At 37.9% G+C, this 144,179-nt stretch overlaps 2 protein-coding genes across 4 annotated transcripts; one reads left to right on the forward strand and one right to left on the reverse strand.

The window, feature by feature from the left end:
* Positions 1–38,965: 38,965 nt before the first annotated feature.
* On the forward strand, positions 38,966–117,222 carry OXR1 (oxidation resistance 1). 3 transcript variants are annotated; one of them, XM_084307008.1, is made up of 15 exons: positions 38,966–39,162; positions 52,051–52,133; positions 60,745–60,852; positions 61,975–62,094; positions 66,706–66,858; positions 73,402–73,586; positions 76,948–77,738; positions 81,095–81,263; positions 84,108–84,270; positions 104,226–104,306; positions 107,606–107,731; positions 108,446–108,598; positions 113,715–113,810; positions 114,388–114,461; positions 115,116–117,222. In XM_084307008.1, the coding sequence occupies exons 1-15, from the start codon at positions 39,006–39,008 to the stop codon at positions 115,249–115,251; spliced, it is 2,595 nt and encodes an 864-aa protein (XP_084163134.1). In that variant the 5' UTR covers positions 38,966–39,005; the 3' UTR covers positions 115,252–117,222. The 3 variants fall into 3 exon arrangements, with proteins under 3 accessions (XP_084163134.1, XP_084163135.1, XP_084163136.1); XM_084307009.1 differs by lacking the exon at positions 104,226–104,306; XM_084307010.1 differs by lacking the exons at positions 60,745–60,852; positions 61,975–62,094.
* Positions 117,223–123,564: 6,342 nt separating this feature from the next.
* ABRA (actin binding Rho activating protein) lies at positions 123,565–130,920 on the reverse strand. Its single transcript, XM_084282313.1, has 2 exons — positions 130,128–130,920; positions 123,565–125,494 (listed from the first exon to the last, which is right to left on the reverse strand). The coding sequence occupies exons 1-2, from the start codon at positions 130,877–130,879 to the stop codon at positions 125,017–125,019; spliced, it is 1,230 nt and encodes a 409-aa protein (XP_084138439.1). The 5' UTR covers positions 130,880–130,920; the 3' UTR covers positions 123,565–125,016.
* Between the last annotated feature and the right edge of the window lie 13,259 nt (positions 130,921–144,179).

The following is a 144,179-nucleotide window of genomic DNA, read 5'->3' on the forward strand; positions in this document are numbered from 1 at the left end:
GCTGAAATAACAAAAGTACTCGGGAATTAGAAGTAGTTAATTGAAGCTGGCCTACTTGGCATATCCAAGGCAGAAGCCAGTGTCCTCCAGCATGGGCATATGAGAGTCAGGAGGCAATAACTTGAAGGTTTTATACAGTATTCAGGACTAAGGAATGGATTGTAAAAGATTGTTACAAGTTTTGAGGATATTATTTTGCTCATTTTTATTTATTGATAGAAAATATCAATTAAACAGAAGAATTTTTGCTTTTTTACCTGCTTAAAACATTGAGTTATTGTGGGAAGGTAAGTTGCTTCGTCTGGATATCTAGATGCATCTGGAGTGTTTTTTTGTAGTGAGCTGAATAAGACCTTTAGTTGGTCTAAATACTGAAGTAATGAGATGGTAACTTGAATTGACAGTTTTGATGTTCTGACCTTGTAGACATTCATGATTTCTTAGGGTTTCTTTATTATTCATCTAATGTTTTTGTACTTCTCTGAAAAGTATTTAAAAATACCTGTTGTTAATATTTTGTACAACAGTGTTATGTTTCATATGAGATCTTCAAATTGGTGCAGACTAAGGAGTACGCTAGGAAAATGTTCTGCATCTGTCCTGCACTGTGAAATGACAAACAGCAATTCACTATATAATCTCATATAACATAACCATGCAAATCTTCTAACATCATTCTTTCTTCTGAAATATTAAACTGCAGGACTTGTGACTTTTTTTCCCCGTTGTTTAATAATAATTCAGTGTTGTGATATTTTGAATTTACAGAAATATTATTTATCATTGAGAGGTCAAAAACTTCTCTGTGATTCTGTAGGGAATGTAACTGTCTTCACAACTCAACAATGAACATTACTAAAAACAAATACAAAAAAGGTAGAAGTTGGTAAAAATATTATTCCCCTTACATGAGCTAATATGTTGCGATTATGCTACTAAGAGCTCATGGAATTAACAACATGTTATAAAGCTTTTCTGCTCTGGTCCAGCACTAATTTAGACTGGATGAGTTCTGTGGAGCAAACTGGTGACATGAAGATGGTTTCTACCGGTCAAATGTGTCATAAAAGACTGTCCCAATTAATGCTAACTACCTGCTGTAGTAGCAGTTCTAGTAGCAGCCATAGCTCAGAGGCCGAAAGGTGAAGAATCGTATAGTAAATATTAGTCTCCCACCTATGGAATGCTCTCTCCAGAGCTGTGTTTAATCTGATTTGTAAAGTGCTGGGAATACGCTTACACTGTGATAGTGTGGCCTATCTGCCATGTTAATAAAGCAAGCTCCAGTCTTCAGAGCTCTAGTCTCATGTATGTTGCAGGAAGCACGGCCAAAAGCACGACAGACACCAGTAGAGTCAGATCATGCTCCTCCAATTTATTGCCCGAATAGCCTAACTTTTATAGTGAACTTGACAGGGGCGGACAGTGTTTCACACAAGATTATTGGTCAAAAGCACTCAGACAAACAACTATAAGAAAACAACCCCACCTGCAAGAAAACAACCCCCCTTGTGATTAGCGGTCATGTAGACCTAGTCCTTGAGGCCAGCTGCTGGTAACAATATTTTTCTGAGTTCCTTAATTGGGCGATGTGGGAAGTATTGCCATGGGAGCTTCTCACAGTTACTCTGGCAGCTTGGTTTGCTCAACTACAGCAGGCCCTGAGATTTTCTAAGGCCTGCTTCTGGTTGCTTAAGGCAAGCTCAAATCGAACAATTGTTCCACGGGCACATGTCCACGTCCTGTATGCCAATTCCCAACACATGTATCCATCATTTCCACTACATTCAACTGCAAGTCATGGAGAAGAAGCTGCAAAACCAGTTCTCTGTGGCACAAGGAGACAGTTCAAGCAACGAAATCTGCAGATCAATTTGAAGAAGATTGCCTGTGCTGATACCTCAGAGAGATAACAGGCATAGTTGATGTTGGCCCAAAGTTTGAGTGTATAAACACCTTAAAAACAGGCAAAAACTTACACAACGTGCCTTTTGTTCCCTTTTTCTAAATTCAGCTACAGTAGGTTTCACAGAAAGCATCTATGCTTTTATGAGATTGGACCTGGTGCTTAGGGACATGGTTTAGTGGGTGATGTTGGTAGGAGGGTGATGGTTGGACCAGATGATCTTGGAGGTCCCTTCCAATCTTAATGATTCTGTGATTCTATGTTTCTATGACTGTATGGTACATTAATTCATAAGTGATGCATCATTCATGCAGAGATGAATAATGGAAAGATGATTTAGAATTAAAAAAAAAAAAATCTGTCATGTTTGTTACATGCATCTATGAAGCAGTCAAAGCTTGACTGGTTGGAAAAAGGTGCAGAACATGTCACTGGCTGAAAATATTTTTAGCCCTTAAAACTAACATACAAACATTCCATGTTTTTGTGAGTGATTCTTTGCTGGATGTTCTCATCCCACTTTCTCTTTTAGTTTTGTGCTTCTAATGAGATCCTTACTGTTGGCTTATGAAGTTCATATACCACAGGCAATTGCAGTAGTGAATTCTGGAAAAAAGAGAAAAAAAAAAAAGAAAAAGAAGAAAAAAAACTTTTATGGTGACTGATTCTTCCTGGAATAGCATTTTAAAGGGCACAATGTGTTCAGCAAGCTTTCGCCTTGACATATTAATGCGGATGACTTTCTCAGACACAGGACAGGCATAAATCCTGCTCTTTTGACACGGCACAGCCCCTAAACAGCATTAATGTCATATCTGCAAATACAACAGGGCCAATTTTCTAATAAAAATCGCTAGTGACATCTATCAACTGGATGGAATTAATCAGATCATTGCCGCTGTGGTAGAGAACATAATTACTCCATGGTGTGAGCTCTGGGCCCCCAGTTACATAACCAAAATGGCACTTACCCACAGAGGCTTCTTCAGATTTCGTTTGCACGCCTACATTCCTAGCTCTGCCTGATTTCTCTCCTTTCTGAGCAACGCTGTATGAATTGTGTGTCAAGCAGAGATTTGGCACTTCCAGTATGTTTTGGGGAAAGTTTATAAATACAGTGTTGTGCCTAAAATACAATGTTGTGACAGAGCTTTTCATTTGCTAAGTTTGTTTTACCATGTTAATCATTCAATTTTGTATGAGATCTTAGCAGTATAATAATTCTTACACAAGAGGAAACAATCATGTTGCAGTGTTTTAAATAAATCTATGGTTTAGACTTCTAGAAACATAGTAAATAATCTGCTGTTGTCTTTCTTTCAAAATCTGCGTACAGTAGTAGTATTTTACAATGAAACATGAATTGTTGAAAGTTGTATGGCTTGAGAATCTTGCAGTTTCACTACTCAGAACTACAAGTTTTTTGTTTGTTTGTCTACAGAATAAAGTACATGAGACAAAATCAGGAAAAATGGTTTGATCAAATGATCAAATTCGTTTGATTTCTCACAGTAGTTTTATTTGGTTCTTTACTATATATTTTCTTGCATTGATAGACTGAGATGATTTTGAGCTTTCAGAGGACCATTGAACATTTTACTACTCCACTTTAGAGTAAGTCTGAGATTTTCTGTTCAAATATTGGCAAAAACAGGAGGTTCTGGAAGAACAAGGAGGAAAAAAGGAAATGAGCTTGACTCCAGAAAGCCAAGCGGCCTCTTCTGCCTGTCCAGCAAAGCAGCTGATTGAGGAGTGGGCTCCAACAGCCTGCTTTTATCTCCCAGGGAGGGGGAAGAGAGGAACCTGAGGTGTGTGGATAGTGGAGGACCTGGGTAGGAGGTGTGGCGCAAAGGCATGTGAGCAGAACCGAATGGGGCTTCTTGGGATGCAGCAGGAGCAGCCTGCCATCCTTGCCAAGCACAGATTGGTTCTCACAGAGCCCTTTGGTATCTCTGCACTTTACTTCTCAGTGCTCCAGTTCTGGAAGACTCCGTTAGTTTGAATAGAGATGCACTCAGCTGGCTTGGATCCAGCTGAGAGAAGGCTGATGAAACTATGCATGCTGAGAAAATTTGTGGAAAAAAAATAAAAAATGATTCAGCTAGGCCTAGCAGAGCTAAGAAAATACCATTGGACTTAGCTGACTATGCATAGTCATTTGTATCTGCGTGATATCCTGTTGTCTAGCGTGCCTTGGTTTTGCAGGATATGTGACCGTGCGTAACAAGAAGTGGTCTGGTTGTCCACAGACCCTGGAAGCAATTGGAGTCTCTTGCATTTGCAGAGCGTTGCCCTGCAGTTAATCAGCTGTGCTCTCATGCACATTTATTTTTAGGCAGTTTCAGATACAGTTTAAGCTAATGGGTCTGCTGACTTCTCTTCTCCCTGGGTAAATGGAAGAACAAATTATACTTTTTTTTTTTTTTTTTTTTTTTTTTCCAAATAAGATAGTTGGGGATATTAAAAGTATCGCCTTACTTAGGTTTTATCATGTGCATGATTGCCTTGGGCAGTAGCTTCTTTTGTCTCGTTATCTCAGTCTGTTGAAGTATTCAACTGCTGCTTTCATGTAGCCTGAATGAAGGCTGTTAGTATAGCCATTAAATTTAAGAACTGTCATTGCTTAGAGACAAGATCTAATATTGTCTAGAGATCAAAGCCTTGACTGATGGCAGCCATTAACACCATCTCACGTTAAAGATATCTTCATGTCCATGTAGTCTGTGCAGACCAGCAGATTCAATATCTTTTCAGTTAACCTATATGATCCTGCTTCTGTATTCACCCCTGGATTGGGAAGATAGCTGAACTGTTTCATTAGCATTGTGGCTGATTTATACCAGGACTGTCAGCTGGGGCTCCACCAGCAGCACAAATGTCACTCATTCAGGCTCTGTCCTTTCATCTGCAGCAGTAAGATGCTTTGAAGTCAAGCTATGGTGTCCTGCTGTGGAGGAACAGGTGTCTATGGGCAAGGAAATGATTGAAGGATTCTCCATTATTTCTTTCTCTGTAGTTGTATATAAATATATAAAAGGCGTCTCATTAAAGTCCATAGATTTAGAGTTCTTGCAGTACTGTCATCTGAGCAAACTGATTGATTGCATCCTCTGGTGGGGATGGGGCTCACTGGATGAGGGGAAAGCAGTGGACATTTTGGAGTGACCTCCAGAGGTTCTTTGTGACCTAAATTATTCTGGATTTTTCAGTTTGAATAGTCCACAGACTCTTGTGGATCCATCCAATGCTCCTAAGATGCTCATTCAGCAGCTAAAGCCTTAAATCATATACCTGAGACTTGTTCTTCACCATGATATTGATCCTGGTCCACCAGTGAAATAAAAAGCTAGCATTGTGTTTTGTCTTCAGTTGAAACAAGTTTTGCAGTGAAACAGCTATATTTAAAACCCAATTCTTCTGTCATGTCCCCATCCTACTGTTGTGATTAGAGAATACCTTGTTGTGAAAAGCTGGTTGGTCACACTGAATTTTTCTGGTGAGGACTGAAAATACTCAGTCTGCTGAATAAAGACAGCAAAACTGCAGGATTTTATGGCCTGGGACAGAGGATCCCAACACCTCCTGTTTGTAAAGGTGACTGTGCTCACAGTGACAAATCCAGAGTAACTTGAAGTCCTGTGGCTGCAGAGCTGGGACAAGACGAGACTTGGTGCCTGCAGAGACTTGGTCCTGCGTGGCTAAAGGGCATGGTGCGTTGTCCATATTATTCTAACTAGAAAGCTCTCAGCACTTCCTCACATCAGTGATTTCAGTGTCAGCACTTCCTCCTTCAGAAGGGGAGAAGGAGAAGGCTTTTCAGGGCTCATGATGAAAAGAGACCTGCCACTGAGGCTGGGAGCAGTCAGATTTTAAGGAGAGGGGTATCACATACTGGAGCTATCCAGCAAACAACACACGGTATTTTGGTCTCTCTTAATGATCCTGAATCTCATCGTTCATCTCGTGTTTTCAGGTGATAACTGCAGCTGGAAAATAGCAGAACTAGTGAAGCTTTAACTAAATAATGTGGGTAAATAAAAATTAATACTAGAAAGAGAATAGCATACAACCACAATACCCTCTCCCCAGGTGTTTTTTCAATAAAAAAATGTTTCTGACTCTTCCTTAATAATCTGGATTTTGAAGTTGGATTTTTACTTTATGACTTTCTTTTATCATGTTGTCTAATTTTACTCTGTTCCCAGATCTAAAGCCATCTCAAATTTTGTAGAAGAAATGAAACAGGAAAGTATGAATGCCCAGTGTTAAATAGTCCATTTAAAATTAAATACTTTCCTTCTTGTATTTCTTTTTTTAACCCCCCAAAAGACTCTCTAGAGATATGTGGCATATTAGTGCTTTTTTGTCAGGGAGGAAATGCTAACCTAGCGCATAAGAAAAACTTCTAAAAAGAGGAAGGACAAGCTCATTCCAGAAGGTTGGAGTTGTGCAAGTGAGATTTGTGCAATGTTTAAATGTTGGTTAGTGAGTTCACCTATGTTCCTTATATGTTGATTTAGATTGACTCTCAAGTGTACAGGATATAATTTGAGTATATAATGTGAAAATACGAAGTCTTTGGGGTTCCCTTCTTCATACTTTCCCAAGCAAATGAGAATCAAAAATATATATAAAAAAAGAATATTTTGGTCTATGTATAATACGTGCTGTCTAGACAACCACTTTTGTAAAAGGAATGTTTTCCTACATTTTTTTTTTCTTTTACCATACAGACAAAGTAGTTTTCTCCTGGGGCTAGTTGTTAAACAAGGGAACCAGGGCAGCACATGTGTAATCCCTGAAGCTGATATCACTTTGTCTGTAACTGATACTGGAGTGTAAGTAGGAAGCAGATTTTGGCATTCATTGCAGGGCTCAGTATGAATGCAGACTGATAATCATGTGCATGTAGAAGGGATGCAGTCTTGTTATAAATAAAAAAGGCAGACTTGTGTCTCTTTCTGTAGACTTCTGTGCTTTAAAATATGCCAGAAATGTTTGTGACCCTATTACTTTCTGGGGGAAAGTTTGCTATCATTCAGGTGATAAATGCAAGGGCATTACTGTAGCCCTCAAACTGAATTTAAGAGGGTTTTAAGGTGCACAGACCCTGTGTTAGATCACTGCAGAGGAGTGAATAATGTCTGTTCTCTTCAAAGTTTCAGGTTGAAATCCTGACCCCAATAAAATGGATAGAAAAATTCTGTTGATTTTCAGGAAACTGGGATTTCAACTTTTGAGTTCCATCATGTGCCCATCAAAGTGAATGAGTAATGCCATTGATTAGGGTGAGATCAAGAATGAGTCACTAAACCTCTGTAGCTACTAATGGTAAGATGTAGATGATCTCTTTTTAGGACCTTTTAGGGTCTCTTTCACATCAGCTTCAAAGACTTGATTATAAATGTCTATGTGAATAACTTTGGTGGAGTCAGAAGAAAACGGTTTTCTGTCCTCATGAAAGTCTAGGGCAGATAGGACAGAGTTACTACTGAGCAGAATGTGAATTTGGCGGGGTCAATGGTGGGTGTTTTTTGTTGTTGTTGTTTTCTTTTTTTAATGAGCATCAGCTGTTTACTAAAGACTAATTAGAAGAAATTTGTCAGCATTTGTGGATTTGTTCCTTTCATGATTCAAGAGGTAAGCCTGCTTTGTTCTTTCTCTCTTCCTCTCTCTCTTTAATGAAGTGTTTCTTAATACACTACTAATTAAAATCTTCTGCACCCATGTTTGATGGCAGCTAATTTGGGAGAGAGAGCCCTGCTTACTCAATCTGCCCCTGCCGTGAGGACACCTTATGAATGTATTGGCCAAAAGGATCCTGAGCATGTAATGCCAAAATCGATGCATGTTCTTGCGACACATCAGACAGGGATGAAGGGTCAGTGTCCAGCATCCAGGAGGCTCCCAAAACTGAGTCCTGGTGCTCACAACCTCGGGAGGCTCCCCCAGCTGCTGCCGTCTTTGGGCACCTGAAAGCCCCTGCTCCAAGAGGCAGAGATCTCTGGCCCAAAACTTTTCGCTAAGGTGCAGAAAGGTATTTTCATGAGCATAGCAGTGCCTGCAGTTGACTCATTTTTGCACCATAATTATGTATTTCTGCAAGGAGAAGTGAATAGTTAATTTCCAGAAAAAAAATTCTGGAGCCACAGTGGGTCTTATTTAGGTGGGTGCCTTTCTGTCTAATTAGTGTGGCTGACTTTGCTTACAGCTGGCATGCCTTACCCAGAGGTGCTCAGACAAATAGCATGCTTTATACAGGAAAAAGATTTCTAGCCTTGATTTCATGAACTGAACCATTACTTGTATTTTTAGTGTTTACTTGTTGAAGATCTTACTTTTTGATTATTCCTGACTCGCATCCAGGAGTAGCCCAATTGTGTTGGAGGGATTTGGTTCAGTGAAGCAAGTGAGCTTTCTGAACGTTTGTTATCCTCAGACACTGACCATCCTGGAATTTTTGCACAACAGGCAATGTGTACCCATGACAACCCAGGCTTTCCTCTACATGAATACACATCAAGTTTTGCTGCTTGAAGGCACGGTGTACTGTTAGCACGGGAAGAAAGCTGGGTTCTTCCCCCTCTGTCATTGTTTGTATGACTGCTTCTGAAAAGTGAGAGGAGCTAAGGTCTTTTGCTTTGTAATTTGAGAGACTCAGGCCCATTCTCTGTGTTAGATGGTCACTACCAGGCTGGTGTTTCCAGTGTGCACAGGAGGTGATGAGGAGGGACGTGCAGCCCCTGTGGGGCTGCCACTGCCACCTCACAGTGGTCGGATCCCTCCCAGCTCATTTAAAAAACATTGCCATGAGCTCTTTTCAAGCAGTTCTCCCATACATAAAGGTATAGATACATAAAGAAAGCAAGGGAAAATTACTTCATTTTAATTACGAATCTATGTTTCCTGATGTGCTGATACTGTTAGAGAACTGATTTAATGTAGCTCTGAGTATTTTCATTGGCTGCAGCAAAGAAATAAAAGTCTATTTTCTTTTCTTTTTGCGTGATGCAAGAGAGCTTTAGGCTTTGATTTTCAAGGTAGATAAAATTGTTTTAAGCTAAGTTGGAATTTTTATTAATACCAAATAATTCCTTACTGTGCATACTCAATCTTCTCTTTTCCTGTTCAACCCCAGCCTTTAACTCAGCAAAATAACACAAATAATTACACCATTTTACAAAGCAGAGAGTGATTTTGATAACTCTGCAGTGAACTCGTGCACTGTGTGAGCCTACAAAAGCCATTTCTGCCTTGTTCCTCTGCTTTTATTTTAGTTTTAGGGAGGTAGGAGGGGGACAGAATGTCTGCTTTATATTGCAAAATTGGGAAAACAAGTCTAATACAAATAAGCAAATTAGCAGCCTAGACACACAAAATATACACAGTTAAAGGAAAAATGTGGTGGCTCCTTTTGTACAAACTTTGTAACTCAAGATTGATACAAGAAATCCTGGAATGCTGACTGCAAGCCTACCTTTTAAATTCTTGAGAAGAATTCTAAGTCCAAGTTCAGTAAGTTGACTAAAATGGATGCTTTTGTCATACTTTTCAGTATGGACACCAAATTCCCATGTAAAGCAGGGCCTCTACTTTTCTTCATGCTTGTATACCACTGTCTATTTATTTTTCTGAGGTGGCCTCCAGAGCAGCCTGGCTCTGAGGTCCTCCCTCAAGCAGGGCCCTTCCCTTGTCTCTTCTTTCCACTGCGCTTTGGTCAAACTTCCTTCTTGGCCTGTACCCCTCCATGGGGTTGATGCCCAAGGGCTTATTTTGTCTCTCGAATATGTTGTAGATGTTAACCCAATGCGGTGAGAGAAGGTATTCATTAATTTTTCTATGTCCCTTCCCTCTTCTCTACCTGTTATAATCTCATGTCTTGTTCTCCTCCCTCCTCAGGACAAATGAGTGGGTCAGTCTGCTGTGGCTTTCTTCTCTGGCCTGGCAGCCAGACGTTTTTTTTTGTTGAAGGTGCTCTGGAGGATTAAATTTGGCTTTTGAACATGGCTTGAATTGATCATTGCTTATAAATATTATTCAGGCTGAGTAAGAGTGTCATAAGGGTTGCCTTTAACACAGATCTAATTTTAGGGAAGTGAAGTGTGAGTCGCAGGAAGAAGTTCAATGTCCATCAGCTGAGTGCAGACAAAATACTGTGGTTTCTATATTTTACAGGAAACTTCCTTCTGCAGAAATATTCTTAGGAAAATAGGAAGAAATATCCTGGGTCAACTGTAACACTCACTACTTCTGTGTTTCTGCCTGGGCACGCTCATTTTGTTTACTGCTTCTAAAAAGCAGGGGTGTATGATTTTGGGTTTCACCTCCAGTGACATAGGTGGATGCATTAACAATACATTTGTAATGTCTAAATGGCACTTAAAGGGAATTTAGGCAAGTCCTAGTTGGTGTGTAGTGCTATCTTGTCTGCCTCCTTAGACTACAGATGGTACCTACTTCTACAGCAAGAATAAATTTGGCAGTGAGGCAGAAGCCTAGCAGACAGTATATGTAGCTTCTCAGTTCCTCAGATAACGCAGACATGTTGTAAAAGTGTCTTGTCAAGACATCTTCTGCATGCTGCTGGCTGTTGGGTGGATCCCATTTCTTCAGCAGCTCCAGCCGTGTGGCTCATGGCCCGTTCCTCACCTCAGATGTGTGCTGAGGTGGCCACAGCCTCCATCCCTGCTGCATCCCCCGGGGGATGTGGTGGGGGCAGCTCCTTCCTCCCTGCACGTCCCTGTCACCGCCAGTGCGATGCCTGTTGCCTGGCAGGTGGCTCTGAGCGCTGGTGACTCTGTGCTCAGCTGCCATTTCCTGCCATGAGCATTCCCCCTGTGAGCGTCTTGCTGCCTCTGATGTAGGATCTGAAATACAGGCCGAAGGGTTTTGCTGCTGTGGCTCTCCTGAGGCATGAATAGGCACTGAAAGCAGGGTGACAGAATCATGGGTTGTGCTCACGGCATGCTGGTTGCCATCCACTGCAGCTGTTCCCTGCCACGAGACCAATGGATAGCAGATTTCTTCCTGTGTAGATGATACCAGCTCTTTTTAAAATTACTTGTTGATAACCCCTTTGTATCTGTTAACAACTGAAGTATCTCTAATTCAGCTAGACTGTTTTGACTTCTTGCTTATCCTAAATTTTTGTAACAACTACAGGAGTAGTACTGACATGTGCTGTGGTTAAACCTTGAGGGAATATGAACACTAAATATGAAGTGAATGACTTTCCCTGTATATTTCCAGGGTTTGAACTATCTGCCCCTCATAGCATGTCTCTCTCATGCTCTGCCAGATTGTTTCTGATGCTACTTACTGATTTGTCTGGTGATTCTTGGTTTCATTGGAGATATTGTTATTTTAAGAGAACCATATCCCTTCAGATTAGTCACTTAGAATGTGCTGGATATGTATATATTTATATGTATGTATATAAGCTGGCATTTATATTTTTAACTATCTTCACAGGCAATACAGGGGAAAAAAATGAAAAACAGTGTTTTGTAAAAGGCACAAAGAATGAATCATTACAAAAAGTTACCACTGTTTTCATTCTAGAAAGTAAATAGGTACATGAAGGCAACATAACTTACCAGAAAAATAGTACAGGTCATCATATCAGGTGATGGCTAATGCCTTCAGATTCTAGGGTAATTCTAATTAACAAAAATTGCTGAACACTTAAGGATCCAATAAGATTTCATTATCATGTATCTATCACTCATTGAAATTTCTTTATGACTACATCTTTCAAACCTCTATCCCTTGCTTCAGGTCCTATATAAATTGGCAAATCCTGGTTGGGAGCCATTGTGTTCTGGTGTCTTCTGCTTCCCTCCATTTTGCTGGGTGTCCGGGAGGTGAAGTCAGTCAGCGCAGAATCAAGCCAAAGATGTGCTTACAGCAAAAATTAGTTCACATGACCCCTATAAGAATATGAACAAAATCAAATACAAACAGGGCTAACGTACCATGAGTAGGTGACACTCTAAGCAGTATTGGCACCTCTATGTTTTAGCCAGTAAGACATGCTTCAGAAATGAAGCACCGATGTTATGCCCTCCTTCTCTTGCTGAGTCATGTTCCTCTGGACATCATCTCCACCACTTTGTAGCCATCCCTCTCAACGTGCATTTGATTGCCCTGAGCTGGTGGCTGTTCCCTACCGCTTTGTCCAGACACAGGGAAGGACAGGCCAGCTGGAGGTCACTTCTCAGGAGGCAACCAGTGTTTCAGTCCTGACTCTTAGTGTTTGCCCTGCAGCCTGCCATACGGCAGCCAGCAGTGCATGCGATGTTACAAGGAAACTGCTGCACTGAAAATACTTGTGCCATAAATAAGAGGTTTTCTTGTGATTCTGCTGCTGCTTCTTCATGCTGAGTGAGGAATATTGAAAACTCGTTGCTGCTACACGTGCATACACAGTGAATGGCTCGCCTGAGTTTTTGTCAGGAAGCAGCTAAGACCTAGCTGAGGTGCAGGAATTGGACATGTTTTAATCCCAGGCTGATGTTAAGCTTCTTCCCTCGGACAGTATTTTAGTTGCAAAACCCAGAGTCTAGACAAAGAGTCACAAACATTTATCAGGGCTGCTCTTGTCCATAAACACTTTGCATTTTGTGGGCTAGCTGAGTTTAGGGACTTGTTTTGCTAAGAAGAGCTTACTGTGTGTCAGGAAAAAGCCTTCTAGAAACAGCTCTGTGATGTATGCTACACTGTGCAGGGCTTGGGAGCAATCTTTTCTTGTTCTGAAAAGGAAGAAAAAGCAGAACAACACAATTTTTGTGGTGGCTTTATGCTGAAAGATGGAAAGATTTAAAAAAAAAAAAAAAAGACAATTTGATTAAGCTAAAAAAAGAACTAAGTGGGAAATTTCAGAGATTTGAATGTAATTTATCACTCAGTCGTTGGTGGGCAGGAGAGATGTACGTTTCTCCAGCAAAACTGCAAGAAGTGGCTGTCTTTATCAAGGACCTTTCTGGCTGAAGGAAGATAATATTATGCAACTTTCATTTAAAAAGTTGAGTTATGCATTTTCTTTATTTTTAGGTATTATAGCCAATTTTAGTATTTTACAGAATGTGCCAAACACACATTATCCTTCAAAAATCTGGAAATCATTCAGTATGTGCCCACAAAAGCAGTCTGCAGCCTGCTCTGCCAACAAGTCAGCAAGTCCACTAATGGCAAATTTAATGGCCTGTGAACAAAGATCAAACGACATTGTGATTGATTTATTATTGCTGGTTTTCTAGTCTTGTTAAACAAAACAAGACAATATCAGTTCAATACTGCTAACTTCATCCTCTATTTTTGTGCTTGTGTTTCACCTGGCTCAGCATCTGTTTCATTTCCAAGGCACAAAATACATTCTTTACTAATAACTCTGTGTATATATACAAGAAAGTGTGATTTTACCTTGTATTTCATGGAAAGGAGCATTGATTTTGCTGTTCAGTGAACTTGCCTATTCATTCTAAAACATATATTTCTTCATATGATTTTTAAATCTGGAAGTTCTCATCTTTGGGTGCGCAAGACATTTTGGCTACGGCAGCCACAGGTATTGCACGATGCTTGTGGAAATTACTCAGCTATGAGGAGAGGGGAAAGGATGTTCTGTTGAGTTTGTTCTCTATGTGTGCATAATTGACCATCTTTCCTCACTGCCGGCACAGTGCTGGTGCAGACCAGGGCACTGCAGTAGCTTCAGCGGGATTCTGCCTCATCCTGTGGCCATCTGCTTGGAGTGCAGACCAGTGTGCTGGGATATTAAAGCTTCACTACCCTGAAGGACACTCGGTTCTTTGCAGAATGAGTTTTCTTACATAAAGTGAAGGTTGTTTTTTATGCCTTCAGCTCCATAGACACCTATTTGGGCATGACAAGCTCCTTTACACAGTGTATACAACCAGGAAATATATGGTGTTTGTAATAGATTAGTTTCTTGTCAAACACATTGCTGTTATTTCATATCTTGATAACAAGAATTAAGTTCAGAATATCAAAGAGTGAATAGCTAATGCATAAACCTGTAAAAGAACTCAATTTAAATGTGTTAAATTGATTGGTTTTGATATAATTTTATATCAGTACTTTCAAGCCCCAAGGCATGTGATGCATGATGGAACAAAAAACAGTTACAAAGCAAGGCTCCCTGCTTTTGTGGTCCCTTCCCTTCCCTTCCCTTCCCTTCCCTTCCCTTCCCTTCCCTTCCCTTCCCTTCCCTTCCCTTCCCTTCCCTTCCCTTCCCTTCCCTTCCCTTCCCTTCCCTTCCCTTCCCTTCCCTTCCCTTCCCTTCCCTTCCCTTCCCTTCCCTTCCCTTCCCTTCCCTTCCCTTCCCTTCCCTTCCCTTCCCTTCCCTTCCCTTCCCTTCCCTTCCCTTCCCTTCCCTTCCCTTCCCTTCCCTTCCCTTCCCTTCCCTTCCCTTCCCTTCCCTTCCCTTCCCTTCCCTTCCTTTCCCTTCCCTTCCCTTCCCTTCCCTTCCCTTCCCGATGATGTTTTGTCCGAGATGGACCATGTCAATATGTTAAAGTGTTACAGCTGACTATGAATTTTGGAAACACGTATGACAAAAGATAAAGGCACTGTAACTTTACATTGGATTCTACCTACAAGTCTCTTGTTCAGACCACAAAGACGATTTTAGAGAACACTTAAGTGCCTTGAGCCAGTGGTGAGGCATTCAGTAAAGAAAACATATCTTTTCCAAGCCTGCTTTAGATGCAATTCACCGTTCTGTATGTGACTCATCAGCAACACCAAGATCAGCCTCCTGCCCTGTGCAGAAGCCCTGCCTTTCCCACGAGGACATGAGAACGTGTTTGTGGCAGCAACTTTTGGCTGTGCCAGCACAGGGGCTGTCCAGAGAAAACCAGGCTGTACTTTTCCATCAGCCTCCACGTGAAGATTGAAGGGAGGGGAAGAGAAGCAGTGCGATGAGTCCCAGGCCCAGCCTTGCCAAGTGTGTGTGGCCAGTTCAGAAGCATCTATCCCAGCTCAAAACCAGGCTCTTTTAGGGCTAGCTTTTGAGATAGCCCAAAGCAAGCCAAACAAACTCTTTGTGATTAATACAGTGAAAAATTGTCTCAGCCAAAACTGATTCAAGGTGAAAGACTTGGGCCATTTCATTTTTTTCCAAGAACACCCCCTTGCAGGAAAGTTGGGCAGCCCTGAGGGAGCACAGGGTGGGTCATGGCACTTTGTAGGTCACTCCATAAAAGTGACCTAAGTCACTCTCACACCCAGACTTTTATATCAAGATGCCAATGAGTATCCAATAGAGAGTACTGCAAAGGATTAGCAGTCCTGGGGACTTCGTCCCTTATGTCTGTTATGACCTTCTGCTACTGAGAGCACCCCAAATCCATGCATAGCATAATATGGATGGCCGGGGATGTGACCTTGAGGGTGCCGCTGGGTGTCTGTAATTGAACTGGTGTGGGTGAAGACACAGACATAAGAGAGAACAACAAAAAAGCTGGCGATAACTTGGAGACAGTCAAAATAACAAAAGATAGTTTATAAAGCCAGACAAAATGCTGAGGGCATGTAATCATAAATTAAATAATAGTAGATCCCCACCATCCCCCCTCCAAGAAAACTGGGAGAACAGAAAGGATCAGAACAGTAGCTACTGAGCTTTAGCTGTTCCCAGCTGGTGGCAGGCACTCAAGGGGTATTCCCAGCAGGCACACTTCAGAATAGCTGTTTGATTACCGTACACTGGGGCTTTCGATGAACCAGCCTTAGAATAATAAGGTAGCAGTGATTCAGATGACTGTGGATGTGTTTTAGAATTTAACCCTATTTTTGTAAAGTGCCTAGCATATGCTTAATTTCTATAAAGGTCACTATGATAACCATAGCTTATTCTGGGACTGCACTCAAGTTTTTCAAGAATATCGCTAGCATTTCAAAGTTTTGCACAGAGATTTTGTCTCCTACATAAAGCTATGTAGCTGTAAATTCCCCTCCCCCCCCCCCCAAAAAAAAAAAAAGAAGAAATTGAAATCATTATTTCCAGCACACCAGCTATTACAAAAGATTAGCAGCAAAAGAGTTTAGTGCTTAAAATATTTTATTAGTATAATTAGCAACAATCTGCTACAGGAATAAAATAAAAAAGATTAAAATATGAATCATTCTGCATGAGTGTATAATAACCTCACCATAAATTATTATAATAGTCAGTTATAAATGATACCTGAAATGGCAAAGAAGGTCTTGAGGCAGAAGGAGGCTTTAATGAATTCTTGTTTAAGTTTCTTAATTACAAGTAGGAAACATTTCTCTTCTAAATCTTCTTCATTCTTTCCCATGAGGAAGTGTTTATTTTGTTCCTCAAACAACCATGATGTACTATCTATGCTTCTTTATTATGTTCCAGTATGAGTAAGTTTCCTTGAAAAATGATTGCGATGCCTGTATACATTATATTTTGGGGGCATTTCCAATCTGGGATAGTCTGGGGTAGATGGCCATCATCTAGAGGCATTTTCAATCTCTTTGGCTACTGGCAGCATGTCTCAGTCTTAGTACCATGTATTAGAAGGAATTCTTCAGAACAACAGAACTTTCAAATATGAAATCCAACTGTATGGAAATATTATCTGGAAATTCTTTTCCTAAGACAACAAGAGAATGAAAATGGCCTAGTTATAAAAGTTCAGGCAGGTCCAGCATTCTTACATACAAGTCTCAATCAGGATTTTCTTTCTCATTCCTTTGCACATCTAGGAAGTACATTTTCACTGGAGAAGTATTCAGTTTACCTTTTAAGAATTACAATTTAACTTGGGGTTTACTGAGGTATCTTTTTAGCAAAAAAAAAAAAATAAATAAAATAAAAAATTGCCATCTACTGAATCACCAGGAATGAGGATGTCAGCTTTATAAATATGAATTAAGGATTACATTGCTACTGGTATCACAAATATCTGTCAGTATATAGTCACTCCAGAAAAAGCAGTTTGATTGTAATGTGTAATTAGAAAAGTTGTACTTGTGCCTTTTAATTCCTCACCTGTATATAGATGTTTTCCTACAAGTCTCTATTCTTATGTTCTTCATTTTATATGCCCAGAATATTTGGATTTAATTAGGATGTCAGCAGTGCTACATTCTGTTACAGAAGGAAGTCTGAGGTTGAGTTTGAATATTGGAGTTTCGGCTAGTTAATGGAATTGATGTGCTTTCTGGAAAGTACACTTGAGATTCCCTTGAAAGCAAGCCTAAATCTAAAATTTCCAATAAAGGATGTAATTCTTGAAGCCAGAAGAAGAACAAACCTACCATCTGTGGAGCTGAAATGCAGTTTTGTGGTATTTGCAGTACACACACTAAGGTCACGTGAAGAGTCTGCATACTGTCAGAAGTCCAATGAGGGGAATCTGAGGCTGAGCTTGATGGCAAACTAGTGCTCGCCTCAGTGTTTCTCACACAGTTCCTACATTGCTTGCAGCTTTTATCTTGTATTTTCGTGTAGCTCCAAGGTCTGGCCAACCTTGGAGATTAAAACATGCTTTGCTTCAACTGACTTTGTCCTGATATTCATCCCTTCACATCAGTAATGTGCCCATGAACAATTCACTTGCAAATTTTACAGCTTTTATGCAGAATATCTCTGAATCACAGAATGGTTGAGGTTGGAAGAGACCTCTGGAGGCTGTCTGGAGGCTGTCTAAAGCAGCTTGCCAGGACCATGTCCAGGCGGCTTCTGAAGAGCTCCAAGGAGGAGACCGCACAGCCTCTGGGCAGCCTGTGCCAGGACTCCGTAACCCGCACAGCACAGAAGGGCTCCTGGTGTTCAGGGGGAGCCTCCTGGGTGCCAGGTTGTGCCCAGTGCTTCCTGTCCTGGCACTGGGCACCACTGAACACAACCTGGCTCTGTCGTCACTGCACCCTCCCCTCAGGGATTTACAGACAGTGATGAGATCTCCCCTGAGCCTCCTCTTCTCCAGGCTGAGCAGTCCCAGCTCTCTCAGATTCTGAATATATGTCAGGCACACCAATCCCTTCATCATCTTCATGGCTCTATGTTGGACTCTCCAATACGTCCATGTCTCTCTTGGACTGGGTGGCCCAGATTTGGACATAGTACTCCAGAGTACTTGAAAGTCATTGTTGGAACCAGAGTTACACCAGCATCACAGGGTCAGCTTGCTCTCGCTGTTTTATTATAAAACAGTGCTGTTGCACTGTTTCATCTGTTATGGGAAAAGGATTCAATTACCTTTGTATCATCTCTAATGAAAATGACAAGTCAATTAAAATGAATACGGTGTTTTCTTTTAATGCCAACTTAAATCTGGGGCTTGGAAAGTTATCAAAAAAAGTTGCTTGTTGCTTTTATTTAAGATCATAGTTGATAGAGGGGAAAAAACAGCTTCTGTTTTACATTGTGCTTTCTTCTTGTAGTTCTGCATACCCTTTGCCTTCTAATGCTATGAAATATTTTGTTAACAAATTACTATTTAAAGGAAAAAAAAAACACACACACAATATGATCATAGAGAAAGTAAATACATACTGTTAAACACTCTTCTTGAGAACTCATGAGTTACTTTTCATCCTGGTAAAGCGATGAAGTTAAGATTTGAAAATCTCCAAACAAAGAGAAGCTGTTGCACTCGGGCAGTTTCTGTGGAATCCTGAATGTCATTTTTCAACTACTGGCAAATACAGGCCTCATCTGTAAGCATATGGTTGTAATGCTGAACATTAAGGGAAGTAACATCAAAAGGATCACCTGTAGACTCAGCCTACTCTGAAGAGTTCTTGTCTGGAAGGTAATAGGGAAGGGTGCAAGGAAATTATTGCCCTTCTCAAAAGCCTCTTTGAAAGTTTGTGTATTTGCTTACTGACAAAATCTCAGGAAGAACATAGCTGGTATAGCTTGTGATTCATTTCTTTATGTAGAACTGCAATTGTTATGGGATACTCCTTAAAAGACTCTGAAGTTGTATTGGGCTTAAGTGACAAGGTTTAGATTTTGGTAGCAGGGGCTGCAGGGGTGGCCTCTGTGAGCAGAGTCCAGCAGCTGTCCCATGTCAGATCAGAGCCAGTTCCAGATGGCTCCAAAAGAGACCTGCTGCTGGCCAGGGCCAAGCCAGTGAGTGATGCTGGGTGGGCCTCTGGTAGAGCAGAGTTAAGAATGGGAAAAAACACCATGCAACAGCAGCTGGGAGAAAGGAGTGAGATCCAGCCCTGCAGCCCCCAGGTCAGTGCAGCAGGAGGGCAGGAGGTGCTCCAGGCAGGCAGCAGCAGTTCCCCTGTGGCCTGTGCAGGGAGAGGCCCCTGGTGGAGCAGGCTGTCCCCCTGCAGCCCATGGGTCCCACATGGAGCAGATCTCCACGCTGTAGCCCGTAGAGGAGCCCCTCATGGAGCAGGTGGATGTGTCCTGGAGGGGCCTGTTTTGCCTGTGAGGATAATTGTTGAGTGATCTTCCTGTCCTTATCTCAACCTGTGAGCCCCCCCACCCCTCTGCCTTCAGGTTTCCTTTTCATCATATTTTCTTCCCCTTTCCTTTTGAGGAGGTGAGTGAGAGAGTGGTTGCGGCGGAGTTCAGCTTCCCAGCTGGGTAACGCCACCACAGAACTCCAGAAAACCTTGGTGCCATGTCATTCCTGAAGGATTTACCTGTGCTGGATCAGAAATTTCTACAATAACAGACTGAAGCCAGAATTTATAAGATTCAGACCGTTAAATCGAAGTGGAGTCAGAGATGTTTGCCAGCTCCTGCCTGTGTGGCAGGAATACTTATCTGCGCCCTTTACTAAGGAAATCAGAGAGCATTCTTTCTGAAGCACAGTAAATGAGAACATTATGTCCTTAGAATACACTTAGACTTTGATAAGTGATTGCTACCTCAAAGCCAAGAGGAGAACAAATATATAACTTCTGCTTTACAAGGTGTTTGTGTGTGTTTGTGTAATACTGTCTTGTATATACAAACACCCTTCATGTTTTTACCCTCATTCTTGTCTGATTTTGGAACATACCTCATGCAGGGCTTTGGCTGCAGGGTCTTCTCCTTTTCTTCAGAAGATTAGAGACATAATTAGAATCTGAAGGCTTCATTCTTTTTGAAGCTGATTGCAAGCAATATAATTTGCTGGTCTTCGAGGAAGAAAAAATAATTAAATAAAGAGGGATCACTAGTTAATGTATTTTGAGGACAAATGAAAGGACACTGCATAGGCCTGTACTGCATATGTGTCCCTGAATAAAATAATATGCACTTCAAGACTTTGTGACCTATACAGTAGGGCATGAAGGAAAAATGGAAACACTTCCAGAAAAATGGTATTTGATTTACTTTACCCTTTGTTTACTATGTATCCCAGTGTCAAGACCTATTACAAACTCCACACTAAATGAGATATTAGTGGAACTACTTTTTGGAGGCTGTGAAAAAAAAATAAAAATAATGCACTGTGGAAATGAGGGCAGGTGAGGTCTATGATTTTTCTCCAAGTACAGACTTTCCACTATAACATGGATTCAACTTTCTTCATTGCAGTTAGAAGGGACAGAGGATTTTTCCTTCCCACTGAGACTCAGGGGGCTTCTGAGGTTTCTCATCTGTTGTTTTAAAAGCCATGGACTGGCAGCCCCCACGCTGTGGCTTAGAGTCTCAGGGATTTCAAAGAAATTCCTTCAGACTTCATTCCACTAACTGATAGAAGCTTCTAGCTGGGCCTCTGTGGTCCCCACCCTTCACAGCTGGGTGGGGACCTCAGCTGGGCACTGGCTGGAATGTGACATGGCAGAAGATTTCTCAAAGTACATCTCAGCATAGCCACTTTTCCTTAGGGCTGGCATCCTGGGGTCTCTTCTCTTTGCTCATTCATTTCTCAGAGGATAAAAGAGCATCTCTTCTGAAGGCTAAAATTATTGTTGAGCATTTTTAAAGATAAAAACTTTCCGTCCAGTAAATAAATATTTTGTTAACTTTTTAAAAAATTCTGTGCAAGGTCTGTTGCAAAGTGAGAACCGTATGTATGTATGACCTGCTTGGAAATTCAGAATCCTGGATGGTTCTTCCTGAGGGGTTCTTCATTTCAAGTTCAGAGCAAGATCTGGTCTGTCTCTGATATGGCTGCAAGGAAAGATGCTCAAATGTGGAAATGACCTAGAGGAAACATCTCTGGAACATCCAGAATCCTTTGTACTTTTTCAGTTCATGATCATACATGTTTATGGGTACTGGAGAGATTTCCCTGTATATTCATCCAAGCAATCTTTCCCAAAATATGGGGGCAATGCTGTACTACCTGTAGGTTGAAGAGTTAGCCAGGATTGCAGTCAGTTTCATGACAAAAGACGGGAAAAAAACAAAACAACTGAGCACGGTCAGCTAAACACCACTGAGTTTTCACAGTTGAAACTGTCAAAGCCTGAGCCATGGGATGACTTGCAGGTTTGCTAAGTGCTGGTACGTACTAATTTAAGTGATGTGCTAGCATTTTTCTTTTCAGGTCGTGCTATTGTTTCCGTGTGTGACAGGTTTCTGGTAACCCATGTGGATGGAGGCTGTGACTCCCTCCACAAAGGTCAGCCCCCTGCAAGTCTCAGTGCTGGTACAGGACTTCCAAAGAGGAGCAGGATCCTCTGAGAATGAGTTTGGTGCCAAGGGTCAGATCAGGGGTCTTCCTAAACATTTCTTGCAATATTGGCTGAAGGAAACTTTCAATTCAGTTTCTGTCCTTGCTTTCCAATTCCCCTGCTATTAACAAGTGCTGGTGGAAGGCAGGAGGAAGCCCCCCTTTTCCTCCTCCCTCCCTCCTTTATGGTTATGGATACTTAATTTTATCATTGCTATATTGAAACCCAGGTTGTATCTCCAGCTTTGTTTGGTTGCTGCAAAGAAAAGTAGTAGAGTCTTTGTCATAGAGTGCAAAAGTCATCATACCTACTCCTAAGTATTTTAAAATCTAAAATCTCATCTTAAAATTTAAGATGCCATGAAATGCACTGTTATGGTTCATCACTGCTGAGATTTCTTCTCTGTCTTTATCTCTTTATCATTTTTGTGTTGTTATCATTTGCTCATTCTCATTCCAATAGGCATGTACTGTATCACAGCAATGCCTGAAGAGCTGTTTATGCAATGTGAACAAAAACCTGCTCCAGGGAATATGTAGCTTTAGAAGAAAACCAGAAAACACAGAGAGGAAAAAGAAAGTGTTTTCTAGGTACTCTGATGAAACAGAGTACGTGCCTGTGGTCATAGAGGAAGAGTCAAAGGCTGTACTGAGAGCTCCAATGAAGTGTGAACAATCACAGTTGGTCTTCCTGCAGGAGGTGATATTTGTCAGGAGATCCTGACCTGCTGGTTACTCCCTGTGTGCTGTTTCCCAGAGGTCACCTTCTCCTGCTCAGGGGGTGCCATTAAAAACAGAAGTTAGGAGAGAGATTGAAGTGCCATGGGTGAATTCTTTCTTTGCACTAAGTAAAACCTTCCAAGTAAGTAATAAACATTGCGTGGACATGCTTCCTCCCTCCTTTGTCAGTAACTGTGCCAGTGCCTCCACTACCCCCTACAGGATTTCATGATATTGTGAAATCTTGTTTATAATGAGGAAACTCATGTTGTTGAAAGCACAGACTGCTAGAGAAAGTGGTCTTTTCCGTAGTTCTACTTTTTTTTTTTTTTTTTTTTTTTTACTTGAAACTCTGCATCTTTGATATTTGTGATTTAAATGCAGTGGATTTTTAGACACTGAATTTCCATGCCTCAGAGATTTGCTACATTCTCCTTTTTGCCTGTCCACTATAAGGTTTTCCTCCTTCTGCATAAGCAGATGTTTGTGAGTTGTGGGTTAGAATACACCAGGGAAAAGCTCTGGAAATAAACTGGACTTCTGGTGCCTTTCAAGGACATAGATCTGTATGCATCACAGAAGAGGAACCAGTGAGTAAACAAAAATGAAGAAACAAAATAGTAAGTCCTCCTGCTCCCCAGACTATGACAATGTTAAATACGAGCCTAAGGTCCACTGTGTGCCTGTTTGTGAGACAATCAGCCCATTCTAATAGCCCCACGCTAGTATTATTTACATACAAAATCCCCATTAATTAAATGGTTTGCCTAGGAGCAAGTAGCAAGGTATAGTTTTGAAAAGATACCCATTGGAACATTCTTTTAAACAAAGTTTGGCAAAAGGTACTATATTTAGACTTGTACTTTTCCACTGTCAAAACCTTACATCTCAAATCTCTGCAGAATACCCTCGGGGAGACACACATCTCAGTAGTAAGGAGGCAAGAAAAGGTGTGTCTGGCATTAACAAATCTTGGTCAAGTGCTTCAGTTTAATTCTCCTGTGTGCTGGGTTTGCTCTGAAAACAGTTAACAAGGAGAGGATATTTCACTGTCAGTTTTATCTTGATTAACCTTATGCTAGTCAGTTTATTAATGTTTAGAAATAAAATTTTATTTTATATAAATAAAGAGTAAGAGAAGCAAATTGCAGGACTTGCAGTAGTGCCAGAGGCATTCTGCTGTAAAATCTCATGGACCCCTGCTCAGTGCTTTCCAAACACCCCACTCTGTGCTCTTCAGACAACCTCCCTCTTGACCCAAAAGCAAGGCTGAGATGAAAGCGTGACCTAAGAAGCCAGAAGGAACTGGCCTAAGCATCTCTTTCATTTTGACTGTGCACATTCATTAAATTCATGTGCCTTGGAGTTAAGGCATTACACCAGTGCCCTCTCTGATCAAGTACTTCTGTACTGGAGGACCATACTGGCATGATACTGCCCTTCAGAGGAATTACAAGGATATGACTCATAAAGACTCACTGGAGATTGTGCCTTCTTAGAGGTCAGCAATGCAAGATTTTTTCCTGTAAGGAATTCTTTTAGAGCATGTGAATCGTGATACCATATCCCTTCTGTGGAAAATCATGTCAAATGTGGTAAATAATTGCTTCCCTTTTAAATTTCGTCCTGCAGCACAATAGCCATGGATTGTAATGGCAGTTGCAACCTTAAATGTTCATACTCTTTGTCGAACCTTTTTGACAGTAAAAAAGGCCACAGAACTCCTTTTCTTTCTGAACAAGTTTGTGAGCAGAGCAGTTCTTAGCTTCTTTCCCCCAGCATCCCCACTGAACTAGCCAGTACACAGACCTTAATATTAAAAGTGAGGCTTATTAATATTAAAAGTGAGGCTTAGCATTTAAGCAAAGCAACCATTAGAGATGGTATCTGATACTAAGCTAGTGTACACTTTCTGAAGTGTCTCTTCAATGCAGCTTCAGGCACTTTATGCATATCTATATCATCAGCTGTACCAAACTACTAGTAGTAGTTCAGAGTGGTTACAGAGGAAAAGAGACTCTTCTCATCAACACAGATATAAAAGATAAGGGAGAAAAAAAAAATAGTAATGCTGTTTTTAGTAGCAACCTTATTTTCAAAGGTTTTTTGTTGTTGTTTGTACACTTTCTTTTCAGTATTTTGTTCACTGGTTATGTAAAGAATAAAATTCCCAAGCAGGCAGTTTGCAATTTGTTTATTGCCATACATGCAAATATCTTACTTTGTCATTTACAGTTTTCTGCTGACTTCTTGCTGTGATAGCTTGATCAGTTTTTAGAGAAATAAATGTTCTCTCCCCAGCAGTGCAAGAGCTCCATCTCAGCTTGTGTGATGCCCTCTTTTCACGGAGTGCACTACATTACAGAACCAGGCCACTGAACATTCAAAAACTTAGTTTAGAGAAGTACAACAGCATTAGTTAAAATCCTTCATATGTTTTATAAAATTAAATCATGAAAGAGGAAAAATACTTCAGAGGAATGGAAATTAGCAAAGTGTAACAGAGTCGATTGCATGCTACTTTGTTGTAAGCAATGAAATAGCTCACAGGATCATTCAACTGCTAACTAATGGAAGGAGAATTTATTGTTCTTACTGATTGCTGTTTGCTGAAATTCACTTTTATTTTCCACTCCTAAATCATTACACTATCTATAACAGGTAGTAAATGTAAAGAGAAGTATCTCAAATAAGCTTGGGTGTGGTTGTGTGACTGCCAATACAAAAGAAAGAAAAGAAAAGAATAAAATGATTTGGAGATCATTCCTATAGATCTATGTGCAGTTAGCCTTACACTACTGTTTGGATTTTCTTCTTGAAGGATGAGTTTTTCTGGAAAACAAGAATCAAACAAAGTGCTCTCAAACACTGGTGATAAGTCAGAACATTCTGATATTAAGGAAATCCAGCTTCCTGCCTTCAAGATGTTGATGGCAATAAGATTATTTTTATTTTTTCTTATGGAGTGCCTTTTGATGGCAGGGCTGACTGGCCAGTGTGAACCATCATTGCCTCAGATGCTCTGCTAGATGCTGCTTGATAATAAGTCCAAAAGAAGTGTTGGAGGAACATCTAATGTAGAGGGGAGGGACCTAGAATGTGGTGATCATCTGCTTGTAAGAACATTTTTGTTAAGAAACTAGAAATATTTTGGGGGAGGAAAGGACAATATTGCTGTGCAATACAAGCAACAACAGCTCTCCTTTTTAATATTTATAAGATTTGTAACCCTCAAATGATGCAAAATGCCCTGGTAAAATGCAAGAGGCATAGCAGACCACAAAATTGTGCAAGATTTTCCTATCTGCAATATGCTATGGCAGTCTGCCCTCTAAGGTCTATAATTACCTCTTTCAAAAGACTGATGTGATTGTGCAAGTCACACACAAATTCTGTTCCTGACTAATTCTTTTCCTTTTGGGTAATAATGCTGATACTTGAAGAAACATCTTGCTATTCAAACAAATGGAAAAGCATTTAAACAGTCAAAACACTGCTGCAGATAAGAAACATATCATAAATTGTATTTTGAAGCACGGACTATCATCCAAGCTAACCAACCAGCATTGCTGCTTTGTTGCCTGACACACCATTTCCCTGAGTCAGACTGGCTTACAAAATGGAAAGACAGCTTCCACATCCAGACCTTTTTGGTTGTACTTTGTCACGGTAGCACTTAACTACGGTGAACACAGACCATTACATTGGTCCTGAAGTCTCCATAACATCATCACTAGAGGCTTACTCTCCTGTGCTAATTCGTTCAGCACAAATATTTTCTACGCGTCTGCCAAACCACTCAGCCAGTGCCCTGCAGCAATGGCAAGCTTGTTTTGCAGGCTTACGTGCAGTCCGTGTAGGAGGGGTGGGGAATATTTACAGTACCAGCAAGTCCTTGTGGCATCCAGTCTGAATAACCTTGGAAAGGGAATGTTGTAGCTCATGCTTCCCTTATGTCATCACTCCTATTAAAAGTAATATTCAGTGTTGAGTCTGTGGAGAAATACTGATTTTTAATATGCTGGATACAGGTTCTGATTGACCTCAACATTTATGTTCACATCACTGCATGCATAAAAAGCACAATGCACCACACTTCTTAAAATCAGAGTTTTTGCTACCTTGTTTTCTACCTGCTAGCTTCAATATGTAAAGGCAAAACAATTAATTTTCATAGAAATTAAGCAAAGGCTGATAGTATACAATATCACGTTTACTACATATCTCATTTGAAACAATACTATTTTTCTGTGACTTATAAAACAAAGTACATCAGAGACTATAAGAATAGTAGCTTGAAATAAAAATGTAATGCCAGGAGAGGTGTTGAGCTTGATGTCCTTATGCAGAGATTACTGCATAATTACTGCAAACAAATTACACTGTAAAAAGCATTGGAGACTTTATGGTATTGAGGCTAAAAATTTATAAGAGGAGCATATCTTAATTTAAGAATTGCTCATTACATGTAAATTAAGCATATGTCACGTATGAGAACAAATGGTACACTTATATTAAATATAATTATGTATATATTTATTTAGGTTTCTGACAGTCAAATTTCACGTACACAGAGGAAAATACAAATTAATGAAAAATAAAAAGTCAATCAGTCAAATAAAGAAGGACATATAGAATAGTAACGTAGAACCCTTTAATGCAGAGGTCAAGGGAAGCATGGAAGATAATAAGAATTTGAAGTATTTGTAAGTAGGTGGACATTATGCAACTACTCAATCATACCCACTTCCTTCGTCTATATTCACCTTTTAAGCAAAATCATTCCATCAGAAAGGACTTCAGCATCAGGAAGCCAGCTTTTTTTTTGTTTCGGTTATGCATTGTTTGGGGCACTGGTGTGTTTTTTATGTGTATTCTAAAGACCTGAGGATAATCTCAGTGCCCAACAAGTCCAAATTATCTGCTTCCCTTCACTTTTCCTAGACTTTTGTAAACAAAAGTCAGAATAATTAGGGTATTTAAAAAAAATGCTTTACTCAGAGAGTAAACTGAAAGACAATTTCTCAAAGTGCTGAGCAATCAGAGCACCTGGGTATTGGTAGTTTAACTCACAAGTGTTCATAGATGTTTGGCATAAAGTCCTCAGAAATCACTCAGTTTGGGCATAGGCACAGGTTTTTTGGAACAAAGAAACAAACATGGTCGTGCTTGTAGGATGTGCTTGGCCAAGGGAAACAAAGTAATTGATCTTAGGGCTTTGTGCTGTGTGTCAACAGTAAAATTATTCTTTCCCTCTGGTTGCATTTTAAAGTATCTTAGCTCAATCCTGTACATTTTGTAGTTAGAATTTCTATGGCTTATTAGAGGACTGACTCTGACACAGGTGTAAGACTTTGGCAAGCAAATCTTGGGTATTGCTGCTGCTGAGAAGTTAGACCATGATATCTGATGATAGACTGTTTCCAGGTTCATTTTTAAAGAGATGAAATATTCTCACTGGGTTATTTTGGGCTCTTCTCAGTAACACTCTCACTGTAATCCACTTAATCTCTCAATTGTAACAGTTCTTCCATTCCTGATGGTAACTTTGCATGAGAGTAAATCATTTGGACTACAAACAAATGAAAAATAAATAAAAAGGATTAATCCTCCTAAAAGCCTCGAATCCTAAAGGTTCAGTTTAATTTCTTCAAAACTAAAGAATCACCTACCATACATGGAGGAGCAGTGCTATAACTCCTGTGCCAACTATTTGTATTACAGAGGGCAAAGCAGCATCTGCAGAGTCAGGGTGTGGGCAGGCTCCTCCTCCTGGCTGCCAGCAAACATGGCAGTGCAGCTGCACCAGCACAGAGGGATATTTGTTAGCTAAATCGAAAGCTGCTGTAAGATACATTCTCTGTCCTTTCAGAGTTCTTCTCATGCTGGTCTACAGCCCCTATAATATACCTAGGATGTCTGACAGAATCTGACCGTTGCTCATCAGTTCTTTATTTTTTTCCACATTTGCTTTCCTGTCTAGACCATAACTTCAGAGCCCTTAGTGCTTAGACATTTTAAAATTTCCTGTATTTGGATTATTTTCCCTGTAGGTTCCTGACTGCTATCCCATACTCTTTTTGACTCCTCTCTAAATGAAGTTACTGACATTGGCAGTGGGTGACATTCCCAATTTTCTGCATATGGCAACTGAAGAGAAGCCACACCAACTTCAGTTCACGACACTCAGGGAGAAAAATTAAGTTTTTATCCTTTGTGCTTCAAGATCTGTAGCAATTGAGGTGTCTTGTATCTCTCTGAGCCTCCAGACTGATTCTTGTGAGCTTCCTCAGTATGTATAGGTTGCCCAACTCTGCAACGTAAATGACTGAAGGAAAGAACGTGTGGAGGACCCCTCCTGGTTCCAGAGTAAGGGAACTGGGGCAGTGTTATGGCATCAGAACAGCTGGGCAGGATGAGGTCAGTGCTTTAGCTCACATCTGGCTCAGTATCCTGTTTGCCACAGTGCCCAGAAGCAGGTAATTAGAGAAAAAATACAGAAGAGAACAAGTATGGAATGACACTTTGCTGGTATTTCCTCTGAGCTTTAGGGAGTCTGTGGCATAGGGACTTCCAAAAGCCAGAGTTTGCATCTGCATTTTCATGCATGATGGTTCTTGATAGACTTTCTATGAATTTTTCTAATTACTTTCTGAATCATTCATAGTTTTGGCATATACAACATCCTGTGGTAACGAATTCTGTGATTCATTTATGTTGTATAACAAAATATTTCATTTTCTTTAAATCATCTACCAATTAATTTTATTAGGTGCCCTTCTTATTATGAGAAACAGTGGGTAGCTTTTTTTTTTTTTTTTTTTTTTTTTTCCTGAGTTATTTTCTACTTATCTACATTGTATTTTTCTTTTGCTTTCCTAGAGGGAAGCAGCTTGACACCTGTGTTACTCTGTTCAGTACATTTTCTGGATACATTACATCCTTTTTGAGACAGGATGACCATCGGTACAATCTATATTCATGAAAAAATATATATTTGATACATATTTTTTCTAATAGTTTTTTAATATATAGTTCATATTTATTTTTCTTTTCAGGTGTCTGTTGACTGACATCTTCATAAGTCCCTTTATTGAACGGTAATAGTTCATTTAAAGTTCATCGCCATGTGTATAAATAAACATAGTTGTGCACATGGGAAAAGAAAAGGCTTTACTCTGCATTTATCAACAGCGAATTTCAACCACCATTTTACTTATGATCTGTATTATAAAATACTTTTAATTACTTTCAGTAGATTTGACTTTCCTGCATAACTGTGTATCACCGGCAAAAACCATCACCTTTCTGTTCGCAACTCCTTGCCTAATAATCCAGTGAATTGAAAAGCATGAATCTCTGTTGGGCTACCCTGATAATTTTTCATCCTCTGTTGTGTAATCCAACCTCTTTCTTACTGTACTTTAGAGGATATTAAACGATGAGCCCTCTCATCCTACAATGTCTTTTTTTCCTTGGCAAGGGACTTTGTGAAAAGCTTTTTTGAAATATGAATATGTTGCTATCAACTGATTATTCTTATCCATATGTGTTATTGACTCCTTCAAAGAAAAGCACTAAATTTACAAAACCAGGATCTAAAACGTTTGTTAATACTTTGTTATTGTACTTATCCAGATGTCTTTTAATTCTATTGTTACAATTAAATGTCTTCACAAAGTTTGGAGTAACACCAGGGACCCTTTACTACTACCAAGTCTACCAAAGCTTTTTCTGCAAGAAAGGAAAATTACTGGGGATCTGTAACAAGTCTAAAATATTAGTTTTAGTGCAAAATTGGTTCAGGCTCCTAATAAAGATGACATTTAATTACAGCAATAAAGAATATGTCAGCACTACTGAACTTCAAAATGAACAGCTGTAATTTTAGTGCTTGAAGAGACAGATAAGAAAGAACCCAGTGGCACATTTAATACTCTATATTTAAGAAAAATTGAGCTTTTATAATCAGACAGTATTATGGAAGGTTACTAACAAAAATTAAGCAATTGCATTTTATGCAGAGTGAATCTTACTTATATGGGCCTGGTTTCCTGCAACACTATCAGCATCTCAGCACTCAATACTACTATCTCATTTCTGCACCAGTGCATTGTGCGTTGAGCCCAACTGATTAACTGGGATAGTTACTCAAATTTCTGGAACAAAAATGAGAATGTTGCACTACACTAGTTAGGGTACTCTGATACTAGATGTCACACCTTACTTCAGTGACCTTCAGCTATGAGACATATCCAGCGTGTGACTTCAACATCATATCAGCAGCAACTTAGGAGGCAAGTTCCATCAGTGCTCAAATATGTGAATTTATCCTTTTGTATTTAACAAGAAAACAGATCAAAGCTACACAATAGATTTTTTACCCCTTCTATTGTCAGCATCACCTTTCCATTCACTGAGGTTCATTGGCCCTACTAAGATTCATGGCAAAAAAAGTAATCTTTATATATTTCTAGCCTTGAACTAGGGTAGAATTCATTAATATTATGAACTACAGTTGGAAGAAATAAGCTTTTGACTTCTACAAAAGAAAGCAACCTGTTTCCTTGACAAGAAGCACGCCAATAGCACTTCACATTTAACTTCTGTGAGCCAAATAACTTACCAGTTTTGAGTCTTCATCCTAAGTAAAGGTAAAAAAGTAAAAAAAAAAAAAAAACCTTAACAGATAATTATTACTTACCTATCAAAAAAAATATGTTTCCTTGTTGTTATTTTTTTTTTTTACATAGTATATGTATACAATATTTCATCCCCAGATGAAAAAAAAGGAAGACAGAGAGATATTCCATTAGGCATTCTGTATGAAGGCTGCAGAAGAGTCTATCTAAACAAAGAGAAGTAAATGAATTGGAGAAAAATATAGGATCTTTAAAGCTGTGTATGTGCATAAGTTCTCAGTGGTGTATACAGCATTGCAGCTAAATGTGGCTGAATGCAAGAGAGAAAACATTGCACATGATCTCTGAGGAAAGCCATGATGGTAATCAAAGACAAGATACTAAAATGTGAGGGAGAGGAGAGTACTGTAAAGCTGAGAAATGTTAGGTGAAAAAAAATAACATATATATCTGATAGTTTCTTAATGCAGCGATAACACAGTAATGGATAGCCTTCAAATGTTTTAGCTAGCTAGAAGCAATGTATCTAATATTTCAGGATAAATTGTAGTAATTAATCCCAAAAGGACAGAGTGACTAACCTCCATGGGTTTTATACATGATTTTATGGGAGCAAATGAATCAGGCATATGCTTGTGATGTGGTGCCAGTGGGGGAGGGAAGGAGAAAAAGAGCAGATGTTCCTTAAGAAGGAAGATTTAACAAGAAGGAAAAAGCAGAACTTCCTCCTAATAATCAACATACTCCTTCTTGGTTTTCATTCAAAAGGAACTTTCAGGAATGTCCCACACAGATTTATACATCTCAGGAAAAGGTATGTAAAAAAGGCTTTCACTTACTTACTCTATGTAAAGAAAAGAGCGACAACAACAAAGAAGCAGGTAGCAAAGAATGGAACAGAATTCAGACTTTTTCATCTAATCCTTAATTCTCGAATGCACTGCCTAAGCAGGAGCAAGTAAAAAAGAAAATCAGTAACTCTTATTACAAGAAGAAAATTGCAGCCAGGATCAATTGTTGCCATTAGCCTTTTATTCAGGCTCCTGGTAAATTCTGATGATATTTTTGGCCCATTTATCTTAATAACATCATTCTTCTTCAGATGGCATTCCTAGAACTGGCATTATGAGGCTGCTCATCAGCTGTTCTTAACTCTACTTTTTCCAGGTGTCTGAGTAGAATAATTTTGTTCAGAACCATGAGAATGATCCTTCTATCTTCACGTCTGAAAGCTGCAACTAAATCTCAAAACCTAGAACTAAAAGCCAAAATCCTTTCTGAACTAGTAACTTGATTTGGTGCCAACTGAATATGATGTGAGCATGTGACAAGCAGTCAATTATGTCTTCAAACAGATAGAACCTTTTCATCACTTCAGCTACTAATGTGAGGTTTTCATCCCAAGACAAGCTTTCTAAAGTATTTGAACCTTGCTCTGAATATGTGGAATACAGATGGTCAGGAGGTGACAAGACATTGATCATAAAGCAGATTTTTTTTATGTTAATGATCTGAATCAGTGATTTGGTGTGAAATCTCAGTTATATCATGATTGCTTAGTCTTCATAAATGGTATACTACAGAATGGAGCTTCTACAATGGTAAGTATCCTACCAGAGGGACATTTTATGTTATTATGAACCAATCTGGCAATGCAAAAAAAGTCTATGGCGAGTTGGAATCTGGTTCTATCATTTCTGAGCAAGTTTCTGTAACCTCCTTAGGGGGATACAGTACATTAAAAATATGATAAGCATTTAAGAGTGTTAAGGAAAGAATTGTTATAGTTGTACTGCAAAAAGGAAAAAAAAAAAAAAAGAGAGAAGACTGTATAGGATTCAAATACACGATGAATAATCAATTTTCTGATCTGCTTTCATGGGCAGTATTTATCTTTTGTATAAATTATGTCTGTGGAGAATGGGATTAGCTAGTAAATACTACAGTTACCAATTACATTGTCAGTGTTTTCCACACTGAGTTTCAAAACTTATGATGAAAGAACAAAATGCCAGTACGATGATGACATAAAGACAGGGACACATCTGTGCCTACTGAAAATTAACTTTGTTCCACTATTATTCTACCTATTGAGCATCATTAAACTGCATGGGTGTCTGTATATGCATGCCTGTGCATGCATATCCCTTAGGGTCTAAATTAATTTTCAGAAAATTTCCTGGACAGAACAGAATGTTCCCTTCATAATAAGCTATTATTATTATTAAATAAGTATGAACTGAAGACCTGGAGGTTATTTCATGTTTATTTGATAATGTAGACTATATATACAGCTGTGTAATTGCACTGGAAACTGAAGTTCTGCCATAAACATGGAAAAGTCACAGCAAGATATGTATTTGTCTTCAGGGACAAATTTGAAAACCTCCATGTTTGTATCTTTGGTATTATAACAAATGCTGATATATGTTATTGTAGTGCAGAACAGATATTATAACAAATGCTGTTGTATGTTATTGTAGTGTGGAACATTTCTACATCTAAGCATCCATAATATTCCTTGGGAAAATAAGGAAAATACAGATTTAGTTTTAGAATATACATTTTAGTTACACTAATTCTGTCACTTTTTATTTTGAAAAATACTTTTAGCATAGATGAGAGTTGGATAGTGACTACAGGATATCATTTTTCAGGGAAGGTAGGTAACTGAAGGAAACAAAGGTTGTTATCTACCTAATTGCTCTAAAAAAAACAGGCCACATGCAGCTGAAAATTTGTGCTTCCAGAAGTGTCAAAAATTGTGGCATGCTTTTGAAATCTGAATTATTTTGAAAGATGAGACTACACTTATATTATGGAGTAAAATACACTCACTTTAGATTCACTTCTGTTGAGTTTCATATGCTTAATATACATTTTCATGACTATGTCACGTGTCAGCACAGGAAACTTATTAATTCTGCCCTTTTTTCTATTTCAGTAATGTCTTAGATTTGATTGTATGTTGTATTTGTATGGTATTTCTACCTTTACTATCTAACTGAAGTTATGGCATCAAGATTTTAAAAATCTATCTAGAAAAACAAAAATTGCTTTCTCCTCAGAGGTTACTGTAATTAGTCAAAAGGATTTGTTGGGCTGTCCTAAATAGTCTGACTTGGATTAGGATAGATACCAACCTAACAAACAAAAACATAAAATTGATGTAACCGCAACCTTTATCAGAACAGACAAAGCACAAACAGGTCAGGTGTTGCAGCAGCATCTGACAGGAATGACTTGTCTTCTTTAAACTTCTTAATTTGATAAGACAAAAACTAAACACAACAAATGTTATAGTACTTAAATATTATGAAATTAAACCTAAAAGGAGCAGTGCTTAGGACTGTGTACTTTCATGTTTAAATGCATTTTAGGGGGAGACTGAGGTACCTAGGTCCAACACAGCTATCCAAATGTTTACCTCAGCCTGGAGAAACCTAATGTGCAGTTGTCTAGACATGTTTTGTTTTTTGTTTTCTACAAAAAGAAATTAAAGATTTATTGAGCCAAGTTTCAAATACAAATAAAATAGGTGTTTGACTCAGTTTTGTACTGAGAAAGCCACTATCCTAAGAGAGGCTGTAATGGGGTCCTGTCTTTTTCAATGCTATTTCAAGAATAATCAAATACACAAGCTATACTGGAAGTATTGCAGTCCACAACAAAGGAATGCCAAAGTCCCTTGTTCCCAAAGTTTATTCTGTCTTGTCCTTTCAGTGTTACATATTCTAAGGAAGAGTGATCAGCTTCAATGGCTGAGATGGAGACTCATCCCCATTTCATTCTAATCTGATAAGGAGCTGATTATGAAAAATTAAACTATATCCCTACCTGTTGAAGCCTGAGACTCCAGGTTTACCATTTCTGAAGCTATTATGTAGATGCTGGTAGCTTACTTCTTGCTCAGTGTCTAATCTGAGAAGAGCATGTAGCATTGTGAAACCCCATATGGACAGACACACCTAACCCACAGTTCTCAGTAAAGAACCTGTTTTCAGCATGCCCATTTACTCAGTGTCACCTTATCAACTTCTCCCGAGTTTATAGGGACACTGAACTTTGGAACTATTTGAACATTCTAAAAAATTGATTTGTGTAACCACTTTTGCTTCTAGAACTATGTAGTTCCATACTTCATCATTCAAATTAGTGGGTTAACAGGGAAATGTGCCTGAGAATGTGGGAGTTCTGCATGCCTCAGTTCTGGTTCCTCCTTCAGGGACCGCATATGCATTCCGCATTGTACTTGTCTTTTACTGAAATAGCATTGGAAACAGACTGCAGTCCATGATTTTCTGTCTGAAGAGTTTATTCTTTTCATTAGGAAAGAAAAAAAAATAAATCTTGAATTACTTGACATTAATTTTTAATGAAATCTATTTTAGTAAGAGAGAGGCAAAACTTTTATGCATGTTCTAATTCAAATCCCTATTTTAGCCACTCATTACAGGTTTTGCAACCATGTAAATGGGTAGGGTCTTGACCAGATATGGTAATTTAGAATACTTAACAAAGGCAAACAGCATCATCATAGCATCAAATGAGAGCAGGTGCCTCCAGAATGAGAAATAAAGCTTAAATGAGGCATTTGGTTCAGACTGTCAAAATTACATAGTTGCATATAGGTTGCTTATATACAAATGAACACTAATTCTGACTGATTGCCAAATTACTAAAGTCAAGCTTTTCTCCTCAGAAAGCATGCATAAACCTTGTTTCTCACAAGATAAAATAGGGGTTTTGTGTTAGAGCCTAGTGTCATTTTGTCTGCAGCTTGGTAGCACTGTAAATTTGGCAAGATGAACAGCAAGAGGCCCATATCCTATACACCAGGCTTGTGAACTGTCTGAGACCCAAGGAAATTTGCACAGCATCTGCTGGCATTTTGCCTGGAATTAGTTGCTGCAATTAGCACTTATTTTTGCAAGCAACAGATCTGTCCCCAAAGAAATTACAGGTCACTACCACTTGCTGTTACACAGTTTTATCTTTTTTTTTTTTTTTTCTTGTTTAAAATATTTTTATATATAATTCTATGTTCACACCTTAAAAACATTTCTTTCCTCATTGTGTTATTTTCTATTGGATCAAAACTGATCCTTGTTCTCTCTTCCCTACACCATCAGTTCTTTTAGTATGCAGCTCAAGAAGCTTTCTGCCTGCTCTCACTGTGAATCTAGTTTGGGACTTTGGAAAATGAGATCTAGCTACAAGACCAGTTGTACCTTTATTTACAGAAATAGATTAGCATACTACATTATTAGGTGTTGCATCATAAATATAAACATATTCTGTCATACATTTCTGTAGTTAATGAAGGTATTTTTCTGCATAATACTGACACGAAGGTATCACCACTCATGCCATACTTTCACTATCACTTTGAGCTAACAAACACTGACACTGAAGATAGAGTGGCCTGCAACTTCCTCCCTCCCCTTGTTATCTTCCGGCCTCTTCTAGTTACTCTTACATTACATTATAACTTGTGATTCCACAGGTGTTTACACATAGTTGCAGGATGAAACAGATCTGGAGATCTAGCTGGTGATAATATTAACCCTGAAAAAAAAATATTTATATATATGCTTAGTTACTTTTGACTAAACTAAAAGATACTTCTAAGTGGATCTGTTTTACTGTACAATTCATTCACTGGCCAAATGAACACTGGTGCTCACATTGTAGTGTGGTAACAAGCACAAGCAATTAAGAGCAGGTAGGACCAGCTCTTACTTTTGGAGGGCCAGTTTCAAATGATTGTTGAGCTACAGAGATACATGTTCTGTGCCAATACCACAGGCTAGAAAATAATCCTTGGGGGAAAGATCCTTTTTGCACACCTAGAGATCATATACAAACTCATTAGTCCTTTTCAGCAGAATTCTGTTATTTCTAGACATTGAGAACATAAAGCTATAAAGGAGCGTTATTCTGTAAAGATGTTCAAAATCAATCTAAGTGTAAAAATTATCAAAAATACCATGGAAAATATTTATTTGATTTAGCTTAATGGCACACATTGCCTATATAATATAATAAGTCAATATATGTCATATATAACAGAGCTGCATATGTGGCTAGACCACTGGTAAACAAGCCAGCTCAGTTTCAAAAGGGCTGAGCACCACAGTTGTAAGCTTATTCCTGGTGCAAAACATAGGTGAATTTTCGTTAAAATAGAATCAACACGGAAAAAGACCAACCATAGTTTCTTCAAAGCAGACAGTAAAAGCACTGAAATGAAATGAAAACTAATTACAGTGTTTAGGGCAAGACAGATCTGGTAGGCAGGATAGTTTATATACTAAACACCTGGTGGTACTTGGACCATGTAGTAACTCTGTAGTTCCTTATTTATTCATTAGTACTGGAACAGACAGATTACATGTTCATCTCTACTGGCAGGTTCTATGGTGAGGGGAAGAGGGTAGAGGGAAGGAAAGCAAATTCTGCTGCAAATTTCTTGTTTTAGTGAAAAAGTCTTATTTGGGGGAAAAAAAAATAATAAAAAAGTCTTGAACATCAATATGAACATCGTTATCTCCTGAGAAAGACCTGATTTAAGTAGTAAGTAGAAGGGTTGATTTGAGTGCACTATTTACATCAAGTAACTCTCAGAAATCAGCACTCCAAAATGCTGACATTAAACTCTGATTTAATTGAGCAGCTGCTACAAGTGAATAGGAGTTGAGATAGCTCAGCACTTTGTTCCTCTGTTCTGCATGTACACAATAGTTTTGGCTCAACAAGAGCATTTTTTATTAAACAATGCTTTCATTTGCAGCTATAATTACATCATACTCTGATTGGAACTGAAGCCCATTAACTTATAGTTCTGTGTTCTTAGGGTCTATGGCACAGGTAGTAAATATAATGATCTTACTGTTCTTCTGGCCTTGACATCTGCAGGATGCACATCTTAAGCCCTACGTCAACCATCAGATACAATGTCTAGAGATATCTTTATCTACAAAAACGTTGGAGTATGTTCTAACCGTTTTTACTTCTTCAGACCCTAAAAGTCCCAAGAAGTGCAAGCACAAAGAATGCAAGAGTCAGATGAACACGACAAACCAAGACATTTTCAAAAAGAAAGAAACATTTGTGCATTTATTAAGTTCTGCTAGAAGACTGAGGTGGCTTGCTGAGTTCAAAGGCTGAGTGGGGGTATTGCAGTTAGCTGCCACTTGAAGGGGAAAAGGGTGAGGGTGACAGGGCACTGGAACAGGTTGCCCAGAGAGGTTGTGGAGTCTCCTTCTGTGGAGATATTCAATCCCACCTGGACACCATCCTGTGCAATGTGCTCCGGGTGATCCTGCTCGGCTGGGTGATGGGACCAGATGATCTTCAGAGGGCCCTTCCAGCCTTGGCCATTGTGTGATTCTGGGACCTGGCTGGCCTAGCACAATGAGGAAAGTGGCTTCCCAGGCAATAGGAAGGTGATTAGAGTATCAAAAGCAAAACAGCAAAACCCGATAGCGTCACAGCTGCAGTGCTAAAGTACCCTAACGTCCGCAACTGTCACAAGATGTAAGGGACTGCCTTGGTTCATGGGTTTTGTGCTTCCTAGTGAAGGGAAGCAGAGACACGAAAGTTTTGAGTAAACAGAAAGCTTCCTGGCACAACACCGTAAAGCAGCAGGTTTGCACAAAATATAACTAACTCCCCAAACTGCAGATAAGTTCATAAATATGTGTAGGTGGCGGTAAGTCAGCTTGAGACCCCCAGGAAGTAAGGTCCCAAGCGTTCTGGCAGCGGGACAGGGAGGGAGCTGCCGGCACCGCTCCGCCTGTGGCTGCCGGGGGCCGGCAGCAGCGCGGGCCTTGCCGGGCACCAGGCAGCACAGAGAAGAGCCCCCAAACTCCCCCTGTCCACCTCCTGCGGAAAAAAAAAAAAAAAATGAAGAAACCCTGAAGCATGGTGGGGGGATATACCCACTTTGTATCTCCCCTTACGGCTCCGTGCCGTCCGTACTCCCTCCCCGCAAATGGCGGCGCCTTTAAATGGAGGCGGGGCCGGGCCCCGAAGTTTGCCCAAGTTGTGGAGCGGGGCCGGCGGAGCTGTGTGTTCAGCCCGGCCCGGCCATGGGCCCCCCCGGCCGGTAGGAGCCCCGGCGCCATGGACTACCTCACCGCCATCACCGGCAAGGGCAGCCGCCTGCTGCGCGGCACCGCCGGCCGCCTCTGGGGGGTCGTGCCCGGCGGCCTCCGCCAGGTCCGCTTCCAGGACGGCCTCGGCCGCGGGGCTCCGCACCCCGCCTCGGAGCCGCCGCCAGGTAGCGGGGGGCCGGGGGCTGAAGCGGGGGGCCAGGGGTGGCTGCCGAGCTCCGTGAGGAGGAGGAAGGAGGAGAGGGCCGCGTGGTGCCGGCGGTGTCCCCCCGCCAGGCAGGGGGAGGCCCCTTGCCCTCAGGGAGGGGGGCGGTGAGACCAATGCCCCCGGGTTTGGGGGCGTTGCTGCGGTGTTTGTGTTCCCGTGTGTCTGCCTGGTACTTTTATTAAGTGTGTGTGTGGTGGTGGGGGTGACTGGGGAAAAGTTGCTTGGTTTGAGCTCTCCCGGGTGTGTGTAAAGTGGTTTCTGTCTTCCAGGTGGTCCTGGAGAACTTGCAGCACTTGGAAGCAGTTGTGGTGCTGCTGAGGGCAGAAATAGTGCGTCTGCTTTTTGGTGGTTAGGTGGGGTGGGCAGGGCTTTTTTTCTGGTCCTGTGTCACCCCAATCTTGATAATGCTGTCTGCTGTCACTGTGGGACGGTAACTCCCTCGTGGGAGGTGGGCAGGGGGCTGGCAAGAAACACTACAAAGACCCAAGAGGGGTGTGCAGTGGGTGGGCACTGCTCGCCTGGTCCTCCTCTGCCTCCACCACGAGGGCACTAGGGAAGTAATGCTGCCAGCTGGAGCAAAGAAACAAGCCTTGCCTCGACTAGTAAAAGTAGCACACTCTAGGGACTGCTGGGGAAGAAAGCCACATGAAGCTGAGCTTGTGAAAATGCTTCCTAAAAATCTGAGGAGCAGTATTCAGGGAACAGTAAATCTGTTTGTGCTTTCTGTCCTCAGCAGCCCTGCCCTAAGTGGGTGATCACTTTTGCCATAGTCTGTAGGTAAGTGTGAAGTCAGGCCTCTAGTGAAAAGTAATACTAAAGTAATGCCGAAGTTTTATTGTTCTCTTCCTTCAGGTTATTTGGAGTAAGTAAAATAACTTTTTTATCAGAAGCAAGTTCTGCTACCTACTGTAATAGACAAGGGAAGTGCCCATGCATCATGAGATGTGAAGATAACATCTCCTTGTATGCCTTGGATCATGCCTCTTATACGGAAAGGGTAATACCTGACCACTGATGTTTGCAGTGCTACCTTGTCTTTCTTTGGGGGCCCTCTCTGGCCCCCAGCCTAAAGGTGTAACAGGGTGTGAAAGAGACAGCAACCTGTTTCAGCAGTGAGATAAAGTACCTCCAATAAGGTATCTACAAAATGTTAAGGGCTTGTTAACGGAGGCTATTATTCTTTCACAGAATCAAAATGACAGTGAAACACTTCAGACATATTTTGATCTTCAGTCAGTTACAAGGCCAGGTGTTCAGCTGCTGATTCATGTGAAGACTTGGAGGAGGAAGCTTTCTATGGCTATTTTTTCCTCCTGCTCTGGCACAAAAGATTAATTTGGACTGCATGATATTGTTCAGTTCCACCCCCCCCCCCCCCCCCCCCCGTCTTTTAGCAGAAAGTGTATTTCCTCATTCTTTTATAATATAATATTTAAAGTTAGCATCAGTGAGAGTATGGTTCTAGAATGTGAGATGGATTTCTTCAGATACAGAATCTGATGTGTCTTTCTGACAGAACCATACTTTGGGTTAATTCTAGGCCAAGACTACTGCTGAAGGTATTAGATCTTGGCTCTGTACTTTCCCTTCACAGGGTTTCAGTTGCTTATAGGCAGAAACAAACTCTTGTGGAATTCAGAAGTCTTCCTGTGGCAAGCATTTGCTGGGTTCCACAGACTGCCTGTGCTATGGTGGTAGGTGCTATGGAAGCTGTGACAATGATTACAACACTTAAAATAGAGGTTGGATTTAAATTTAATTAGAGATGGGTCCCATGACACTAATTCAAACTGTAATGGCAAACACTAACTACTCCAAATGTTCAGTCTGTATGCAGTGCTCTGGAGTCAGACTTATTACTCTAGCATTTTTCCCCCCACCTGTGACTTTTAGAAGGATCTTTTTGGTTATTTTCTTTACATGGTTCACTAATGACTCTGTTATTTCTTAGAATAGTTCTTCTATAAATATGCTTATTCATACTTCCTTGTGAAATGTGAAAACTCTAATTTTGGAAACAAACCAACCTTTTAAAATAATTAAAAACTATTTTTATTTTTACATCTTAAAGTATCTCAATTTTGTTCTTGTAATATTAGTAATTCTACAGCTTTTTTTGTTTGGTTGGCTTCTGAAGCAGTTTAGTAGCTGCAGTGTAAGGTTTCTAAGTTCTGGGAAGTTATCCTGGCTGAACGCTGTGCCTCAAATCACTGCTGCAAGCCTATATCCTTCTGCAGGTATGTGCTGAACAGTTTGCTCTTTCTTAGAAGGGAGGAAGGAGAGGTTGGGAGGCTGAATAGTGCCGTGGGAGGCTGTAAACCTGTCTGACCAGTTGGTTGTTTGTGTCAGCCATGCTGGTGGAATAACTTGATGAAGGCATTCTGTCTCTTAATGAGTGTCGTGGAGGATAAAAATATAAGGAGAAACGCAAGTGCTGGAGAAAGCATTCAGCTCTAACAAAGGTGCTACCAATAATTTGAGTCTGTAATTACTTTAAGGAAAAAGTCATGTAAGCTTTAAAATGCCACTTCTAAAGGTAGTTGATAATAGTAATTGATAACTTCTAGAAGAAGCCAGTTTATGCGTATGGCCTGGATTTACTGGGAAGCTTTAGAACAGAATCAGTCACAGAATGGTTTGGGTTGGAGGGAACCTTTAAAGCCTGTACAGTTCCAGCCCCCTGCCATGGGCAGGGACACCTCCCGCCAGACCAGGTTGCCCAGGGCCCATCCAACCTGGCCTTGAGCACCCCTAGGTATGGGACATCCATAGCTTATCTGGGTAATGTGTGCCAGTGCCTCGCTACCCTCTGAGAGAGGACTTTCTTCCTTATATCTAATCTATAGATATAGATCAGATAATTTAAAACCACTGCTGCTTGTCCTGTCATTCCACTCCCTGACCAAGAATCCCTCTCCAGCTTTCCTTTAGCCCCCTTTAGGTACTGGAAGGCCACTATAGGGTCTGCCCCAAGACTTTTCTTCTTGAGGCTGAACGACCCCAACTCCCTCAGCCTGTCTTCATAGGAGAGGTGTTACTTGATCGCTTTTGTGGCCCCCTTCTATATTTGCTCCAACAGGTCTGTGTCTTCCTTGTGCTGGGGGCTCCAGAGCTCAATGCAGCTCTCCAGGTGGGTTCTCATGAGAGCAGAGTAGAGCAGGAGAATCAGCTCCCTCACCTGTTGGCCATGCTGTTTTTGTAGCTCAGAAAACCAAACGTATCTTGGGGTGTAAGCACGCACATTGCCAACTTATGTTGAGTCTTTCAACAACCACCACCCCCAGGTCCTTTTCTTCAGGGCTGCTCTCCACCTGTTCTCCACCCAGCCTGTATTTCTGCTTGGGATTATCCTGGCTCAGGTGCAAGACCTTGCACTTGGCTTTGTTGAACCTCATGAGGTTCATGCAGGCCCACCTTTCAAGCCTGTCCAGGTCCCTCTGGATGGCATCCCTGCTGTCCAGCCATGTCAACCACATCACACAGCATGGTAGCTGTGTATCTTCTTTGTCTTGTTTATTGGTGTATATATTGCAGGTGTTAGTGTGCTGAAATTGCATGTGTTTTTCTTTGCTTTAAGATGCAACTCAGGGCTTTAGGGAATGTGTGATTAAGGGTAATCCTCAATGCAGAATTAACTTGAGCATCCAGTTTAATTTGAGTCTCAACCATACAAACATTACTTAAATGAGCCAACAGCATGTCCCATAGCTTAGTATGCTGTTTCCTTTATCTGCTGTGAAAGGGAGAGCATTGCTCAAAGAGTTATTTTGCTTCCTTTCTGTAGCACTGGTGAGATTGTATGCAGACTCCTGTTTTGTGCAGCAAAGTTCAAGAGGCTGCTGAGGAACTTCAGAGGGTACAGCAGAAGAGTGCCAGTATATTTAGGGGTATAGGATACACAACCTGTGTGGGGCTGAGGGAGCTGGCCTTTAGCCTTGCAAATCATCAGGGTGGCTTAGGGGGGCAGTCTGAGAGTGACATACATCTGCTTAAAGGGCCATGCTCTTCTCAGTTGTAACAGATGATAAAGGAAGGCACAACAGCCACAAGTTTGGGCTTAGGAGGTTCAATCTGGACATAACAAGAACTTCACAAGGAGGGTGGAATGTCACTGGGACAGATTACAGGGTAATTTACGTAACTCAGAAATCTTACTGGCTTGCCTCCACCAAGCCCTAGCTGACCTGATCTGATGTCGACAGTAGTCCTGCTGTAAAGTGGAGGTTGGAATAGATGTACTTCAGATTTCTTCCAGGTAACACTTTGATCCTGAGTGCAGGCTTCTACACCTGGAGTCCTTCTCAAGACATCCTCACCTCGCTTCTCTCTGCAGTCAGTTCATGGAAGGAGAAGGTGAACTGCACATGCAGCTTTCCTGCAATATATCTTTTAAGTACAGAAGTTAAAGAAATGAAAATCAGTCACTCAGAACATCCTCTTAGTTTGTCAGAAATTGTTCTAGTTGCCTTCTATTAAGAGATTGTGATTATTTCCTCTTTCACCCAGGCTGAATTTGATAGTTCGTTTTTTCAACCATGTGGCCTGTGGGTTTATTTACACTTCTTGTCGTATCAGCTCTTGACTGATAACAATATGCAGTATTTCCAGTAAGCCATGTATCCTGTAGGTGCTCTGTACTATAGTGAAGGTAACAGCAGTGCAAGTAGAAAGAAATATTCAGGGCCAAGTTACAGCGCATTTCTGAAGTCCTGCTGTGAAACTTAGTATCTAACTTATTAAATCTCAGATTAAAGCCCTAAAAATAATAGAGTAAGTTATTTTTTCACTTAGTCTTTTAAAAGTTAAATGCTTAATAGGGATAAAGATTAACAGATATATGATAAAGCATGATAGAAGCTTCAAAGTGGAGAGTTTGACACAGTTCTTGTGTTTTCTTGTACACACTGATCCAGATGAAGCACGTGTAAAATACACCAGCACCCTTTACAAATACATTAATGTTTCTCTATCATGTCTGAAAATACTTCAGTTGATACATTCAGAGATTACATTTTCTTATGCCTGTATTGGGCTGGTGACTCAGTCATCTTGTGATATGTTAATATATGCACAATCTTCCAACTGTGCTCTACTAGTTTATATCAGAAATTCTTCAGTGTTCAGTGGATATGTGATGTTAAATGTTCTTTCACTTCACCTTATGCTTTGTACTGCTACATTTCACCTTGCTTCTTTTCTTCAGGATTTGGGACTACAGAATTCCTAATGTTATTTTGACTTTTGTTATTGACTTGCTGTTGGCTTCCAATTTTGTTTGCTGATATGTGATTGAGTTGCTTTTAAGGCTAGTCTATTGGGACCTCATAAATATATCCCTCCATTCTGCTAGTTTCTGTTTCACTTTCCTGTTTAACTAGTTTTTGGCATAGGTAATAATTCTTAATTGAGTTGTTACTACTCATTAGGGTTCTGATATATTAGTTGTTTTACTAAAGTTTTGTTTCTATTTCAGTTACCTGCTAGATTAGTTTATAATATAGGTACAATTTATTCTATTATATCCTTTGATTGTATTGCATTTTTCTGTTTTATTGTGTCATGTTGCATTGCTATCTTTCTGATCAATTCCAATTTCTAACATTAGAACTGTTCTGCTGAGGTCAGACCTTCAGTGCCAGCCTTTATAACACAAGGGACTCCTTCCTCCCACATAGAGGACTGTTGTCCAGTTGAATTTCATAAGGTTCCTTTCAGCCTGTTCCTCCAGCTTGTCTGTGCCCCTCTGAATGGCAGTCCAACCCTCTAATATGTTGACTGGTCCCCCCAGTTAGATGCCATTTGCAAGCCTAATGCAATAAACTTGTACAATACAGTATTTACAGAAGCACTGATTATAACTTCACATGCACAGTAGATCTATTTCCATGATTGCAGAGCAGTTTTAGAGCACGTCATTTTACAGCACATCATCTGCTGCATCATTAGGATATGCTAACTGATTCTGAGCTCCTGAAAAAAGTAAGCACCATTGTCTTAAATATGACAAGGTGAAGTGTAAAATCATGAAGATGTGAGCTAAGGTTAACTGGATTTATTGCTTGCCCTTCAAGCTGTGTATTTGCTGTTGTGTTGATGTACAACTAAACAGTTTTAAATGTCTGAAATTAAAAGACTACTGTCAGAAATGCTTGTAAGTTAACTTCCTTTTCAATCTCAGAGTATCATTTTCTGACTTGCATGTTTTCATTATTACATACATGTACATTTATTCGGCCTGCTAAAAGGTTCTACAGTAAGTGGAGATTGCAGCTGGTTAGGCTCTGACATATTAAACTCCATATGTATATATTTAGGTGAAACATTGGAGGAAATTTACTGTTATTAACACATTCTGTGGCATAATCAGAAAACTTGGTGAAGTATTCCTGTTTACCCTGAATATGAAACACTTTTTTTAGAAAAAGCCAGTGTGATGTAGGTAGTAGGAGTGTCATGCATGGAGCAGGCTCTGTCTTCTAACCATTTCAGGAAGTGGCCTGCCAATACAGGATACCTTAAATCTTATTCTACTGATTCTTCTTCTGTCCTGAAATCATGTAGTTAATTATTTCTGCCTATGTGCTATACAGCTGACTAGAGGGTCCTATGTTATGAGGATCACAAAATGAACTTAAATCATGGTTGAATCCATGTTGCAGGAAAAAGTTATTTAGATATGTTAATAACTGCAACATCATTCTGAGGTCTCGTGCATTTAGTTTGGGCCTGTGCATTTAAGAAAAATGAACAAAATGGTCATGAGATTTATCATTTATCTCAGTGGTTTCAAGAACATGACTTACTAGGAAAGACCGAACCACACAGTGGCAAGCAGTTGCTTAGCATAGGGAAGAAGATGAAAGGGGGCATTGTTTATGGTGCTGCCTTGGCCAGAACTGCTAAAACTTCAGCTAGAAAGCTGTAGACTAACATCTTGTAGGCTACTGTTTGTCTCTTGTTCTTCACCCCCTCACTCTCTCCAGCTTCCTAAAATTTTAGGATATAACTGAAAATAATAGTTCATACTTAACTGCAGAAGGAGGAGAAGGGTCAATGAGACAACTGCTCTGCTGAGATGTAGCCCCTGCTGTTAGGAGCTCAGGGGTGGGGAGAAGGAACATGTCACCAAGCCTTCTGGAATACAGAGATTTCCTATTTTAATCTTTTTGGCTCTTTATAAATAGATTACAAAGATCTAATTGCTACTGAGCAGAACTAATCTAATAAAAATGTAGCATCTATTCTTCTGTTTTATCAATTAGGAAATTGTTTCATGTGGTGCTAAATAGTAACTTATTAGGTAATCTTTCAAGGGAAGGTTACTTTCCTTCCTTACTTCCTCATGCGATTCATTTTTTAAAATTTCTACCACATGCTGTTTGCTTTTTTAATATTCTCTAAAAAGATTTTCCTCGATAAACACTTAACAAGTCTGCTGCCTCTTTCTTAAATGCATACGTATCTGTTGTGTAATGTACAGTTCTTGTTTGCAAAAAAAAAAAAAAAAAACTCCACCTTTTTATTACATCTTCTTGACCATAATAAGCTCAGTGACTAACTGCAAGTAATTTGAATTAATTGTTGACTTGTTCAGCTTGTTTCCTTTTTTAAAGGATTCTTGTTTAGCTTATAAATTCTTCTGGAAAAAGTTGTTTGTGTAATTGTTGATAACAATGACATTAGTAAAAGAACAAAGTTTGGATATCATTGAAAGCTATTTAATATTTTAAAGTTTGTGTTTTAGATATTGCAGAAAAACAGTGGAGTAAAGAAAGATTAATACATTTTACTCCATGGAAAACTTTAAGATATTTGTAAGCAGTTCTACTTTGGTGTATTTCACTGCATTGTTTCTTGGTTCAAATCTTGTTCTCTTTATCAGCACTTACTGCAAGAAGTCTAAAGGATGTGCTAGAAGCATGAAAACTGAAAATGGGAAGTTTGCAAGCCAGGGCAGATGGTTTAAGAAATGAGAAATGCCACCCTTGTCATACTGATTTGAAATGGTGCCACATGGAAAGTACTTTTAGTCAACCAGAATTCAATGGTGAGGGGCCTTACAGAGGCAATTAGTAGAAGCCACCTGTAAATGTTGGAATTCAACTGAAGTTGTCTTCAAATATCATATGAGTGATGCTACTATTACATATTTTAAGACTCAAGTTACCTTATCTGAAGCTCTGTTCCTAAAAACCCCTTTCCTAATTTGTATAAGTAAGTTAGAAAGCAGGACTCTTATTCTATTTTTGTTGATGAGGTAGCAGTTCTTATGCTTGTGGTGGTCTTATTCAGGTGTGCAGGTAAGCTCAACCACAACTCTCTCACTTACCCTTCTCAAAGGGAAAAGTGGAGAAAATACAATGGAAAGCACTCAAGGCTTGAGATAAAGACAAGGTCATCACTCAACTCTTGTTATGGGCAAAACAGACTCAGCATAGGGAGATTAGCAACACTTACTGCCAGTTACTAACAAGCTAGAGAAGTGAGAAGGAGAGAAAATAATCTAAAAACACACCTTCCCATCCACTCTCTTCTATCTCCTCACCACCTTGAGTGGTGCACAGGAATGGGGGCTGGGGTCCCTCTCTGCCCCTGCTCCCTGTGGGGTCCCTCCCATGGGATGCCGTCCTTCCCAAACTGAGACTGCAGGGGCTGCCCACAGGCAGCAGCTCTTCAAGCACTGCTCCCACATGGCTCCGTCCCACAGGGTCCATCCCCCGGAGGCATACTGCTCCAGCACAGGTCCCCCACAGGTGGCAGCTCCCCCCAGACCACCTGCTCCTGTGTGGGCTCCTCTTTATGGGCTACAGCTCCGGCCCAGGGCCTGCTCCTGTGGGGGCTCTCCATGGGCTGTAGCCTCCTCCAGGCCACATCCACCTGCTCCACTGGGGGCTCCTCCATGGGCTGCAGCATGGAGATCTGCTCCATGTGGGACCCATGGGCTGCAGGGGGACAGCCTGCTCCACCAGGGGCCTCTCCCTGCACAGGCCGCAGGGGAACTGCTGCTGCCTGCCTGGAGCACCTCCTGCCCTCCTGCTGCACTGACCTTGGGGCCTGCAGGGATGGTTCTCACTCCTCACTCTCACAGCTGCTGTGGCACAACAGTTTTGTTTTGTTTTTTCTTAAATCTGTTCTCACAGAAGAGCAAACATCATTCATTGGCCTGGCTCTAGGAAGTGGTGGGTCCCCTTTGGAGCTGACTGGAACTGGCCCTTACCTACCATGGGGCAGCTTCTGGATTTTTCTCTCAGAGGCTACCCCTGCAGCCCTCTGTTACTAAAACCTTGCCACATAACCCCACTACAATGCTTCACTGAACTCGTTGGTTTCTCTATACTTGCATCCATCGTTCAGACAAAATATTGTTTTGGTGTCATTTTAAATGCTGTCTTCTCTACCTATCTGTCTTCTAGTTGCAGTCTTTTAAGTTGTACACAGTTCAAGTATTCTGTTTTTACTTATGGCTCTGATGCGTGTACTCTTTCTCTTCAGGGTATCAAGCTGTTGTAGAGACCCAGTCCTACTAACTGGTAGTTCAGAATTAAATAATCAATTTAGATGTTACACAGTGTCATCTTGTTTGTCTGAAACAGCATGGCTACAGACCTGCTAACATAGCACCACAAAGCCACTTGTTAAACACGTTTAGGCTGACTCTTGAGGTCCCATGTGGTGCAGCATGATCAGTAGTCTCAGTCTCTTCTTATACCTGTGGTCTGAGAACACGAAGTATTCACGTAAGTAAAATGAGTGATTCCCACTGCTGCTGAGGTCTTCTCAGACCACTGCATCCTATGCTGACAGCTGTGTTGGCTTTCCCATGTCTCATATCACACTAGGAATACAAGGATGGCTGGAAGATGAGTTTACTTTCATTCAGCAAGATCGCTGGAGGCTTTATAGCGTACCACCAGGGAACTAGAACGCATGTCCCTGCTACTCTGACCCATTTTCACAATTAAAATACTGCCCGGTTTTGCTTCTGATGCTCTTGGTGACGTGCACAAATTCTCAAAGATCAGACAGCTCAAGTGCTTGGTGTGGGCAGAGGCTGGGAGTTTGGTGGTGATGTCCTGTGCTTGTCTGGCTGGGTGGGGGGCGCACAAGTAGCCCAGCGCTGCCTGCATCCATCGCTTCTAGACCCAGGGGACTTGGGTCAAAGTAGGATGTGAAGCGTTTGCATCCTGTATCCACGTAACGAGGAGGAAATAATGCTATCAGAGGGAAAGAATCAAAGTGGGCGCTGATGGATGGGAAGGGGTTACTGCATTAGACGTGGAAGGGGACATAAAAATTGTAGATCATGAGCTAGTGGTGCCTAGTAGTGGGAGTTCTCCTGGAATCTGCTTTCCTTACATGTGCCTTCAATAGGCTCCTTCCCTCCCCCTGGTTGCCAGTATTTTCCTGAAATGTTGTGAATATAATGCACAGTAGATCCATCTGCTCTGGAAAGGAATTGCCTTTCTGCTTTATTTCTGGCAAAAGGAACAGAGCTCGTTATCTGAGCAAGGCTATATTCTTTTATTCCCTTGCCAGAAGGGTAGAGAATAACTTAACTTGACCTCCTGAGGGGCACCTGTCTGGAAATTCTTTAGACACTTGCATGCACAAGCTAGAAAGAAGAGAAAGGAAACCTAATTTTGGCGGGGAGGTATATACAAATGTAGTATGTATATAAGTTACAGTATGGGATTTCTGTATTTCTAGCTAATGATGGGGGCTGAGAGAATTTGCTTGTTCTAATAGAGGCCTGTTCCATGTATAGGTTAAGGCCTGTATGGGATCCTAAATGACTTCAGCCTGTCTTCCAGTGTTTCTTTTGACTTGTGTAAGAGTATTTGAACCAGCCTTCTGTGGCAAGAAATGATTAGGCTGCTGGCAAAGTTTTGATAAGATTGGAAAATATAGTACAGCCATAATTGTAATGGCCTTGCAGTCTTCAGCAGCTTGACAAGGAAGCATGTGTTGTATTGCAAGGTTGGGTAGAAACTTTGGCAACAAAATATTTGATGTGGAAGAGGAAAATGTTGTATGCTGTCATTGTAGGTGCAACTTCCAATGTATTTTACTCATTACTGGTTGACTCAACTTCCCTTGGAAATATTTGTGACATCTTTAAAAGTTTTTAATCTCATCAGTAATGAAGGCTTCTTTTAGGTATTTTTTTAATTTTTAAATCTACAATTAGTAAATTAGGGAAGAAATGTCTTTTAATGTCTTGGATGAAGATGGCAGGATGCAGAGCTACAGTTTTCAGACTCAGAATTTCTAGAGGATGTTTAAAAATCAGCTTAACATCTTGATTATTGTTTATAGCTATTAAAGCTTATCGTAATATAATCTATATATCAAACTTCATCATGTGGGCACTCTTGTACAGACTTGCTTTTTAATATATATAAAAATGTAGAATTAGTCCAATGTATATTTCCTTGTAGGAAGAACACCCCAGGAAAGTACTTATGTTGTTGGCTAGAAATCACTTTTATTATTGCCTTCTACAGCTTGCCCAGTGTTGCAATGTAAGATAATTGCTGAGGTGTTAGATCTTGGATGTTTATTTTTTCCTCACTGCAGAACTTTCTATGTAACTTGTGTATTATTTTTTTTCTCATGTCTTGATAGTTTCAGCTACCTATGCAGAAATTTGTGGGGCTGGGAGATGAAATTCATACAAGCATTCTTCTAATCTTTTTTCTTGTGTTGCTGTCAGGATACTAATTAAAAGTTGTGTTATGTAGAAGCTGCTGTAAGTTTGTAGCAAGCTTACATATTACCTCAGCTTATGTAAACATAAAGCATGCTTTCTGCTCTCAATTTTTGCATGTGAAGCTGTTTTAAAAGAATATATTTTGTAAAGTTTTTCTTATGTCCAATTTGGTTTGAAATATTCAACTGAATATATTCAGTTATAGTACCAGCAGTTTGTATCAAAACAACAGTAACTAATGCCAGTGTGGTGTGGAAACATAACGTCTCGTGTAAATATTTTGGGTTTCTTAATAGCAGATATTTAACTGTTGAAGGTGGAGACCTTGTGACAAAGTTGTAAGTTAAGGGATTTGTTTCAAGACTTGTTCATAGATGGATATATTAAAAATTCTTTTTAAAGACATAGTATTGAATGCGTCTTATTGAATCATGTGATTACACTCTTACACTGTCTTTATCATAAGTATATCAAGCAGATTATTCAAAAAATAAAAGGTACTTAGGTACAAATTGTTGATTAGCTTACAAAATGGAGGTCATCAAAATAAGATGTGTCAATAGAAAGAACAGTTCTTAACATGTGTTATATAGAATCCTGCTATTTATGCATAGGGTGTACATACTTCACATGTTTGCCACAAACAGGATAATTCTGAAGTTAAGTATGAATTCCCTTTGTTTTACGTAGAAACTTTAAATACTCTGTACTTACCAAACACCATTTAGCTTAAAAAAGCTGATTAGTTCATACACACGGGGAATGCTAGATCATCTCCCCTCTCGACAAAAGCAGACTGGGTGCAATAGAAAACCAATTAAAAACAGCAGTTCCAGAAATGTTGCTTGCCTGATAGGGTAGGTCACCTATTTAGCCTTCCTTCATTAATAGCTTCCTGGTTACTAGCAAGTACTTACGCAGTTAATTGATTCTCAGTTATCAGTGGTTTATATTGGTCAGATTCTTAAAGCATTGCAGGGGAATGAAGTCGTTATTCTAGCAGCTGGCTGGCTGTTCGAGAGCAAGCTGTGTAACTGGTGAATTAGATGTCTGCCCACGGGGCTGTAGTCAGCAGCCTGTGACAGTACTGAGAGAAGAAAATGAATTTAACACGCACGTTGCCTCAATTTTTTTCAGACACTGGCCAGAAGAAGACCCCAGACAAGAAAGATGGGCGACGAATGTCTTTTCAAAAGCCTAAAGGGACTATTGAATATTCTGTAAGTTGCTGTTTGATTATTAGAATTTCATTGCAAAGCAAGCGCAGACTTACTTTCAGTACTAAATATAAGCAAAACAGCGATGTGCATTACCTTTAATCTTATAATTTGGTATATCTGGCTTATTTTAACAGAAATTAAATCAGCAATTAGACAGCTAGTAGTACTTGACTAATGCTTTTATAATACTTCTTTAAGTTGCCTGCTTTCTTCAAAAATAAAACAAGACAAAACTAAAAATAATACTACTATCAAGCTAATGAATGTGGTGAATGATTCAGTTTTATGTAACTAGTTAGAAGCAGTAAATAGCATTAATTATAAAATCATGTGCAAGCTGCCTGCTTTCAGCATTGCTAATAAACTGTTGACACTAGGATTAAAAACAGGATGCAGGAATGGGGGAGGGTTGGCTATATCTTGATACTGACCTTCCAGCCGCCTTCTAATAATTTTCATAGATCTATACCTTCTACAGTATGGATCTGTTCTTCCAGCAGTATCTGAAAATGGAGCCTTTCTCTGCCTGTTCTGTTCTTGAAATGACCCTCAAACTGTGCTGCAGTCAGCTTTTCACATTTATGGTTACTAAGGGAAACTGAAGTGAGAAGTATCTGTCTTGTGCTATATAGTGGAAATATAATTAAGCCTTTAAATAATGCTTATAAGGTTAACATCAAAACAGAGGAAGTTATTTTTGAATGCTTTTGAAGCTGGACAGGATAAAATAAAAATAAGAACTTCTATAAATGTCTGTACTTGATCTCTTGGTGTTCTTATTTCAAGAATTAAAGATGGGGAAGACTTAACTCTTAATGTTACATTAAGCTAAATGGCTTAACTGCTAAGAAGGCTGTGATACTAATCTGGGGAGAGGCACAGGATATGTGTAGTGAAGCAAGATGAATTTCATTAGCTTGCCTCTTACTGAGAACTGAATTCTAGCCTATAATAAAGGCTTTCTTGAAGCTGAAATTCAGAACAAATTTATGCTGTTTGAATTCCAGCCGCTGAAAAATTGTAAAGTAAATGTTGATTTGGTTTGTTCAGCTCTCTGGGGGATTAAGGATGTGTTCCTCTCCTGAAATAACAGATAAGTGTACGTGGTCCAGATCATGAGAAGAACCTGCTACCAATAAATGAATTCCATGCAAATCTATAGTAGAGCAGAGTCTTAAGACAGGGTCTTCAGCTGGAGTTCTCACCACTGAACTGTCACACTTCTGAAGTGATCATTTCCCAGTTACTTAGTGTGAAGTCCAATCTCTAGATATTCTTTACTTTGGTTTGTTTTAGTTAGAAACCAGTTGGACTGTATGCTGAGAAAAAAAACTGCAGTGGCATATGAAGTCTGCTTCTTAAGGTAAAATTAGGAGGAAATTCTGATCCTTTCTTAGCTCAAGGGTTGTGGGTGGCAAGTGCTTTTATGGTGACCATCAAACAGATGCAAGTTTGTTAGGCTTAAGTTCCAAGTATTATTGTAGGTTTAATTGCTGTAATGATTTGATGAATGTGCTTATTTTGAGAGTAGAGTAGTGGTCAGTGTGTGCTAATACCTTTCAAGAGTAATTGTGGATTGTGCTTTCAGTTCTGGGGTAGCTGTGAATGGTCAAGGTTGTCTTTTCTGAGGCAGCTATTTTATTGCTATCATAAGCCTTTACATCCTGTTTAGACTCCTACATATGTAGGAATTTTTGTGCTTTTATTTATTTATTTATTTTCTCGTGATGCTTCATTTCAAGGCTAGGGTTATGTTCTCATCTGACCTCTCTTTACTTGCTGCTGTCATAGTCTTTTTCCCAATCTGGGGGGATTTGGAAAATGTACATCATAATGTGTTACTTCATCTGTTGTATGTTCTGACTAACTTTAAAATGATGTTTGGAGTTGTTCTTACCTTATTGATAAGTTCCACTTTCCTGATGTTACATCTTACAGCAATTAGGCCTATTAAAACTTAGTTGATCTGATATTGCCAAAAGTTTGGGTACAACACCAGTCAAAGTTGTTGTGTCCTCTTCTCTCTTGTCCTCACCCCTCTTCCTGGTCTTCCTGTCTCTACTTTTGTTAGTTCCTTCTAATATTCTTAAACTATTGTTTTGCTTTCTGGTTCTCAGACAACTAGCCCTGAAATACTGCATAAAACAAATTTTTGCACTCTGATTCATATATATTAAATGTATAACGTTAATGGAAGAACAAACAAACTTCAGTTGTAGAAATGCAATGACAGTTAAGTTCATTCAAATATCAGTAGATTATCTGATTTTAAATAAGGCTTTTAAGTAAATTTGCTAACAATTTTGCCAAACTGTTAAAATGAAAGAAGGTAGAACCTTAGTCAGGGGTGACTGAAGCCATTTGTCTACTGGTGCATGTGTGGCAAACATGAATACAAGTGGTGCTCTGTAATGGGAGGTACCTCTGCTCAAATGGGGCAGGATGATTTGGAGAGTGTTTCGATTGGGCTGTTACTGGAGAAGTGAAATGGACTACTCGGATCTTCAGTGTCTCTTGCTGTATCTAGTCATATCTGTAAACTTTTTTTTTTTTTGTATGTAAGTGACTGCATAAGGCAGAAGAAACTGCAGAAAAAGGGCTTTTGTTGTATAACTTCATAGAGAGTTGATGATTAGAAGCCTTGCTGCTGGCCATAGGAGAGCTACTTACACTTTAAAAAAGACCTTTAATAGCAAAAGTTATTGTATGAAACAGGGTTTGTGTGTGTTCAGCCTCTTGCATCCCAAATAAATGATTCTTGGGTTTGGATTTTCATTAATCAGTACCTTTCAGTCTTTATACCTGAATCTATATATTGAAGGAACAACTCTAATTCCTATGCACTGAACCACTTCAAGGCGCCAGCTAGCCTGCTCAATTCCCTTTCAGACTGTTTGTAGGGGAAAAATGTTTTAATGTGTCACGTAGTTGTTGGTTTTTATCAGGGTTCTATTTGTATTTGAACAAATCTTGCTGTTCAGTGAAAATCATGAAACAACTTAACCATTGTTCGTCTTCCCTTAGAAGGAGAAACTTTCCCATGAAGATGAAGCATAGGACTTTAAGTATGCTTATGGAAATATTTTAATATTAATATTCAGAATAGTGTTTGAATAGCTAGGCACAATGTACAGAAAGTTTTTTATTTATTTATTTATTTTTTTCTCCTGGGAAAGGAGGAATTTGTTTTTTTTTTTTTCCCCTTTCTTCCAGTATTGATTTAAGAGGGAGGGCAAAAAAGGATTAAAAAAACTTAAGGGTGGCTGTGGCGTGCCGTGGGGAGTTTCTTCTTTGCCTGTTAGTTATTCTGGTGGTTTTACCCTGCTGGGCAGCTGAGCTTCTACACAACCGTTCTCTCATTCCCCCTCCTTAAAAGAAGAGGTGGGAGGAGAAAGTATGCTGGAAAGAAAAATGCTCATGGGTTGAGATAAGGATAATTAAAGGGAAGAGAAAGAGGGGAGGAACCACATAGAAGCAGAGGCTGTGTTGGAAGCAAAGAGGAAAAAACAATTACTCCCTACTTCCCATCAACGACGCATGTCTTGTCACGTCCTGGGAAGCAGGGCCTTAGTACGTGATGCGGTTGTTTGGGAGGACAGACGTCTTCACGAGAGCCCCCCTCCTCCTTCCCCTTTTCCACTTTTTATTGCTGAGTGTGACACCGTATGCTGAGGAATATCCCTTTGGTTGGTTTAGGCCAGCTGCCCTGGTGATGTTCCTTCCTCACCTCTTGCCCACCCCCCAGCCTGCTGGCTCTGGAGGGGTTGGAGGGAGTCCTGATGCGGTGCCAGCACTGCTCAGCAGCAGACACAACACCGGTGTGATACCACTGCTGTTCTAGCTCCAAGTGCAGAGCACAGCACTGTATGGGCTGCTGCACGGAAAGTTAACTCCATCCCAGCCAGACCCAGAACATTTTTTAAACTACTTTTACCCACAGTTACTCTTTATGCTTTTAGATGTTATGTTTTTTATTATTTATTTATTTATTTTATGGCAGAAAGCCCGAGAATTGGAGAACTAGACGGAAGTTCGGGCACCAGCACTGATAAACTTAATGTAGCATTTAGATTCACCTGTGCAAACCTTAAAACCAGATAAGAAAAGGAAGCTTGGTTATGTTTGCCTTTCTCATGATCATGATTTGAAGATCACCTTCACTTGCTCAGTGATCTCACCAGCCGGTCTGATCTCTGAAAGCTGAGAAGAATGAATGCACTCTTAGCAGGCTTAAGTGTTGTTTTGAAACTGAATACTTTTGACTTATTAATGTTAGTCTAAAATTTCAAATATTTTCATTACGTGATACCCATGGAATATCTACTTAACAACTGAGTCTTCCTCCAACACTGATGTGAAAGCAAACTTCTGAATTAGGCAAAGTTTTGAATCTCATTTAGCAGTTTCAGCAAACTTGTAAAATGTAGAACTTCTGATGGAAACACTGCTATACTTTGTAATTTGGCTGTCCGTTTTGTTGTAGTCTATGGAATAAGTAGTAAATATATGGTCTGGTTAGGTTTTTCTTTTGCTTTCTGCCTTAGTACCAACTAAAAGTCGCATATGAGAATTTTGTGACTTATCCATAACTATGTGATCATCTGGTACTGAATTGCTGTGGTACAGTGGTCTTTTCAGGCATGAAATATACCAGTAGAGAGGTGTTTGGGGCTCTGTGTACCTTAATGGCTTCCTATACAAAGAATTGTCCTAACGCAGAAGTTATTCCAAAATAGTTAACTGCCATTTCTTTGGCAATAACTACCCATTTTAGTGAATTTAGGCTGACATGCACATTTACAAAAAATAATGTCAGTATTCTTCTAGTATTCCAGTAGTATTTGACTCCCATTTGTGAGTGTTAAATATATTAGTATCCCAAACTGACCTCTGTTTTCACTTGAAGCATGATAGTCTGCAAAGTACATGATGTTTCTAGCACTTGTTACAGGACAACTTGCTTCCCTATTTAAGGGATATAGTTTGTTCCTTTTTATCTGTCAGTTATGCTTTTTTAATTCCTGTACTGTCAACATGTGTTTGCTAACATGATGTAACTTTAAAAAGTTAAGAACTTGAAAAATACCCTTTATTTTGGGATTAGTGTTCTGTTCAGTTTTAAGCTCTGGAACATTCAACGGGGAAATGTCTTTTGAAGAACAATTATTTAACAGTTTACATGCTGCTTTTGCTTTGCAGCAGATAGGATATGTATTTACCAGCTATTCTCACAACGTAAAATGTATGTGTTAGTATTGGGGGATTAAATATTTAACACTAAATTATGTACGCTTGCATTCTGGCAGAATGTTTACAGCTTCTGTGAAGAATGGATATGTCCTGTGATACTTTACTGGTTACCATTAAACATTATGTTATGCTATGTAGAATATGTTAATTTAACTGGAACAGTCCAAACTAGACTATGGTTGGAAGCAGGCTAACCTAATGTATACTGTGCTACTTACGTACTTGTTCAGCCTGGAGAAGAGAAGGCTCTGGGGAGACCTTATGGTGGCCTTCCAGTACCTAAAGGGAGCTACAGGGAAGCTGGCGAAGGAATCTTTGTCAGGGAGTGTAGTGATAGGACAAGGAGGGATGGCTTTAAACTAAAATAAGGGAGGTTTAGGTTATATGTTATGAGGAAATTCAGTGCCTCACCACCCTCTGAATGAAGAAAGAGGTTGCCCGGAGAAGCTGTGGATGCCCCATCCCTGGAGGTGCTCAAGGCCAGGCTGGATGGGGCGTTGGGCAACCTGGGCTGGTGGGAGGTATCCCTGCCCATGGCAGGGGGGTGGAACTGGGTGGGCTTTCAGGTCCCCTCCAGTCCAAACCATTCTGTGATTCTATGATACGCTGCAGTATGGTTACTGAAATAGAGTGCTTTGGTCTTTCGATTCCAAACACGTTTTCCTGTGTGATTGTGTATAGGGTAGAGCTACTGTCAAACCAAAAGCTATTATCATGTATATTATCTATGACCTTTCCTTCATACTCATCCCCAGTTTTTCTGCCCCAGCTCATTCATTCAAGCAGAAGTGAAGGATATTTACCTTTTAGATCTAGCAGCAGTTGATGGGACATGCAAGACATGGTGCTCTTCATGTCTTTAAGGAAGAGCGTGAAGAGCAGGAGATGAATATGCAGTCAGCTAACAATATACATGTGCTTTTTCAAAACAGTTGTGTATAGAACATAGTAGAAAGAAAAAGGTAGTTTTGTCTTCCCCACCTTTACCTTTTTCCCCTTTGATTTTTTTTTTTTTTTTTAAGAGAACTTAGAGGAGAAAGCATTCTTTTCCATAGCTGTCAAGATAATTTAAACTTCAGTGAATAGACTGAAAATGGAAGGAAAGCTTAGCCTGTGAATAATTAATCCATATAAACAGTGAGTATTAGAGGTATATATCATGCTATATCATGCAGATGTAAGCTGAGGGACAAATGAGAAGACATTAAGATTCTGTTAGTGGAGTTTTCCTAGTTATACTCTGTGTTTAGACCCACAAATATGTCTTTGCATAAATTGCTTTATCTTTTCTTAACTGATAGGAGATCAGTTCCCTGATACAGTGGTTATGAAACCCAGTGTCATTGAGACTTTTTACTTCTTTGCTTTCTTGTCATATGATTATCACTGTTCTTAAACGCTTCCTATAAATTCTTTAATTCATGGATAGATTTCAAAATCAACTTCTCCCCTCGCTTTCTTCTAATTAGTTCATATTGAATATGTTTTGGGAGATGGGGAGGAGGTGTAGGAGTGAGAAGAGCTTGCAAAAATCCTTACTCAGAAATCACCTACTCCATAAAGGGTATATTCCATCTGTTGTCATACTAGTTGACCTGTTTTTCTTTATTTTTGATCTAAGTGATGATTTTTAACTTGAAAACCAGATTAACAGAATTTTGTTCCAATAGGAGAATAGTACTAACATTTATGGAGATTTGTTTTAACTTTTTTCCCAGTCAGCATGGCTTTATGAGAGGCAGGTCATGCCTGACGAACCTGATCTCCTTCTATGACAGAGTGACGCGCTGGGTGGATGAGGGAAAGGCTGTGGATGTGGTCTACCTTGACTTCAGCAAGGCTTTTGACACCGTCTCCCACAGCATTCTCCTCAAGAAACTGGCTGCTCTTGGCTTGGACTGGCGCACGCTTCGCTGGGTTAGAAACTGGCTGGATAGCCGGGCCCAAAGAGTCGTGGTGAATGGAGCCAAGTCCAGTTGGAGGCCAATCACTAGTGGCGTCCCCCAGGGCTCGGTGCTGGGGCCGGTCCTCTTTAATATCTTCATCGATGATCTGGACGAGGGCATCGAGTGCACCCTCAGTAAGTTCGCAGATGACACCAAGTTAGGTGCGTGTGTCGATCTGCTTGAGGGTAGGAAAGCTCTGCAGGAGGATCTGGATAGGCTGCACCGATGGTCTGAGGTCAACTGCATGAAGTTCAACAAGGCCAAGTGCCGGGTCCTGCACCTCGGGCGCAATAACCCCAAGCAGAGCTACAGGCTGGGAGAGGAATGGTTGGAGAGCTGCCAGGCAGAGAAGGACCTGGGAGTGATGGTGGATAGTCGGCTGAATATGAGCCAGCAGTGTGCTCAGGTAGCCAAGAAGGCCAACGGCATCCTGGCTTGTATCAGGCACAGCGTGACCAGCAGGGCTAGGGAGGTGATCGTCCCCCTGTACTCAGCTCTGGTGAGGCCGCACCTCGAGTACTGTGTTCAGTTTTGGGCCCCTCACTACAAGAAGGACATCGAGGTGCTTGAGCGGGTGCAGAGAAGGGCGACGAATCTGGTGAGGGGCCTGGAGAACAAGTCCTACGAGGAGCGGCTGAGGGAGCTGGGCTTGTTCAGCCTGGAGAAGAGGAGGCTCAGGGGTGACCTTATCCCTCTTTTTAGGTACCTCAAGGGAGGCTGTAGCGAGGTGGGGGTTGGCCTGTTCTCCCACGTGCCTGGTGACAGGACGAGGGGGAATGGGCTTAAGTTGAGCCAGGGGAGTTTTAGGTTAGATGTTAGGAAGAACTTCTTCACTGAAAGGGTTGTGAGGCACTGAAACAGGCTGCCCAGGGAAGTGGTGGAGTCACCATCCCTGGAAGTCTTCAAAAGATGTTTAGATGTAGAGCTTAGGGATATGGTTTAGTGGAGGGCTGTTAGCGTTAGGTTGGAGGTTGGACTCGATGACCTTGAGGTCTCTTCCAACCTAGAAATTCTGTGATTCTGTGATTTTCTATAAGTGAGGAATGGAGAAGTGAAGCTGAAGAGGGAGGCTGTGAGGTTCTGTGAAATGAGTTGATCGTGTATATGACCAATGGTACCCAGCAATGAATTTATAGACCAGGAGTTCTGGTGCAATGTCTGAGCTGCAGCCCAACATGTGTGACCAACTCTTTTGACCACCTGGAAACTGGGTGGGAAGGCAGGTGTCTTTATACAGGTTTGCAGTAGACAAATATTAATGAGATAGTTATCTTTTGGGGCAAAGATATAAAGACTTTGTTTATGAAAATCTCTGTAAACCTACATATGATTAAAATTTATAAACCACTATTTGAACTAACTGCTTACAGGTTTGTTTTTGTTTTTCTTTTTTTTTTTTTCCCCAATTGATACAGGTGGAATCAAGAGATACTTTAAACAGTATTGCCTTGAAATTTGATACAACACCCAATGAACTGGTTCAGTTAAATAAGCTTTTCGCCAGAGCAGTCGTTCCTGGACAGGTACTATTATATTATGTAATACTTACTTAATAATACTTACTCAGCAAATACTTTTTTCCCCGTATTTCTCATCTTTATCAGAGACAGTGTTAAATTACTTCTCTTTCTGGTTTTCGTCTTGGCTTTGTAAAAGGCTTCTTCATTTGGTGGTTTGGATTAGATTATCTTTAAGTTACCTTCCAACCCAAACCATACTGTGATTTTTCTGTAGTTTGTGAGTTCCATCTGATTATTAATAGCTTCCAAAAAAGGGATCAACTATTGAAACTACCTCTCTTCTAATTATATTGAGGGACTTTAAAAAACAAACAAAAAAACTAAATATGCGTAATGATACAATGATACTTGGGTAGAAGCTAAATTGCTACTTTGCAAATATAGTAGGCTGTTTACAATCTCTTGCTCGGAGGTTGAATTCAGAGTACAGCTTGCAAAGAGTATTTCTGACTGCATGATACTGCCTGTAAGTCACTTAATAAATTGAGTAATGTTTCCATGCCACCCTTAGAACTTTCTGTCTTTTTACTGGGGGTACATGAACTATTGTTATTTCTTTATTTATTTATTTCTAGGTTACTGTTGCTTATAGCTTTTTATTTATTTATATTTACTTTTCCCCTAGCCTTTCCTTCTCCCTTCTTTCAAAGACAGGCCTGGAAAGAAGTGGTAGGTTAGCTGATGACACCATTTGGTATCAGCCCTGTATTTGAAAGAATCCTAGAACATGTCCATACGCTTCTTCAGAAGTCTGTCTCTTGATTGCTCAGATAGTAGAATGATAGCAAGAGAAGTCAGGCAGGCTTTCCTTAAATACTTTATTGGGCATTTCTGACATGCTGTATATTTCTAAAGCTTTCTATCTGAATATTTTCTCAGCTATAACTAAATATCACTCATATTCTAAGATGATAGTATTTTAAAAATTTTAAACCTAAAATTGAGACTTATTTTGTGTTGCTTTGTTTATTCCCTGAATTTATAATTTCTCTTAAAATTAGCTGGTGCAAAAATAACTCTGTTTAGCTTGTTTTGAGAAAGCGTGACAAATAGATTTCTCATTATTTCAGGTATAAGTTAAACTTTGAAAGCATAACTTCTAACTACATTATATCTTCTTTATAGATTTTGTATGTTCCTGACCCAGACTACATTTCTAGTGTGGACAGCTCCCCCTCTCTAAGTCCTATAAGTCCCCTATCACCTACATCTTCAGAAGCAGAGTTTGACAAGGCTACAATAAATGTAGGTATACCTGATGTCCTTGAAAATAAATAATTTTCCCTTATGAGATAAATGTTACAAATGTTATGCTTTCTTCTTAAAGTATTCGCTCGTTTTGGGAGAAAGTAGTTTACAGAACCTGGAGTTGAAAGCAGAATAATACCTTTTATAAATAAAAAAAAAAATATTAAATAAATAGAAGAAATTATCAACGCTGCACTGTAATGAAGCTTGAGTGTAGGTTTTGGCAATGAAATAGCTTTATAAAAGTAAGTCTTTCCAGGAATGCTGTTTTGCTTTTGAGAAAATTTCATGGGCAGAAATCAAATCAGAAAGTTGCTGTATTAGACCCTCAGCTTCTCCGCAATATACACAATTCTTACCCTATTCAGATATTTCCTAACATGTCGCTACTGTTCTTTTCCTGTTATCTTTTATCTCAAATAACTTCCTGATAGTGTGCAGTCATGCTGTCAAATGACTACTCCAGGATTCTGTGTGCTAAAAGCTTAGGTAGGCTTGAGACTTAAAGCGTTTATTTACTTCCTTGCATGGCTTGATCCAGTGAAATTTAAATAGAGGTTACAGCTTCATTACTGAAGAGGTTCCTAAACTGCATCAGGCTACAGTGCTGCTTGTAGTGATTTTTTTTTTTTTCTGTTATTCCTTTGCCCAGCTTCCTATGGCTATTGTCTTGGGATGTTTACTGTCCGTTGTAGTAAATAAATCTACATTTACATTTTATGGCAAAGTGGTGGTGGTGTAGTATTCTTGCAGACTAATCTAGTGTATTTACTTTACTTTCTTCCTTATCACTCTTAGAATGACTGTAAATGCTAGGATAGATCTACCCATACAGAGTAAATGTTGATTTCTCCCTTGGGTAACTTTTCATTAATTTTACTAATAGAAGTCAGTGCTCTTCCTGTAATACACTAGATAAGGTGTTTTTCCTGATACAACATGTTTTTAATCTTGTGAATCATTTTTGTATATGCTTGTTTGCATGTAGTAGATATGTGGGCTAAGTAGTATATGCTACTGTATGTTCACTATGTGCAAGTAATCAGTTGAAAAAAAAAAACACAAAAGCTTGAAGTCAAAGAAGAAACAGAATGCATTAAAAAAATATGAAGTTAAAATCCTCTTATATGAAGGGTTATTTTGCTTAGTGTAGGCAACTCAACGTTGGCAACATCTTGTGAGTTAAACTGTACTTGACATACTGCATTGTTGCAGAACAGTTTTGTGCATTTCATTACGTCTCATGGATCACCACAAACAGTTCTTAGTTTGACTTTTCTTGAAGTGTTTATGTGACAATATATAATTGTTCACAGAAGCTTTCGTTTCTGAGCTTTTTTGAGGCATGTGTAAGGAGGGGATGTTCTTGGATGACTTTTGTGAAATAAAAATGAAGAACAATAGAAGTCACTTGTGCTTGTCGGCGTGGACTGTGTATATGTGGCTTTTTTTGTGGTTGGTTTTTATTTAACTAGCAAGTAGTACATGACTTCTCTGTGAAGATAAGGCTGGCAGGTTTTGTTCTTTGATAACACCTGTTTTCCATGTTTTTCTTCCTTTTTGCCATTCCTTTGGTAATAGTGCTGTCACTCATGCATTCTCTAATGCTCTGTATTGATGTCTGTCTTCTTCAACTCCACAGTTTTGAATCAGCAGTTGCAGGTGAAATTTTAGCACATCTAAAGTTAAAGAGGATATGTTATTCTGCCTTTATAATGTAAAGGGATCATCTCTCTGTGGTATCATCATTGAAATGGATCACTTCTTGCCTGAAATTGAATGAGGCTACCATATTTTGCCTAAGCAAAGGTTAGGAGTTAGTTAGACAATGACTGTACCGTGTTTGTGCTTTTGCTTCTGTTTAAGATTAGTTTAACACTACCGTGACTAAATACAAGTCAGCATGTGGCCAATATAAGGCCTTTATAATCCTGTTTTCTTACCTTGCTATTCTTAAGCTAACATTTTGGTGTGTATTTCAGTAAGCTTGTTAGTGTCAGGCTTTTTATATAAAAGCTTGGCTTAGATTTTTAAGCCTTTCTTACACTACTGTTTTTCTTTTTCTTTTTTTTTCTTCAAGTGTTTCTTCATCTAGCAGTCTTATGCACAAATTTAGGAAGATCAGTAAATTTTACTACCTGTAAAACTTAAAAATACACTTCAAAAATATGTAGTGACAAGGTTTATAACAGGATTATAAATTTGAAATTCTGCCACCAGTATTAGTCCTGCTGAATGCAAAACAGCTGGCTTATAAATGGTGGACTTAGATATCAACTAGGGACTGTTACAACCACATATAAAATTACATGCAGTCACAAAAGTGACCACATAATTTTAGGAGAAAGTCAGAGATGGAAGGAGAACTCATCCTGAGGAAGCTTGCCTTTTAATTGTATCTCTTACCTCTTTCTGCAAAATCCAGTTCAATATTCAGAACTGGACTTTGGTTCTCTAACCTTTATGTGCATCTTTCAATTTTATTTAAAGTAGTGGCAAAGACATGATGAACTGAACACAGTTGTAAGTACTGTCTTTAAGTAAGACTAAAAGCAGTTAGCTGCAACTTGTGCTAGTGAATAGAACTGAACAGAACAGCAGAAACCCAAAGGGAACATAGAAGTTCACATTTTTATAAGTTGTAGTAGTTTATTGATAGCAATCGTGCATGAAATGGAACTCCCTAAATGTTGATTAAATTCCCAAATGGATCATCTGAGACTATAAAATAGGCTTTGGAGCACTCTTTTCTATATGTGTAATTTTTATTTGTAAACTTTTTTTCTCCTCTGTCCTGTTCCTCGTAAGGTTCTGTGTTCGTATAGTAATTACCTTGTTGGATATATAGTGAGACAGCAAGATAGAAACTAATATCTGCCTGGGAAGGTGATGAAGGAATTCTTCTGGAAGCTATATCAAGGCAGACGAAAGATGAAGATGTTAGGGAACAGCCAGAGTGTTGGTATCATTCCTGACCAAACTGACGGCTTTCTATCAGATAAGTACACGAGTGGCTCAGCAGATGAGAGAAGAAACATGGATATTATTTACCTTGACTAAAGCTAGACACTTGACGCTCTCCCAGAGCAGCTTTGTTACAAAGCTAGGGAAATATGAATTGAATGGATGGGCTACAAGAGAAGGTGGAAAAGTTGGTAGGATCTTTGGGCTCAAAGTGATTCAGTGTCTCTGCATGCAGTTGGTTATTTTCTCCTGCTTTCTGGAGAGTGGGCTGTTGCAAATATTTGGGGCTTCCCATGAAGGCTAATATTGGTTAATCTGCTTTGCAGTGCCCAAAGTGTTGGGACAGAATGCACCCTCAGCAAGCTTAGGAAGGACCAAACTCTAGGGAAAGTCCTCAATACACTGGAGGGAAGGGCAAGGGCTGCTAATGAGGGACATCAGGTGGTTTCTGTTGCTTCATCTCTCCAGCTGCTTGAAGTTGAGTAGCAGCAAAGACCCACCTGGACCAGAACAGCCCCATGTGGCAGTACAGGCTGGGGGCTGGCTGACTAGACAGCAGCTTTGCAGGAAAGGAGTAAGGGCCCAAGGGAGGTGGGATCTGGTGTCCCGGTAGGCAGAGTGTTTAACAGTGGCTGCTTGTGAAGATGCGGGCTAATTGTGTTCCAGGTGGCAAATGAAAGAGCAATGCCAAAAGGTTAAGAGAGATGATTACTCCCGGGTCAGGGGAGCTTGTGGACCTGCATGTGCTGTGCTGTGCCTACTTCTGTCTTCTTCAGCCCAAGACAGGTGAACGTACTGCACAGAGCCCACTGGGGGGATAATTAGGGAATGGAAACATGATGCACAAGGGCTGTCTGAGAGAGACAGTTTGCATAGCCTCGAGGAAAAAATGCTAATGGAGAACGTGATTTCTGTGTGCTACCACAGATAGAGAGGTTGGAGGGAGGAAAACAAACATTGGGAACTTCAGCGATTCATAGTGAAAGGTTAGGCAGCAACAGGTGCGTGTTGCTGTGTAAGAGTTCCTGGTTAAATAATACAAAAATGTTTTTCATGATAAGGGTGGCTAATATTGGAATGGGTTTCTTGGAGAGGCTATGGAATCTTTTGCCTCTAAGACTTAAACTCAACTGAAAATGCCATGAGCAACCTGATCAGGTGTAGGCTTAAGCCTGCTTTCAACACAGTATTTGATTATCTGACCTTCAGAGGGCCCTTCCAACATACCGTATAATATTATGGAAGGACAACGGAAGACTTAATGAGGCTTTTATTTGTTGAAGTTGGAAAATAATCCTTTCCATTAACTGCCAGTTTCTCAAGTTTTGGATGTGAAAGCACATCAGATGATCTCCATATGTGAGTTCTGATGGTTATTTTGTTGTTTGTTCTCAGGTTGATTTTGAATACGCCTTCCTACTTGTGTTTCTTACCATGTGCTAGTTAAGCTGTGCCTTACTAGTGTTATATATATGCTCAGATAAAAGTTTTTCTTTAAACTGCAGTGGATTTGGAATCCTATTTTCACCTTTTCTTTCATTTCTACAGCAAAAATTACACAACGGAAGATCTCAATATTTAAAAAGGCAAAGCTGATAAGTTTTTTTTTTTTTTTTTTTTTAATATTCCCATATTCCCTTCTAGGATCCAGATGGAGTGCAACGGAAGGAGTCAGCTGCTTCACCAGCACATGCATGTGTTCGTCCTACAAGAGTGGTATCATCCACCTCCGAAGAGGAAGAAGCATTTACGGAGAAGTTTCTAAAAATTAACTGCAAGTACATCACCAATGGCAAGGTACTTAACGTTTGCATTTTTCATCTACTGTATGGAATGTAAAAAAAAAAAAAAAAAAAAAACAAAGTACATATAAATCATAAACATGGACTTGAAACCATACGTACTGGCAAAAGCAATGTGTTAGAAGTTAGTAACAAGTTTTGTTTTAAACTTTGGAGTTAGCTTGCTTCACGTTTTTCACTCCTCCCCTAAGTGATTTTTTTAGGTTGATCCTAAACAAGGTTCTATTTCCAGGTTTTAAATGCTCTAGAACACTGGTGTGTAGGAAATAAGAACTGTCAGCCTCAGTAGAAACTTTGCTCTACAGGAGAACTTTAAGCAAGGATTTAAATTTACAGCATACTAGTTATGTGCTATAGTTCCTTGTCAGAATAATATGGAAAGTGTTCACAGCATTTGTCTTTGGCTCACATCTCTACAGACTATTTTATAAAACTTCAAGGAGAATGCTGGTTCTGAAGTTATATAATCCAACGCAGTATCAAACCCATATGGGGTGGGGACTGAATGCTAAACTGTTCAGACTTGAGTGTTGATTTCTGAAGCTTAGCATGTTATTTAGCCTTTGTCACATGGTAGGAACAGCTTCTGGTGTCTTGTCCTCTCTCCTTGATATACTCCCTGATGATGAAAGATGATGATTCTTTAAAGCTTTTCTGAAGAAAACTTGAGATTCATCTTCTGCTTTCCACTCTAAGTGATTTTGAACCTCATGGTTAATGTTTTATAGGCCACAGATGTGAAATAACAGACTGTTCTTAAACTAAACCCTAGTGAAAGCCTATTTTTTCAACATACTGAATTCCACATGTGCAAGGACTCATGTTAAGATAAAACTGTCACTTTTTTCTCTTTGAAAAACTGTTTATTCTGTATGTTTGGTGACTTGCTAAGGATGCAGCAATTCTTTGATGTAGTGGTTGGAACCTGGAAGCATTTGCCCTGTTACAGTTCTCCTTAGACATCTAAGGCCACTGTTGGAGAAAAGCATGTTGGGCACAGTTAAAGCATTGTGAATATGCTACATCATGGTCAGACAAGAAGTCAATGTATAGTAACTGACTGTTGCACTGTAGGGTTGCGCCATCACTCACTGTTTATGGTGTAGGTAGACTTGCTCTTTCTAGCAGTCATATTTCTTGCTTCTTCCACAACAGGCTATGGAGGTTAAAATCTTTTTGGTATTTGTTTTGAAGACAAGTATGCTCTGGGTTTTGGTTCTTTTCACTGTTCGTTGGGAGGGAAAAAGGTATCTTAAACAGTCTACTTTATTGAAAGTGAAACTAATAGAAGAGCTTTAAAATTCATTGGTCTTTATTATGCCTGCTAGTTTACTTGTCTTGTTTAGAAAAGTAGTAGTTAAAGGTGAATTAGCAACACTGAGGCTTTAAAAACAAATCCCTCTCAAGTTGGGTACAAAAATTTGTGAGGTGAAAAGGAGAATACTGACAAGGTTAAAGACTTCGACAAGAAATGAAGAAAGAACTAACAAAATGGTTATCTTCATGTTTCACAAATTCTGAACTATTTTTTGTTCTACTGTGTGTATTCAATAAAATAATGGAATAATTTAGAGGCAACTTCTGGACAAAAACTGCTTGATAGTAATCTTCTCAAACCTCCTAAAAGCACAGTTTACTGAACTGCCTAATCTTAATATTTGGACTCAGCTATGCCATAAAGTTTGGATCTAATCCTCCCTTATCTTGCTTGTTCAGAATTTTGTACCTCAGATATCGTTGAGGATTTAACCCCAATGCTTACTAAGACATAACACTTCAATAGAAAGAAGTTAAAATCTATTCAGATCTTAGTATCTATGTACAGGTGCAATTTAATTCTCTTTATGTAAGTTTTTACTTACATGGATTACCTTTTTTTCTGAACCAGTTTTAAGACTAAAGTGTTCTGTTTTTAACAACTTAGTGTGTCCAGATGGTTTTCAAAAAAAGTGGCTCACTGCTTCTTGAGGCTGTTAAACTCGAAGTTCACTTGAATATGAATTCATTTTGTACCTTTAGCGTCTTTCCTACATACAGGAGAAACTTGACTTCAAGTGATATTTTTAAGTTTTGGTCAAACACCATACTTCATATAACAGTATCAGATTGAACTACTGAATAGCTATATGCAGACTCTCATTTTCACTTCAGTTTGATAGTTTTATATTCTCTTCTACAATAACTACTTAGATGTATGGTCCAAAGGAGGCAAGCCTCCTTTGGATTATTTGGTCCCTTTTTTTTCTTCACTTTTTTTTTTTCTTTTTCCCCTGTAGGGCTAGAAAGCTAGGAGATTGAAGGAAATGGTTGCAGCATACAGGAGCACTGTAGGAGCTCAGTGTGCCAGCCATTGCCCAATCTTTGCTTATGCTGTTGCTCTGATTTGTTTATCTTATTTTTTGACACATCATTGGTACAAATAATTTTTTGAAAATAATTGTCAAGTCTGATTTGAATAAAATATTGTCTGAGCTGTTCATAAAAAGTTCAACAAATATTTGCCTTTGAAGGGACTTGTGCTCAAGCACGTAACAGAGTACTACCATAAGGGAGAAGCTAGGCTGTCACTCCCTGTGTTGGTATGGGTAGGTGAGGGCGTAGGGAGGATTTTATGTAAGTGAGCCCTTACACTGTTCTTCAGTCTGAAGAATATATTAACACTGAAAATATTCCAAGCAGCTTATTCAGGTCAGAGAGGGAGCTTTGGAACTTCCTTTACCCACTCTAAAAACAAAGAATCAAGATAATTATATGGGGCTTGAGTCTTGACGCTATCAGCCTTCTTCAATGACTTTAAAATAATGAAAGAGGTTAGATTATTGAAAGACAGACAAAAGACAGTAGGTTATTGGTTTTATCCCTACATCAGTGTTACCCATTTCTGGGCACTTTTGTAGAATAGTTGTGACTTGTTCTGTCATAGTATATACATGTAAATGTGTGAGTAACCAGAAAAGTCATCCAGAACCTAAAATGAATTCATAGTACTAAAATGCTCAAAAATTAATCACTAACTTACAGTTGAGATGATAGTTCTGAGCTGTATGTATTGTAGGAATGCTGATACAGAAGTCTGTCTGATCCATTACAGCAAACTGACAACGAAATAGAAGTTTCAGGTTGTGTCTTTTATCTATCTCTATACAGAACTAGTCCACTCTCAAAAGCAGGAGCTGCTTCAGCTTCCATCATCTGGGGAGGACTAGCATAGTACAATTCTTGAACAGTGGTTGATTAAATGCATGTGTACTGTTCTATATTTTGTTCTGATACTGCCCATATTTTTCTCACAGTAGCATTTGATTTGCTCTCTATGCTGTGGAAACACAAACAATTGAGTAATGCATAATCCACAGGCTTCAAGGAAGCCTTTCTCCTCCAAACAAGTTTGAAGGCAGGAAAGACAAATTATTTCTTAGCCACAGATGTAGCTGAAGTGGTAGTAACACATGTTTGAAGGGAAAAAAAAAGGTTATTGTTTATCTGGGTGTTACTTGAACTTGACGTAGCTACCTAGGCTAGCAAACAGTAACTGCTGTTAATAACAATGATGGAAGTATTAGTGATGTTTGTGTTATTAATAATCTAATTTCCAGCCCATAAATTTGGGGCAGCTGTTATTTTCTAGAAAAGCACACTCTGAAGTGTTTGTATAGTAACTGTGGATCATGTCAAGTAACTTGAGCCAGAAATGTTGACTTTATATATGGATAACAAAGAAATAGGTCTTCTCTTCTTGAGGAGGTATTAAGCCAGTGTTTTCCAGATACCAGTATGTATTTTTCTACTGCTTTTTGTCATTTCAGGTGCTTGAGCAGCTTCTTAGTCAAGTATGCAAAAAGCCCAGTAGCTTCAATGGTTTAATTCTCTATTTCTCCAAATACAATAAACTTTTAATCTGAAAGTGTATTTCCATTTATTTCTCTACTGAGTATTTACCTATTGGAGTCAAGGTTTTCTTCTAAGGTCTTCACCTTAGAAGAAAATTGATAGCAGCTGAAAAGCTTGCTTATGTGTTCAATTGAGGTTGCTGAGGTAGGCTTTAGAATCTTCCATACTTAACAACTGCCTGGTGTGCAGGTTAGTTTTTTTGTTGTTGTTTGTTTGTTTTTCTACCAGAAGTAGAAACAGTCTGACTGTTCTATAAAGCTTCCACTTAAAATAGAAGGTCATTTAAACTTGTTTTTGTTATTTAGTCAGTCTTGCACACTTCTTTGCCTGGACATTTGCATGCAGATGATTAGCTATCTACTGTTCCTCAGTGTCTGATGTGTCTGAATTAACTGGATGTTGTGTTTAGACGCATTCCCATTTTGTCCTGGAAACAGACTTTTTTTTTTTTATAATCCTGAATATGATGACATTTTGTTAGGATATTTATTGACTTGCCAGACCAGTAAGAGCTGGGCATTTGTGTTGGGGTGGTGGTGGTATTTTTCTGAACTACTACAGGAAAGCTGGAAGCAATATAATTGAAACTAGGATAAAATATGAAAATTCCTTCATACATATTGTGTGACGCTAGTCTTCAGATCACTTAAAATGTGTTTGTGGACTTTCTTTGTCTTTAATATACTTATCCGATACAATCTCTTATTCTTCAATATAAGTTAAGTGCCTTTCCCCATATCTTCAATAAGTTTCTACAGTTAAGTTGAGCCCTCTTAATTTCATACATACTGTTATCATAATGATGTACTCTGTCATTAAAAATGGTTATGGCCTTGGCTTCTGTAGGTCAGAACTGGAGAATATTAGTAAAATTCAATTTTGTGTTCTTTAATGGCCATACGTAATTTAGGAATGATGCTGCTTTTTGCTTTGCATTTTTAATTTATAGAGGCCATATCTGTTTAAAGAGAAACAATTGTTCTTATGATTACACTTACAGATTTTTGCAGTCATGCTAGATTTTTTTCTAGACTACAGTGAGGAGAACCAAATTTAAAAGGATGACTGTCAACAGAAGTTGGGAATTCCTTTTTGCACCCTGAAAGCTTACTTCCAGAATCCACGCATGCTTGGAGGAAATACTAGCGATTGTTTCAGTGTCTTAAACATCTTGAAATTATGTAAATATGTTCTGACTTCTGAAGTCCTTAGGATGTTCTTTGTACTCTGGCACATGTGAAACCTGACTAGGCACTGAACTACTCAGGACTTACATGTAGACACTTGAGCTGCTTTTGAGACTGTTTCCTTTTTTCATAATGGTGATATCGTTGGTCATTGCTGTAGGCTTTAATTCTTCTTTTGGCTCATTTTCTAGTAGTCTATAACTTCCTGTTCAATATAAGGCATCTTTGTATTTCTACTATGAAGATCATCAGTCATCAAAGTGCTAGGGACAGATTTCTGTCAATGGAAAGAAAGGTAGTTCTATTTTATGCTGTGCTGGTATGTGTTCCTAAAACTACAGAGCAACAATTCTTCTCCAATCTAATATGCAGTCTTGTTGGTCACTGTGAACAACTTAAAAGGAGTAGAATAAAAACCGAGTTCACTCTAAGTTTCAGCAGCGAATAAAGCAACTTTTTTTTTGTGATTTTGCACAAAAGTTTTCAGTGTGTTCTTTAATTTGTAAAGCTCTTAGGATTCACAATCTGTAACTGAAGGATCACTGTGATCCTGCTTCAGGCTGTATTTCTTCCAGTTCGTAAATTAAGCTTAAACTTTATTAATCTGACATGAACTGAACGGAATGAATTCCCATAGTGAGCAGCTGTAGTGTTAGCAGTTGCACCGCTTTCTAAGTTGGGTGGGGAGTTCAGAGAATCCTACCACTTATGAATATTAACTTCTTAAGCTTTTCAACATTAAAAGTTCAAAATCTACTTGTATTAATGTCCTGTGGTGGTATCATTTGTGATAAAACTCATCTAAAGGTGCATCTTAGTGCAGCTGTATCTTTTTTAAAAGAAAGTCTTTCTAGAATGAAACTAGACCAAAAATATTAAACACTTGTCCAGTCAATCAACAGGTCAATTAAGTTGGAATGAGTTGTATTGAATACTGCTGTCACTTTTGTGTGAGAAAATGGAGACAAATTTCTGCTTATGAGACTTTTTCTTCTTGAAAAGAGGAAAAATAAGAAGAGTTAAGAGTTAGGTTTTATGAAAAAAAATGCTTGAAGCTTCCTACCAAAATAGCAAAAAGCCCTATGGTTGTCTAGAAAAGATAAATCTTTATCTCAGAGGAGCCTCCTAGCATATTCTGTAGGTTGGAAGAAACGTGTTTTTTCTCCTTAAACTAATCATTAGATAATTGTTAAGAATGAATAGGGACAAAACTAGTTGGCTTTTTTTTTTTTTTTTTTTTTTTTTTTAGGAAGTAAGGGGTCATTAATTTTCTTCCCCACGACAAGTGTTAGGTTTCCAGGTAACTGTAAGAAAACAAACTGTATAAAGTTGCTTAAAGATTTAAAAAAAAAAAAAAAAAAGCTTAAAAAAAATTTAGAAAACACTTTTCCCTACGAAAAAGTGAATAAGTTGAAATATAAAGGAGAAAATTTACCACTTTTTTTTTCCTCTCATTTTAGGGTACAGTCAATGGTGTGCTGCTAGTGACGCCAAATAATATAATGTTTGATCCTCATAAAATGGATCCTCTGGTCCAAGAGAACGGCTGTGAAGAGTATGGCATCATGTGTCCCATGGAAGAAGTGATGTCAGCTGCTTTGTATAAGGAAATTGTGGACAGCAAAATTAAGGATTCATTAAGCATGTAAGACAGAATAGTATTTATGAAGCTTTGAGTAAATATATGGCTGACCATGCAAAACTAGCACAAACACATTCTTTTTTTCTGTTTTCCTTTATGAGAATGTCCAAGATTGGCTTGGAGAAAACATGGAGAAAGCTTGCTTTGTTTTAAGCTCTCACATTCATTAATACTTTGAGAATATCTCCTCTTCTATATATGTGTATTTTCCTTTTATAGTCTCTTTAAAAAAAATAAAAATAAAAATGGGGGAGAGCGTACCATAGCACTTCCTCTTCCCCTTTTCCACCATGTAACAGATAAACCTGAATCTTTGAAAATGTGGAAACTGCACAAAATAGAAAAGCTCAGCTTAAACAACTTTAGGTACAAAACTTTGTGTACCACTTTCTACTTGCTTCTCAAACTGGCTTCCTATACCTTCTTTTTGTTCTGCTAAAAAAGAAAAATTAAGACTAATTTTCAGAGGTTTGTGTATATTTTTATGGCATTAGGAATTTACTTTTTTCCTTTTTGGCTAGGAGAAAAACTGTGTTCCTAACCCTAATCTAGAATTGTTTAAAGTGAATAGAATGGTTGGCAACTCTTAATAGCCGGTGCTTTTTGTGGTAGGCGTTTAAAACTGACTTTAAACAGCAGCGTGAAAAAAAATACCTTTGTTCCATTCTGTCTTTTTCCTAATTTTATATGATCCTCAGGAATGGTATGCATTCTAATATTAAATCAAAAGAGACTTTTAAAAATAGTAAAATAAAAATCATGCCATCTGTCACTGTCCATACAGCATAAACATTTGCAGACTACCTTTAATCATCTAACTGCAGGGAAGTATACAACTGTAACCAAGGTATTTTCCTAGGCAGAGCTCATATATACATGTATATATTTGAGTAAAGCTGTTTTCCTGATGTATAACTTTTTCTAAATATGCAACCATCTTCTGTAAGGAGGTGCTAGTTGTCCTATACTGAGGCCTAAGTTACGAACCCATTCAGTAGCTATGAAAAATGCTCTTTTAAACTTCTTACAGGTAGCGTGCCATCATATTTCTCGATAATCATAAATACTTTGACACCTAGAAGAAGTAACTCTTACATCTCTTTTTTTATGTGCAGATTCAACAGAGACCTAGTAATAGAATGGCATATTGACATGGCCTTGTTTGCTCTCTGAAGTCACGTGTTTCCTGAAAGTAACTAATGTATGTCTTGCTACATTAGTACTTTTGGGGTTTTTGATGTACAGTGATGCCGTTGGTTTGACTTTTGGGAGTTTAAAAACTCCATCTGGAAAACAGTCATCTAATTTTCATAATTTCATTACCTGCACTAGGAACTACAAGGATTTTTTTTTAATCTACCTTTTTCAATCATAATATTGCAGTTGCAAAAAAAGTCTTTCCCAGCATGTTTAGCATTTCAATGATTCAACTTTGACTTACAAATTTATCTTCAATATTCTATAGATTTTTGTGCTTTTATAGCACATGCATTTGTTTTTATTTTTGCCTCTAATATATACGCATGTGGAATGAAAACATACCTGATAAGAAAAGGTTACACAGCATTTGAAGTCTTGGATGTCTGGTTTGTTTCATCTTTCTTGTCCAACTTCTATAAACTATGCATGGTAACTTTTCTTTGGTCCCAGCACTTTTATGCTTCAAAATCTGAGGCATGTTTGTGAACTTTTGGTAAAACACAATGCAAATTCGTGAAGTTTGTAACCAAAACTCTTAACAGCTACAGCTAAATCAGACAAGACCTTCTGTGTGTCTTAAAGTATTTGAGACTTCTTGTGTTTCTATATTTTTTTCTAAATATTTCACTGCTATGGTTAACTCTTTTACCAACTGTAAAACCAAAAACAAATTTGGAAAAGCAACACGAATACTGAAAGTAATCTTATTGGCGTAATGGAAACATATCACAAAACTGATGCGTTCTTTAGTTATTAAATGTCATGCTGTAAGGTTTTTATATATAAACAACAATCCATACTGAAATTGCACATTTTCAGATATATTTTTCCACTTTTTCTCATATTTCTGGTACCTTAGATTGTTATCAATGTAATCTTGAAAAATTGGAAATAGCCCAATCTAACAAGCGATAAATCCTAAACTCTATTCCTCAAGCTTTGTAAGCAAAATTACTATGTTAGCACAATCTTAGCATCAACCTCATATTGACATTTGAGTAAGAGGATGCATGTTTTTGCAAACATCCTGGATTTTAATGATGTCTAAATGACGTTAGTAACTGAATAAAAAGTTTTGTAGAAATGCAGACTGGAATTATCCCTTTTCAGTGTGGGAGATTAAGGTACAAACTTCTTAAAGGTACTTGATACTAGGTAATAGAAGTTCTCTTGTGGTAACTGGTCTTCATTTCACAACTCTAGTCAAGAGTAAGCTTAAGCATGAGAAACTCCTAATTAAGGTTGTACAACACTAAATTTCTTTGAAAATACTGATACAAGCCTGAGTCATATTGGTATAGTTGAACATATTCACAGTCACCTCAAATTAAACAAGTTTTAGAAAATGTTTATCTTATTTCTAAAGGCAGGTTTTAAATAATGTAATGTAATGTCACGGAGAAAGCAAGTTCTTTTTTTATGCCTGCTTTTATTTTTTCATATGTTATTTATCAACATTTGATGTCTGTTCTTTCAAATGTTCTGTTGTACCAAGTAGTTTAGGATTTATTTATCTTAACAGTGGTAAAATGTCATACCTGACTGGTGAGCACACTGTTGGATATTTTCCAGAATAGTAAGATCTTGATACAAATCTACCTTGATGGTTCCTATTGTTCTGTATTGACTTGCTTAGCCACGATTAGACCAGGTGATTTAATGCTGATATATTACCAGTGAGCTAGATTTCAACTTTATAATAAATGGGACAGATCTATGAAATTATACTGGCCTCTTTGGTAGACAAAACTTAAAAGATTATGGAGGACTTCAGCCATTGGATTTTAGGGTTGCTTGTAGCTCTTTGCTTTTTTTCTTTCTTGTGTTTTTTACTTCATTTTCTACTTTAAGCATCTGAAACAGTTTTGATGGTTTCATAAGAATTTCTGCTTGCAAAAATAAGGTGAAATTGGGAGGTCACATCTATGTCATATAGCCAAAAGGTATGCTGTAAGCTTACTGCTACAGAGATACATTATGTAAACATATTGGTGCTTGCTTCTCCTTGCTGATACTCTACAGGATTAAGAGGGATGGGTTGGGCATGGGAGGAGTTTATTTTTAAGACTAAAAGAAGTAATTTTTTTAGCATTAAACTTACTAAAGAAAAAGGCTCTGCAATAAAGGGCACCTGCTATTGTAATTACTCTTATTTGCTCAACAGAGACATAGAACAGCTGTCTGTAAGGGAACTTGGCCACTCCAAGAAAGCTGCAAAGAGCAATACAGATGAAATGGATTCAAGGATCCGGGATACAGGCAATGACAGCGCTAGCACTGCCCCAAGGAGTACGGAGGAGTCTCTTTCAGAAGACGTGTTCACAGAATCAGAACTCTCTCCAATACGTGAGGAACTTGTTTCCTCGGATGAGCTTCGACAAGGCAAATCTTCTGGAGCATCATCAGAATCTGTCCAAACAATAAACCAAACGAGTGCAGAATGTTTAACAATAATTTCGGACTCGAAAGAAGCTGACAGTGACTTAAAACTCAGTGCTGAAATGGTTGTAAATGTTAAACAGTTTAGTACCCACAGTTTAGGTTCAGAAAGCGCAGAGATGGCTGTAAAGGGGGCACAGGAATCTAGTGAAAATACTGGGAATGTGCTCCAGCAGTCGAGGCAAGACCCACATGGTAGCAAAGAACAGAACAAAGAGACAAAAATGGACCAAGGTCAAGATTCTACACAAGCAAAAGAGCCAGAAATACAGAGTAAGACAGAAGAAAGTCCACATTGTGAAGATACCACAGACTCTCCAAAGAAAGAGACTACTAGCAAAGGAAAAGTAGTGAAAGAGCGAACTCAAGACTCCGAGACAGAAGTTGAGGAACTTCGCAAACTCTGGAAGACCCATACTATGCAACAAACCAAACAACAAAGAGAAAACATGCATCAGGATTCACAAAAAGAAATCAGTCAAAAAACTGTGGCTGCAGGAGAAGGGCAACCAGAAGGTGAGTCAGTATTTATGGATGGTGTTAGCCTTCAGACTTGCAATGCATTTCTCTTCAGCTCTTGAGAATTTTCTGTTTTCTGCTCTGCAGAACACATCGTCATGTATTGTTTATTTCTCACTGCCTTGAAGATATACTTAAGCTATACTTATTTAAACCAATGGGAAAATTTTGCTCAGGAAATTGAAAACGTAAATACCTTTGTGACTGATACTTTACTTCGTTGAAATTGTTTAAGATCATATTAAAATATGCAGTATATTTGTAGGGGACACTTCAATGAACCTGTATGATTAGATTCTTGATACATTGGTCTCTGTAGAGCTCAAAATCAAAAGTGTTCCTTAGCAGTCAGCTAACTGTTGCTTAAATTTTGCTCCTGTGTATGAATAAATTTCAGGGAATGAATTTAATTTCATTTATGGTACATACATGTATACCTTGTGGTTAAGGTTCATGATGTGAGCTGCAAACATTGGAGGCTTAATATAAGACTGAGACTTAAAATGGTTTTCAGACCATTCACTTACAACTTGTAATACTTTCATGCTGACCAGATCAAGCTTGAACATATGAAAAGTACTTCTCAGGGCAAATAAGAGCTAGATGGTAAAACTAATGCTATGAATGTGGGGAATATGTAGATTTACAAAGGAATATCCTTACTCCTCTGTAAGATCAGGCTATAGGATTATTAGTTAGAAGCTATTTTGAAAGTCTGAAGTTATTCAATTCATATATTTAAAAAAAATGTCATATTTAAATAGCTTAGATGTTTCTGAATATACTTCATTATGCTTTACAAAAACTTTTTAGGTCACTTTCTGATACCCCACTATCTTACTAATGGAGATAAACTAGTCATTTCAATTGTGCAGTATTTGGAGGTGGCTATAAAGAAAGCCTAACTTTAATGCCTGCCACATACTGATAGAGTATGTATGAAATGCATTTGATGGTTGTATTGTTTTCTTTTAGTAACTAGAAGCTGAGGTTATATTGAATAAAAATAAATTCTTTAGCAGAAATTGTTACATTTGAGGTTCTGAAATGATTCAGATTTTTTGTTTCTTCTCCTGTTAAGCAAGTAGCTTAATTTCAAAATCTGGAACAGGCTAATAGTTGCATCACTCTGAGAAGTTTGGTTTTTACATCTTAATACTTAAGACAATCCTCTGGCAAAGATGTCAGTTGACATAAGTTGCTCTTTATGGCTTTAAAAAAAATAATAATGCAAGCACAAGTATTCTCTGCCACTGTAGCTGTTCTCCTAACAATTGAATGTTACCTGTAATTTAGCTATATTGAATACTTATTTTTTTCTGGTTTTACTAAAGATTCTTATTTAGTAATACTAAGTTTTTTCCATGCAAGATGAACTGTACAGTCACAGAGTATACATATATATAATCAGTGTCTCACTCAGAGGGATACAAGCTAGAAGCTTGCTTTTTGGAGACTTGTGCTAATGGCTTCACTCAAAATAGTACATTTTTTACTAGCATTTGAGTTGTATTAACAATTTCTGCTGATTTTATTTGTGTTCATGAATATTTCAGTCTAGACAGATTTAATGAAACATATACTGGCTTCATCTATAGGCAAATTTAAATAGAGCCAAGGTAGAAGTATAGATCTATTCCTTGACTTCTGAAGATCAACAAAGACTACATTTAAGACAGGTCTACTAGCGATAGATCACATCTCATGGGAAGAGTGAGATGCTATAAAAACTTCTGTGTTCTGTCTATTGTACTCCTTAAAAGTGTCTGTTTACCACTTAGCTGGATATTGGTAAAAAGGAAACAAAGCATAAGAGCCAATAACCACTACTAGAATCTTATTTTTCTGGATTTAGTGTTTTTTTTTTTTTTTTTTTTTTTTTGTATTAAATACAGAAATTAGGAGAATACACACACACACACACACAAAGAGAATTGCAAAATTGCAAATAGCCCCTTTGACATTTTGGGGTAGGGACAGATTATTAATTTTGGTTCTCTCATCTAGATGAATATAAATCTTACTGATTTTTCTAATTTAAGGGACTATACAAATCCCATTTCTTAGGGCTCTAGATCAGATGTAGCAGTTTAAAACTTCTAAAGGACCAAAACACAAATGTCAGATTGTTTTGAGTTTCTTCTCTTAAGCTGCCAGAAAATTCACATGCCAGTCCTGTGGAACTGGGGAAAACCCCACTATGAAGTGGGGTTTTGTTTGTCGTCTTTTTAAAATCTGACAATTTATCTTACAGTTTATAGGCTTATAAAATATTTCTGGATCACACGTGCTATAACTATTCTACTATACCATATACTGTAGGTATAATCCTAAAATATAAGTGTAACGTCAGTACCCATTTAGATACTTACTGGAAAAAAGCAAACAAACAAAAAACATTATTTTATGGCACAATACAATTCTAAACTTTGTGTTGAAAACTAGATTCAAAGCATACAGTAGAGATATTTATAGATGAAGAAGGTGATATTTGCTCATATGCTCATTGTATTGGTAGTCTGCATGGTCACACTGATGGTAAGCTTCAGCTGTAACCAACAGATGAGTCTCCTAGAAAGCTGAAACATGTCTGTACGTACCTTTAACAACAGAGACAGGCTAAATCCTTTGTGACGATCAGAACTCTGAAAACTTGCACTTTCCTTCCTGCTTTAAAAAGTCTCTTGTGGCTGTAGCTCGTGTTCTAGGATTTGAACAATTATTCTGGCAAAGAAATAATTCTGAGAAGGCTTCTTCCGTAACCCTGTGCTGACTTGACAATCCAGACCTTGAGGGTAATCATTTAATTTTGCTTGTTCAATTAAATACAGTACTGGCAGGAAAAGCCCCATACTGCAACATCTGGTATACTTTATCATGAAGTGGTGTTCATACCTTTGAAGTGTTTGAAATATCTAACAAAATAAAACTTATCTTAGTTGTCTATTAGCAGTACTGGTAATTTTCTTCTTTAAAGGAAAAGTAATTACTGAGCAGCTTTTACATCTGTAAAGTACTTATTTAAGTGTCTTTTGCATGTGTGTGGAGGCTTTTTAAGTGTGGTGTCTGAATCAGTGTTGAGGGATATGCATTGAGAACATCTTCTGAAAGCCTTTCAGGCATGGCTGAAGGATTGAAGTTCAACTGGGGTTGGAAGTAAAAATGTAGAGCGCAACATATTTGAATATTAAGTTAATTCTGCTAATGGTATAATTTAGCACAACTTTTTTTGTGTTTAACTGACCTTATGTCAGGTAAACATCTTATCTAGTTATTTCCTATTACAAAAGTGGTCAATCATTCTATTAAATCCTATTGTATGTTGTGGATAGCTTATTTTTCTTTACTAATAGGTTCTTCCCATGTGAAGGAGAAACGAAGACATCGATCTCACAAGTTTTTGCTTCTCAAGGTTGGAAAACCTATGAGAAAAACATTCGTTTCACAAGCAAGTGCATCAATGCAACAGTATGCTCAGAGAGATAAAAAACATGAGTACTGGTTTGCTGTTCCACAAGAAAGGTAAGAAAGGTAGACTAGAAAAAAAATATGAAAGTTTCCTCTGTGTATTTTGGGTTTTTCCCTACCCAATTCTTTTGGTGTCTGTCTATAAAGAAATAGAGCCCAGGGTATTGATGATTGGCTTTACTTAATGCCTGAATACCTCATTACCATATTGAAGTTTTCCTTCGTTATTTGCAGGTTCAGTCAATAGTCTCTCATTATTTGGGCTTTTGTAGCAAGTAAAAATCAAACATTCATGTAAATGGGGTCTGATGAAAGAAGTGAGTTCTGCAGGGAAGGATATATTTATTTTTTTTTTAATTGCCGTTATCTGTGCTTCCCATTGCTTGGAAAAAATATTTCTCTCTAGAGCTCTGAGTTGAATAGAATTAGCTGGGGTACTTCTGTTTTATCGTTATGGAACAAAAATATTTTCTAGGAAGCAACTTAAACACATCTACTGGAAAAAATGTCTAAATTAGCTGCAGTGACATGAGATGTCCATGCTCACTAGTAAAGTCTTGCATTTCTTAAATGATCTTTGCTACTAGTAAACTGTGACTTATTTTCAACTTGAAAATGTGATTTTTTTTCCTAAGGTATTGGAGTTTATTATGACAGAAGAGATAAAATAAATAAATAAATAAATAAAAAGCAACCCAAACAAAAAGCAATTATCAGATGTCATCTTGTATAAATACCTACACACAATGATGAAGTCACTTTTCCATCTTTTCTTTTGAGCTGAATGGCATAGAATGTCCAGTTGGGGCACTGCAGTTGAGGACAGATATCGATCAATTGGAGAGAGTCCAGAGGAAAGAAGCAAGACTAATTAATGCCTAGAAAGTGTAACATATAAGGAAAATTAGAAGTAAGTGGGGTTCTTTAATCTAAAGGAGAAAAGGTTGATTACAAACACAAAAATCATTTCATACTTAAAAGTTGGCTGCAATGAGAAAGGCAGTAGTCTTTCTTCATGTCCATTGTGAATGGAGACATGTAACACACTGAAATGACGTCAAAATACTTGAGTTTTTCAGCAGAGAGAACTGAATCTAGCACATTACTAATCTGGTTTTAAAATCACCCTCACTACCCTCAAGTGGTATAGATTTTTTCCATTTCTTGACAGATGGTAAAAATATGTCTTTGGAGAAAGCAGAATGTGTCACCTATTTCAGAAGTAGTTCTTAGCTGACAGTCTCTGACCTCCTTGGTAATGACTCCACCCATACGTGGTTTCTCTCTCTAACTGTATGGCAGATCAGTGATTTGTTTTTTATCCATACAGTGTGTACAATGTACACTAAAAGGTTGCATGTGGGCAGATTTTTTCAGTGTTTAACTTGTTTAGTGCTACTCTGCATAGGTCAAACTATTTAGTGTCAAGATAGGTGAAAGAAAACTAGTGATAAGAAATAATGCAGGATTGTGAGATAACTACTTTTCTATTTCATTGTTCGTAATCTCAAGTAAGCCTATCAGGGAAGGAATGTTCTGGAGTTTCTTAAACATTATTTTTTTTTAATTATTATTTTTTAACTGCTGTTACTATGAATTTAAAGCTGTTTTAATAGCAGAAGGCCTTGCTTTCATTTTTTATTTTTCCTACTTCTTGTAGGACATTTGAAATGGATACATCAGTGCATGAGGAACCTGAAGCTTCCCTTTCTGACTTTGTCATAGAATTTGTTAAGCCTTATGCATCTGAAATGTTTTCTCTTTTACTGTCAGAGAACAATTTATCTTTTTCCTTTTATCAGTGTTATCTGGAAACCTTTAATTTTAACAAGGGAGCTGTCTTTGAATAACTGACCATGTTCAGAGGCTTTTAATACGTACCCATGTTACATATCCTTTTAGACGGCTGCACAGGCAAATTATAGCTGCATTTTTTGAGGCTTTGCTGCCATGTATTTTTTGCTATTCCAGTTTTATAGGTCTTTAGTAAGAAAGGAGGGGGAAAATGTCCAAAGATTTTTCTTCACACTAATCCAGTGTGCAGACCAACTGTAACAAATACCTCTGAAGAGAGACATGGGAATACCCAAACTCTAGAATTTGTGTCACTAGTCACTTAGCTCTAAAGCTGTCTCTTCCACGATGAGATAAGTGCAATGAATCCAGTAGTTCTTTTTTCTAAATGCTCTGTGTCCATTTGGGAAATAATTAAGCAACATAGACTGGCACCTGTCTAAAGAACTTTCTTCTGGGAATTTGTGCATTTTGTTTTTCCAAACTGGAAAACCATACCATTTGTGGCAGGTAACTTAAAGGGAGGTAACTTAAATATTGGGTATTTACTGCAGTGCTACAGACCCGGTAGCCTCTAGTTTCATCTAGTTATGTATATGCACATTTTCAGCCTTACTTTCTCACATAAGTAGAGATTCTCAGTCTATGTGACTTTGGTTACATTTCTAGAAGTCTTAAGCTCTTCTTTGAGGGTAGAGAAAACAGACATACAGACTTCTTTTAAAATCCTGTTTGTGTTTATATTTCATGTACTTTTAAAATAATATGAAAAATATCTTAAAACTTTATTTTGGAAGTTATTTCAACTGGAATACTGTTTCCAATTGGATGGTAATGGTTGGAAGGTCTGTGCTCTTATATGAGAACAGCTAGTCACTTGCCAGTTTTTCATTTTCCTCCAGTGTGAGCTTCTTATAATTAATATAAAAACCAAAGCCCCCGCACTATTATAATGGCTAGCTTTTTTCAAATGTATTTCTAGTATTTAATAAAATGTGAAATTGTAAGTATTTTTATTTTAACCCCAGGTATTTCATATTATTTGATACAGCCCAAATGTTTACCATGTTTTTTCTTCTCTGTATCATTACTTGACTTCTCTAGGACAGATCACTTGTATGTCTTCTTTATCCAGTGGAGTCCAGAGCTATATGCAGAGGATACTGGGGAGTCTCTTCGAGAGCCTGGATTTATAGTAGTAAAAAAGAAGGAAGAGCCTGAAACTAGTGAAGAATCTACTACTGAAGATGCTGCTAAAGAGTGGGAGGTAAGGAAGAATGGTGTCACTCTTAATATTTTCATAGGAATATTATTAAGATTAGTTTTAAATATTTTCTCAATAAACGAACAAAGTGTAGTCTGCTTACTGTAATCATGGTTGCTTAATTTATGCCATCCTGATGCTTTGCTCTAACATCAGTTCAGGCAACATTTCACAATTAGAAGTCCGTTTTGTTTGGAGCAAATTGTAAGTTAAAACTTGACTTGAATATGAGTAAAGCAGAGAAGCTTAACTTTGAAGCAGACTATTTGCAGTCAATAAACTTTTTGATTTTCTATCATGCCTGTGTATATAATGTTGAATATTCATTGGTAAGACTCATAACAAGGATAAGAAAAAAAAAAAAAAACAAGGAACATTAATCTATTAATGAAATGTTTTTTCTAATAATCCTATAAATAACTTTCAATTATAATATTTTCATACATAACTTTGCTGTTGCATGGATTTTAGTAATATGCTGCAACTGAAACTATCTTTTTATTTTTTATGATGAACACCTTACTCTCATGTGAATCTGTGTCCACTGTGTTTCTATGGACACATCTTTACATGTCTGTGGTTTTGTTTTTTAGTGTGCATACAACTAAAACCTTGTAGTCTTGTGCATTCAAGTGTCAGTCAAATTTGATTCTTGTCATATATTGTAAAAGTATCCCATCAGCACTGTTTAACTTGAATCTCAGGACAGCAATTGCAGTATATATCTTGATTTTTATTTTTTTCTTTGGTGGAACATGCCAAAATTGAGGAAGTCTATATTTGTGTTCTCTGAAACATTTTTGTATAGTATGAAAGATGAAAAAAAAAAAAAAAAAAATGCAGTAGCCTTAGTTTTCTTCTACTAAAATTTAAACTTTTGGGACTAAGAATTCTGTTTTCAAGCTGTCACTTACTTAGCTGATGTATTAGGCTAGAGCTAAAGAACACTACCTCTGCAGCTAAATAATTGTGTGGAGGAGTTTGCTGATAAATTAATATCATGCATGCCTTCTAAATCTTAAGTTTTTCAGTGTGTATATTGCTCAAGTATTGACACCACTAACTTATTTTGGTATTGGCTCTTGCTCAAAGGCTTTTGATATCTTAAAACCTTGCCTTCTGGAGCACAGAAAACAGACTATCAAGTGATCAATTTTATGGTTCAAGGCACAACATACGTCTTTTAGTGAACTATTCATTTACTCTGTTTTACCCATTTGTACAGAACCATTTTCACAGGAAGTAGCACAATGATTTCTTCAGGATGAAACTTTTTAGGAGTTCTTTCTGAAGATAGCAGAGGCAGTCCTTTTCTTAAATGTGTTAGTTATTTGCTTAAAACAAAACAAAACAAAAAAAATAATTATTTGAGCCTTTATTTACATTTAGCTGGAAACAGTCGTAGAAGACATTTCAAAAGTAGTTATTTCCATCTGTGTTGCATGAAATTATTTTAAGTTTGTTTTTCATAATCTAATCCAGAATTTTTTAATGAAGTTATACATCATACTAACTTTTATATTAAGCAAAGTTGTGCACATACAAGAAATATGCTGGTGTCATCTTCTAGGCATTTTAATTTGCGTAGTAAGACTTCTCTTACTCGACTTACAGCACAAATCTGAAAGCTGTTTAGAAATTAACTTTCCTAATCGGAAATGCTTGACAGTATCAGAGTTACAGTGGTTTTTAACACACGTGCTAGAAAATGTCAGCAGACACAGAATTGTAGCTGTTGTCATGCCCATTATTCCCATTGAATTTCATTGTTTTCAGTCAATGCACTTCCTTTAACCCAGGAAGCTTTTACTGTCAGCTCTTCATCCAGATTTCATGCAAGATAGCAGGTAAACAGCATCACTGAAACTTTTTGATTTTACTGCAAGTTTTGGAGGATAATGGGATGAAAAATAGACTGCCTTGTTCAGAACATACTGGTGAGAAAACTCAGGGTGGAACAGAAATGAAAAACAAAATCTTGATTTATACATGTATGGCAAGGAACTCTTGATTTACTAGAAGAGAAAGCTGGTGGAATAGCTTGCTTTTCCAAAAAGTGTACATTCTTTCTGCTTTTGCTGTCCAATATGATAAGACTAGAGAAGCAGGGAAGAGGAGTAGTTGTTAACCCAGGTGTTGTGCTCTGAGATGGTCATCAGCTTTTGCTTCTATGCTTGGTAGTCCTATATTCACACATTCAGCTGCAGCTTTTTATCAAGAGACTTTAAGTACTGTGATTTCTTTGGAAAAAGAATTTCGGGAAGAAAAGGATAAAGTGAAAGCAAAGACCAATACCATAAAAAAAAGTGCATAAAAAAGCATGTGCTTTCATCTACTTTCCTCTATCTGCACATAGTTTTTTGTATCAACCTTTTCCCTGAAGTAATTTAGTAGGTACAATCTCTGATCTAGCAGAAAGAAAGTCAAGACTCCTGCAATCAGATAAAACATGTTTTTATCAGATAACTACATTGCACGAAGTATTCAAAAGAAAAACACTTCAGAAATTACACTGTTGGGTTCTTGATTGGTGTTATCCCCATCAACTTACCTCAAGTCTCTTTTTTAACTTTCTTGTGTTCAAGTGAATGTGTATATTCATCAGGGAAGAGGGTGTTGTTTTTTTTTGGTTTTTTTTTTTTGGTGGGGGATAGGGGAGGATATTCTATCTGTACTGAGCCATGGAGATTTAAGGCTGTATTTATCGTGGCAATATTTTTTTATTTTTTGTTTAGAGTGTAGTGATTCAAGTGCTAGTGGTTCTCTCCATCTGTTAGCACAAAGAATTATTAGTATTTGGAAGACTGTTGATAAACAAAGTTTTTTTCCAAAATGCATTTTGTTCTTACATCTAAACGTAACCAGCTTTGAAAGCAAACTGAGCGTTTCTGTTGAGCTGCAACTCAGAAGCAACTTTTGTTGGTACTTAATGGTGTATTTGTTTTGTTTTCTTTTTAAGTTTTATATAATGTTGTTGTGGTTTATCCAAGCTGGCAGCTAAGCAGGACAAATATAAATATGTGTAGGAATTAATGAAGTAGTAATGAATTAAGGTACTTGCTCTTACTTGCTGATGCCTTAATATCATTTTGGTGCCAATAATAGTGCTGTAAATGTTAAGGACTGGTCTTAAGCTTGAAGAATCTAGAGATGAGTGGAGAGGAAAAATTGTTTGAAATGTGCAGTCTCCAAAGCCTGGCTCAGAAATGAGTTTTCAAGTCGTGCAACTACTTTGTTATTTCTATTAAAAAAAAAACAAAACAAAAAACTGCTAATAGTTTCATATGGCTGCGTGAGAGCTTGTCTTCCTGAAAGATGTGTTGTTGACATTCACTGTAAAGAATAATGAATGTGTTTGGTTTTTTTTAGCATTGTGTATACAATTCATTAAAAAAAAAAAAAAAACGGAGTGCGTGTTACAGTCTATATTTGGTCGTATAATCTTCGCTCAAGTTGTTTTAAGATGTACATTACCTACTATACATCATATCTGTAAGTTTTCTTGAGGATTTCTGCAACTTTTCTGGTTTGGCAGTCTGATTCTTGTATGCCAGAAACTCCAGTTCTACTATCTGTTACCTAGCATGGGTTTTAAAATCTTGACAGATTTGTTTCTACTGCTGCATTTCCTATATGAAATGGCAGGCAGCAGTTTGAAGTTGACTGGAGGAAAAAGACTTGGAAAACAAGTATGCATGTAAAATATTTTTAACCATATTAGGGTTCTAGTGCAGAGTTGGAGTGCTTACATTCCACTGAACTTGTATGCATTTCAAGATGCTGCTTGTGAAAGTTGCTGATAAACTCAAATATTTTTCTTTGAAAGTGAGGCATAAATAAGGCCCCATCTGCCGAGACCTTTAAGGGATCAATGAATCATATTTGGAGAGAACAGTCAACTGAAGCTAACTTTCAAGAAAAGGTTTTAACGCTTCTGGTATTGCTAGATAAAAAGGAAATCCCTATGTTTTTAGAACATAGAGCAAGGAGGAAGGCATTCGAAGGGAAACGACTGAAATGATTATTTGAGTAAGAAAGGGTGCATAAAGGAGAAATTATGTGATTTGTGTTTTCCTGTTTTTACTATACAATTTTTGTACGTTTTCTTTATATCTAACTAAAAGACTAATTGATCTCTTCAGAGGTTTCTAGATTTGATTCTGAAACAGTATATATGTGAGGTACCACAATTAAGTGCGTGTCATTATGCAATATTGGAAATACAGGACTTATGCTGAAAAATCAGATCTCTGGTCATCAACCAGAGTACGGACACAAAATAAAATTACTACAGACAGAGATGAATATTTGTAAGATGTTGAAGACACTTCATTTTATGCAGTTGTGAAGAAATCACTTAAGGAAACTGGTTCCTATTTAAGTCTTAGATCCATTAAGTAAACAGAAGAATTACTCTATAATAGAACAGTGGATTGGATAAAGTGTTGATTTCCTTCACATATTTCCCCCTGTCATCAGGTGTCATTAATTGCTATTATCCAAGATAGTCATGCTTCAGATCTATATAAATCTAAATACTAAATAAGAATCCTGAAAACAGGAAGCTCATTGTCAGAGAACTTGAAAGCTCTTCTTACAGTAGTTGGTAACTGGCTCAGTTTTAGAAAATACAGAAAGCCCGTCTGATTTGAAGCCGTCTAGATGTCAGCTTTCAAAGTGAAGCATGAGTTGACAGATGTTTGCAGCCAGTTTTCCCAGTTTCCTGATTGTTTTGGATGTGTTCTAGTCTTGCATTTCACAATCATTACCTCTAAATGGAGTGTTCAGAAATTCTGTTTGTGTTTTTGTAGAAGAATGATGGTCACAAATAGTGATTGTCCCTGGGTCAGACAATAGATTTTCAGTATTTTCAGGTTTGGAATATTGGATATAGGTGCTTAAGTTTTCTACTGGATCTGGACTGTACCCTATAACACTACTATACTAAAATGAATCTTTCTCTTTCTGTATGCATTGCTCTTTCCTTAAATAGGGCTTACATTTTTGTATACTTAATAGTATTTTTCCTATGAATTTGTTTTAGCTCCCTGCCCTATATTTTGAGTGAAATAGCTGCCTGCTATGTCTTACATTTTAAAATGTGGTGTGATCATATGATGCCTGCCACTAACAGTCCTCAAAATAGGAGTATTTTCGCAATGTTTCTTGAAATGCTGTCTCTTAGTCATCTAACTACTATACACAATACACTCTCATAGTGTGGTTTTATGTTATGTGTTGTCTGTTTGGAAATTACAGGTATGTCACTATGCATGAGTCACTAAAAAGCATATTTAATAGGCTTTGCACTTGGTCTGGACAATGAGATTCTTACGAACTTCTGCAGTTGTGCAATACTAAAAGCGTTGAATTATTTTTTGTGATTGAAGAGGCTGGTGGCCATAAACATAATGTGATGCCTTTCCGAAGGACAAGTAGCTCTTGTTCTTGCTTTTGCAATTAGTTTGAATAAATATTGTAAAAATCTCAACTTCATGCTTAGGACACTTTTTTTCCTTACAATTTATATTCTCTAATCTATTCTGAAACCCCTTATAATTTGTAAGGGAAAATTTGGATGTAATTCAGTACATAAAACTGTCCTTCAGTAATTGGAATCATTTATGTGGAATTGTAACTGATAGTTATTTCATGTATCTGTTAGAAAGAACTAGGATAGTCTCTCTTATGAGACGTGAAGCAGAATCATGCAACTAAAAATCTTGTGCTTTTGTGACTCTGGCTTTCAGAGTGCCTCTGGAAATCCAGAGGAAATCTTTGGATGGGGAAATGCCTTCTTATTTTTTCCTAAGCTGTTGAAAGGAAACAAGGGATAACTTCTTAAATTAGACTTCCTTTCTTAAGAAAACACTATCAGCCAACTAAGAAGCTGTGCCATTCCTTGTTGTGCAGGATACCACCAAAGCTGGCTATTGTGTTGTTTGGTGTGTTTTGTGTAGGCAGAAAGGGAGAAAAATCAGACCTCAGTTAACCATAATCCCATATCAGCTTTACATGTTAGTTCATGCACTGAAACACCTTTGTTGCCATAACTTTTTGCAAAGATCTGCTTGTTCTAGAACAAAAGTAGTTATTTTACTTAGGTATTTACCAATACCTGCTTTATTTTTTTAATGGCACTAACTTCATTGTTTCTGAACTCAGGACAGTTTCTGCAGTCATCTGAGAGGCTTTTTTTTTGTACAAAGTAGAACCTGCCTACCTCCTATTAAAGAAGATAAATCAGACCTCTTAATTCAGCTATATTCTGTATGTCTTCTATTATGAAAATTGTAAACTGCCTTTCTTTCACCTAGCAGAATCTCTGCAAAAGATCAAGCAACTGAGTTAGGTGCCTTTGTAATTCTGAAGTTCTTGAACACTTGTGCATAAAAACTGTAATCATTGAAATACACCTGTTTGATGTTAGTAAGTAGCAACCCCATCTCTTTAATATATACATATAAAAGTAGATATGTCACTGAAAGTGAAATTAATGTCATTGTTTATTGATTTTTGTTTTTGTTCCCAGACAAGGCAATACAACATCATAAAAACAAGCTTTCAGCTCGTCAGTCAGAAATGCAAATGACTTGTGCATTGCATTGAGGCACTTAAAGTCATCCAGTCTGGTTCCTGTGATTTGTATGTTTTGCTCAATTTTCAGGATTGCTTCTGGAATTAAAGTATTAAATTCTAGAAACAATCTTATTTCATGGGTATGCCTCATACAATCTTCCCAGGAATTGCTTGGGGATGTTTAGCTTATCTTCAGGGTAACACACGTGTGGCTTTTCATCATGAAACATGGTCCCCTACAAAGCAGCATACTGTGGAAATTAACAGGAATTGCTAAAACAAGCAATTCCTTCCCAAAAAAATGCTCCCCAGTATCTCTCAGGACTAACCTTGTTCACTTAAGAGGAGTCTTTTTTACTAATGTAATATTGATTAAAAAATGTGTGCATGTTAAATACAGGGATTGTGAAATTCAACATCTCAACTTTTCTGTCTCTTTGGTAGTAAGAGGTTGTGTTAGCTACAGAGAGAAACAGAGTGACGCCATCTAGCCAGACTGCAATGATGTTTCACACCCTGTATCCTGTTTTTTTCCTACACAAGTTTATGAGGAGTTGCTGTAGTTGTTATCCTGTTTCTAGATTATGAGATCTTGTAAATTGGTAACTTTAAATGTGATATGGCAAAGCTATAAACTGACCTGGAGTGAAAATAAGACATTTCATAAATGGTGTTGGTTTATACTCACATTTTTCTGTTACTTTTTAATTTAGGACAGATTGGTTTATTAGGAAAACCAGCATTGTGTACAACAATTGCTGAAAGGCCTATTTGCTTCTGGCTTGAACGTTGATTGTATAGAGATGTTTGGCTTAGTTACAAACTAACAATGACAATAACAAGATTAATATTCAGTGTAATTGGATGCACTTTGTTTTGTTCTGTTGTCTAGGTAGCAAATAGACCTGCTCTTAAATGCGTGCTGCTGTTCTGCAGTTATGTTAGGTCTGAGTTAATATTCCGTCTGTCTGGAATCTTATTAATTATGAACTTATGAAGGAATGTATTAACAAGATGAGTTTCTGATTCAATTTATCAGATCAGCAGTATAACCCACAAATGCAGAAAAGAATAAAAGGAAAGTTTATTTTTGTCTTTAATTAGGAGATGCTCTGAGGTTCTGAGATCCCTGGATGGCCTTTTTTTTTGTCTAACATAAATTTGTCTTCCACCAGTCTGGAAAAAGTGTTAAGGGGCTGGGTGGAGATCAAGAATCACAAGAGAAAGCTTTGGTCACTCTTATTACTATTTCATGATGATGATGCTATCCTGACCTGCCTTCCCCCTCCAACAGATACTCTCAGCTACAGGGCAGCTCCCAGTTTGGGAGTTGCTGCTGCTGCTGGAAGCCTGAACAACAAAACAGATGGGCAGGAGGTCTGATTTGAAAAAGTTACTACTGCATTTATTCCCATTAAACTTTGCAAATATAATTAGGTGGAAAAAACAGGTTTTCAGATCTCACCAAGCAAGTTTATGGCTCTCCTCTTTTGAGCAAATTTTAAAAATCCTTCTGAGAAGCTCTGGGTGGGAGCCACTTTAACTAGAAGCTGGAAGCATCCTAGTAAGTTGAGTTAAGATTTAAAATATACGTTCAGTGTACTAGAATAAAAAATTATATGATGGCCTAAATTCCTAGGTAATTCCTCCCCCCCCTTCCCCAGTTTTGGAAAAGCTGTGTGTTGGCTACTGTTTGGGAAGAACTTGGGTTTCTTTTTTTTATTTATTTTAATTTTTTGGGGGAGGGAGGAGGGAAGGGAGGAAAACAATGCTAAAATAAGCTGAGGGGGAGTTAGTTATGTGGCTAGCTTTCTCTTTTGGTTCAGAAGATGCATCTCAACAGTTTGAAATAGATTTTCTGCATACTTTCCATTCCTTTGAGTTTGGCCTGGCTGATTTATTTTTGTAGCTGTTCTTGTATTTATTGCAATTATCTCATCTGAAGCAGTTTTAATTAAGTCTATGCAGTGCGTTTGTTGCTTTACTTCAGTATTGGCTCTTATTGATTTTAAAAACATAATAAATGGGTGTATGGTTTGTTTGAATCTTACACTAGATACACAGTCAGTATGTTATTGTATGAGTTTCCCAATTTTCAGTTTTGAATGGGCCACTGATAAAAATGTTCATAAGAGAATTGCTAAGAAGAAAGCTAAGTCAGAACAAATTGATTTTCAGAGTTACCAGCTCCTAAGAAAGCTTTTATGGAGAAGAAACACTTTATCATTCTGAATTACATTGTTAGACACTAGAGCAAGGTGAGGAATTTCAGTGGGGTTTGCTGTGTACTTGAGCTCTGCTGCTGGTTTCCTCTGCTTAGGCATCTTGGTTTTTAGATCGGTGCAATAGCAGAAGTGATCAGTGTTTAATGTTATGCTGCTGCTTGTCACTGCCTCTGCTTATTCAATATTTTAATCTAGAACTAGGAGCACTGGGTGTTTTGGGGAGGGGGAATAAAGCCTGCAAGTGCTACTACAAGGAAGTTCTCAAAGGGGTGCATGCTGCACATATTACTGCTGAACACACCTGATTAGATAAACATTCCTTCCTTAAGGAAAAAAGAAATAAAACATGATTCTGAGAAATGTGGAGAGTATTGCATCCTGAATGCTTTAACCTTTAATATATTACATATACACACACATTTATGGATTACTGACCATTATTTAACCAGTCCTGGACTCTAAGAAAAAAAATGAGTCTATACAGACTTATGAGCAATAGAAAGACAAACTTATTTTACTATGGAGTGCAAATTTGTTAATGAATATTAGAATAACAATTTCACAAGCAGCTCTTTATTTTGTATTTTTAAGTACTGCATACAAAAAAAAATGAAGTTCTGTATCTTTAAATATTCTAGCCTTTTCAACAAACTCGTGCTCTGCAACCACCCTTGAATACAGGAAACCTTTCTTCTTCTCTACCGTCATCATTTGGGATGCAACCCCCCTACTGTACACTTGTTCATTTGTTCCCAGCCACGTCAGTCAAATCTGTGCCTCTAGCAGCCTATCCTGTCACCATTGTGGGGCTCTGTCTGTGCCTGGAACTGACAGCAGGTAGAGAGAATGCTTTCAAACAGCCTTGAATGATTTTTAGTCTCGTTTTATTTTTAGAAGGGAAATGTCTCGGCTCTGGTATGGGAAGAAGGGAGGAAAGCATCAGCCAGTTAATCATAAATATGCTCTGGTAATTTTCAGCACAGTATGTTCATTTCTGGTATTGCATTCTCTTAACGGTATGGTGCATAGGCAGTTTCTGGAAGTTTAAATTTTGAATGTGTGAACAGGATGCTAAGTCAGATTTTCGCAGTTTTCATGTACATAATTTAATTCCTCATATTTCATTGGTACTAGTTAAGAGAAACTACTTTGAAGGTTACGGAATTTTAGTAGTTTGAGTGTTATTGGTTTTTATTTTTTCCCCTTTTGGAGTAATTCATCTTATTTCAGCAACAATTTGCTTTATAGCTAAATATATTGAACAGTAGATTCCATTGACATTTACTTAGAAAGCTATAAATCCAAGCTGCTATTTGGTTATAGCTTCTCAGAAGTCATTCAACCATATGAAGATCTTCTAACAGTTCTGAATTGATGGAGAAAAGTGCTGTAGTCCCATGACCCTCTCATACATTTATAAAAAAGGGGAGTGAGGACATGCCACTGTTTTTACAGTTCACTAAATCTATGGAATTAACTATTTGTACTGCATTGTTTACCCCAGAAAGGCTTAAATTTGTATAATAATAATAAAATAGTTCTCAGTGAGACTTGCAAAACAGTAGCAACTTGGGAATAGGGAGGAAGCGATCTTGACAATATACTTGTTGTGCTGTACCAGACAGCAGATCTGGAGATACATAATTCAGATTCTGATAAGCTTTTCACCTTCTTTGTAAGAGTTGCAGATCTCTGGTTTCTGGTGCATGTGTCTTTTGGAGGTGCTATTGACTTCTCTTTTTTATTTTTATTTTTGTCTTTATTTGTAATCAGGTTACTTGCAGAATATTAAATCATGTCAAATGGCAATGATTGTTTCTCTAAATGCATTCCTGACTAGGAAAATTTTTCTGAAAGAATAGGCTCTTACTTTTCTATAGAATAGAGGTACAATAGCTGAATTAACTCAAACGTAATTCAAGCATACCTTTTACACTGCTGCAGGGTATCTGGAGGTTAACAAGGGTATTATTTAATTATAGATATGGATGCTTCTTGCCCAGCTTATTTAAAAAAAAAAAAAGTTTTATTCTTTGTTACAAGTATTTCCTTTAGGACCAACGTTTCATGTTAGCCAGAGTCCAACTACTCTAAAGCAATAGTAACTGACTTGTATGGAGAGGTTAAACTTTGAGAACCTTTCCTATGGAGAGGTTGACAATATAAGGAGAATTTTTCTTTGCTAGAAAACAGTTTTTTTCATGTATAAAACAAGTCTGATCAGAAAAAGGGGTGTAGAAATAACTACAGAATGAATATATCTTACAAATCTTATTATATCAACAAGTTACTCTGTATTTTTTTCCCTTCAATGAATGATCATAAAGCTAATGTGCCAGTGTAACCTTCGTATGGAAAAGAGAGGAGGAGTGTTGGAACCATTACTTGTGTTATGTGAGACAGTGGGAAGCATGTTAGACTGGCAGCAAATGTGAAGTATAGGTTTTTGACTAAATGTTTTGTTTGTTCATCTGAAATTCAGATGAAGACACAGCTGACGTGAAATAACATATCATTCTGTTTGGTCCAGCAACTATAATAAAAGTATGAATTAGGTATAAGTCATCTGGGTTTATTTACCTACAAGGTCTTTAGTATACGTGATAGAGTAAACTTAGACCAGGCATTTAAGGTATCTGATGCTTTCCTAGGGTGAGAAATCAGTCTTAATGACCAACCAAAGCATCATGCTCCCACTTCAAAATATGCTTCCCAATTTTTAGTAAATCTCTTTGGTACTAACTCTTCATTGTACTGCAATAGAAGCTATGATGTTAAGTTTCTAGAATGTTAGAAATGTAGGCAGCCATTCTTCTGTAAAAGCACTTCAGACAAAGGACACCAGGCAATACAAGAGAACAAAAGGTGAATTTGCTGCCTTTGGGAAATGCCTGTCATGGCTGGAATGCTTTGCAGTGTTTCTATAGGGGATGCAGCCAAAGGGGATAAAACCACTAAAACCTTACCTTTGTCTTTTATATTCTGAAAATACAATGCAAAGGGTATTAAAATAATTCTAGTTTTAATGGTTTGAATGTCTTGACTTGCACAAATTCTGAGATTCTTCATAGAATCATAGAATACCCCCAGTTCGAAGGGACCCACAAGGATCCAACTCCTGGCTCCACAGAATGTCTACCAAAAATTCAGACCATATGACTGAGAACATTGTCCAAACACTTCTTAAACTCCAGCAGGCTTGGTGTGTTCTTGATGTGTTAGCAATAAGTTGCTAAGCTGATGGTGTAGTTCTTTGGCTATGTTTAGGTTCTGGGGATGTGTTTATAAGAGTATACACGTGAAAGATGAGAAGTTAGTGCTCACCGCTATGGGTACCAGAACCAGATTGCATTAATCCAATAATACTGCTACAAAGATCTTCAGAAGGCAGTTTTCCATGCTCAGTTTTATTAGTTATAGTAGTGAACTGATCTGAGTATATTGGGGGGAAAAAAAAAAAAAAAAGAGTGCAATCCAGTACTTTCTTATAGTGATTATTGCCTTGAACCTTGTCCTGATCAGGTGTGTGCCATACCCAGTGTCCTAACTTAGAGTACGTGTATTAATACTTGTGAAATATGCGATTTATCTGCTACTGAACTCACTACAAGTGCAGTTCAGTAGCAGATAAAGATTTGAAAAGGTTGTTTGTAAATTGAAAGAAAATAAGTGGGTATTAGAGGCTTATATTTTGTGTGCATTTAATGGTCTATGCAATCCAAAGTTGATTCCATAGCTTTTCTGATGAAAAAGGGCAAAGCTTTCCACAACTAGGGTGGGATTCAGTTATCTACTTCTAAGCATGTATGACATATTATAATACACTTTGTTCTCACACCTGAGAGGATATCTCCATGGCATGATCAGATTTTATATTTATACTTGGGGGTCAGTTTTGTGACTGGCACTGTTTGTCATCTTTGTTGGTGACGTGGATGGTGAGATCGAGTGCACCCTCAGCAAGTTTAGTGATGACACCACGCTGCATGGTGCGGTTGACATGCAGGAGGGATGGGATGCCATCCAGAGGGGTCTGGGCAGGCCTGAGAGGTTGGGCCTGTGTGAGCCTCTGAGGTTCACACAGGCCCACAAAGCCAAGAGTGAGGTCCTGCACCTGGGTTTGGGCAATCCCAAGCACAAATACAGGCTGGGTGGAGAATGGGTTGAGAGCAGCCCTGAGGAGAAGGACCTGGGGGTGTGTTGGTTGGTGAGCTCAGCATGAGCTGGCAATGTGTGCTTACAGCTCAGGAAGCCAACCATACCCTGGGCTGCACCAAAAGCAGTGTGGCCAGCAGAGCAAGGAAGGTGATTGTCCCCCTCTGCTCTGCTCTTCTGAGACCCCACCTGGAGCTCTGCGTTCAGCCCTGGGGCCCTCAGCACAAGGAAGAAATGGGCCTAGAAAAGCAGGTAGACTTAGAATAGCTGTTAGGAAGAAATTCTTCACTCAGAGGGTGGTGAGGCACTGGACCAGGTTGCCCAGAGAAGCTGTGGATGCCCCATCCCTGGAAGTGTTCAAGACCAGGCTGGATGGGACTTTGGACAACCTGGTCTGGTGGGAGATGTCCCTGCCCATGGCAGGGAGGTTAGAGTTGGATGATCTTCAAGGTTTCTTCCAACCAAAACCATTCTACAGTTCTGGAATGGCAGCTTGAGGTCAGGTACTGGGTGCTTTGGTTTAGATAACTGAAACTCTGGTTTCTTTTACTTGCTTGTTCTGAAACTTCCTTCAATTATTTGCAAGATAAATCAACTGGGTCAGAAGATCTAGGTTTTGTTGGTAATAATGCTAATTTCTTTTCTTAAATTTTAGATTCTTTGACAAAACGAGTCAACTTGCATGACATCTCTAATATTCATAAATCTGATTCTTAACTCTTTGTACAGACATCCTAAGGTTTATTTAATGTTCCTGTTAAGTTTAACTCTTGCTGGCATTATCTTTCTCAAAGTAATGATTTCTAATATCTTAAATAGTTTGTTATAAAGGCTTCGAGAGTTGCTGTAAGCACTGTGTGCTTAAGGCTTTGATTGCATTCTTCTCAAGTGAATTTATTAATTCTGATTATTGTGAAACTTTTAATTTTTCTTCAATACATGTTTATTATGTCAAAGCAGATACTTAACAGTCTGTCCCGTGGTGCTGTGGAGACTGTACTGATCACAAGGCAAATGCTGTTGTCTTGTAAGATACTAAGCTCTTCTGTCACAGCTATGGAAAATATCCTGGTATGCAGAACAGCTCTGAGAGACTGCCAGTTTTAAAGAGAACAGCAGTGCCTGAGAGTTTAGTGGACTGCTGCTATTCTCTGATCCCTCTCCTTTGCCTAAAATGGCTAGCTGTTCCTCTTCATCAGCAGTGACAGGAAGCTGGTTTGGCTGAAAACCACTCCGATGGGTTCACTCTGCAGCCACACCTGCTTCCTGAGCTGACTTGCATGGCCATAGGCAGGTCCAGAGCCATGGTTCTCAGTAACTCTCAAATAGCTGTCCAAAATATTCCAATAGCTCTCAAAAGCTATCGGAATTCAATTTTTTTTTCAATTTATCTGTTTTCTAAACTTTTCCTTTAGCAAAGGGCTTAACTTGCATCTACAGTCATTTCCATCTGTGATCTATATTATGGGTCCTACCTCAGAAGATATATAGGAACGCTTCTGATGGTATGAGCAGGCAAACAGTCTGATAGATGCAGCTAAATTTTTGATATTAGCCTTGGTTTAGTGAAATAGGTACATATATCTGCAAGGAGGCACATGGAAACATTTATGCAGGGATTTTTTTCTCATTAACATAAATTAAATTTGCCTTAGATATTTTTTTTTTCAGAATGATACTTAATGTTTATCTAATGTAGTAATTGTTATGTATTAATACATTATTTTAATGCAGTTAATATATCATAAACACTCCTTTTTGTAACAGAAGACTGCTTCAATATTGCTTCCTTTCAGGCAGTGTCTAAGAATTTTGAGAGGATGCTAAATTTGTCTGAAAAAAGGAACACGAAGTTTTTCTCTTAAAATATTCCCTAACAGCATTTGGTTCATGAATGTACCTTTTATTATCATTGTAACCTATTTGCAGCCTTTATAAAGGGTTTGATACTTTCTTACCTTTCTCCAGTTACTAATGAATTAGTAGTAGACTGATAGTTTGGAGTAACTTGTAAAGGGTTTAATAAAATTACATTGATTTCATTTTTATTTTAATCAAATAACTTGGCACAATTTGTGAAGCATTCTGGAGTCTGTTCACAAAGAAGCTTTCAGTTCACCTGATTTTGAGCAGATGTACTAAGGTTCAGAGTATAATTGTTCAGCTTTCATTCTCTTTCATATTCAGTTAATCATGAGAGTATAGATAACTGATGCTGAAGAAAACTGCTTAGGACTTTTACACCTTCTCCATTCTTACCTTTCAGAAGCACTGTTCAGCTCTGATAAGACAGAGGACATCGTTTCAGCTATTTGTTAGCTCCGAAAGTTCAGCTGTACTTGGTTTGAGAGCAGCAGTTAGACAGTGGTATTAGCAAACGCATCAGGTGCATGTGTTGGTCACTTTACTTCATTAAACTGGTAGAGGTTTCCCTCCTTGATGTAAACAGTGTGCTTTTTTACAGCACTATATTGCAGCTGTATGGAACCAGTGGCTGGAAGTGTTGATGTGTCATTATGCATGTGGCAAACTGTCCTTCAAGGGCATTCAAACAATTGTAACTGGATATTCATGTGGATTGCTAATGGACTAATAAGTTCCATATTAGGATCTATCATTTGTGCTTTGCTTTTTGGGTATGCCAGCATATCTTGCAAGAGGAGGTCCTCTGACATACTTTCAGAAAAGCAGTGTTGCAAAACATGAGTTTCTCTAGAAGGACAATCCTAAGTCCCCTGCTAAGTTGGACAGTTAGCATGTAAACCCTCTTTTTGACTTAACAGCATTAAATATTCAAACTCCTGTATGTTTTACTGAGTGGTTAACTCATAACTGGTATGAAGTCAAGCTGAAAAGCATTCGCACTGGTCATACAACTTATCCCATATTTTCTCAACAGTATTGGTTTAGAATAGAGGCTACAGAATCTCTTTTGTCCTGAAACACTAACTTCCCAGTTGTACATTTTCTTTGCTTCAGTCTGTACCAACCAGTGCCCAATTTAACCATGAGAGATTTAGCTGTCCTTGTCTCTTGCCTTAATTCTTTTTGAAACAGTATATAGCTAGAGAGTCGGCAGAGGGTTCTTCAGGAACACTTTCTGACCCTCAAAGTAAATTTAAGTGTTCAGTAATCTGGATGCTGGCATAGTGAAGAGTGCAGTAAATCACACAGCAATTTCACATAGGTAGGTCTGCACTTTAATCCTGGGCAGAGTACCTAGATCAAGACAATTTGGGGCATACTGGCAACTTCTGTGTAAGGACGTGGTCTGTACTGGAATTTTGATAGCTTTATCCTTTCAAGCTTAATGACTTGAATGCAGAAGAACTTATCTAAATTTTCTCTGGACTTTGCTCAGTATTTGAAAGCCAGCAAGGATGGAGATACTGTGATTTTCCTTGGAACCCTGTGTCAGTCAGTCAATCATCTCCACTGTGGAGAATTATTTCTTTCATCTGATAAGAATTCGCCTTGTTGTGCCTTGTAACTAATGCCTTCCATCCTTTTAGTGCCCAGATTGGAAGCACAACAAAGGAATCAAGTTATTTGTTAGTATTGTCTCTCTTCCAGGCTACACAAACCAGCTCTCTCAGACAGTCCTTGTGTATCATGTTTCCACCCCTAATCATCCCCCCCAGTGGGCTCTGTGCAGTGTGTCAATCTGTCTTGGACTGAAGGGGACAGAAGTAGTCACAACATTGCATGTGCAGCTTCACAAGCTCCCCTAACAGGGGAGTAATCATCTTTCTTGACCTTTGGCATTGCTCTTTCATTTGTCACCTGGAACATGATTAGTCTTCATCTTCACAAGCGGCCACTGTTAAACACTTTGCCTACCGGGACACCAGATCCCACCTCCCCTTGGCCCTTACTCCTTTCCTGCAAAGCTGCTGTCTAGTCAACCAGCCCTCAGCCTGTACTGCCACATGGGGCTGTTCTGGACAAAGGTGGGTCTTTGCTGCTACTCAACTTCAAGCATCTGGAGAGATGAGGGATGTCAGGAGGTTTCTGTTGCGTCATTATCAGCTCTTGCCCTTCCTTCTAGTGTATTGAGGACTTTCCCTAGAGTTTGGTCCTTCCTAAGCTTGCTGAGGGTGCATTTTCAGTGCTACTGAGCAGATTAAACAATACAGAATACTAGTGACTCCTATGGCTTATCAGTGGTTAAACTTTGAATCGCTAGCATCAGCCCTTTGAGCCCAGCAATCCAGGCAATTTTTTGGTTTTGTCTTCATATGCTCAAGACGTAACTGATTTGACTGCAAGGCAGCACAGTGTTAAAAGCCTTTGTGAAATACAGATAAATGGCATCCACTACTGTCTGCCCAAAATGAAAGAATTTTAGTACAAAGAAACATTCTGTACTGAAGACCAGAGTGCAGTATGATGCATATGAAACTGCCCTTGTCTTTCATGGTTTCCATGTATTTCTAACAGTGTGTGAGTGAGAAAGTGAAAGCTCAAAGTGGAATGAGGTAGGAAGTATCTTCTGCAATGATCAGGATAGTAGACAGCCAGTACAGAGGCATGGGGAAGGGAAGAAATAACCAATTTATTTGATGTGGTGAAACTGAATGGAGGACTAATATGGCTATAAAAGAAAATGAAGAAATCTTGATGGAATAGGACACTGCATAAGCAGAGTATAGATAAAACCAAATGTAAAGCACAGGAAGCTTCTAACTAATTAGACTACTACCATTTCAAAACAGCCCTCAGACCTAGCAGAGACAAAATGGTAGCAGTTTTCAAGATACATCTCACTTTATGGATGAACTAGTAGAAGGTAGTTGCCAGTAAGCTTAAAGATGTATCCGATTGCATGACTAAATGAGCTACAGAATCCAGAAATACGTAGTTTTGTCCACTCTAAAGCAAAAATAAATGATGTTGACCTGAACCATAAGCATTTTGTAGGTCATGCACTATAGCTGAACTATTGAGCTACTTTAACACGCTCATTTCAAGCCCAGTTCCCATCTACTGAAACGCATAATGATGAATAGCTAACCTTGAAACATTTGTCCTTTTGGCTTACTCAGAATGCTAGTATGGACTGTATGCTTAAAATAAATACTAGACTTGAGAGGGTGGATCCCTCTATTCCAGGCCTCTAATTTTCTTGTTTGTAGTTTGAAATTCTGTGACATGATTTTTGTGGTGATTGTCACTGCATAGTCACAGACTGTGGTATGCAGGCTTTTGTCCACAAGGCAGATATGAAGGTCCAAGTGTAATGTGACAGTGCATAATGTGTTCAGGATGACAAGGAGATGTTATTATGGATACTTACTCAAATAAATATATGTTTCTTCTAGGTAAGAAATCTGTCAGAATACCTTGTGTGCACTGTTTGAGGTTGTAGGCTTCCCTATGGCATATGAACAGACACGTCAGACTTGCTGACACTCTTAGTGATCTAAGGATTTCGCAAATGAAGGGTTGTGATAGAGTATTCATTTGACAAGTTGAAGGCAAGATGTCATTGCCTATAAAATTGTCAACATTACAGTATGTGAAATGGCATCTATATAATGGTTTCAGGCACTATGAGATTTTTTGGGGGGGCAAGAGTCTTCTTAAGTAACCAGGTACTCACAGACTATTTGAAGTTAAACATCTTATGTGGTAGGGACTGTGCTTGAAGAAGTGGTAAGACTTACAAGTCCTTACTGTCATCATGAAAAGCAAGAAGTTTATAAGTTGATGGGAAGAATGATGTAAAGATGTAACAAACTGTCACAGCAAATAAATTGATCCAGCTACGCTATCATTTGTATGCTTGGGGAATACTTCTAAAGCTTTACATGTAACTACTTGACTCTGAGAATGCACAAAATACAATCTATTCTTTATCTTTTATAAGAGAACAATGGAAAGTAGTGGACATAAAATGAGTGCTAGTAGTTTAGTTTATTCAGTTATAAAACTGGATGTTACAAATATTCCTTTTTCCTTGCCTTGCAGTTGCATGGGTAGAGTGAACCATCACTACTCAAGAGCCAGTCATGTGTGACTGGGCTCTGTACTCAGGACAGTGGCGAGTATCTGGCCAAACTCCTTGTAGTAGGGGCAGGTAGATGGGGAGCTGCTGGACTTGTGGTTATCTTCCTTTGCATTGTGGTAGGATCTCTAGAAATTTTTAATATGCTCTTACTACATGGGACATCCATTTAATCTCTTCACCAGCTGTTTTAAGATGCTTTCATATAAATGATGATTTTGAGTCTTTCTCAAAATCACATTATCTGCTGCAGTTACATCCAAATGACTGTTGTAGTCCTTTAGCCAGCTTGTTGCACCCAGAGCAGCATGTTCTAGAGCTTTCTGACTAAAGGCTTTCTGTCTGTACACCTCCTGCAAAAATGGAGGTGGCATTTGGAGTGAATGTGTTGATGCGCAGCTGTGCGATGGACAAGCAGCTCCTGAAGCTTTGGAAGTGAATGGAAAGTACAGGATAAAGATATTGCGGGGGTTACTGGCCTGTAGTCCTGCTACCTTGTTTTTTACTATCTTTACTGACAGATAGAAGAGTCGAACCTATTAAGAAATCTGAGGTTTGCTTCTAGTTATTCTGCTTCTGAAAGCAAACCAGGTTCAAAGGATTCATTTAATCTGGATGTAAAGAAGCTTTGAGAGGACTTTGGGGGTGTAGAGTGTGGGTTAAGGCATGCAACTCAGATTGACTTATAACTTAGCATCCTGATACTGGTAACTTTGTGCTTCTTTATCAGTTCTACATTCATCCTAGAACACTAAGATGCATCAGACTGCTAGTGCCATTGGTGTTTAATGTGTAAGTTTGCTATGTCTACTCATAAGTCTAAAATCGCCTACGTGTGCATTGTCCTTGCCAAAACAAACATCTTTTAGCACTTCTTGCTTGTTATCATTGCCCGTTTTTCCTTCATTATTCTCCTCCACTTTTTTCTTTCTTACCTTTTTACTTTTCTTCAACTGTCAGTGGAATTATTGTCTTCCTGTCTCCATATTCAGGTAGTGTCAGTGGCTGAGTATCACCGCAGGATCGATGCTCTAAATAGCGAAGAACTGCGCACACTCTGCAGACGTCTCCAGGTGCACTCTTCAGTAGTTTAAAACCCATCTCCAGATACTAAAGACATCTTTCTTTGTAGTGTCTTTGATCAGGGCAAGCCCCATATTAAGTGGGTTTGTCTTGTCTACAACACTACAAGGATCCAGCAGAAAATTCCTTTGTTTTGGATGTATTTAATTGTACAATGCTATGATGGAATGCAGTAACTTTATGATGAAGTTATTACTTCCAACTCTTTCAAACAGGAATTTTCTGTCAGAATTTGAAAACTTGTTCTTAGTACTGCTTGGAGTGATGTGTTTTAACTTCCATTTTAGACTGGTGTGTTGTGTTAGATAGAAACTTTCCTAAAAAGAATGCAAAACAGGTGAAGAATCTAAAAACTGTTGCATAGTTGCATGGATGTTTAATTTTATATAGGGATTATTCATCAAGAATCTCTCAGTATTTGGCAAGTATGAAGCTTCACTTCTGTGGAATAGGTAAGTATTTATTGCATTATACAAGCAGGTAACTGAGGCAGTTCAACATGTCAAAGGTTATACAAATGGAGCTGATAACGGAACTTCCTTTATCAAAAACATTATTTTATTTTGGATTTTTGAAGGCTTACTGATGTGGACTGGAACTGATACTTGCATTCTCTTTAGGTGTTCCTTAGTTTGATAGTTGTACATCTCAATTCAAAGTTTTATATCATATCTAACTTACTGATGGAAAGCATAACACAGAACTCTTAAGAGCTCAGTTGTTTTTTCCTGTAGTAATTGGCTGCTGGAACTTTAGAAAGTTCATTTCATGTTTATTTTTTTACTTTAATCTTGGCTTTTTAAACCATTATATAATTATGCAATCTCTTCTTAGTTCTTTTATTTCAATTTATTTAATACTTAGTAATTTGTTACGTAAGCATTTTATTAATAGCAAGGTTGTGTAAATTGATAGTGAGCATAAACCCAGAAGCTGCACTTCTACAGGAAAATCAAAAATTCTGCAGAGAAGATAAATTCCCATTTGAGAACAAAACAGTTGTCTCTGACAAGTATTGGTGGGGAATCTTTGTATTAATATCCTGGAAATGCAACAGTTCTTTTCAAATAACTCTCACCTGGGATGCCCCAACTCAAGATTTAAGCTGACTTGAAAAAGCTGATGTGATGGCCACAGCCTGTAAGCTGTGCGTGCTCCAGACTCTGCTCTGAGGCTGTTTTTTTGGTTTGTGGTGTAGACAGCCTGACAGTTACTAACTGCAGTAGCCCCTGGAATGTGCACATAGGTCAGTCTGCTTAATGGAAATTGAGCAGGAAATACATGTGCTGGAGCTGCACTTGGTTCTGTCAGATAGATAGCCTTCTACGTCTGCTTCTACAAAGCAGTATTTTTCCTAGAAAGTTGCTCTACTGTGTTCATACAAAACAAGTCTTTAATACAAATTATTCATGTTTGCGTGGTGTGCTTTAATCAATATTGAAGAATAACAGGGAATAAACTTTCTGCTGTACTCTTGAACATTGCTGAGGCTTTTACAGAGGTGAAGCAGTATAAGATGTATGAGAGGTATGTAAGGTAGAAAAGATTGGGCTACTAAATAACATCTTCTATAGATAGCACAAATGCAATATGTGTGTCATCTTTGTATGTGAGAAGTGCAGATACTTTTTTTCCTCAGGACACAGAAATTAGTGCATAGTTGACACTAGAAACAGTTGTCACCCTCCACTGAAAAATGGAAGGCCTGAGTTTTTTGCTTACTTGATTGTTGCTTTTTAAGTGTACCTTTCCTGGAGCTTAGAATTAATGTTGCAATTAAGTTATTGCACGCATATACTTAGAGTGTGTATATATACAACTATTTTTAAGTAACAGGAGTTTATGATAGGAACTTTTTTCATAGCTCTTAAGGGAAAGAAAGGTGATAACATGGGGTTGGATTCTTGCTGTGGTTTTCTTGCCTTCCTCCCAGGTGGTATATTTGTTTAAATACTCCTATGTGTATTTCAGTGTTTTCTTTTATCTAGCTTTTCTTTAGTTAACTAAGAAAGTTCTTTCTGAAAGGCTTGGCAAAGTTTATCACAGTGGTACATGAAATACTGTAGTTTTCATGTATGCTTTTAATATGAGCTATATGGCAAACACAGGTGTTTTTTTTTTTTGCTTGCTTGCTTTTTTTTTTTTTTTTTCTGGAAATGGCAGGTATTTCCTTAAAATTTGCAGGATTCAGGCTTTGAATATTTCAGTCTGACCTTTACTGAAACTTAATTGAGGCTGCTAAATTTTTCAGGTGTACTCGTTCTTGTTAAGGCTTCTTTATTTATTAAATCTCTGTTATAATAAGTCTTGCTGCAGTGGTTTATGTTGCTAACTTCCTTAACTTTCAGTCCTGCACTTTTGTCAGATTAAGCTATTCCCACAATAAGCTTTAACTATTTCTGTAGCAAGATTTATAAAAGGAAAACTGGTTCTTAGTTGGTCTAGTTTTTGTTGCATGGCATTTTAGCTTGAAAGTGCTAATGAATGCAGACTAAGCTAAACAACTGCTGTGATCTATGAAATCTGATGCATTTTGTGGCCTTCTGCCATCTCCAGCAAATGGTGGTCATCAACTGATTAGGGTAGGTGTATGGGCAGGGGACTTTAAACTACTGCAGGAGAATTGAATAATGCATCTCTGCCAGATCTCCCAAGATCAATATGCAGCATTAAGTGTTACTGCTTTCTTCTCCCCACCCCTCTCAGCTGTCAAATCTTTCTTCTTTTTCCCATAAGTACTCTAGCAGATCAGCTCATAAAGTAGCAATGTTCCTAGAGCTCAATTCAGATGCTTTACTCAAGGTGTTTGACAGCAGTCTTTTCAGATACATAGTAGAGATGTGGAAACTTTCACAGGTACTCTTAAAAAAAAAATTGATACAGAAACTGCTGAGATTTTTTTTATTAATATTTTGAAGTTTAAATTCCTTTTCTGAGCTCTTTAAATTATATTTAATGTGAATGATACAATGGAATTAAAATGCAAGCATGTGTCTTGACCTCAGAAAAGCATTTGACTCCTTCACCTGTCTGAAGGATTTATTTTAGCATAAAACCGTGGCTTCTTTCTGAGTAGGTAACCGTGTAATTTAATATTAATATATTGTTGAATATTGGCTTGCTATTGGAAACAGTGACAATCTTGCTTAGATCAAATTAATGGATTTTTTTAACTTTCAAAGGAGCTGCATAACTGTAAATTGGTAACTGCATGGTTTTAAACCTGCAAATTGTATCTTCCCTGCTGATGGTATTGCAAATACTTATTTTTCTGTGATTCTTTTTGTAGATAACAACAAGAGAAGATACAAATTCAAAACAGGCAACAAACATAAAAACAGACCTGGAGCCTGAAGCATTCCGGCCAAATCTTAGTGATCCCAGTGAATTACTCCAGCCAGAACAAATAGAAAAGGTATTTACTTACAGGATTTTTTTAGTGTTGTATGTTGATGCTTCACAAATGATATGGCATAGTGTAAAACACACCAAATAATTTAAGGCCTTGTGTGGTACAAATGCATAAGTCAACACTTTCGTAGCAAAAACTTTAGTTTTCTCCTATCACACTTTTAATATGTCTTGCTAACATTAGTCTCTTTGCCTCTGTTTCATTCTTTTTGACAACAGTGTGGTGATCACTGCAGTTCTCACTGTCCAGTCCAAACTCATCACACTATATATGGTTATTGAAGGTTTGCATCAAGGGTTATGTTCAAAGGCATGGGAACAGGAGAGCAAGCATCTTTTATTCTTCAGTTTGTTACCTGTTGACTTGAGTAATATACATGTAGTATACCAGTACTGAGATGTAGTATTGCTATGCAAGAATAACTACATGCCTTTACTGTCTTTAGATAACTTCGAGACTTTACCAAACATGTACTCATTTGGTGAAACCATTCTTCTCCTGTAGATCACTGGTAGAGCTGGGAGAATAAACTTCCTTGAGAGACCAAGGATAGAAAATGTGGGTGAAACTTGTAGGCTGACTGGAGTTTCTTAAACTAGCTGTTAAGATTGCTTGTAGTAGCTCAGAAGAATATTATCAGCCTTTACTGGTATGCAGTATGTTTTTACAAATAGTAAAAATAAATAAGTAAAAGGATTGTCATTATCCTCTTAACAGCTTACAAAGTCTCTTCCACCGCGGACTATTGGATATCCATGGACTCTTGCCTACAGTACTGCCAAGCATGGCATGAGTTTGAAGACTCTGTATCGAACTATGCTGGGATTAGATACACCTGTGTTGTTGGTTATCAAGGACAGTGATGGACAGGTAGGAAACTGTGTGAAAGTTGGAACCTGCAAAATTGATTCCCAATTTTGGGAATTATAAAGGAAAGGAGGAAAACTTACGTGTATCAAAATGGTTTCCTTCTTAGTAGTTACAATAGAGGCTTTTTAAAAAAAAATGTGATTCACCATCAAGGAGTACTCTGACATACTGTAGTTCTGGGAAATACTATAACGATACTAGTTCACTGTCAAACTGTGACTCTTATAATATTATTGAATTTACTCTTACTATTCTTTTTGTAACATACTTATAACACTAGAAATGATCTCTAAACTTCTGATGCCAGAAGGTCACGTTGAGTTGGAATGTCTTTGCCAGCTACTGCTAGTACATTCTGTGTCTGCAGCCAACATCTCTCTCCCATTCAAGAGCTATGGGATCTTTACTGCATGACGTTATATTCCTTGATTCTCTCTCTGTGGTGTAAATTTGAGAAACTGGATCACATCTTGCCATTTGAGTAGCAAGCATGCTCTCTTGAGGATTCTAATAAAAGATAAACATTACAGGCAGCATGAGACTTTGATTCTTTCTTACTGAATGTCCTGTGCTCTCTCATGCAAGTGACACAGCCACTGCAAAAGCTAACATTTACTTTACTTACCTGTCCCACTTTGGTAACCACTGTTTTTATTTTCAGGAAGCATGGGCTCATATCACCTCATATCATTCAGGGGGGCTGAAAACTGTAAATAAAGGGTATGTTTTCTAATTCGAGTCCCAACTCATTTTTTTTTTTATTTTTTTTTCCCATTCTGTTTCCTGCCTCATGGATTCCCTTATTTAAAAAAGAAAAATTTCTTCTAAACCTCTGTGCTAATACAACATTTTTTTTCAACATAAATTCTTTAAAAGAGAACTTTTCATTACTTCTTAATCTTGAAGATAAAAACTATTCAGTAGACTTGATGTCTCAAGAGACCCGTCAGCCTCTTCAAATGTACTTTGGTAACTTTTCTTCTCTAATTCTGTTATTAGCTTCTCAAGATTAATTTCTGCATCCTACAAGTTACCTGCTTCCTGGTACCAGATTATCTGGCCCAGAGCCAAAATGTTCTGTTTCAGAACATTCAGACTGTCCTACCACCACCATGTAGTATTGCAATGCTGTTGAAACTATTCAGATAACTTTTCATAAGTATCTCAACTTGCATGTTGAAAAAGCACCCTGTTTGCCCAACTGAAACAGGGAATTCATAACTATGACAATTTTTTTTATTTTTTTTTTTCTTGTTGTTGAAGCAAGCCATGACTAGTGTTCTCAATTTACAGGCTCTAGTCTGGGAAAATTGATGAAAGTGTTTGGACTTTTGAGTCAAGTAGGCACCAGAACTTAACACTTTTCATAGTACTCAAAGCTTGACTGGATGAGACCCTGATCCAAGCCAATATAGCTTCAGAATTAGTCTTCCTTTGAGCAGAAAACTGTACAAGATAACTATCTGATGTCCATTACAATTTAGGTTATTCTAATCCTATATAAATTATTCTTGTATTTATAATGAAGCAAGCTTTAAAGTATCTCAGTCAAAAATCTGTAAAGTTCTCCATTTGGTTTGGAGGTGTGCTAGTTTTGTATTTTACACGTATACAAATAACAGCACTGAGATGATCTGATACGGACACAAATAAATGCTTTGTGAAAAGTTCATATCTGTGTAGAGTCTGAACTAAGATGTTTTAAGATTGGCCAAACTCTTTACATTATTTTAACTGTTAATTCCTGAGAAGGAGCATCAGTTTTTAATTAAATCTCATATTTACTTCAGAGCAGGATGTAAAGTTAGTCCTGAATGGACTAACTTGATGTGAACTAAATTGACTAAATTGATGTGAACTAAGTCATGCACTAGCTTACTTGTTTCTTGTGACACTGAGGTAACAAATGAAACCCTAGAAGAAGGTTATGTTACTAAAGAAACGTATTGCTGGAAACTAGGTATTTGGTTACTCTAATCTTCTAGTATTTAAAGATTATCTCTGATATTTGGCCAGTAGTCTCTGAAGGACAATGAACCAATACTTCTTAAAGTTCTGATGGAAGACCTGATTTTTATAAAGAATTAAGCCAGTAAACGCCTTTAGCCAAAACTAAATAAAGCATGTAGAAAAGAATCCTTTTTCCAGCCTTTACTCAGAGTTTTCAGTAATACCCAAAGTACCAATTTAGAATGATTGACTACTGTAAATTTAAAATATCATTATCTAATCTGAATCGTGTGTTAGGTGAGGAGATATCATAGACTCAAACTAAGCTGACTATTTTTAGAAAAAGGATTTTAGAGTTTGTGGTCTTTATAGTAAGATATCACTTAATTCTGAAATCAAACAGCAATTTTAACTACTTTTTCTGTAACTTAATTTTAGCATTCTTCACAAAATTGCAGAGGGAAAGTTTTGCATGTCTTTGTAGCAGTCGACTGAGTGACTCTAATTGATTAAGCCAGCTGATTTTCCACTAATATGAAACAACAATTTCATTTTTATCTATTTAATTTTTATTTCTTTCTGTATTGACGATGATCACTTCCTCAGCCATCATGCCATAATTGAGAGATGCACTTCTCCGATCTCCTTCTGTTTTTAATCTTGTTGCTGCTGCTTGAGCATATGATCACTTAATATTCTGCCCACAACTTACTGTATGTAACACCTGCATCGGATGTTATACTTGGACAGTTCTCATATGAACTTTCTCTGACCTAGGAGGCTATCAAGCCAGTAATGGGCTAACAACAACAAAAAGCTGTAGGTTGTAAAAATATTGGGAATATATAATTTCAAGTATAATTTTAATAATTTCAAATTAAAAATAACCAACCAAACAATATTTTCTGGAAAGTAACAGGAAACTTTTTTTTTTCTTTAGTGTTCCTTCATTTTGGTCTAATTTGGTTGATTTCCCCAGAAAGTAAAATGTATATATCCATTTCTTTATCTCATATAGCTGTTTTGTTCATGCTTAAACTGTGGGATAACAAAGAAAAATGTCTTTACATTATTTGTTCCTGTATGTTCAATGAAATAACTATCTATGCAAAAGAAGTATTGACATAGTTCTTCTGTGATCTTGGATTAAAACTTCCTTCCACATTCTTGAACAGCAAAAAATCCAACTCAGTTATAGAAAATCGTACTTCAGTGATTGAAACTTGACGTTTTTAGACTGAATTTGCTGTTTAACAATGCATTTGAAACGTGAAAAGTGAACACCTTTAGCTGACTATAATATTTTGTTTCATCTGCTTGTTCAGTAAGCTTAAAAAGAAACAAACAAAAAAAAACACTACAAAGAATCTGATTTTAGTGTAAATATTTGTCAAAAGTATGATCCAAGGTAAAGTATCTTGTCAATGTAGTGATGTTCTTAATAAATTAAAAATAAAGTAGTAAGGAAACCTCTTCAGGTATTATGGTTTAGAGGAAATTCAGTGTGTAAATCCTCTCTTCTGCTCCATAATAATAAGTTGAGGGTCTCAAAATTGACTTTTAAAAGTGTGTAGTACTACCTGCACCAAAGTAATTTTGTTTGCTGTTTTGCATAATTCCTTGAAAATTATTAAAAGTTTATTGTAGGAAATTAGTATTTGAATTCAATAAAAATGTTTCAGAAAGTGTGCTATTGACATGATTGTTCTCAGTTACACTTTTAAGACATAATCTTATGTGTGTTATCAGGCCCTTTGAAAATTATCCCTAATAATCTCCTGAAGAACAGTAAATGATGTCTTGGGTGTCTCATAACCAGTCGAAGATTATGTATCAAGGGGAGGAAGATGCTTTATTTTATAATAAGCACATCATTCCCTTACATTATTCTCCTTTAAAGCTTGCTGCCTTTTATTTCAACTAGAAGTTTGAAGTTTCTGAACAAGAAACTTTCCAGACCACAAAAAATTCCTGAGAAGTACAGAATTCTATAACAGCAGTTGTTCTGAACTGGTATAAAAACCAAGCCAACTTTAAAACAGTCTTTGCACAGAGCTATCAAATATATAATCTTTGAGTTCCTGGTCTGAAAGTTGTGACTTGAAGGAGCTTGAACTAGTTTCGTATATATTAATGGCTACTACAGACCTCAACATGGAATGTAATGGTTGGAAAACCTACCTATGGCTATGGAGCTTCTTAGGATGGGCAGAAGAAAATACCTTGATTTATATCCCAAACACTGGATGTCAGGACATGAGCTTTAGTGCCTCACTCTCATGTGTCATGAGTTTAACTGTTTAACGTGAATAAAAAAAAAAAAATCTTTTTTTTTTTTTTTTTCTTATACAGGCAAATAAGAAAGTGCTAGTGGACTGCTTTGATATTTGCATCTAACTCTGCTTTTGCAGATGCCGAAACAAGTTTTCTACTAGCAACAGAAACACTAATTTTGTGCTCCATGTTGTGCACTTGATTTTGCATAATTATGTAGGGTGTTTTTCTAATTCTAGTTCCTGAGAAATTGATACTATTTAAGTCCAATTTTAAAATTTGGTAATGAGTCCTCCGACATTTAACTACTGCTGAAATGTTCTTATTACTGAATATATATTCAGAAATATACATACTGAATATACATACTGAAAATACTCTTACTACACAAAAAAAGGTTTAGATTAAGTCTGTCTCTACTGTAAGACAGGGTAACTGGTGCTTACCTGCTGGAAAGAATAAATCCTATGGAAAAAAAAAAGGTACAGCTAGGAACTTGCTGATAATAGTGTAGTTGAAGAACAAGAAATGCATATATAGAACCTTATGATTTGAAAATATGTAAATCATTTCTGAGAATTTCCTAAGTTTAGTTTCTATCCTTTGATTTAAAAAAAAAGTGTTTTTTATTTTTATTATTTTTTTTTGGTATTGACTTAATGAGGGAGAGTCCTCTTACGTTCTTTTGTTTATTGTATCACAAAGCACCACAACATAAATCAGTGCGCTCAGGACCATGATAATGTTTAAAGTTTATAATCCTGTAATGAATTCAAAATCTGGCAATGTTTACAACATGACTGATATGCTTATTAGTTAATACCAATCATCATTGACTCTCAGATGCTGTGCAGTTTTTCCTCAAGTATTTTCTTTTGTGTTTTTGTTACAGATTTTTGGTGCACTAGCATCTGAACCATTTAAAGTGAGCGATGGATTTTATGGCACTGGGGAGACCTTTTTGTTCACTTTTTCTCCAGATTTTGAGGTAAGAAGATATACCTTGGTATGGCTTAACTTTCCCCCTTCCCCCATGTGCATTATCTCCTAAGATACTGAATAAGTGTAACAGTAAATAATAATAAAAAAAAAAAAAATATCTAGGATTTGGCACAAAAAAACAGCATACTAGCTTTTCCACAGAATCAGTAGGTGCTCAGTAAAATGGTAGTGTTTGCATAGTGAAAAGCTTCCTTAAGCTGACTCATTATCAGCAAGATTTTTCTGCTATTTAAAATTCTGCTACATTTATCTAAAAAATTCAGAAATGATGACATCATTTTAAAGGCTGTATCATCTAACCTCTGTGTGATTTCTTGGCATTTTTCATTGTGTAGAAGCCTTATTGCTCAAGGAAGAGATAGTCTAGTGTAGTGTTGTTTTAAAGTAGTATAAAAAATAGACTTTGTTCTGCTTCTGTGTCTGCATTTATCTGTTCCCAGAGTTTTTGTGTGAATTTGGTAACCTTATTAAATTAGCATATACCATGTTTATTATTGTTTGATTTTCCTCAACCCAAACAATGTTGACATATTCTAATTTGCTAGTCTGTTTTTTTTCATTAGGTTTTCAAATGGACAGGAGACAACATGTTCTTCATTAAAGGTGACATGGACTCCCTTGCTTTTGGTGGAGGAGGGTAAGTTAAAACTCATTTATCATTAGGAGGAATATTAACTGTCTATGTGTATCTTCATACTTTTGAAAAGCAAGCTTAGAATTTGACATACGAGCTTTCAATAGTTATCAAATGTGAATGATTGGTAAACTTAGAAGGTTTGTCTTCAGTGTAGTGTGACATCAAGTTACTTGCATGAGTCTTGATATATTCCAAATGGACACAAGATAGTTGCTTCTTAAGGCATGTAAATATGAAAAATAACCACAACTACAAAAGCCCTGCATTTAAATGGTACCATTCCAAGATATGCTAGTGTCTTTAGAAACTGTTCTATTCCTTTTTTTACCCCATGGAAGTACATAAGCTTATAGGATATTTCCTATATTCATTATCCGTATTCTTCTCACATATAAAAGTAGTGGTATACCTTTTTCTTAATGCAAATGGAAGGGGTTGATTACTGTGGAAATCTGGTTAGTTTTTTTATTGCTATTTCAGAATACTAAAAATTAATGAGGAAAATCCTTTGCAGCTTTAAATTTATCAACAGAAGTACTTGTGTTGAAAAAGAGTTCTATAGTTCTTGTTCCCAAATTTTGAATTAAAAGTAAAATCAAACATTTCATATTAACCTCCTCAATCTTTCATATTAATACATTGTCTGTCTTGCAGTGGGGAGTTTGCTCTTTGGCTCGATGGTGATCTCTACCATGGAAGAAGTCATTCGTGTAAAACATTTGGGAATCATACACTTTCTAAGAGAGAAGACTTCATTATTCAAGACATAGAAATTTGGGCTTTTGAATGAGTATATAACTATTTCTACAGGGTATTGTCCCAAACCTGAAATTAATCAGTGCAGCTCAAAGTCCTTATGAGCAATATAATGAACCTGTTTACCTTTTTTTTTTGTAAGTTTTCAGCATGACCATCAAGTTGTTATTTTGCAGTAGCAGACTTTTTTTATGCTTTCATGTGTGTAATATACTGTCCTACTTTTTCTAAGCTGTAGACACTTTTACAAAACACTGACTGTAGACTAAAAAAAGAAATCAGTTACTTCGAACCTTGCAGCCTACAAACTTTATCATCCTTTTTACAGTTGCCTCCCATGTTTCCCACACACATCTTTCTGTAATCCTGCTAGGGGGCTGCTTCATTGAGTATAGTTTATTATTTTTGTATTCAAATTATATCTGTGAATGAAGTTGCCCTCTGTGAACCTACATAAGAAGAAAGCTGTGTGTGGGTATTTGGCAGTTGTATTACAGTGATTGGTCTGGACCAATGATGGGTAAATTTGTATGGTGCCACAAACAGACAAGATGCCTAGCATTCCTTCTTAACACATACCAGGACGCATATGATCGAGTTAAGATATTCAAAGTCAACAGTGCCACTTTGTCTTGTTTTTTTTTGTTCATGTTTAGAAAAAAGTCAGTTAAACAATGTGTTCTAGCTGCATGCTGATTGTATTAAAGAGTGATTTGCACATGCTGTTAATGATCTGCAGGTTTGGGACAATTACTGACAATATTGAGCTACATGGCAAAGATCTTTAAAATAGCAGGGTAACATAAGAATGTGATAGTTCCACAAAATTAAAAGGCTAAAGCAAGTAAAACTCAGACAACTTGTAGCTATAGTAGGGCATTAAAAGTACAAAGATTATGAAACAGATGCATCTTTCTTCAACGTAGTCAGATATATACTGTTATACTGTTGTAGCCGTGTAGCACATCAACTCCAAGAATATAGCTTATTCCTGTCCAAAGAAAAAATAGTTGTGATGTTTTTTTGAGTGGGTCTATGTTGTAAATTTACAGTTAGCACCAGCTCTGATTAAGATGAGACAATGTACTATAGGTAGACAATATCGTAATTCAGTAGACTTGTGGAATATGCAAACTTACTGTCATGTGACCTCAAAAAAATGACAGGCTAGTATACAGTTCCAGTAGCTCTTGTCCACTTTTGTAGGAAAATTGATAAGCCATTGTGGCAATAACAGCTCAACAAAACTGTTTGTTTCAAAGCTTTTATTCTATGTTCTGCAAAAAAAAAAAAAAAAAAAAAAAAAAACACAAAACAAAAAAATTGCTGTTATTGCTGTTAAGTGTGACAGTGACTGACTTTGTGCTGAAATTTCAGCTATTTCAGATAAACATTGTATATTATCTTGTAAATTAATGTTTAAAGTAGTTTTGTTATAGAAAAGTGTTGATTGACGGGTTGCTTATAGCACTTTAAATTATTCTAGAAATGGAATAAAAGCCAAGTGGGTTGGCTTAAGTATATGTAGTTGTATAATTCAAAATAATTAGATCTTTGGGAAGTTTTAAAAACTTATTTGAAGACAGCTTACTGCTATGGTAATGAGAAAGGGCAGATGGTTCATCTTATAATATGCTAATGCTCAATATGAATAGAAATACAGGGCTTTGTTTCCTGTGTCTATGTATAGCTCTCTATCCTTATTAGAACTTAGTACAATGTGTAGACTAAATGTTTACAAAATAAGGAACTGTAAATAAATTAAAATGGCTTTTCTTCCCTTTGGTCTTCCACAGCAGTATTATTGTCTTTGTGGAGTTAAGACTAATTATTGCAAAAAAAATAAATCCTGTAATGGATTTTAAGTACTCTAAGGTCACAGTGATGTATAGCAAATAAATCTAAATATATGTAAAAAATAAACTTGAGTTGGAGTTTATTTAGAAGTTGGAGTTTACTTAGAAGCACAAATGTAGGTTATTGCTGTTAGTTCAAAAACTTCACTAAATATATAGTACTCATATACTTATCCTTAACTTCTTACTCTTTTGATGTGTGATAGGTATTTAGAAAATGCCTGGAGAATTTCTATAAGAGTGTGGAAGAAGAGGGAACAAAAATAAAAGTGCAAGGGGCTTGGGACTTGTTTAATTGGAATTACGTGCCTGCTTTGAATTCCTTTCTCCTTCTAATAACATTGCTATTACTAGCCATTTATCATTCATACTGAAGTGTCACACAGCTTTTAGAATTTCTTTGGTCCTGCTTTGTCAAATATGTATATAATTAGCAACATACATATTTCTTTAAGAGTACTAAAAACAATTAAAATAAGAAACTGCTTAAGTCTACCTTTTTGTCCCCCCTCCCCTCCACTATACACACACCCTACCCCTCTCCAAATGAAGAACTAGAACAAGTCGGGATGTCAGTGCTTTCCATAGAAAGTAAAATGTAAAAATGAAATACCGGATTGTTTTGATTTGAAATACGTAATGCGACACCTAATCGAGGTTCGTTCTGTTCTTGAGACTTCAAACTGCATACAGTATCTACCTTTTTTCCCCTCTCTCTTCAGCTTGTGGACCATGTTTACTTCTTGAATTCTAACTGTGAATTTTAGTATAGATACTTGGCTTAACTGTGGGAGTAAATAGTAACTGTAGTAGTAATTGTGTGTGTAATAAACTTTCCTGTCAGTTATTTAACATCAAGGTAAAATTCCTCCAGGGAAGAGTATATTCACGTCAACATGGGAAAATTCCCAAATGTTAAGCATTTGAGTAGAGAGGAGCAGTTGGTACTCTGGAGAGAAGAGATAATATTCAGAAGAAGCTTCTCAAGCTGAAAGAATGAGGTAACAAACCTCCTGAAGTTCTTTGAAGACAAATGTGAAACGTGGCAGGGATGGAATAGCAGACTGAGGACTGTTGAAAAGGAAGCTTTTGCAGAAAAGGACCGAGGTATGGGATGAGACTGGGACAAGTTGAAAATGTCAGCCAGGAGAAAGCCAACTACATACTGGGCTGCAGCAGAAAGAGCAATAACGGGTTGAGGGAGGTGGTTTTCCCTACTCTTATTGTTAGTGAATCTACATCCAGAGTATTGTCTCCAATTCTCGTGCACTTAGTGCAAGAGAGATTGGCAAACTGGTGTAAATCCAGAGGAGAGCATCTGAAATGAGTGGAAGACTGGAGCATGCATCCTACAAGAAGAAGCCAGGTTTGCCTAGCCTGGAAAGGAGAAAACTAAAGGAAGTTCTAAGTGCTATTTTCAATTACATAATGGGGATTTGAAGAGAAGGTTTTCTTGGACTTCTTAGGATCTTGGAAGTGTGCAGTGAAAGGAGGAGAGGCAACAACCACAAGCTGCAGCAGGGGAAATTTTCACCTAAACAAAAGTAATTTGTTTTGTTTTGTTTTTCTCCCCACAGTGAGGACAAATAAGCACTGGAACAGGTTTCCAAAGAAGCTGTAAAATATCCTTGGAGATTTTCAAATTTAACAGCATAAGGTCTTAAATTGCAATTACTGAGCTAAGTAATACTGTTAACACAAGTACTTCTTGTGTTCACTCTGTGCTTCTGCAAATAAGTGTGAGGTAATACTGATGGCTCTTCAGCTAAGAACCAGAGATCTTCTCTCCATGCGTGGGATGCTGCAGGCTCATCTATCATATGAAATCTTGTGTATAACATACCTGAAGGGAAGACTTTCAGAATTCTCCAACTTTGTGAATTTTGTTTTGAAAGCCCAATGGGAAGTGGTGAGAGTGAAATACACTATTGTCAGTATTTTCCAAAACAAACAAACAAAAACAAACAAACAAAAAAAAGTGTCTTACATTATCCTTGCTGGCAAAAATCCTTTAATTCAAGTGCTTAGTCTTTATCTGAATCACATATTGCAAATAAACCCTACATTAGATTTTAAAAGCCATTATGAAGAACTCTTTAAAGAATTACTGTTACTCTGAAGGATTATACAAAAGCACAGCAACCCCTTAATATCTAAAATACCTTTGAATCTTGGAAAAAGGCACATAGTAATGGGAATCAAGAACAGTATAGTAAACAGTACAATAATAATATTTGTGTAAATACTAAATTAAAGGAGCAGAAACTAATTTGAGTTGAAGTATAAACGACAATGGTTATACTTAATAATGTGACCATATGAAGAATCCACAAAGAGTAATGCTGCATGTCTGTTAATGAAAGTCCATGAGTTTTGTTAATCAAAGAGCAGTTATAAGTTAACTTCTGTATGATACATATGAAAGATTGTATAGGTAAGATCAAGAGCACTATCATTTTACCTTCTGCTTTTGATTCAAGAGGAATTTTTAACAATATATTTCCTTTACATCTTTCCTGGCAAGATTTGCTTCTGTTACTGTCAAGAGCTGAGCTTTGAAATATGCTGAAGGGCATATGAGCTACATTTTGAAAGAGTTTGGTGCTCGGAAACTGAGTCTCTGTGGCTCAGCATACTACTCTTGGATTTATTCATTAACTAACTTGATGTTTTGCTGAAATACCTGGATTATTACTACATCATCTTTCAGGTCTAAATCCTGTTTGTGTTAGATTATACAAATGAAGTAATTAAACTACAAAAGACCATGATTTCTCACATGTGGCTTGTACTTACATCCTACTGCACACCTATGTATACTTAGATTAGGTTTAATCTGTTTATGCAGGAGTTAGCATATCTGCATAAAATCCTGTGTTTGAAGAGGAGTAAAAACACTTGCTACTTAATATTTGAACTTAAATTTTATTTATTTTAAATCTTAAATCTCTCTTATGTTCTTCCTTTGTAAATGAGCACAGTTCATGGGGTGATTGGTTATTGCCATGGCAATGGGGAACTCAAGGGTGTAATCTTCTCTTCTCTCACCATGAGAGTGCATGCTACTGCAATATGAAATAGAGCTGCACTGTGGTACCTGGAACATGCATATATATGTGTGTGTATGTGTGTTATATATAAGACCAGCTGATTGAATGGTGTACACTTATTCTTACTGTAGTAGGATCAAAGTGGTTTTGAAGTTGACGACTTAGGCCCTATTGGCTGTCCCACTGCAGTGTCACATCTGTTTAAGCTCTGCTTTCCACTGTCATGCTTATGGCAAGGCTTGCAGTTCTTGTTGAGTCCATGTTGCAATAGTTGTGCTGCTAGTAGTACACATGCTTTTGAACACTAAACTTTCAGTGTGCCCTGTGGTGGCAGGGCACACAACATCTAACTTAGATGTTGATATGGTGCATAGCAGCTCAGTAGCTGTGGCAACAGAGCTTGCCAACATTTGTTCTGTGGTCAATGACAACTAAACATCTCACCACAAATGTTATTTTCAACTACAGCTAACCTAATTTTATTTCAGTAGCCTTGCCTTACTTTAAAAGGGAGCTGTAATAGTGAACTCTGGCTGTTGAGAAATTTTTTAAAGAAGGAATTACTGCATTGGAGGAGGAAGCTAACTTGCAATAGATGGGATATGATCCATGCACTTAAAACAACTGCAGCAACTGCTGTAAGAAAAAACAGAGGTGTGAAAGTGAAATTTCTGTTTAAATTGAATCTGTATTAGAATACATGGAAGCTACGTTCAGAAGATGGAAAATGTACCTGAGAGTTTCTACAGAAGAGGAGGTGAAGTTTTTTGATTCCAAGGAAGGAACTTTGCTTTCTTAGCATACTGCACAACATTTTCAACAGCAAAACAAGCCTCAAACAGGAAAAGGGAGGAGATGTACCTATCAGGAAATGTTCTTTATCAGAAATAATCAAGGGTGATTAAAGTCTATAGGAAAATAATGTGCAACTGTAAGCTACTATAACAGTAGCTGTGTTGTTTACTCTATCTGAAAGGCTGATTGTTTTGTAAACATACAGTGTCGCTTAGCCCCTTTGAAAAACTATTTTAAGCAAGTCAGAAATAGGAAATCAGATCTTAAAATCTACAAAGACTGCTTTAATCAAGCTGTCTCTGACTTTCGTCTTGCTATCTGGAGTTTAAGTAGAATATTTAAATTCAGCAAAGGTCATGCTAGTTTCACAGGAAAGGAACAGAGTTAAAATGGAGAATTTATGGAGTACTTTACATTTTATTCATTTATTTATTATGGAGTACTAAACACTTTATTCACTGTTTTTTAATGAATTTGGATTTATTTTCTTCATCTGCTTTGCACAGAAACTTGCCACATCTTTACTTCATGTAAAAGATCTTTTAATGAAACATGTAATCTGTATGAAACACTTCTATATATCATAAACTATATCAATACTTACACTTTTTGTGCAAGAGATATTAAATACTTTGTTTTAGCAGGCTTGCATGTTGCCTCCTATTTAAAGGTAAATGGAAGAACAGCATAAGACAAATCATTAGTCATTACATGTGTTATTTTTTTTATCCAATTGGAAATAAATATTTTGAGTGGAAAAATTAAAGTGAAGGTCTTTCTTGTTGCAAAAAGCTGTTAACATCACCTTTGGGATGACTATGAATGTGGGAAGCTTAAGAAGTTACTTGCTGTGAGCTCTAGTTTTATGCTGGATGGTAGTGATTGTGTTGTTACAAAGTTGATCTAAGAATACCAAGGTGAGAGTTTTGAAGAGGGCTTTTGAGCTTGAAGACTAGTTTTTGTTTTTGTTTTTTTTTCTTCATGCAAATTGTTTTAATGTTACTGTTCTCAACAAATCTTGTTTTTATCCCATATGATAAGTAGAAATGCACATATTTGATGCTATAATATGCAAGAAGATACCAACTAAATGAAATGCTGAGGTTCAAGAAAAAATGTAGAATGCCACTGGTCTTTTCTGTTGCTGAAGATGTATGAAAATAGAGGAGTTCAATTCTCTGCTACATTCCACAAAGATGACAGGAAGGTTCCCCATCTCCCTCCTTGGTCAATGCAAATTACAGGTCAGCTGAGAAGCTTTTTCCTGCAACTTAGTCAGTCCTTGCTTTTCCTGCCTCCACTAGTTTATGTATTATATGAAACTGTTAAAATATGAGCTTGTCCATTATGATTTCTGGCCATAGAGGAGCCTGTAGAGAAGTCAAACAATTTATAATCTGTTGCTCTCATGTTTAGGTGGGTAAAACTTTCGAATCTCATTGTCAACATACATGGAGACATGTTTAAATTTCAGACATTAAGACTGGATCGTGAGCAACTGTTACCTTCAGGATAAACACTTAATGTGCTGTAATTAACTTTGATGAAGAAGGCTGGATTTGAGAATGCCAGCACTTAGTCCAAGTCAGATGTCTGCCCACCCTTCATTGTACAGGGCAAGAGCAGTAAAAGGTCAGAGATGTGCATCTGGTTGTGATCCAGTCAACCTAGCCTCTTTTTTCAGTTGGAATAGCAAGGCAGAGGTGGCTGCTGTATGAATGAAAATTGTTGGCAACAATTGCCTTCTTTAAAGTAACAATTGCTTTGTTAGAAGCAGCATTCATCAAGTGGAAGGTACAGTAGAGGAGATACTCCAACTTCCTCATCCCTATCAAACAGGGAGAGGTGAAAAAAATAACTTTGCGGTTTCTACAGACTGTCTTTTATGTATGCTGGATGGCTTAAAATAAAAGCTATATTTTCTGTTTGCTATTTAAGCAGTACACCTGGTTGTATTCCACCTGTTTTCCTGAACATGAAGTTGCAGATGGCTTAGACTTCATAGCAAAGCACAAGTTCTTACTGTGTGCTGTAAACATGCATGATATTGAAATTCACCTTTTGGTGGAATACCGTGTTTGAGTGTTTCAGTATAGAAATACATTGTTCCTACTGTCTAAGGACACCGAATGAAAGATGTATATAATTCCTATAATTCCTCATATAATGGTGAAGTATTCTTGGCCTTTAAATCAGCCATGAAGATAACACCAAAAAAAGTATCTGTGTGAACCTAATCTCTGCTGTGTTGTCCAATAATAGGATGAGAGTTCTTGTGAGCAGAAATATGATATAATTCACCTAACATTTCACAGAATTGCAGGATGCTTTAGGTTGGAAGTGTCCTCTGGAGATTGTCTGGTCCAACCCCCTGCTCAAACAGGACCACCCAGAGCAGGGTGCCCAGGACCACATCCAGGTGGGTTTTAGAGATCTCCAAAGTGGGAGACTACAGCCTCTCTGAGTAGCCTGTTCTGCCTTTAGGGTGTGTTCTTTGTACAGATATTTAGTATGCTGTTTAATTTCCATATACTTTGAAACCTTGTTCTGGTGTTTTGGACAGAGAAACCTTCACTTCCTTCAGTACCTGTGAACAGGACAAGGTACTTGTATTTCAAAACAACTTAGTGATTTTATTTACTTCCAAGAAAAGGAACAAATGTATTTTTTTCTAGTGTGTGGGAGAAAGAACCAAAAAAAAAATAATTGTTTATTTACAACTCATATATTCCTTTGACAAGCAACTTAGGCAGCTGTAAGTCATTATATAAAGATGTAAAGAATCAGGGAAGAATATTCAAGTAAACATTCTGATACATAAATATCACATTTAGAGGTCAGTTTTACAGATCTATTAAAGTAGTCTGAGAGATCTCAAGAAAACACTAATGTTAAATAAGTGCTATTGAATCCAAGTGGTAATACAATTTTTTCTTCCTTAGATTCACAACATATAACTGTGCCCAAAATACTGTTTTCCATCAACTTACAAGAGACACATAATAACCACTTCTTGTATCACTTGCTTATAAAAGATATAATTTATATATTCATTGGAGGATCAAACTGGAGTACCTGTACTCTTGTGATATGGTAGCAGTACTTCTTTTATCACAGAGGCAAGGTGTTCACACACCCTTTTCTTCTGTAAGAAGATATTTTTTCTTTCACTTTGAAAGAATCTTATGAGGGGAAGCAACATTGTTTTTTCATTATGCAAATTACTTGCCCAGGCATCTTGATCTGAATGTTACATGTTACTTTCCCCTATATTTATAAGAAAGATGCATAGATCTTCAGATGATGTATTGCACAATGTTGCATAAGAGATTTTTCTCTGTGGCTATTTATTCAAAACTTCTTGTGTATTATATTCTCTTTGGTGTTTTCTGTTCATCAGCCATAACTCTAAAAATGAAACAATAAATTATATAAATAAATTAAATAAAAAAGAAAATCATAAAAGACTTTTATCTTAGTTTCTGTGATATGTATGAGAAAATTATCAGTAGTTGCCACAAGATAAAACTGCAATAGTATTTGTTTATACTGTTTATAACAAACAAACTTGGCATCCTTGATTGTGTTTAAATAAACCCTTTTTGCATGCATTTGAATGATTAGTTAGGAAATATGCACACAAGATCATTTTCACAGATCAAAAACTTGGCCTGAGTTTAGATCATCATTCAGCTTCTGCTCTGGCATGGTTTGTATTTGTGATATCCCAGTTTAAATAGTCAAGAGGATCCTGAATGTCAGGATAAGTGAAAATTTGAAATTATTTGTAGCTGTTTGTATTATTATGATTTTCTATGTTCAATATATTTTTGCTTATTGTTCAATATATTTTTTCTTTAATTATCTTTTGGTATAGTCATTAACTGAAGTGTCCTGCAAGCCCTCCTGGTACAGAGAAAAATCCATTTGGATGCTTGAGTTATCATGCACTAGTTACAAAGCTTCTATTTAGAAAAATGCTCAATGTCTTTTCTTGTCCAGGGGGTGGAAAAATATTGTATTCCAAATGTGCAAAAACTAACAGCAAGGACAAACAGAGGTTTTCCAAGGCAAGTTGCCCTTGTCCTCCTAGCATGCCTATTTTAATAATGTAATTATGACATTGTCATCCCTTCCTTGCCATAACATTTCTCCTTCAAAGTCTACCAGTCCATGTTTCCTGGCTCTCATGAGAATCCCAACAACCTTATCTGAAATACGAACGTATCTCTCAAAGAGCTCCCCAAAAGTGACTTGGATCTTGCCGTCACGCCGTGGTTTAGCCATTGACTCAATGATGAAGCACAAGTCCCTGATCTCCCGGTGAATGTGGGCCTCAGCTCTCTTGGCCCTTTCAGCAGTTTTGGTTCCTTCCTTTGGACGGCCATACCCTTCATCTCCTTTATGCAGGCGTGTGGACATGGCCAGGTCGTGGTCAAATTCTTCGCTGAAGGGATTCAGCTTCTGTGATGTGATGTGCTGGTCTGCCCATTCCTGCCACCTGTCCTTCAGGCTATTAACGGGGCTGTATTTCCTGTGAGCCTTAGTGCTTCTTTCCTCACTGAGCTTGCTTGCGCTGGAAGAAACAAAAACACTATTTGAGTTTTGCATTTCATCATTTAATTACAGTCCTGGTACTAGTCTTAATACTAACATGTACTGTGTTTTTCCAGACCAGATGCTAACCACCAGGTGGCATGTTTTCACCAGTTCTAAACTAGTACTTTGAGGGTTTTTAGTCCACATTTCAGATGGCATTTAAAAACAAATTCACTGACAACAGCTTGATTTCATCTATGCTACCACCTTCTAGCTTAGTTTTGAACCCATTTTGGCTGAATTCTGTAGGGATATGAGACAGTATGCTGCTGATTGCCTGCACCTTCATTCAGTCACATAGCTCCCCATTTTTGTCTGCACTGCAGAGCCTGAAATCTGCCTGACTTAATGTTACAGGTGACAGTAACTGCAAGTGTACAGACTGGGGCCTCACCTATTTTTGACTGAAGCACAGAGGGCAGTGTCTGGAAAAATCTGTTCCTTCTAATAGGTGTTGAATTCAGAAAAAAATAAAAAATAATAAAATAATAAAAAAAGACAAAAGTACAGTAGCTCTGCCTATACATATTTTATCTATGATTCTGAACAATTTTTGAAGTACAAAATTCATGTTCCTTTAGGCAGGTGTATGAGGCTAGAAGAAACTTAAGGCTACTGAAATTTGTGTCAAGGTCAAAGGATGAAGAGATCTTAACAGATCTCGTGCATGTTCATGTTTGTAGCAGCATTTTATTACTGGATGGCTGCAGGCAGACAGATTCTTGATGCTCTTTCCTCTAGTGACCAATCTCACATGTTGCGGGGGAGTTACAGATAGTCTGAGCTAGTCTTTGTGCTGTCCACATCCTGTCACTGCATCTGTATAGAGCTTGCCTAGGGAGTATGTTGTGCTGTGGCTATGCTGAAGTAATTTGTTTTCTAATACTTTTAGTCCCCAGAAGGCTGCTCTGAAACCACCCCAGTAATATCTGCTGAATATTAACAGGAACAGTCGGAACAAAACTACAGTTAGCAAAACAGTACAGAAGACTACAAACCTGCTGCCTGCTGCCCATTGCTTTGTTTCCTACTAAGCTTGTTGAAAGGAGAAGACAACCAAGTGAGATGGCGTGCTCTAAAGGCTTTGTTGTTCTTGTGTGTTGGTTTTTTTTTTTCTTGATTTTTTTTTTAATTAAACTGTCTAACAAGTACTCTCATCTTTTCTTTCTGAAGCCTATATTTCTTTTATAGCTGAATACTATTATCCTTATCACCTTTTCAGTGGTTGAGGAAAACATCGTATCTATCCTTCTGCTTTTATGATGGCCTAAGTGGATTTGGAAGTTCCATATTGTTAACTACCTTTTTTTAAATGCATCTTCCAGTTCTGATTCCCAAAGTGCAATTTTCCTTATTGTTTAGCTTGTTGATGAGCTAACACAGAAAGCTGTCATAGACCTAGAATCCTTTTTTGCCGTGTCTGTACAGTGCCTAATACAATGGATTGTGAATCCAAAATCAGGATTGTGAGCTTAACCCAATGTAACAAGTCTGTTACCTGTAAGAGTCAAAGAAGTTTACCTGCTAACCAAAGTGATAACCAAATTGCATTCTGAACTTGTATGACAGTGTTGCCCATGCCCTGTGTTCCCTACTGTCCTGTCTCTAGGGAAAATGCATGAATCCTTTTGTAATGTTTTGAATTTCATATCTCTGCTGTGCCCCTTTGGCTCCTAAACAGAAATGAAATAGTATTTCTAGGCCTGTAGAAGTTAACATTCACTCTACTAAGGAAGCAGCCTGAGTGCAGTAAATGTTGCAGCTGGAGGTCACGAAGGTGCTGATGTGAGGGAAAAAATGCTGGCACTGATCCTTTTTTTTCCTGGGACATAGTGAGGAAAATAAGAGATGTGCTTTAAAAAGTCCATATACTTATGGACTTTTTGAAGAAGATTAAGCCAGACTGGAAAGTTCATAAAAACAGCAGGCTAAAATAATGTATTTTGAGGCTATAAAAAATAAATACATAATAATGGGTAGTTTAAAAAAATAAAATAAATCCAGTCCTGATAATAGCACTATAAATGTAGAAAAAGATTCCTGACAGATTTCTGTGGAAGAGATGTCTGTAAGTAATAGAGAGGGTGTTATTTCTATCATTTGCACCTCAGTAAATATGGCTAATCTATTTTTCCCTAGGTAGCAGCCCTAAAACGAGACATATGGAGAAAACATATGTAAGGTTTAAAGGAAAGATAGCTGCTTTGCCTCTACTATCAATTTTTTAGTGAGCAATTTATTTTAATTGGCATCATTTTCAGGTAAAATGGTGCTGTTTTCCTAATGTGTGAAATCTGTGTTTTGACAGTTCGTTTTTCTGCTAATTTCTGTCAAAGGACAGTGCATGCAGTCCCTCCCAAAATTAGGGACCAGAGACTTTCAACCTCTGGGTTATTGGAGAACTTTTTCAGATTGACTTAACCATTTGTTCCTTGTGGGTGATGGCTGGTCAGTTATACAGCAAAGCATTGTTTAGTAACCAGTCTGAGTAGTTAAAATAGCTACCTGTGTTCAGGTATCTCTGCTGGAATTTACTGTGTGGTTGACGTAGTCCTGGTTTTAATGGTGGCCATGGTAACTGCTTGCTGGCAGTGGGGTACAAAACCTGGCTAGTTAGTGGGACTGGCAGAGTCTGTCATTCGCTGTCTGCAGAATGACCAGGAAGCCAGTTTTGATGTTCTCATTTGTGCTGGTTCCAGTTTCTGGTTTCTGAAATGGTGGTTAGGATACAGTATCGAGCGTATAGGCCCTGGCCCTCTGATTCCTGCTGTCCTGCTGGTCTTTCCCACACGGGCTAAGCGAGCGGGTTGACACGCCTGCCTTCTCGTCTCAAACAGCCTCGTGCTCATCTCACACGCATGCAAGGCAGAGCAGAAGATGGCAGAGACTCAGACCCCACCACACCGTGGCCTTGACAGGAAGGCCTTGGCACCAGCCTCTTCCCAGGGCTCTGCTCTGTGAGGGGAGCTGTGCCAGACCCTGCCCCAGCCAAATTTAGGCCCCGGCTGCCATCCCTGCCCCAGAGAAGCCTTAGCACACCCTGGTCCCAGAGGCAGTGCTTTCCTTCATCACGAATTTAAAGTTAGATGTGAAGTTTTGTGCTGGAACAGTTCAGGCTCAGCCGCACGTTCATGCCTGCTGGAACATTACGGAGTTTGTGAAGCAGAGCACTGGAGCAAATAACGTGCTATGTCTCTAACAGCTGCCTACAGCTTCCCCTCTCGCAGTTGGACATGTGGACCTTCTCATCTGTTCCTGAGAAGGGAGCGATGAGTGGGTTTGGCAACTATCTTCTGGCAAGTCTGGCAACAGCACAACTCTTTGTAGCCATCTTCTGAAAAGTTTGTTCTGCTGGAGGGGTCTGGGAAAGCAAACTGGGGAATTCCTACCAGCTTCTGCTATTCCTCTGCAGTTCTGGGAGTCTTCCCCAGGACTGCCTGTCTGTGGCTGAACCTTACTTGTTTACTACCTGGACTCTAAATTTAATATGCAGCTGCTGTAGTGTAGTAATCTTCAAGCACAATCCTCTTACTGAAAGAAGCCTTACTCAAAACCATCTGATACTATAATTTTGCTACTTAATTCTCTCTCTTTTTTTTAGAACCTGTAATAACTACATCAGTAAGTAATATTTTTTTCTCCTTCTTTTCTGTTCACACCAGTTACAGGCATAAGAAAGTCTGTATGTCTGAAAGTTCCACAACAGACTCCGTGAGCATACTTAGAGAGAGAGAGAGTGTGTGTGTGTACCCACAGAGAGGCGCTGAATTTGAAAAATGAATTGATGATTCAAATGTTCTTTTTGTCAAATGACTTATAACATGGTTTAGAAATGATTTATAGCATGATTCAAATCACTCTTTCAGAAGTAGAGGCAGGCTAATATCTCAGGAACTGGGACCCTAAACAGAGAAGTTCCATCCTTGACTTAATGAATTCCAAATCCATAAGGAAAGCTTCCAAAGAGAATCAGTGCACCCAGATTTTGTTAAGATGTACCTAAAAGTGATTTCCTCAATACCTGTTTTTGGACATTCTGCGTAAATCACTCCCAAGATTATTCACAATTTTTGCAAAGCAAAATAATGAATAAATATGTTGAAATATTATTTGCTCAGGTGTGTTGCTTTAGACTTAGTATTTGCTGAAATCATCATATCATTCAGGTTATAAAAGACCTCTAAGATCATCTGAATAGCTGTGGGTTCCTGAGGAACAAAAAGATGTTAATCTGAAATGTGGACTAAAATATTGAGAGGTAAGTAGTGATTTAGATGAACCAATAAACCTAGTGTCAAAATTAAATGGAATAACATTTCCCAAATATAACTTCCTATGTCTCTTATGCATATAGTACTTGAGATGCAAGACTGTAGTCAGAAGTTACTGACTAACCACTTAAGCATAGAGAGTTATGTGAAAGGTTTTCTGGATTTTATTATTATTATAATTGTTTTGCTTTTTCTTTAGGAATAATTATTTCTCTTTGACCATTTCCTATGTTTGTTTGTTTTTTCCTGATCTCATTTCACTTATTTGTTGTGGAAGCTTGTTCCCGTTTCAGGGTCTGCTGACCATTTGTGATACTGTAACAAAGGTGTTTTACTTACAAAGATGGCACAGGTCGTTTAATCCTCACAGCCGTCACCTCTCGGTCACTGTCCTCTGGCTCAAGTCTGTCCTCTGCTTCCCCATAGCCACTGTCCTCTGCATCCATGCTGTCATCGTGGCTGTTAAGCAGCAGTTCTTCCTTAGTCCCCACTTTGTCCTCTTGTTCCATCTGCTTCCAGCCCTTGGTCAGCTCTGATACCGTGTTTGAACACTTTCTCCTTATTGTGGGTGATAATTTGGCGCTAAGAATTTTGTCAATAGCATTTGATTCTTCTTTGAGCTTGATCGTCTCTGAGCTGCCATTGTTGTTCTCATATCTGTCACTGAGGAGGCTAACATCACCTCCTCGTTCATAGGCTTTGCTTACAACTGTCTTGGTCACCTCTTTGCTTCTAATGTTGAACTTTTTGAGGGCTTCATCCGATTCCCTGGATTTTTTTTCAGCATCTCTTATTGTAGTTGATTCATTTACTGAGGATTTTTCATTGTCTTTTCCTTGGTCCCTCTTGGTGGATGGAATTGGCCATTTTTCAAAGGGTCTTTCTTGCACTGGCTGAGTTGATGAGTCCACTGCACTGGGGACCCACCCGCTGGGTTCTTGAGCTTGCTTTACGTTGTGATCAGTTGCCCACTGCTGCCAACCTCGCGCCAAGCTGAAGACTAGGGTGGCTGTTCGGATCTTGTGGACAGCCCTTTTTGCAGGAGTTGTGCTCGCCTTCTTTTCGAGAGCCATGCTGCTGTCTGCTGCCATGCTGGTGCTTTGCCCTCTTATGTTAAGCACCTCCTCAATGAGCTTCCTTAAGCGAGTAATGTCCAGCAAAGAGAGCTGCAGAGATTTAAATAGATGAGGGAGCAGTTTGTGCCCATGGAAAATATGTGAAACACTTTGCACAAAGATAGAGTATCCTCACTATTACGGAGTTCTTTTTTTAAAACGTGGGATTGCATTTCATCACAGCAGATGAATGATGCGTGATGTAAACAGGATGACACAGACCTGTACTGGGAATAGTGAGAAATTCACAGCACTCTTCCCAGGGACTGCTCAATCCCCAATTTGTTGGCAAGTGCAGAATTTGGGTTAAAGATATTGAACAGAGTGTCTGAAATGGCTAAATGTTAGGTGCTGTCAGTTGTTGACAGAGCAGAGACTACTCATCATCACAGGCAAAACTTGCCCCTAGTTACGGAGTGTAAAGCCAGAAGCAGATTATGAATGAGAAATGTTTAGATGTATTTTGTAAAAATATGCTAGGTGATTTCATTTTATTGCTCACATATCCAAGAATATCCAGGTATGTTAATTTTTAAAAGGTATTTATGTGCTCTATTCCAAGTTATTCCCCAGTTATGTCTGTTTACAGTGTACCTTTAGGGGGTTTTAGGAACAATATTGCATTTGGTGTCAGTGCTAAGAATGAGTGAATCACTATCTCTAGTCTGAAGATAAATATAGTAAGTCTGACTTGATTGGATGGATGAATGGTCTCCTAATTTTTATTTAGGATTTTGAAAAAAAAAAAAAGTTAAGTGTGACCATTTCTGACTGCTTTTTCAAGGAAGTTATCTATATAAACTAGTGTTTAGTTGTATGTTATTTACACCATAATTATGTTCAACATTTACAGTATATAAAAAAATAGTTTTCTAGGAAAAATCATAATTTCCTCATTCCAGAGGACTTCCTGGAGAGTGGTTATATTTGAATTTATATTTTTTTTTGGTGGGTTTTATCAGTTGTTACATAATAACAAACAGACGTTTTCTGAGTTACAGTCCTATAGTGTCTTATTTCTTAGTATATTGTTTCCTAAACAGGAAAGGAAACTGGCGTTGCTTTTTCCATCTATCATACCTCACAGCTTAGCAGATGACTTGCCATACTCACCATGTGGCAGTCAGGCAAACTGAACTTCAGGGTATTCTGTTGGCTTCATTGGTGTTATACCAGAGATAAATATGGACTCTTACTACTCTGCCTTTTATGATTCTCTCTATTAAAGGCTGGGCTTTTTCAAGTAGGTTTGATTATATCTAGCTCTTGTTTAATAACAAAGCTTTATCATACCTTTGACTTCTAGGCAGAATTCCTCATTAATCTGTGGGGTCATTTCCTCTTCAAAACTGATGACATAACGTAGGTTAGTGTTGCTATTTGATATTTAATCATACTTTTATTTTAGAAAGAAATGTATGACCTCAGTATACTGTACAATCGTGGCTATTACCAGCTTCATCGTAACTCTGAAATGCCATTATGAAGTGTACTGGTGTAACCTGATTAAGAAGCATGTGTTACTGAACGTTTATTTTGGTACTGCTTAAAGGCTAATCAGGAATGGGAGCTTCTTGTGTTTAAAAGTACGCATGTGCAGTCATGTATGCAGGATGGTGCATGTTCTGTAACAGCTAAGAAAGATGGAGATGAAAGAAGATAATAATGCTTGTGCAACATAGGAGTGCGATACCAGCTCATTATATCATTTCTTATGATTTCTTGAGGATAGGGGAGGCCAAGACTTTAGGAATGAATTGTTATTAAATTGCAATCTGAATTGTTCCGATATTTTTTTTTTTAATTATTATTTGGCATGATCAAACTGATTTTTAATGCCTGTTCCAAAGTTCTTGCAACTTCAGTCATATTTCCTAAATGTACTGTCTGATCCTTGTTTAGAAAAATAAGTGAAAATTGCAGGGAAGTATAAAGGAGACCCTGTTAGCGAGCACATTGTTTGATGGATAGCTATTGCTATTTGTTTTATGTGATTTTTCCAGTTAATTTTGTACTATTCCAATTTTGCATATGAGATAAAAAACAAAAAACCTGACCAACATAGCATCTGCTGCTCTTGTTCATCCTTCAAAGGTGGCTGCTTTGCAAAAAAAAAAAAAGAACTTAGATCTTCTTAACAAAATTTGTCAAATCAAAATTGTGTGAACCTTGTTAAAAGGTTCTGCTAGGTTTACTACTGCAATTCCTGTTGAGGTTCTTGGATATTTTTATTCTCCTCCCATCTTTGCAAGTGGCTGTATTGAAATTTGTGGTCTCAAGAAAGAATTATACTCCTTCTGAAGGCTTGGAAATTACAGCCCGTTTCAAAGAATTTCTTAATAAAGATACATATATATTTTTTTTTTTCCTGATGGGCTTGACTTCAATGTATTAATCATTGTCCCACAGACTTAAGGCTTACAGAGTTTAGATAAATGGCAACAAAAAGTCACATTAAATTAAATTGAATACCAAAATTATAGTTCTAAAGTACTATTAAATCCATGTTGCATGACAATATGTTAAACAAATGTTTAGTTTAAACTGGTCACTATTTTAAGCTGAAGTTGTAATACCATAGGCGTGTTCAAAGTTCCAGTGAAACTTTAATGTAATTATTCCAAGACAGCTGAATTTATTATGCTTAATTTTAGGGTGTACAATCATGTCTTGAAAATGTTGAATGATGCCTTATTTTACATTGTGATGTTGCCAGTGAGAAGTCTGTCATGAGAAAAGTATAAATAATGTTTGAGTCATCCAGTCAGATTCATACATTGTCCATTGCTTAGTTAATTTATGTCTTGCTCCAGTAAGATATTTTAATTTTTATTTTTATTTTTTAATTTTTATTCTTAGTGGCCAAAGCTAGTGTCTAATCTCTCTATTGGCACTTCTGAAAGCCAATAGCCAACTATTGTCTGGGATCACATTTCCTATATGACTTAAATATCTCACAGGGTGTGCTCCAATGGATTTTCCAAGAATTCTGCTTGAATTCAGTCTTGAGAGATAATTTATTGTAGGAGGTATATGGGAGTAATAGCATCTGGAGCAGATAAATAGATGAGTAGACATGATGTAGATGGAAGCTGTGAACTCCTTTTTTCCTTAGCCCTGACTGCATGCAGTTCTGGGATGCAATCTCTTTGACGTCTTGAGGCAAGTCTGTTGTTCCTAGAACTTTGTTGCTCCTTTTGGATTGCTGCATTACACATAATACTTCTGATTTCCTGAATCTACAGTCATAAAAGACCATCTAAGAGGTTGCCACTGTTAACATTTAAAGTTGTTTATGGGTTGTTTTGTTTGTTTGTTTTCCCTAGATGAAATATTCTCTGTAGTTTCACTGTTTTTAAAAACAATTTTATTTTCTGTCCCATTATGTGGAATATTAACAGTCACTGAGGGGGACTGGTTCGTCTTCCTTTCTCCCTTCTCCTTTCCTTTCCATGCTTAATTTTAAAAGTAGGATTTATCCTTCATTCTTTTACCTTGTCAGACATTGTATGTAAGTTATTCAGTGTTTTTGATGCCTTAAAACAAGGAATTTCATTTTCATCCAGTTGTAAGCTCATAAAAGATGCTGTTTTTCTCCTCAGAGTTAGTGATGAATAATGAGAACAATCTGTGTTTCATGGTTAAATATAACCAGCTGCCATTATCAATAAGGAATCTCAAGACTGAGTTTTCTTTTCATCATGACACTGTTAGAGTATGTTGTGTCAGAGCACTATACATTGCCAGTGATCACAGAAAGCCTTGGTGTAATGGGTTAGAGTTCTGGTTTTCCTTATTTTTAGAGTTCACGTCAAACATATCACTTCTAGCCATAGTAATGAGCAACTCTGCCTCATTCAGTGTGCAGTCTTGTGTATAGTGCAGGTGTCCGCTCTTAGAAATGGACCACTCCTGTGCCTTTGGACTGGATCCTCTCTTTCTGTTAACAGAAAACAGTCTACACATTCATTGGTGCATTTTTTATTTTTTTTATGTTTTCATCCTTTTATGTTTGCATTTAACCACAATCTTTTTTTTTTTTTTTTTTTTTTTATTAAAAAAACAAACAAACAAACAAAAAAGCCTGTTGTACTGAGTCAGCTCCTCTGTAATTAACAGGGAATCTTGAATCTGCATTTGATTATGTGTAATTTCAGAATTCAGCTATATGAGAGATCAGGGTTTATCCATGACCTATGATGACAGCTCTACTTTGTGAAAAAAAAATACACCCAACAAACTTCCAAGAAAACCCTGTTTAGAACCAGATCTGAAAGAATCTTCATTATGGCAGGGTGCCAAGCGTAGAGAGGGTAGGCCCACCATCCAGCAGCAGCAACTATAGCTAACGAGTTGTAGTGTATATCCCCAAAGCTCATCTCGTTCTACGTGAAGCAGATTTAAATGTGAATCAGTCTAACGATAGAAAACAGCTCTGTGTAATCTGAACTGGGTAACGATGAGCATTCAGCATGATAGAGAGACCTGGGTGTTACGGCTCAGAGAAACCCACCTCTGAGGTGTCTCCATATATCTTCAAGATCCTATAGATGCACAGCTACTGAACTGGCAATGCATTTAATATACATGTGTTCTTCCTCTAAAGGTGCCTTTGCTTTTACAGAAAACAAGAAAATAATTTTAGGATATAGAGCTGTAAATCACTTTGACACTCTCTTCCTACTTCTGCATAGAGTGCCCACTGTTTTCAATGGGGGTTAGATATCCAAGTACCCACAAGGAATCTGTGCAGTTTAATCAAATCTATACAGGAAAAGAAAGAGAAGGTAAGCTCAGATCCTTTTAATACCATTGTGCTTTCAAGCATAAATACATCTTTTATCTGAGTATCTGTGGGGAGTAAACAAACAAGGAGCAAACAGTAACGAAGCAAATTCATTTGAAAGTGTAAATAAACATTTGCAGAAAGGCATTTGCATTCAATTCTGTTTCCAGTATGAAGGAATTTTTGAAAATCATGAAACCAAGAAAGGCTTTAAAAGATACCTGAAAATATGCTGCTCTTCAAGGTTATCTTGGTCATATCTCTTTGTCAGTGAATAATCTTTTTTTTTTTTTTTTTTTTTTTTTTTTTTTTTCTGATAAGAAAATTATATAATACTATATTATGAGCAGTTTAACTTTGTGGTTCTAAATAGCTGACATATCTTAGTTTACAGTTTACCAAGAAATAGTTTTATGGCTTTGGGAATATGAAATTATTGGCTGCTACTGAAACCTGTCCCTGAACAGAACATTAGATACAAGGAATTTAAAGTCTTCACATAACTTTGCAACATGAGATGAATGGGAGCCATGCCAGAATAAGGAGAACCAGAAATCAGACACCTAGTTGTAATACGATAGAAGATAAATGTATTTTAAACATCTACAAGAAAGAAATAACAAATTTAAGAAAATAAAACCACCCGAGATAAGAGGTATAGTCAAATCACTGTCAACTATTAATAAGGCAGTGTTAATAAAGCATTATGGCTTTTTTTTTGTCATTGTTTTGTTTTGTTTTCCTGTTAAAAATAACTGCACATCTCTGTATATTGGTGTTTCTCAGATTTCAGAGTGACAAATGTGGGAGGAAAAAAGAATTTTCACAATTTTTGAAAAAAAAAAACTCCTTTCAGAGCTCTTGTTTAGAGCAGTATGCTTTAGAGCAGAACTGAATGGATATTTTTATTTGTATACTTTATCATTGGTCTGTTCAAAGAATATTTACCTCCATTTATTACTGGATATGCATCACTTTGTTCTCCTGTATTATCTTTAATAATATCAGGTATATTTAAAGGTATATCAAGCATGTTTAAAATTTGACAATACAGATTACAAAATGGACAAAACAAACAAACAAACAAAAAAAAACAGACATAAATGTGTCTTTTCCATGTTACATCCAAAGATGCATATAGTCAACCTACCACAGGGTTTTGTAGGATCTTTGAAAATGTACATTTAGCTTCTAACAGAGTTGCTAGTTATTGATTGTCATTATATGCCAAAACTTGCAACTTTTTCTCCTCTCTCCTCTCAGGTTTGAAATCATGGTTTGAGGAAGGAGCAGAAAACAAACTGAAAGTTTTAGAAAACATGTTTCAAGTTCTTCAAACAAAGAAAAGCCTACACATATCAGGAAAGGAAAGTCACAGAAAAGAAAAAATAGATAAAATCCAATACTTCAGTGTTTTCACTCAGGACCACACTCATAGCTGAGAAAACAGGCCTATCTCAATATTTATCTATAGTACTTAAAAAAAAAAAAATGTGCTTTTTTGTTTGTTTTTAATAATTACTGAAGGAAATGCCTTGAATTAGACAAAAATTGTCTAATTGTTTTTTACTCTCTCAACTGGCTAAAGCAATTAGTTTATTTTTGGTGCTCCAGTCAAATTACACTTCTCTATTGTTATCCTTAAAGGTCCTGAAACAAATTCCCTTTTCCTTGTGAAAAGGGAATTCTAGGAATGTTTTTGTTGATTTATTTTTGAGCCCAAATCTGTGTACATATGTTGTCAAGGAAGTTGTAAAATAGGAACTGAATTTGGTGCCTTTTGTCAGGGAAAAACATTCTCTGCATAAAGCCAAAATCTGTTCATTCAAGGAGGGAAAAATTGGCATTTTCCTTTCACCCAGCCTGGTGAGAAGTGGGATGTTTTGTTGCAGATTTGGAGGAATCCATGGTAGAAAGCAGAAATCCTTCCAATAAATTCATCATGATGATTCTCATTTAAAAAAGCAATACTGATATACTCAGGCTTTTGACCTTTGGGTAACACAAATGAAATCTCTTGAGTGCTGTTGGCTCTGTCCGCTCTCCCACTATCACATTCCACTGCACTAGGCAGGACACAACATTATTTATTATTTCTCACTTAACCACCAACTGCTTTAACAGCATGCAGCTGTGTTTTTGTTAGTAGAGGTAGACCCCTAACTCCGCGTGTCCTGAGCTGAGTGAACGTCCCGTGGCCAGTCTACTATGGAACGGCTGCCCCGTGGAGTTACTTGCATGAGCCCAGCTGACATCAGGTGTCAAGAAGTGAGCGATGGGAACTCCCGGGAGACCAGCTGGTATTTGCAGTGCTGCACGAGTATTTCCATGGCTCACGCCTGGTCTTCAATTGCCAGGGAAGTTAGAGCAGATATTCCCAAGGCTTTCTGGGGTTAGTTTTGATCAAAGACTTTGAGAACAAGTTAGATTAAGTTACATGGCTACCTCCTTTTTAAACTACTCTTAAGTTTGTCTTATTTGTTACATAATGTAATGGTAATTAATAGCCTGATTTAGACTCAAAACTCTTTGCAAGAAAGAAATGAGTTGGATCTTGAGGACTATTCCTTGTGGGTGTTACTTAAAACTGTCCGTCATTAGACCGTAGAAAGGGAGAAAGCTATGTTTTCCCCTTGGATATAAGGATAGGTAATTGTTGGTAGCAGCATACACAAACTGGGATGAACTGTTCTGTGAGGATCGTGGGCACTTCAATTTCTCTTCAGTTTGGCACACAGACAGGTATGCTGATTAATCCAGTGGGTGATTTAAAATATAGATCAGTGTATTAATAGAAATATAGAGGAGAAAATTGACACCCCGCACCCTTTTCTTGACTGAATCAGCATTTTTGCTGATTCACCAGTAACTTTAGCCTGCTTAACATAGAAGATTCGAGTAGGTGGTGAATTTTCAAGAGTTGCATCTGATTTTGGAAAGTGTGTGGTTGGTTGGCCTGAGGTGGTTTGCTACTTGGACATGTATACTGTCCTCAGCTCTCACTGCACTAGACCTTTCTAGCTCCTTCCCTGAATCATTACTCATTGCTGACTTAGGCTAGATCACCTCAGGAGATGATCAGAAGATGAATGTGGAATGGGATTTGACTGAACAACAACAAACTCAGCATTATTTAACAGCCCCACAATACTGCTTCAGCTTTTCTAGCTCCTTTCTTAAAATAATCAAAGCACAATGAGTTTTTTACATAATGAGAAAATAAAGAGAAAAGAGAAGCACATGTTTATGTTTGAAAAGTGTTATATTACTCACATGACTTGACTGGATATGGTAATTTTGGAGCTACTGCATTCATCTTTTTTTTCTCTGTGGAGGCTGTTAAGGTTTGTGGCAGAGGCCATTGAATCTGTCCCTCAGGGCTTAACAGGTTTTCCAATGTAATAACAATGACTGAAACTTCAGACAGAAGTAATCTGTTTTTGCTCTTTCTTAGGCAGATGATTGCCAATAAATATTTTTGCTGAAATTGCTGCACTATATCAATATTGGCCTTTATTTGTCTCTTGGTATTTATCTTTGCATGTGATTTATAAAGTTCAAACTTTACTCAGGAAAGACAGAGAAAATGACTGGGAGATTTTGAATGGTCGGAGAGAACTAATAAAGATAAAAGCCTTCTTGTCATACATTTTGAAAACCACTGGGAATTACATAAGAGGCACTTCTGTGACTGGAATTCACAGGCAAAGACTGGCACCAGGAAACACATTGATCCAGCATCCCTGCTATAAGGCTGCCTTTTAACTCCCCTTGTTGGCAGTTGAATAGTCACAAAGGCAAGGTTTAGTTGAGCCCCAGGGCTACAATATTGCACATATTTGGCAACCATCTTAGGAAAAAATCCACAGGAAATATGTCTACTGTATATATATTAAAAGTACAATAAAAATAGTTGAACGTAGGAAGAAAATTTCTCATTGTCATTGTTTTGGACTTGTTTGTTATAAGCCTTCAAGGGCACCTTCTTATGAGTTTAATCTGATTTAATCTGCACCATTCATGGGATTTATGTTGCAGAAATGTGAGAAAAGTCTTGTGCAGTGACGGATGCTTAGTGCAGCTCCTATCTCTCCAACCCAGTTATTCCTTCCCCTCAACCCTGAAGGTCTTCCAGGAGCATCATGGAAAGAGTTAGGTACCCAGAGCATGGGTTCACAGAAACTTGTCAACCAGTGAGCTCAGGAGGTAAATGGGAGGAAGACCTTCTGCTGGTTATTAATGAGAAATGTTGGTTCTTAGTTTGTTACTAGGAAAAGTACTTAACAATAAAGGAGGTTAATGCAGACTTCTAAGGGAAGATTTGATTTCTATGACTGAATTTATTTGGTCATAGAATCTATTAAAATTGCTGAAAGAAAGCAGAAAGATTTGTCTGGCTTGAGAACTGTATTTCTCTACAAGCTTTCAAAATTAATCGTTGCTCTTACATTTTTCCCTGGCAAAAGAAAAATACTCTAGTAATTCTCAGCCTGCCTCTTAGATGTTCTGTCCTCAAGCTCCTATAAGCTCTAAATATTTCATATTTATGTCTTAATATTCTGATCTATTAATTTTTATTTTTATTTATGTATTTATTTTTTTCCCACTGAGACTGTCCGATAAAGAAGTGACAAACTAGCTTTTTGCTAGTTCAGTCATTCTTCTGTTCCTAAGGTCTCAGAAGCCATCTGGTTTTCCTCTCTGTTTTGTGGAAGAAGCTGAAATTGTCTCCTCTTCTTTTAGTAAGCCTGCATTTGTTGATTAATGCCTTGGAGGAGGAGTAAGCAGCAGTTGCAAGAAAGTTTTGTGTATATTCTCATTTACCAGTGCAGCTGCCACTTGCTTCTTGTTTAATTTTGACAATGGGCCTGCACCCATGGGCTCCAGTCTTTAAAAGATAAATGTGGTCAGAGAGCATGGACTATGCTCATTATGGGCCAGTGATCCAACAGGTCACTATCAAGAGCGCTACTCCAATTTAGTAGTGCCAAATTAGATTTCACATTAGGTTCTTCAGCGTTTAAAAGCACTAATGAAGCTGAAATGGTTCAAAGAAACATCTCTGGCTTACCAGGAGAGACCTCAGTCACCAACGGCTAGGAGGAAGGAATACCTCTTCACATCCCTCACGTTCTGTCAAAACTCTAACTCAAAATGTCCAGTGTTCAAGAGGTGAAGGAGAGAGTGAAGAATAACCTCCAAAAACCTGTACTATAAGGGAATGTTTGCACTGGAATGGGCAACTCTGGGTTTTCCTTCATGTCTGATTTCACTAGTGCATTTTGTCCAATCGCTCCTCAGTGTAGTGTCCCAAACAAAAAAAAAAAAAAAAATTGTCTTCAAGAACCTGTTGTGCTTTCCATCAACTTGAATGGACACAACCCAAATGAACTAAAGGCACAGCAACTCAGTGCCAGACTTGGCTAGCAGCCTGCAGAAAGCACTGTTATCACCTGTACACTGTAAAGGATGTACTGACTGCTAAGTTACTCTCTCTGGATCTCCAAGGATGTCTATTAGACATGACTGTAGTCCCTATATAAGACTCTACAGAGATCACAGTGAGAGCTGCTTGCCTTGCCTACTGCCGGAAAGTTCCAACCAAATGTTCAAGGAAATGCTGCAACACTAGAGAAATATAATCTATTAAAAACTCTTTATTCCGTTGTCTACTATAGAAAAACTAAACCTAAGTTAAGGAATATAAATGCCCGGAGCACTCTTCTTTCCACTACTTTTTGCTAGTAATATATTTTCCTTACAGGAAGTCTATAGCTTATTTTTAAAGTAATTACTGGTGATTCTGAAACTTTAGTGATTAGTTTATCCTGTTTGGATGTGAGTTGCATAAGAAAATTTGGTATGTACTAGATATATCCAAACATTATTTTATTTCATCTTTAGTAAAACATTATTCTGAGCCATTGCATTTCCTGTGTTTGGGCTATTGCTTCTGTTTTCATATGGTTTCTTGATATTTATTAAAAATAGACCAGAGATCAAGGTCCAGCTGTGAAACAGTGCTTTTAAGAAACTCAGTATTAGGCACAGACCAATATACTGTAGCTCTCAGTTAAAGAATATTGTGTTTTTTCTACATACAAATAACTTCAGATGTCTTATTTCATTCATATTTAATGTTTTAATACAAGAGGTAGCTCATATCTCTTGAGATTTGTAAGGGTAAAATTCTGATACCTATTGCTGCTGAGCTGTGATACTCAGGTATTCCAGATGATAATATGGAATCTTCTATATTAATTTCAGGAAAGTGCTCCTCCAGTTCACTAATTTAAAAATGTTTGAGGATAAAAATAGCAAGTGTTTTAAAAGTACCTTTGTGGCACAGAAAATCAGAGGAGTAATAATGTATGTTGAGTTATTTTTGGAGATATCTTTGGAGGTTATGTGAGTTAGCTCCTGCTCACTTAATTTTCACAAAAAAATTAATTTGTCTATCTTTACTGCCATGAGCAATTTCCACACTATCCCGAACATTTGATATAGTGCAGTTAAATACTTGCCTAACTCTAGGGGCAATTTAGTCTTTCATCAAAATGAAGCTCTTGATCTGAGGTTGCTCAGGTACCTCTGTAAGGAAAATGTAGTAGCTTTCTTTGGACAGAATTTGTAGGAAGCATGTGGAGCTTTGAAGCAATATCCAGCATATGTCTCTGCCAAATGCATCCCTGATTTCACTTTAGGAGGTTTGCATCTTCTGTGATTCTGGGACAGAACAAGCAGGAATTACATGGGGCCCTCTTGCTGGACAGAACCAGTTAGGAATGTCCACCCATTCATGAGCGGTGTGGGTGACTTCCTAGCTGGTATCGTACTGCCTGTTCATTCTCATGGTTGGTATGTTCTGAGTACAACTGAACTCTAATCTAAACTTCACCTGCCTTCTTGAGCAAAAGGATTTTCATAGGCTCATAAGGACTAGCTCATATAACTGCATGACTGCAGTAATTGTTACTTTCAACACTTTTCATAATCTTCTGATTTGCTCAAATTCTGGATGACAAATTCACAGGTTAGATTTCTTTGTATTAACTGTCCTACATCTTCATTTTAGACCATTACAACATCCAAAAAGAACAGATAATACCCTACTAAGTGTGACTGTCTTTAAAAAAAGATGCTGACCTCCAAGACAGAGTAAATAGATCATTTATGGAAATAAATAAATTACTGTTGGAGTCAAGCTTGTCCTGAATTTTTCCATGAGTGGTGAGTTGGACATAATTGAGAGATCAAGAGTCATGAGGTTAATGAGGTCACACTGCCAAGGTTTCATCTGGGTTTACTATAACATGAAAGACTCAGCTCTGATCCTGACTGGCATGTTCAGTTAGCAGCAATACCATCCCAGCCCCAATCATTTCAGAAACACAAAACCATCTTTAGTGAGCTGTCATCTTGCTGCATGACGCTGTCAGAAGAGATATGTTCCTCTGCACGTAAAATCACTTAGACCATCTCCCTCCCTGCTTGTTGTAAACATGTTTGTTAAGCAGAAAGATTCACTGATAGAGCTCCTTTTTTTTTTTTTTTTTTTTTTTTTTTTTTTTTTATATATATACTGTGGAGGGGCTGTACAGTCCATCCAAAAGGATTATCAAATTTCTAGCAAAAGATGTTTGGGAAATCTTACTTAATTTTCCACTTAGCTGTCAATCAGCTCTATTCAAACTATGTAAAATGCCGTACTTTGCATTGCACCTTAGAAAGTGTTCTTACAGTTGATACCTTACCTGAGGAATGGGAATGATGTGCCTACTACTGCTACTACTGCTGAAGGTTTTATAAGAACTGACTTATATCAGTAGATGGCTGCCATGAGCATTTTCTCATTGATGATGTTCTCTTTGTAGTGTGTGGTAACAAATTTCAGATAACAAAAATAAAATATAATGGCTTGTTACAAAGCACTTTCTGTCCTGTACAGGGAATGAGGGGAGGTTTCTGTGTGGGGTAAGATGGGACAAAGATTTTGGGTTGAGACAAATTCCTGGGGCAGAGATACAGAAGCAGCATGTCTTTTACTGTTGTGAAGTACTCCTAATACTGATCTTGACTGCACAACTTCAACAAAAGCCATTATTTCCATGTCACACTTTTCTGAGAGTGCTGGAAAAATTTCCACAGGGAAATTTCTCTAATAGAATATAAAATTACCTCAAAATCAAATGTTTCTTGAAAACATCTCTGTTTCAAAATAAAATAATAAAAATAAATAAATCTGACAGAACATCAGGAATCTTCAAAACTTCATCTTTTGCTGCCAGATCAGAAGGATGCCCTCCACCTGTTCACCTTAAACCCTCAGTTTTTGTAAGGAAAAAATTAAAATGTTTTTTAAAATTTCAGTGTTTCCTATTCAGTGCTTAAAAATGAAAAATATAGTATTTCATTTTCTAGTATTTTGTTTCAGTATTTACTATATGTAATGTTACATGTAACCTCACATCTGCAGTGAAACAAAAAACA

This window comes from Netta rufina, assembly GCF_964035555.1.
Source record: "Netta rufina genome assembly, chromosome: 2".
Taxonomy (NCBI): domain Eukaryota; kingdom Metazoa; phylum Chordata; class Aves; order Anseriformes; family Anatidae; genus Netta; species Netta rufina.

What these genes read in the sequence shown, in the direction of transcription:
- ABRA (XM_084282313.1), bottom strand. Translation starts at nt 130,879, where the DNA reads ATGGCAGCAGACAGCAGCATGGCTCTCGAAAAGAAGGCGAGCACAACT. An exon ending in AAACGACCTGTGCCATCTTT is followed by an intron (nt 125,495 to 130,127) that starts GTAAGTAAAACA and finishes TGTTTCTTCCAG; the next exon opens with CGCAAGCAAGCTCAGTGAGG.
- OXR1 (XM_084307008.1), top strand. Translation starts at nt 39,006, where the DNA reads ATGGACTACCTCACCGCCATCACCGGCAAGGGCAGCCGCCTGCTGCGC. An exon ending in AAGGGACTATTGAATATTCT is followed by an intron (nt 52,134 to 60,744) that starts GTAAGTTGCTGT and finishes CAATTGATACAG; the next exon opens with GTGGAATCAAGAGATACTTT. An exon ending in CTTTTTCTCCAGATTTTGAG is followed by an intron (nt 113,811 to 114,387) that starts GTAAGAAGATAT and finishes TTTTTTCATTAG; the next exon opens with GTTTTCAAATGGACAGGAGA.